The sequence below is a fragment of the Xiphophorus hellerii genome, chromosome 14 (assembly GCF_003331165.1).
Source record: "Xiphophorus hellerii strain 12219 chromosome 14, Xiphophorus_hellerii-4.1, whole genome shotgun sequence".
Lineage (NCBI taxonomy): Eukaryota > Metazoa > Chordata > Actinopteri > Cyprinodontiformes > Poeciliidae > Xiphophorus > Xiphophorus hellerii.
In genome coordinates this window covers 25,916,791-26,024,729 of record NC_045685.1, presented here as the reverse complement: position 1 = coordinate 26,024,729, position 107,939 = coordinate 25,916,791, and the positions used below count along the sequence as shown (strand labels likewise).

Below are 107,939 nucleotides of genomic sequence, written 5' to 3'. Positions count from 1 at the left end.
ATGATGTTCGGTTCATCAAGTAGGCAGGTTTATTGGTAGAACATTGATCCTCTGGGTTAATTAGAGACCTTTAACTTGGTGATGGTTGATGGTAAAAACATGAAAAACTCTGGAAACAAGAGCATTGTTGGATATTTGACCTTTGACCCTTGTTCTCATCTTTGTGAAATCTAAGTTGTGATGGAACCGTTTCCTTCCAGAGGGAAAATAAATTACAGTATTTTAAGAAAGTGGAAAAAAATGTCTTCTTTGATATTAAATATTTTTATTTACTTTATTAAAAATAAAAAGAATATAACATATTTAACAATGAGTAAATGTTAATAAATAGTGCTGTGCTGAATAAATGTATTGAAATGAAAAACTAGAGTTTTCTTTATTTTTCTACTGGAGGTTTTTGTTTTGCAGTAAAATCTGATGCTCTGTAGTTTAATGATGTGATCTGTGTTTGGGATCTTTCTGTAACCAGAGATCTCTGTAGCTTCACTTTGGTTGGTAAGTATCCAGTCAGATTAGTGCTTCAAACAGTGTGCTCAGTTATGCCTTACCACTGAGCACACCCAAACAGAAAACAAATTTGACCTTTTTTACATATTTAGCTGGAATGTGGTTGAGATTGAAGTTGTTTCTGGATCAACGTTTCAACAGGAGCTAATGGAGCTGATGGAAAACAAGTTTGTCTTTCAGGTTTTACTGGGTTTACCAACGTTTAATCTCTGCTTACCTGCAGGCTTATGCAAGAACTCAAACCTGCGGCGCACCCTTTGGCGCTTTGACAAGAAAAACAACGGCTCACTTTAGACAGAACAAACTCCTCACTGATACATTTATAAATGGTTTACTAATGTTTCAGCAAGTACTTGATTTAGAAAATAAGTTTGGTTTTATTTATTTATCTTACAATTTCTGAGTTTAGCAATAATGTTTGTGAATAAACCTCACCCACTGTAATAATGCTTGAAACAGCAACACAACTTAAAAATAGCGGCCATTTTTCATTTTGATTCAATTTAATCTGTATTTACAGGACGTCTAACGTCTGCCTGCTGCAGGACATGAACAGTTGTAAGTAACTGCAGCACAGCCAGTTGTTCCTGGTCGTCATGTACAGACCTGCCTTCTTCCAGTACTTATATCCCAGTACTTAAGAGGTTTAGTGTTTAAGAAGTGTTACATTTTATGCTTTGTTTGTTAAAGATTATTTAATGTTAGTTCTCTTTAATCTGTGTTACTGCCTTTTAACCTCACTATTATCCACTTTGTCAAATCAAAACGTTGTTAAGTACTTTGAGATTAATACAGATAAGATAAACTTTACTTAAAACAACTAGAAGAAAAGATGTCACACCTGTTGACAATTTGCTAACAGGTGTGACAGCATATCCACCCGACTAAAGGGAAAACCAGAAAGTTTCTGATAAAGTTTAGATTATCTGTGATCATAATCTGATTTGGATTATGTGTCATTTGTTTTTAGTGCTCAGTGAAATCATTCTGACTGATCCTAAAAGTGTCAGTCGTTCAAATGATAAATGTACCATTTATTTAATATCAGATGAAAAGTAAATGTGAACTTTGTAGATAACATTGTGTACATAAAGTATCATTTAATAAAACAAACTAAGCAGTATTGTTTTATCAACTGGTTTCCACATCCCAGTTGATATTCAATTACAAGTAAATATATAAACCAACAAAGTCTTTTGTTTTTATGGTGAGGAGAGAGAAAAGAAAAAAACTGGCAGAAATGTATATAACACTAAAGAATAACTGGATAACTGGGGAAATAAACTAAGAAAAGATTGAAGCAAATGAAAACAGAAACAGCTGATCTTGTCATGTTCCGTGTTTTTCTATGTGTTTATTTTGAGATTCCTGTGTCTCTGTTTCTCCGTGTTGTCCTGTCTCCCTTTGATTACTCCCAGGTGTTTCTCATTCCCTGATTACCTCCTGTGTATTTAGTGTCACCTGTGTGTCTGTGTCTCTGTCAGGTCCTCGTCTAATGTGCGATCAGTCCTTCGTGTGTCCAGTCGTAAAACCAGTTGCTACCGGTGTTGAGCCCTGGCTTCTGCTCAGTCGTGCTGCCTGTGTTATTGGACTTGTTTTTGGACTGTTTTGACGTTTATTTTTCATTAAAACAACCATCATTCATCTCATCTGGGTCTGCTGCATCTCCCTCACCGCTTCCACCACACCAGTTCCTGACAGAAGGACCCGACCAGAACGACGGTGAGGAACATAAACTAGAAAAGGAATACATCAACATGAACACACCTCGATGGAACGAATTACGGAAAAACATCAAAGACTTCAGAGATATTATGGCCGAGCCATATTTTGCGTATAGACGCCTCGGAGTTGCCATCAGGCTTCTCCTAGTGCTGGAGGACTGGTCCGCTCACCTCCGTCTGCTGGGTTTGGTGGAGCTGCAGCGGGAGGCAGAGTGGGAACGCGAGGCAGCTCTAGCCGTCATGGCTGGCGACCCTCTGCCTCCCAAGCCGGACTTTCGCTCCACCAGTCCAGCTCCAGCGTCTCTGGGACCAGCGCTTCCAGCACCTCCAGAGCCCGCAGCAGCGGATCTTCCGCCTCTCGCCGCCGCAGCTCCGGATCTTCCGCCTCTCGCCGCCGCAGCTCCGGATCTTCCACCTCTCGTCACTGCTCCTGCTCCTGAGACTGCTCCAGCCATTGTTCCCATGGTGATGGGATTCCAGGCGGCCCGCCTGGCATCTGGCCAACAGGCAGCTCGGCTGAAGGCGTTTCCGGCCCCAGTTAGTGGGTGTTTCCCTAGTTCCAGTTCTGAGTCTCTGCCCCTTATTGCTCCTCCCGAGACTCTCAGTGCTCCTCCCGAGGCCCCTCATCGCCGCCTCAGTGCGGCCCCAGAGACTTCGCCTCTCAGTGCTCCTCCACAGACTCGTCATCGCCTCCAGCGCCGCGGTCGCCTGCCGGACCTTCCCCATGGGTTCCGCCTCCTGTGCTTCCGCCCACCCTGTGGGTAGTTTTTTGTTAGATTTTGGAATCTTGGCTCTTCCTGTGCCTCCGCCCACTCCGTTGGGTCGTTTTTTGTTGTTTTGGACTCTGGCCCCCCGTCCAGCGCCCCTCCGCCCACCCTTGTTATGTTTTTGATTTTTTTTTTGGCGTCTGGTAGCTGCCCTTGAGGGGGGGGTACTGTCATGTTCCGTGTTTTTCTATGTGTTTATTTTGAGATTCCTGTGTATCTGTGTCTCCATGTTGTCCTGTCTCCCCTCGATTACTCCCAGGTGTTTCTCATTCCCTGATTACCACCTGTGTGTTTGTGTCTTTGTCGGGTCCTTGTCTAATGTGCCCTCAGTCCTTCTTGTGTCCATTTGTAAATCAGTTGCTACCGGCGTTAAGCCCTGGCTTCCGCTCAGTCGTGCTGCCTGTGTTTTCGGACTAGTTTTGGACTGTGTTGACTTTAATTATCATTAAAACTACCATCAATCATCTCAACCTGGGTCTACAGCGTTTGCCTCACCACCTTCATCACACCGTTCCTGACAGATCTATTTAAAGAATAGAAACTAAGGAACACAGAAACTAAACCAAAACACAAACACAAAATCCAGAGATCGTAATTTTATTTTATTTTTTTTACATTTTAGTTAAGCAAAAAATAAAAACATTTAAAACAAATTACAAAACAATCTCTTAATACTGTAAAAATATAAGTGCAAAAGGATGGCAAGCCGGCCTAAGGCACAAGCAAATTAAGTAGTTGCTTGAGTCTTTAGTCCAATTCAACTAACACTGTTTTCTAACTGCATTTAGCAAATTATATGCGCAAACTATAATGAGTAAAGATTATTGCTCTTAAGAATACAAAATCAAGCATAAGCTTATTCTACAGTTGTGCATGTACTATAAGTATCAAAAGGAAAATAAATGATTGCTACACACATGATTTTAACAGATGCAATAATGATTATAGATATTTTGTTCTTGATCAAATCAATTTGAACATGTTTGAAATATTCATGTTGCAGCTCTGGAAGCTACATTAAGCTGCAACATGATCATCTGCACAACATAGAGACAGAACAAAACATTCTATGCTTATATATCTAAAATATAGAATATGTTATATGTAAAATATTGTTTGAATATTATTCTGTAATATTTCCACATATATGGTTGTGGAACTTAAAATATTTGCATTTACATTTCAGAATGACACAATGAGTCAGAATGACATGAATAATTATTACATTCACATCTGAAGGTAAAATGTTTTGCTCATATTAAGCTTATTAAAGATGTTAAACGTCCCAAAGTTCCTAATTTTTAACTAACAAGCTGTTTAAAGATTCCTATTATCTAAAGTCTGAGATCAAAATGAAAATACTGTAATAATCTGGCTTGAATGGGAGAATAAATTACATTCCTCTATACTTTTAATATTGTTCATCTTATTTTTCTTTTTGCTTCAACATACAGATGATAAATTGTTTTGTCTTCATTGTCTTCAGTTCACCAAAACATGATCAGCAATTCTCCTTTTCATATCAGTCTTGGCTGCAAGAAAAAAGGACAGCAATTACTAACATGTAAGAAATTCTGAAATTTAATAAATTACTTCAATAATTAAGAGACAGTAGCATGTTAAATGATTGCTACCAATTACTTTCCCAAGAATTCCACCAATTTACATTTTATTTATCTTTTGCCTTCTTAAAATCCTCCATTACCACTAAAGTCACCAGATTAGAACCAGATTTAACATGTTTACCACATTGATTATCTTGTTTAATTTCAACTCACAGGACAAAAACTCACAGTCAGGATAATTACAGTGCTAAGATCTTCAAACTTTTGACTTTTTAGAGAAGATTAAAACTCCAAATGTCTTTACTGTCACAGTGTAACCACAATGAAATTTCATTTCCTCTGTCTGGGGCAAAGGAAATACTGAGTTCAGGGTTGGGGTGTTTATAGGAATGTGTGTGTGGGCGTGTGTGTGAAATAAAAAACTAATTCAACAATAAACTGAGCTCCCCATACAGTTTGATAACTGGGATCAATAAAAATATTTTTGTAAAGTGTGTCAGGATGACATTAGTTGTGAATTGATGCTATAGAAAATAAACTGAATTGAACTGAAAAGTAATTGAATGTTTAGCAATTGGTAAGATAACAGTAAATATTCACAGCTGTAATTACATAATGTAGTTAAAATATATAAATAAAACGTGGTATATAAGTTCTGCATTGCTCTGATTAAATGACTGTTACCTTGATCAGAATCACGTCTTACTTTATTTTGAAAAATCTTGTTCTGTCCTCACTTCCTTTAACTGGTCTCTACAGCCACATTGCCAAATCCTCCCACTGCTCTAATGTTTGTCAGATTCACTTAGAGGAGAGCAGAAACTAAAGATTTACTGACCAGTGGTTAAAAGAGTACAAGCTGCACACCAATATTTAAATCCCTTTAAGGAAGAATCCATTTGTTTTCATTACAGATCTATGATTTTCAAAATGACGTTTATTTTAGAATATTTTCAGTAAAACACGTGGATATTCCAGGATAAAAGGAGCAGAAATAACAGCCATTGTTAAATTAGGACAGAAAACAGTTTCACAAGAATTTTCTGTTTTATAAAACATTACTAGAATATTTTATAATAACTTACCTCGAGCCCACTTACGGTATGTGTATACACATAAGATTAGTATGATGTTATAGAGGATGAAGAGCACGATGCCAGAAATCACTCTGATCCAAGGAACACCAGGTTCAGAAGGAGGAGAAGGAGGATAAATTTCTGTGGGGGGAACTCTAGCTGTAAGCAAAAAAATAAATAAACAATAGCTATAAAATTTTCAATCACAATACAAAATGGAAGAACCAGAATCAGGTTCATCCAGCAAGTTTGTGCACACCAGGGGTGTGTGAACCAGTCCTGAAGAGCTGTGGTTCTGCAACTTTTAGATGCATTTCTACTCCAGCAGACCAGCATCGAACAGCTGAATTCCCTCACCAGCAGTCAGTCAGCTGTGAACTGGTTTGGTAATGAGCCAGTTATTGATTCAGGTGTGTTGGAGCAACAATGCAACTTGAAGAAGCAGGATGGTGCTGAGGACTGAGTGTTTTTGGTCTGCAGAGATGTTCATCTTATACTGGCCTGCAAAAGTCGATCTAAAGAAACCTGCTGGATTTCCTTAGACAGAAACTTTTTAAACTGTTTTGAATAATTAATTGAGCATATCATAATGTTTGATAGCTAGGATCAATTGGAATGTCTGCATGATTGAATTGAAATTATTTTTTTATAAAGTGCCTTGAAACAACATTTAGACAAATATAAATAAATTGAACTTAGAACCGATAGGTTTAATATTTTTCTGTTTATGTATTTGTAGGATCAAGGCATGAAAACGTCAGTGCCAATAATGATTTATTGGTAAATTACACTTTTATTAAAGGACCTTGTTGGAGTGTCTTTTTGAGTTACTTTTTGGCATAAACTGAAAAGAAATGTGCATTTTCCCCAAATTTTCTGAAAATTATTACAGGATAATTAACATTACTTTCATGTAATTTGAACAAATGTAACTTTCAGTAAATTTCAGCAAATATCTACTAAAATAAAAGAATATTGCCAAGAAAAACAGGCTTCTTTAGTGTGTGAGTTGGAGGCAACGCTTTGGAGACTGAGGTGAATCATAGGTTGAGTCTGAGATTTGCATTTTGTTTAAATATTTTAACTAAAATCCACCTTTTCTTAAAGGTAACTGAGTTCTGACAGCCTGAATGAATCAAAGCAGTAAATCATCACCTCTCACTGCCAGCCAGCTCTTCAGTGACTGTCTTCCAGAAGGATGGAGACACTTGTAGAAACCTTCCTCTGCTTCAATGATCATTTTCCCTGGTTTCTTTTTCCCAATGAATAAATCATTTCTGTAGAAAGCAGCTTCAAAATCTGAGGTGGATGTGTCATCATCTTTGTCTTCCTTGTAGGAACAACCAAGTGTCACATTTTCTCCCTCAAACACAGGATGTGAAGGGCTCTCAAGGATCACATTGTTACCTGAAATGAAAACCATTTTATAAGAATTATATTAACTTAAAAATGTTAAATTAACCACACTTAGAGTAAACTCAAACAAGATGCATGTCCATTACCAGTAACAGTGAGATTGACCCTGTTGCTGCGTTCTCCTCGCTCAGATTCACACCAGTATTCGCCGGTGTGAGTTGGATAAGCATCCTCAATGATGCAGGAGGATTCTCCTGGGATTGCCCAACCATACTGACATTTCTGAAGAGGGTTGTTCTTTATTGTCCTCATCACTTTCCAGCCACTGGAGTTTGTCACACAGGTAAGAGTGATTCGGTCGTACTTGAAGAACTGGGATCGGTCGGGAGTGACAGTCAGTGTAGCTGCAGAGCAAAGAGCTGTAAAGAGCAAAGAGTTTGGATTCACATGATTGATAATAATTGGCTTTATAATGAAGCAATGCTGCTTTTGTTAACAATGATAACATTATTTAGTAAACCACAACTCAAACAACTGATGTTCATAACTAATAATGGAATCATTATGAGTGCAGCATTCAAAACTAATGGAGTGGATGAAATAAATATTTCTGAAGATAGATTGAAAAGAATGAAACCAAAGACTCTGAAGTAGTTAGACGAGATCAAAGGCAAATTATTTCAGTTTGCTTTAAATAAACACTTTCAGTATGTCAGTCACATTTATTTATGGTAGGTGTCAGGTCTAAATACCTAATTAAACAAAACAGAAGAAAGACAAGAGAGTTAGATTCTTTGTTTCTCGCGAGGAGAGCAGACAGAGATGTGCTTCCAGTTACAAATCTCCAACCGCTCTGGAAAACACATCTCCCGCTCCTCTATTTTATTGATTTCAGGAAACCCTGTCACACGGGGCGCTGCAACCCTATGGGGTGGGGTTAAAGCATTCATCATATGGTTGCAGCGCTAAATAACATTCACTAGTCTAGACACATGTTATCTATACTCTAAATCTTTCTTTCTCCAGGCACGGCGTCGAATAAGACACGTTGCATAGCTTCAAAGCAACGGCTTTGTATCACAAAGAAGCACAGAGCAGAGTTTATTGTCAGGCATGTAAAACTCTGCTGGGAGCAATTAACACCTCTGTCTTGTAGGAAGTCCTGCAGGGCAACAGCTGCTGAGAGTAGCTGTCACCCCTATTTCCCAGGAAATCTCAGGATAGAATCAAAGTTATTTAACACACAGAAACATTATCTAAATGTAACTACAAGGCTACATGATACAACAAATATTTGATAATTACTAAAAATACAATTTACCTAACAGTAGGTTATAGTCACCCTCCCATGGGCCCACCACCCGTGGGAGGGGCCAAAGGCGTCGGGTGCTCTGTGTGATGGGTGGCGGCCAAGGGAGGGGACCCTGGCGGTCCGATCCTCGGTTGCAGAAACTGGCTCATGGGACGTGGAATGTCACCTCTCTGATGGGGAAGGAGCCGGAGCTAGTGTGTGAGGTTGAGAGGTTCCGGCTAGAAATAGTCGGTCTCACCTCGACGCACGGCTCTGGTTCTGGAACCAGTCTCCTTGAGAGGGGCTGGACATACTTCCACTCTGGAGTTGCCCAGGGTGAGAGACGTCGGGCAGGAGTGGGCATACTTGTTGCTCCCCATCTCGGCGCCTGTACGTTGGGGTTTACTCCGGTGAATGAGAGGGTAGCCTCCCTCCGCCTACATGTGGGGGGACGGGTTCTGACTGTCGTTTGCGCTTACGGGCCAAACGACAGTTCAGATTACCCACCCTTTTTGGAGTCCTTAGAGGGGGTATTGGAAAGTGCTCCTCCTGGGGACTCCCTTGTTCTGCTGGGGGACTTCAACGCTCACGTGGGCAACGACAGTGAGACCTGGAGGGGCGTGGTTGGGAGGAACGGCCCGCCCGATCTGAACTCGACCGGTGTCCTGTTGTTGGACTTCTGTGCTCGTCATGGATTGTCCATAACGAACACCATGTTCAAGCATAAGGGTGTCCATATGTGCAGTTCGATGACCGACTTTGTCATCGTTTCATCGGATCTGCGGCCGTATGTCTTGGACACTCGGGTGAAGAGAGGTGCGGAGCTGTCCACTGACCACTACCTGGTGGTGAGTTGGCTCCGGTGGTGGGGGAGAAAGCCGGTCAGACCTGGCAGGCCCAAACGTGTTGTGAGGGTCTGCTGGGAACGTCTGGCGGAATCCCCTGTGAGACGGAGCTTTAACTCCCATCTCCGGCAAAACTTCGAACATGTCCCGGGGGAGGTGGGGGACATGGAGTCTGAGTGGACTGTGTTCCGTGCCTCCATTGTCGAGGCGGCCGATCGGAGCTGTGGCAGCAAGGTTGTCAGTGCCTGTTGCGGCGGCAATCCTCGAACCCGTTGGTGGACACCTTCGGTGAGGGATGCCGTCAGGCTGAAGAAGGAGTCCTATCGGGCCTTTTTGGCCTGTGGGACTCCGGAAGCAGCTGATGGGTACCGGCAGCCGAAGCGGCATGCGGCTCAGGTGGTTGCTGAGGCAAAAACTCGGGCGTGGGAGGAGTTTGGAGAGGCCATGGAGAAAGACTTCCGTACGGCTTCGAGGCGATTCTGGTCCACCATCCGGCGTCTCAGGGGGGGGAAGCAGTGCAGCACCAACACTGTTTATAGTGGGGATGGTGTGCTGCTGACCTCTACTCGGGACGTTGTGGGCCGGTGGGCAGAATACTTCGAAGACCTCCTCAATCCCACCAACATGCCTTCCATTGAGGAAGCTGAGCCTGGGGACTCTGGGTTGGGCTCTCCAATCTCTGGGGAGGAGGTCGCCGAGGTAGTTAAGAAGCTCCTCAGTGGCAAGGCCCCGGGGGTGTATGAGATCCGCCCGGAGTTCCTTAAGGCTCTGGATGTTGTAGGGTTGTGTTGGTTGACGCGACTCTGCAATATCGCATGGACATCGGGGGCAGTTCCCCTGGATTGGCAGACGGGGGTGGTGGTCCTGCGGAGGGTGTGCTCCAATTATAGAGGGGTCACACTCTTAAGCCTCCCTGGCAAGGTCTATTCCGGGGTACTGGAGAGGAGGGTCCGTCGGATAGTCGAACCTCGGATTCAGGAAGAGCAGTGTGGTTTTCGTCCTGGTCGTGGAACGCTGGACCAGCTCTACACCCTCGGCAGGATCCTGGAGGGTGCATGGGAGTTCGCCCAACCAGTCTACATGTGTTTTGTGGACTTGGAGAAGGCGTTCGACCGTGTCCCTCGGGGAGCCCTGTGGGGGGTTCTCCGGGAGTATGGGGTACCGGGCCCTTTGATACGGGCTGTCAGGTCCCTGTATGACCAGTGTCAGAGTCTGGTCCGCATTGCCGGCAGTAAGTCGGGCTCGTTTCCGGTGAGAGTTGGACTCCGCCAGGGCTGCCCTTTGTCACCGATTCTGTTCATCACTTTCATGGACAGAATTTCTAAGCGCAGCCAAGGTGTTGAGGGGATCCGATTTGGTGGCCTTAGGATCTCATCTCTGCTTTTTGCAGATAATGTGGTCCTTTTGGCTTCATCAGATCGTGATCTGCAGCTCTCGTTGGAGCGGTTCGCAGCCGAGTGTGAAGCGGCCGGGATGGGGATCAGTGCCTCCAAATCCGAGGCCATGGTCTTGAGCCGGAAAAGGGTAGAGTGCCTTCTCCGGGTCAGGGGGGGGTGTCCTGCCCCAAGTGGAGGAGTTTAAGTATCTCGGGATCTTGTTCACGAATGGGGGAAGAAGGGAGCGGGAGGTCGACAGGCGGATTGGCGCAGCGTTCTGCCATTAAGCGGGCGTTGTACCGGTCCGTCGTGGTGAAGAGAGAGCTGAGCCAAAAAGCGAAGCTCTCGATTTACCGGTCAATCTACGTTCCCACCCTCATCTATGGTCATGAGCTTTGGGTCATGACCGAAAGAACGAGATCGCGGATACAAGCGGCCGAAATGGGTTTTCTCCGTAGGGTGGCTGGGCTCTCCCTTAGAGATAGGGTGAGAAGCTCAGTCATCCGGGAGGGACTCAGAGTAGAGCCGCTGCTCCTTCACATCGAGAGGAGCCAGTTGAGGCTCGGGCATCTGGTCAGGATGCCTCCTGGACCCCTTCCTGGTGAGGTGTTCCGGGCACGTCCCACCGGGAGGAGGCCCCGGGGAAGACCCAGGACACGCTGGAGGGACTATGTCTCTCGGCTGGCCTGGGAACGCCTCGGGATTCCCCCAGAGGAGCTGGAAGAAGTGGCCGGGGAGAGGGAAGTCTGGGCCTCCCTTCTGAAGCTGCTGCCCCCGCGACCCGACTCCGGATAAGCGGAAGAAGATGGATGGATGGATGGATGGATGGATGGATGGATGGATGGATGGATGGATGGATGGAGGTTATAGTCACTTTTAGCAATTGTAAGATTAATTAAATCTCCTTTTTTCTATCTTTGTTCTTTCTATCTGGGTTCGTAGCCATGGATAGGACCCCATGTGCCACAAGTTGTGGTGAATATGATCCAGAAAGATGCCAGTTTTGACTCACTGCTGGGCAGTTAGACTACTTGTCACGTTTATCCTCAGGTCATTGGTGGAAACTCAGCATTTCCTGCAGCTACATTAACTGTGATAAAATATGGCATAACAACCTCGACTGAGAGACTCAATGATTTGGAGTCATTGAGTCTCCAAACCAAAGACTCAATAGTTCAGGTCCTGAACGGGATGAGATGGGACTGTTTAGAGCCAAGTGAGTGGCAGAAGTTGACTGCTCTAATTTATTTATTTCTTCAGTGAGCATACCCTAATGTTCCGGACTAACATGCAGTCTTTATCCAGGGTGTTGCCCTCCTTTCTTAACCTGCAGGGTCACTTATCTGAGTTCTCTAATAACCAGGATCCCAACTTCAAGGACTTAGTTTTCTTGGCAAAGGAGATGAAGGCAAACATGGACAAGTGGTTCAGCTGCTTTCTTGATCACACTGATTAAGTTTTTACCCCTAAAGTGTTTGTTTGCTTGTGTCACCTGAAAAAAATCCTTAAAAATGATGAGGAGCAAACTGAGCCACTTCTGGGAAGAGGAGATTGCATTGCTCATTTGTGCCACCAGTTGTACAGATAGATGAGAAGCCAGAGCAGAGGAAGAATAATTCCAAGAGAGGCTAAAGAAAAAGCAAAACAAAAGTTCCTTTGAGAGGCCTCTCAAAGTCTTGGGTTATGCAGGAAGTGAATAATTTCAAGCAGCATCTGTTACAGCCTATAAACCAGAATAATTCCCTTGAATTTGGGCCTGGATGGGGAGATTCTGTTGCCTTAGACCTTTTGGTCATTCTAGCATCTCAGGGATTTGCTGAGAGGGTCTTTAGCATTTCATGTGACCTCATTCACTGAAATATAGTAAGAGTCATTTTAGAGAGAATCACTTTCCTCACATTTAATTGAGGTCATTAGACACATTTTGCATTCCCTACCTGTCATTGTTACTAGTACAAATAGAAACATTAATGCAATTTTGTTTGTATTTGTTGGAAGACTGCACAAACCATGTTGTTAAATATTTTTGTTGTTTTATTTAATTTGCTATAAAGACCCAGTACAGTGTTTACAGTATTCAATGCCTTATTAATTTAATTTTTCAACACCTCAAGAGTTTCTCTGTACTTTGATCAGAGTGTAATAATAAGAGATGTTTGTCGTTCCTTTGGTTTAGAAGGTTTTCACAAGTTAAAAATAGACCGGGGTTTTGTGTCCGGTTTTATAAATAATATGCATCTTAATTACCCTTGCAGAACAGTTAAAGTTAAACATAAATGTTCTTCATCCATTACTTATATTTTGGACATGTGTATGTTGATTGCAGTTAAGTAAGCTCCCAGAAATAAATACCTTTTTTTTTTTTGAATAATCAATTTTCCTGTTACCATCAATTATTCAAATTAATTTGTAAAGACTGATACTCTTTTAAAGTAAAACTTGATGTAATCTTTTTTAAAATTTTGTTGAATCAAATTGGATTATAAATAAAATGTCTTGACTAAAACTAAAATTCCTGCCAAAAACACGACTACAGTAAAAAATAATCACACAAAACTGGAAAAGACAACTTTTAAAAACTTGTATAAATACATTGTGTGCCTGTTTTGTTTCTATCTTTACAGGTGGAAAGATTATCAATCAATCAATCAATCAATCAATCAATCAATCAATCAATCAATCAATCAACCAAATTTTATTTGTATAGCACATTTCAGCAGCAAGGCATTTCAAAGTGCTTTACATGATTAAACACAAAGCAACATAGAATCAACAATCAAAACACAGCATTAAATCAGGTTCCATCAATAAATTTGTAATTGATTACATTTCAGATACAATCCTAAACAGGTGGGTTTTTAGTCGAGATTTAAAAGGATTTTACAGATTAGTAAACTATACTGCAAACTCAAGCGTCGACAACCAAAGTTGCAATAAATGTTATTTTGGTAACACTTTATTTGAAGAGGTGTACATAAGACTGGCATGACATTGTCATAAATATGACAAAACGCCTGTTATGAACAAGGAGTCTTTATAAATGTTTATCACTTTGGTCATTAACAATCATTAAAAGCATAAAAAATCCATTTAAAATATCAACTTTGCAGTAGTCTGTAAATAATGACACTTTTAATGCAAGTTTTAATGCAACATTGCATTAAAAAAGTAACCTTGTTTCCAACTTTGGTCAATAACCACAATCTGTCCTAAATCAAATTGTGCATCTCTGAACCAAATAATTTACCCACAACTCAGGGGATTGGAACAGTTTTGCAGATAAAAGTGCAGTTTTTGTCTTTTTTGTTTGTTTCATTTTGTATAAATGAAATGTATTTTATTGATGAAACAATAGCTCCTACATCATGCCGAATCCTCAAACAAAAGAAAATTGACAAATCTTGGTAGAAAATAAAATAATATATACATTAGTCAATGTAAAATAGTTCGAATGGATCGCATAGATATAATTTGGCTATTGAGATTGTTAAGTGGATATTTAAGAGGAACATGGTTACAAACTGGATTATTCTATAAAGGAAACAGCTAAACATGTTACTAAGGAATGCTAACAGACAGTTGGAGGCTAAATGTTGTAATAAATAAATACTAAAGTGATGCTACTTACAGAACATGAGGCAGAGTGCGGAGAAAGTCATCGTGTTATGATGTTCTCTTCCGCTAAATCAGAAAGTATTTTCTGTCTCACCTCTACCTTGTTCAGGAAGTCAGTGGCACATAGAACATAACAGGAAAATTATTATATTAATCATTATCAAAGAAAATTCTTGTTGTTCTTTTAGTGGATGTGTCCATGTCAGATATGTTGTGTTTTCATTTACAACACAAATGTTTACAAACTTAGTAAAACTTCTCTATGTTCTGTTCTTTATGAGCTACTAAAAACCACATAAACACTGAGCTTGAACTTCTAAGGAAACAGGAAACAAGCTGAGCTGCATGTCAGAAAGTTAGATACCTATTTTGTCTGTGGCTGAAACCACTGAGGCATGAAATACATTGTGACATGAGATACATTGTGATTGCTCACATCCTGTGAAGTTAGTTCTGCTTTTTGAACTCTTCAGCAGGCATATTTTATACTTTACATAAATGTTTGATGAAACTGTCAAACTTAGAATCTCTCATCACAACAACAGACGTTACTACAGCTAGCACATTGTTTCAGTTGTGTCCACCTATAGATTACTGCTTCTTTGTTTGCTTTATCTGTGTTAGTGTGCATGTCCCCTTATTCATTTATAATATTTTGTTGAATTTTATCAATTGAACATCCATGTACTGTCACATGTCAGATTGTATCTTCAGCAGGCAGGATACAGCTGAGAAAGGCCTCCTGTCAGTCACAGAGCAACACACTCACTGTCATTTGGTGAGGCTTTTCATTTGTTCCTGAATGCTAGCATGGCTTTTATTGTTTTACTGTTCAGTGACTCAGAAGCCAGCAAACACTGCAGCAGTTAAGTTGCTGAATGTAAAGTGGATGAGATGGTGGTTGGGTATTTCTGCCATGGAGGAATTTAAGTGTCTTGGTATTTTGTAGGTAGACAAAACACCAAGCAGTTGAAAAAAAAAACCTGTAATGAGCTTAGTTTAAAGCTGTCTTTCTCAAACTGCGGTCCCCGGACCTCAGGTGGTCCACGGGCGCCTCCTAGTGGTTCCTGAGGTACTGCATGTAAACAACAGCTTATATGCTGTGATATGAAGCCACAGTTAGCATACCAAAGGATTGTGTTTAAAAATAATAACAGATAAATGGCTTAAGACCAGGAAAGAAAACCTGAAGGTACTGGCTGAAAGTTTCTCAGGGAGAGTTGCAGAACTTTTGTTTTTGAACATTATTAAGATCCATAGCCTGCAGCAGACACCTAGAACTGCAGCTGTGCTGAAAGCAATATGGCGGTGACGAGGCGGCGAACACGCTGCGCCCCACAATCACTAACTGCATCTTAACACCTAAAATAAAATTATGGTGAACTATCTACTGGCTGAAAGAAAATGTTCGCTTTTACTAAAGAAACTCATATTCTAATTTACAAATACCTCTAAAACGTTAATTAGTGCACATAACACTTGTAGTAAAGAACGTTTTTGATTTCCATGTGTTTTGTATTATTGGGAATCTTCAAATCCACACATTCAGAATCTGTAAAAAACTCAAAACACCCTGAGTCGACTTGTTCATGGTTTTATTGTGGCCACCAAAACAGTGCCAGCCTTCACATTAGGAGGAACAAAAACAATGATTTAAGAGACTAATATTTTCATTTCAGGTTGCATATATTAAGATGTTGTGTTGCGGTGGCAATTTCAAATTAGGTGGTTTGATGAATGGGGTCAGTGGTCCTCAGCATGAAACAGTTTGAGAAACACTGGTTTAAAGTCAAAGATTCTCACTGGCTGCAACAGCTGGAAAAACTTATGTTATATTTCATTTATATAGTCTTTTGTTAACAACTGAAGGTAACATAGTTCCTTGATTATGCTGTAAAATGGCACTATTTGGAACATAATACTGACCTTTAAGTTGCCATGTAAAAAATGTAAATAAAGTACATTTGACTAATTCTGATTTCAAGTTAATGTCATAATTTTTAAAGTTGAAGCTCCATTCTCTTTTTTTCAGTGTATTACTTTATTATAGGATTTGAGATTGTCCCACAAAATGCTGTTTTACAGTCATGTATTCAAACAGTTGGCTTCTGTCCTGATATATTGTTATATTTTGAACAAATATGACACTATCTATAGAGCTGAAAGCCTTTCCATGTTTCCTGTTGTTTTTTTCCATTTGTGATCATAAGTTTGAGATTTTAAGTTTCAGATGAGATTATCCTGGTTAAATTGACCCAAAAGTGACAAAAATTCATAATAAACAGTGTTTTTAATTTAATGTAGAGTCCTAATAGATAATTAAATCAATATTTAGAGCTTTTTAACTTATTTTTTTTAAAACAGATCATGGGTCACCAAGTTTAATTCAGTTTTTTTGTCCTAAAAATGCATAATTTTTTTTTAAAGCACATTGGAAAAATAAAATAAATAATAAAATAATCTTGAAAGAAATATATTTTAGTTTATTTCCGATGTCATTTCATCTTCTTTGCTTCCACTGCATCATTGGGCCCTGAGTTATTGTGACACAACATACAGCAATACCTTTGTCTTCATCCCAGACTGGCACTTTTTCTTGTAGCTCAACCAGAATGATGAATATAAATGTTTATCTAAATGATGCATTTTATCCAGTTCCTTCGGACGTCACTGAATCCTCTGTCTCAGGATGATGATCGTGTTTATTACATGATGATGAACTCAATGGACGTACTGACGATTAAATAGTAAACTAACGCAGAGTATATGGCTGCTGTCTCTCGTTCATGTTTAGCCATATTAAAGCTTTATCGTTTCCGGATTGTGCAACTGTGCGCCCGCAACACACACAAACGAAAGAGAAAGTCTCATTAGGTTTAACGCAACAACGTCTCGACCATTTTAAATACTCATCAAATACTCGTTAAAAACCTTAAAAGAGAATCAGAAATCTGCTCTATCTGGTGAAAATGAAGAGTTTTTTTCCGGTTTTGGTTCTCTGGATGATCACTCAGCTACCTGCAGTGAATCAGGGTAAGTTAAGATATTTTTCTGTAAAGGAAAACTTTTCTCCGGTCGTGTACAACTTGATACGCGGTGTAAGTTACTGAGTGTAATGGTGATATATCTATAACGACTTTATGATTTCTTGAATTTGTGTATAATCACTTAAAATAAGCAGGTACGATTTGTTTTACGTTCAGGTACTTTTATACCTTCTCTGTCCATCTTTTCCCGGATTATTCGTACCCCCCGGTACGGAAGAGGATTAGGACCACGGAAGGGGAAAAAAAAGAGTCTTTGTTAATGTTAAGATAATATTTTCTATGATGTCGAGCGTCACGTTGCGCACTTAGATCTGGACAGCGCAATATACTCGAAAACAGTCATCAATGAATATACGTGCAAAGGATACAAATACACGTGATTTTAATCATTAATATAAAAGATAAGTGCCATAAATCTTTGCAGCAGCCGCTTAAAGTGTGGAGCTGCTGGAGGAGCGCTAAACAAGTTGTGGGACAGGGACATTAATTATGCCCAGGCACGTGCAGAGAGGGGGGCTTTTTATCCTTTTGAAAAACATTTTTTTAACATTTTTTATTTTTAATCTGTATGTCAGAAGGCCTGTTTGTTCCCCTCAGCAATAATATTTATCTAAATATAATAATGTAGTAAAATAAACTAGTCTGGCTGCCCTCAGGCTAATAATGACTCTCAGAGCCTCCATGTTGTTCAGACTCCATGGTGAGGAAGAGGAGGAGGATCTGTTCCTCTATCTATCTAATTATGGGCAAGAATATTTTCATTAACTGGTTTGTGAATAAAAACGTAGGTCTGATGTTGACGTTAGAAAAACTGTTTCTATTTATATTTTTATAATCGTCCTGCAATAGTGGGACAAAACCCGCCTCACCACTAAACTCAGAAATGCTGCAGAGAAACTTCTGACTTTAACTTCATCATTCTGCTAAAAGCCCGGTTCACTACAGGCAGTCTGGGTCGGAACCACCAACAGATAGAAAGAATATCTGTCTTTATATCAGACATCCTGATATAAGACACTGAGACTGACACCGCGAGTCGCAACGCAGCTCAAAGCCCCGGTACCACCTGGTACCACCCGGTACCACCTGGTACCACCTGCTCTCTGTTCGCTCTGCTTCTCCTTAACGTTTCTACCAGGCGGGTTAAAGCCGCTGGAGGTTCTGGGCTGTAAACAGAAGTTACTGCAGAACCTCAAGTGTTAAAGGAAGATTCGGCCCAATTAGAGTTCATGAAATAAACATCAGAGAAAATATTGCAGCAATAATCAGAACCGCAGCAAAAAGCCAAACATGCCACAATGAAATGAATCAAAATGTCTCCAAAGCATCGGGGGACTGACAGGGGCCACCGGGGGATTCCAGGTAGATTCCAGGTAGGTTCCAGGTAGATTCCAGGTGGATTCCAGGTAGGTTCCAGGTAGATTCCAGGTAGATTCCAGAGATGCGCATCGCAGCAGCTGTTCCTCCAGGGCCGGCCCAAGGTAATATGGGGCCTTAGCCAGAACCCCCCGTCCTACTAAGAACCTCAGCATCACTAACATGTTTAAATGTCGATCAGGTGAATCTGTGAGAGGGAGACCAGGTTTATTGGCGGAGTTTAAAATCAATCACTGATTATTGGTTATTTGCTGTGATGTATTTGTGAACAAACCAGATTCAACACAAAGATTACACCATATTGTAGCCATGGTAACACAACAATCAAACTATCAAGATGATTCTTTAAACTTTTACAAAGTAAACGTCCTAATTAAATCCTAAATGTACTATTTATTTTTCTCAGCTGAATGCATGAAATAAAATGTACCGTATTTTCCGCACTATAAGGCGCACCTAAAAACCTTCAATTTTCTCAAAAGCTGACAGTGCGCCTTATAATCTTACATATGGACCAATATTGAGCCACAACAGGTCTCGCAACTACGGTAAGCAGCCGCCGACTTCATTTCCCCCGTAGAAGAAGAAACGCGCGGTGCACGCTGGGTTTTGTGTAAAGACCCCAAAATGGCTCCTCTTAAGAGACACGCTTACGACGCAGAGTTTAAGCTCAAGGCGATCAGTGACGCAGTAGAACATGGGAACAGAGCAGCAGCAGAGAATTTAACATGAACCAATCAATGGTGCAGAAGTGGATATATATTGTGATTGCACTAACTTTAGATTTACCGTAACAGTATCAGACTGTTTTTTACGTGTTTATTGAATCGAGGAAAAGTTCCCCTCCACTATATGTTATACCTTGCTGTTGTTAAAAGATAAACTGTGTCACGAAAATACCACGTCACTGACTTTACCTCGGGGAAAATAATAAAGCAGCTGTTTATTCATTTTGGGAATGAACAGAGTTTTCAGAACGCTGGTTTGTAATCTATTAATAAAGTTTGACTGACCTATCTGACTGTTTTGTTGACATTCCCTTTAGCGCAGTTCTATCTAATGGATGCATAACGTAACCCCAGCCTCTACTGTAGCGTCTATTCTATACGCCTTATAGTGCGGAAAATACGGTAATAGCATTGTTATTCTGTATAAATGATGCCACAGGTTTAGATCTATGGTTGTGGTTAGATCTATCAATTAAACCATTTATAGGGGCCCCTGAATGTCTGGAGGCCCCTGAATGTCTGGAGGCCCCTGAATGGCCCCTACCAGCAGCTACTGAGTTTTCTTTGCCTTGATATCTCAGTCTTATAATTCTAGATCTAGAGGTTTAACATCAAACTATTATATAGTTTTAACCCCTTTGAGTTTCTGATCTATAAATCAGTCTGCAGCCAGGTTGTTCTAGAGGTTAAATAGATATTATTAGGGCTTCATTAGTAAAATGGCAGCAGTTTATTTCATAACTTCATGACCTTTGACCTTCTCTCCTCTGGCCTGTTTAACAGCTACAGTCTCAGATCAGCTCAGCTGTCCAGGACTGTCAGCAGCAGAAACAGAAACTTTTTACCTGTTGGGGAAAATAGAGACTAGATTTGCTTTGCATTTCCTGCATGATGGCGATGATCCAGTAGGATCCAGTTAGATTCTTGGTTAATATGGGTTGTTGCTGTGTTGTTGTACGGAGTTTTTGTTCAATGTGGCCCTTTTTTAAATTTGAGCCCCCGCCCCTCCAAAGGTCTCTGCACGGCCCTGATTATGCCCATATAAAAATAAATTTATTAAAGCAAAAATGTAGATTCAAAAGATACCTTAATGTTTCAATAATATGTTACTCATATTTTTAGTTTTTATTTAACTAGAAAATATCCTGACAATTAAAATCTTATTTAGTTTTCCAGATAATAATTACATTAATTAATTTTTTTTGTCAAATTAAAACCACGTTCATAAATGTTCATAGTGCATATGATGTATTTGAAAAATTACACATAGTTTTCTTTGTAGTCAGCTTGGTTTGAATTCCTGGTTTTGTGTTGTTTGCAAAACTGCTACACTGCCTAAAGTAAGTTGTTTTTCTGGATTGTTATAACTATTACATTAATTTCTTAGTCACTGATCTCCCCAGTTGTGTAAAAATCATTTGTGGATAAATTATGAATATTCGGCTATTTAACTTCAGTTATATCTTTTTTTCTCAATTGGAATTTCTTCATTGTGCAGTGACTCTTGTTTGTTCTTGTTTCAAAAAAGAAAATTCTGAGTGGAATAAGAAAAAGCTCAGTTACATTCAAAAGTGAATATTTGTACTGAAAAACTTCAAATAGTTTTACACTATAAAAATATTTGAATTGTTATACTGTATACACAGTCAGAAATTATTATGGTTTATTTAGTAAGACAACATTAAATAAACCCAGTTTATTTAATTCTCTCCTATAGTCTGTTTAACAGCTACAGTCTCAGATCAACACAATCCTCCAGCTATGGGGGGAGCGTAGACTACACTTTCTTTGCATTGTCCCCATATGAGCTTATTTATTAATTTCTGATAAAGACAATGGACTTAAAAACAGCTTTGAAAAGCTAAAAAGCTAAAAAAGCTGCTGTCAATCCATTGTCGAATGGAAAATGTTACATTTTCAACATTCCTTTTTTTCTATTTTTGATTGTTTTATTGAAATTTCAAAATGCTATATACAGTACAGACCAAAAGTTTGGACACACAGTTGTGTCCAAACTTTTGGTCTGTACTGTATGTCTGTGATGTTTAGACAGAAGATCTCAGTAATGTCATCCTGACTAGTCAGAATGTTAAAATCAGATTCAAGCATAAGACATAGAAAACCTGTGTAATTAAATTGATCACTAATTAATTTGGAGATAGCTTCAAAGGAATTTTGACTAGTCAAAATTACAATTCAAGATAAATAATTTAGTTTTGCCGAGTCATTGTTTGCTTTTAAGATATCTATAATTTAATTTTCACTAGTCAAAATTTCCTATCTAAAAATGCATTTAAGATATCTTGAATTATGAAATGTTTAGTTAGAATTATGCCTAGTAAAAACTAAAAATGAGGGCGTGCTGTGGTGGCGTAGCGGTTAGCGCGACCCGTATTTGGAGGCCTTGAGTCCTCGACGCGGCCGTCGCGGGTTCTACTCCCAGACCCGACGATATTTGCCGCATGTCTTCCCCCCTCTCCTTCCCCGTTTCCTGTCAGCCTGCTGTCATACTAGAGAACACTAGAGAACACAAAAGACCCCCTGGAGGGGTAAAAAAAACAAACTAAAAATGAGATATCTTGAATTTACTTTATGACTAGGCAATATTTCATTGCATATATGTTTCACATAGTCAATAAATCGTTGTAAATATCTTGAATTTAAGGTTCCATACGACTCAGTGGTAAATCTGACATCATTTCAACATGTCAGAATGTAATTAGACACTAATTACATTCTAACCCTAACCCTATAAACTGTTTCTAAGTGTCAAATGAGATCATACCTGTTTGTTTCTGGGATAAATTGACACAAAAGTGATTTTCTGTTCTAGTTCTACAAGTGTACCAAATTTCATGCCTCTAAAGTAAAGTTAATGCACAGGGTGTTTTGAAAGTTGGTAGGTGGCGCTCTTGCAATGTTTCTGTTGTGATTTTTGTGACAATCTTAAAATACGCAAATTTCCTGAAGGCTTGATTGATCCGCGAAGTTTGGTGAGTTTTCAGATACAGTAACACCATATCAACTAAAGGGTTAAGACTGTTAAGAGGTAGGGGCGTGCCGTGGTGGCGTAGTGGTTGGCGCGACCTGTATTTGGAGGCCTTGGGTCCTCGACGCGGCCGTCGCGGGTTTGACTCCCGGACCCGACGGCGTTTGCCACATGTCTTCCCCCCTCTCATTCCCCGTTTCCTGTCAGCCTACTGTCATATGGGGGACACTAGAGCCTACAAAAGACCCCCTGGCGGGGTAAAAAAAAAAAAGAAATTACTATCACAAAGTCACAATATTACAAGAATAAAGTCAAAATAATACAAGAATAAAGTGATATTTCTAGGAAAAAAAAAAAAAATACTGTTAAGGGGTAGGATGTCGTAACTTTTTTCTCCAGTAGGAAATCTGTTTTTGTTATTTTTATTGAGTTAAACATAAGTAATTTTTCAAAGGTAAATAAAAAATTAGTAGATATACTTTGGTAAACAAATAAAAAAACAGTTATTTTGAAAAACCTCTATTTATGGGATAGCTGCTTTTTTTCACAATTATAAAGATCCTACAAGAGAATAAGTATGAATGTTAGCTGAACAACAAACAGGACATCACCAGGAATATTAGTGTTGATTTTTTAAAATCTTTGTTTATTCTTCCAGATCATGTGGTGGTTGGTGGTCATGAGCCGATACATGCAAAGATGGGAGACGACGTTATTCTGCCATGTCATCTGGAGCCTCCATTTGACGTGAACAATCTTACAATCGAATGGAGATTCCAGGATGCAGAAATACTTGTGCATAACATCCAATTTAAAAATGATACAATTTCAGACTCAAAGTACCAGGGCAGAATCTCTATGTTTCATGATGAGTTTAAAAAAGGAAACATTTCCCTCAAATTGACCAATGTAACCAAGGAGGATGAAGGGAATTATACTTGTTTTGTTCCCAAACTGCAACCTCAAGTCAGGAAGGGGAACGTTACTCTAAAACTCGGTGAGTTATATAAAATTAAGATAATTTAAGACAAACCAGATAAATATATTGATGTCTATAACACTTAATGTAATTCCTCAACAGATGAAAATGGAGCCCAAGGCAACTCGACTGATACTAGAGGTAAATATGTTTAACTAGATAACCAGTGGTTACTGGAACTCTGACTTAGTTTTAGACTTTCTTTGTTACCTGCAGCGATTTTGGCTCTTTGGGTTGAATATTTGTCTTCCAGCTTTTCCTATTGTCACATGTTGATGTGCAGTTGGGCAAAGCAGATAACTGCTAAATACCTACTGATCTGCATATAGGTGTAAAACTGTGTGTGTGTGTGTGTGTGTGTGTGTGTGTGTGTGTGTGTGTGTGTGTGTGTGTGCGTGTGTGTGTGTGTGTGGTGCAGTAAATGGTGACCCCTGAATGATGAGGTGACTGTTGGTTCACAACTTTGATCTCATTAATAAAACAAAAATATGCAAAATTGAATTCAAAATATTGAAAACCTGTTTTTATTTTTTGTCACAGTACCTGCTGGAGTTATTGCTGGTGGTGTTGTTGGAGCACTCATCATCCTCGCCTTCATCATAATCTGTGTTCTATGTTGGTGGAAACGTAAACAAAGTAAGTCAGTCATTGTCTTTGTAATTCTTGCAGGATTTTGGTGAATTAATGATTCTCTCCATAAATGCATATTTCCAATTGATAGAAAATATAGATTTTAATAATTTGCAAAATCTGATCTGAAGCTGAAGAGAAGTAAAACTCAGAAACATGGAGCTGTCTGGATAAACATGTATAAGAAAAGTTATGCAGTTTTCACATATTTATCAATATCTGTTGGTGTTTGTCTGAAAAGAAAAGAAAAACAAGAAACCAAACTATTATGAGTAACTTTTTTCTCTTTTAGGTCTTTGTTGTTTATTGTAGCCTTTCTGCCTGCCCAGGTTGATGAAACATTTTTACCAGACAAAAACTGTTAAGGAGAATTAAATATTGTCACTCATTTATATTGTTAAGCTAAATATTCACTGTTGTTTACTTTCTGTTGTGTACAGTTTTTCCTTGCTGGAACAACAAGTCTCAAAATGGACAAGTGAGAAATGATGGAGGTATGGAAATGGAACAATTATGTAATAATTAACTGATGTTAATTATTTACTTTTTTATTTTCCTGCTCATTGATAAACTAAGCAGGACTGCAGTCACTGAACATCACAGCTGAGCATCAAACCAGGAAACTGAACTTCCTGGTTGGTGACTGAATCTGACTGACTAGATAATTTGATGTAGCAGCAATGAACTGGTGACCTGACTGGTTTCCTCATGGCTCACCAGCTTTCCCACTGACCTGAACAGTGATATGCAGGTTTAGACCAGAGGTGACCAACCTGTGGCCCCGGATCTGGACAACACTAAAGAAAAACAGCCAAGAGTCAAGAAAACAAAATCCAACAACATTCATTCATAAAATGATATAAATAAAACTATTAAAAATTGCAGACACATAACTCAGATTTTCTCTCCTTTGTTGTGTTTTCTTCAACAGAGAAGCTTAAAGCCAATTAAAACATGTTTAATATTATAATTACATCAGACCAATTAAAAAAATAAACTAGAGCTTAATGAAAGACATCTCTTCTAACTTAATGAAAGTTTTATTTAAAAGGTTCTTTTAATCTGACAAGCCTCATCTGAATATACATTATATATTCAATTTAATATGACTATGTTTACATTTTTATTGTAATATTCTTCAGTTTCTAGATTATCTTATTTTTGTCAACAAGAATCTGGAAACAAATAAAAGACAAATAATTTCAGAAACAGTCAAAACTTTACTGCTTTACTTTAATTTATTTTTTGCTGATTGATGATAATTTTCTTTTGAAAAACTAAAAATGACAGAATTCTGTTTTTATTCAAGCCATCTTAATAATAATGTAACTTTGTGATGTCAAACAATCAGAAGAAGATGATGTTATTGAAAACATTGTTTTGTGTTTCATAGATCGCAGAGGAAATGGTAACCAAGGAGATGGAGAAGAACAAATACCTTTACAGAACCAGTGACAATCAAACCAAAATGTGTGAATCATCATCCTGATCTGAAATCTCTTCAACCTCTTGTTGGTATGAAAACTGTTACATGTGTAGAACTGTGAATAATAGAAAAACTGTCTGACTTAAACCCAAAAGCAAATCCTTCATATTAGATCAAAGATTTAATTATCTTTTTTTTAGATTAAAAAAAGGATGAAGAATCATGTAAGTTAAAAAATAACATTTTATGTCCATAACTGTTTCTGTAGTTTAGAGTCTTACTCAGCTTTTGATGACTGAGTTTTATTGAAAAGTATTTTTAATACATGAAAAAGTTGACAGACTTGATCCCCAGCTTGTGCCTACAAAAGGTTTTTAATTTAATTTCTGTCAGTGAATCTGATTTTAATTCTCACACTCTTGTTACATAAATAACCAAATATTTATTGATTTTATTATGACTTGCTGTCTAGTTTTTCAATTTATGAATCAGCAGTGAATTCATTAGTTCACCCACATTCACATAGGAACAAATCACCTGAATATTTCGTTGTTCATCATCATACAGTGAATGTCAAAAAGAACATTTTGATACTATATTATTTTATAAGCATCCTTGTAGTTACATTATGTAAGATTGTTATTAAATATGTTCTCATAACATAGAAAAGGTAAAGAAAATTATAAATTCATCAATTACATTGAAAATAGGCCCATAGACACAACAGATAATAACAATACTAACTTTATCTTGTAAACCAGCTGTAGTGACTTTTTCATTCCAGACACTCAGCTTGAGGAGGTAGAGAAGTTTTGTTGATGAATATGTATTATGGTCTGGTCAGCGTAAAGACTGTGTTCATAATTAGCTTTGCCACATGATTGGTGATGAGTCACCATGGGGGAAACACAAACCATACAAACACAAACTATAAGATCAGAACAGAAAGAAATGTCTCATATTTCTGGACTCAGTGGAGGCTTAGAGCTGAGCTTCTATAGCCTGGACCTGGTCAATGAATCACCTGTTCATTTCAGTCAGGTTCATGGAAGCAGGGAGAAAATGCAGGACAATGAGTCCAAAGTCCAAGGCTGAGAAACGTTGATTTATGGTGAAGTAAATCAAACTCTTCAGGCTCCCAGAGTCACTTATCTTTGTCTAACTTTGAGCCAGTGTTCTGTTGAGATTATTCCATTTGACATTTATACTTTCAAACCGATGAGCCTTTTTTAAATACATCAGCTTGAACTGAGCCTGGCTTAAAATGGCTGTTTAATGTAGGAATAAATGGCTGCTGCAAAGTTAAAGACTGTGAATAAAATGGTTCTCTTTATGTTTTATACTTCCTACTAACATCTCAGAAATCAAATGGCTCTTATTTTAAAAAACAGGTTTTTCAATTAGCCAACATCTAAATCCAACATGGCGGCTCCCTGGGTTGCAACTCAAACCTTCCTGGAGAGATTGAAGCTGTTCCTCTATTTCACACTTTGATTCTCTGCCCAGAAAAAGGAAAATGAAACTGAAATTCATTTTCAATAGCTGCATAATTCAAATAGAAACTGTAAAAACTTATCAATGCAGGATTTTTTTTAACAACTTACAAAATAAAACAAACAAAATACTTTCTACAAAGATTTGGGGGCCTGAATTAAAAGGTGTTTGTTAGAACTAAGTCATTATTTTAAAAGCCATATTTATAGTAAAAGGCATGTTTTATTCTTTTGTTGACTTTTGTAAATAATATATATTATTTCTAACAGAATCTGATATTCTGAAGCATTTTTATTTTGTCTGGTGGAGTTTTGCTGTGCAACTCAAAGTAAAACTGGAGGGAGACATCTAGTGGTTAAGTCAGAGTATCCGTCCATCCATCCTTGTCCCTAGTGGGGTCAGGAGGTGCTGGTGCCTTATCTCCAGCGGACACTTTGGGCGAGAGGCAGAGTCACCCTGGACAGGTCGCCAGTCTGTCACAGAGGTCAGAATATTACTCTGACAAATCACAAGTCTTTATTGGGGATGTTGATGCCAAATTTAATAGAAAATGTGAAACATGATTTTCCTCAGAACTACTACAGACTACTACTATCTTCTAGTTGTTCATTTGCCCTAAACACTATAAACTGCTGTCGTCACATTAAACATGTAAAAAGTCAAACTTTATAGTACAAGTTATTATTATTTAACAGATAACATTATTCAAAGTGCTAAACAATAAAGAGTTAAAAACAATACAGATCAAACAGTTAAAACACAAAGAAACTCAATAAAATATAATATCAAATTAATGCATATATAAAACAGAGTGAACATAAATGTCTTTAATTTAGCCTTAGAATCATTCAAAGAACATTCCTGCCTGATGTGTTAAAAGCAGACTGTTCCTCATGATGATGGGGCACAAAAGGAGAAAACATTTTCTCCAGACGGTTTTAGGACTTTTTAAAAGGTCAGAGTCTTGAGATGAGAGAACATGAGATGGAACATAAAGCTGCAGAAGGTCAGAAAACGTTAAGTTTTGTAAATGAGCAGCAAAACATTAAAGTCTGTTTGAACCTAAAGCAACCAGTGAAAAGATCACAGAAGCAGAAATGTGAACATATTTCCTGGTTTTGGTAAAATACAAGCAGCCACGTTTTGAACCATCTGCAGATCCATAAACTTTTCCTCAGTAACCCAGAAAACAGAGAATTGCAGGAGTCAATGCATGAAGACAAAATGGGTGGATATGAACATCTGTATTATTTAATGATAAAACTTTTAAATTCACCTAAAAACATTTAAGTTTAGAGATTATCAAAGCCGGTCCTTGTTAACTCTTAAAAGAGAAGGATTGAACCACAAACCCAAATTATTGACCTTATTCCTGCATTTTATGACAAAGTCGTCAAATTCTAAAGTAAAACTTTGGAACAAGTAGTGAAGTTTCTGAGCTGCAACCTAATTGCAGATAAACAGACCTCAAGATAAGACAAGTCAACACAGTTTTCATATATGAAAGACACAAACCTGCAGATCAGCAGATCAACATTAAACATGCACAGAAGAAAACCTTTAGTTATTAAACTGTATAAACCTGTTTGTGGATAAACTCTATGCACTTTTTTTTAGCAGAGTTTCAACTCAGGGAGAAACTTTCAGAGATTAATGCAGGGCATATACTGTGTATGTTTACATTTGTATATTGTTTATGTCTGTGTAGGTTTTACCAGCAAACAATGAAACTGTCTTTGAATCCTGAGATGAACTAATTAAACTGTCTGGATGAGCAGCTATAAAATTGTAATTTTAGAAGATTTTGTTGTTGTTTTGACCTCCTGGTGACAAAAAAGGAAAAAGATATGTAAATGAGAGCAGCTTTTTTATTATCAGAAAACAGAGAAAAGAAAAAAAACATAAATCCTAAACTGTAAAGTTTTCTGCTACCTGGATGTAACATTCTGACATCTAACAGATTTTTAGAAGAAAATCTGACACAGGAACACAAAGTGGTTCATGCTGGGAGGGAGAATTTATTTATTTACTTGAAAAAACATCTGAGATGTTGATGCTTTCCAACATCCATCATCCAGAGTAAATACAAACATAACAATCTTTCTACTAAACTGACAGGGGAAAATCACATCAGATAAATTTTTATTTTGCTTCTAGCCTGAGAACGAAAAACAGAAAAGATGAAAGATTGTCAAATTCATTTGTTTTTTTTTTTGGGAATGTAGAAAAGACCAGTGAAATTCCTATCATGAAAATAAGCATCAGGATTATTTTATTTGCTTTTTCCTCAGACTAATAAAATGGTTTTAATCAAAAACTAAAGGGGGATCATTTTAAAAGACATCAGTGCTGTGTCAAGAAAATCCGAGCTCATCCCACTTCCCCATGCTGGAGATTTTAGTTTAACAGTAATAATAAATAAAGTTATCTTTAAAATGAATAACTCAAGTGACATCAAGGCCCAACAGTAGACTTAGGTGTCAATAAAATAAATCTGGTTGTGTGTGTTGTTTTGTCTCATGCAAACTTTGCTTTAATTTTACTTTTTTCTATCTAATCATAAGAAATCATAGTCAGTCAGAGAGTCATGAAACAGGAAAAGCAGGTTTCCTGGAAAAAGAGGAAGTTTCCAGCCTGCAGATTTATAAAAATAGCTGAGACTATTACTTATTTTAAAACATGAAAGTTTTAAAGAATGAAATCTAAAACATTTTGAGTAATTTGATAAGATTCAAAGTAAAATACTTATATTAATATTGGTTTACTTGTAATAATATTTACACTTATATTTGTGGGAACACTTACAAGAAAAACAAGTAACTGTAATTTTAGTATTAAATAATTAGAATCATGTATTATTCTTTTGGTTTCTTTTCAGAAAAACATCTGTAATAACTCACATTAGGATTATAATAAGTATAATTAATAAGTTATGGTTATAAAATCATAAATGAATGATAAATCAGAGAAGCTGAAGAAAATAAATGTGATATAAATGTGATTTTGACATTGAACTTGAAATGGTGTAAAAAGGTGTAACTGCAATTAAACATCACTGATATGTTGGAGGTAGAGAGTAGGTGAAAGGTGAAAGGCAAGGAACTAACAGGAGAGCAGAGATGATCAACGCCTTATTTAGGTAAAAGGTTGTGCAGGCAACGGACATAGGAGGTTGAGCAACTCTGAGACATTAGCACAGACATCAGGACATAATGTCTGAAGGACAGTGATGGATGTGAGGTCATCTGTCTAAGCAGACAGCCAATGAAACAAGCCCAGCAACAGTGCTAGCCAAAGAAACCCTATAAAAGGTGAGTGCAAAAGAGGAACCGTTCGTTGGATCCTCCGGGCAGCTTCGAGCCAAGAGATGGACAAAGAACTCTGCAGCTGAAAAAGAGCCGGGGCCACAGAGCCGAAGACTGTCCTTCTCATGGAGACCAACCCGTCAGGCCCACAATCTGTGGCTTCACATCGCACTTCTCTCATCGGCTGGGTTCAGACCCCGAAGACAAAGATGAAGACAAAGACAAAGAAGAAGAACTGGTGCCTTTTTTCCTGCCAGCACCAAGTCCTGTGTGACCTCAGCATCCATGCGGAGAAGAAGCTCATCAGACCTACAGAGATTCCTGCCTTCGCTGATCAGCTTCCTCCTCCTGCTGCAACACCTTCTTCATCATCAGGCCAGGTCTGGGGTTCGAAACGTCAAACTCCGTCCGTCTCTCTCAAAGGTTCCCTTTTTTTAGTTCTCAGTATCAGCAGTAGGGAAAGATAGACTAGATGATTGATTTTACTTATTTGATTATTTCTGCTACTGAATTAAGCTGTACTGACCCTTGCAAAAATGCCTTACTAATAAAATATTTAGCATAAAGAAAATCTAAAAGATGTTGTGGACATTCAGTTAATGAGTCACCTTAAAGTTCTTTGATGGTTGTAAAATAGCTGTGATGTTTGATTCTGGAGAGGAAAAAGTTTAAAATGTTTTTAGGTTGCTGGTAGCCCAAATTTAAAACGTCATCCTTGGGACTCGCCCGAGTCACTAAAACCTACCTGGTTCAATAACAAATGCAAGTTGTAAAATAGAGAACGAGCGACCGTTAACAGGTGTGCTCTGTGAAACTAGTTGGCTGTAGGCTGCTCAGTCTGGCTAATTCACAGGGGGAAGAAGGGTGGGACACCTGGATGTAGGCCGTCAGAAAACCAGGCGAATCGTTTCTCGAAACCAGCTTAAACAGAGTTTACTTCAGTTCTGGACAGGGTAAATCCCGGCAGATTTAGGAAACTCAATTAACCCGTTAGAAGGAGAGCTGGTAGCACATCTCCCCTCTCAGAAGAGGAAGCAGAGAGTGAGAGAAAGGAGAAAGGGGGGGGGGGGGGGGGGGTGTTGCGCAACAACAGCTGCTAACCTGTCATATAAATACACTGACTGATGTTTACTTATCAAGCTTAAACAGCTGTTGTTTCAACCTTCCAGACCTCTCAGGTTCTGGTTCTGGTTCTGCTCTGCTTCCCCAGAACCAGACTCAAACATGGAGAAGAAGCATTTAGTATCTATGCACCACAAATCTGGAACAAACCTCCAAAAAACTGCAAAACAGCCGAAACACTTTAGATCTAGACTAAAAGCCTCCTGCTAAGAGCTGCTTTGGAAACATTAAAAATAAAATGAAATGTGCAGCGATGGCTCTGGACAAAATGTAACGTTTCCATTGTTGACTGTTTCTATGACTTTGTACTTTTGTGTTTTTATGAGGAAAAGCAGCTTGAAATGAACTTGATGCTGAAGTTTATTCCAACTATACAAATAAACTTGATGAATGATTTTATGATTTCTAGTAGGTTGAGATTGGCTGTTATGTTTGAGCTAAATATCTGACATCTGGTGTATTTCCAGTGCAGTCATGATTTTATTTATTTGTTTATATATAATAAACAAATAAATAATAAACACAAAGACAGTGGATGCTGGTCAAGATGATTAGTGGGATTTTAGGGAGATTTGCACTTTCTTCATTTTACTTAAAATATGAAGAATTAGTTTAAGTACTAATGAGTTTGTCTAGAGGTAAGAAACAGACTGTGAGTTGGTGATTGAGCAAACTGACAGAAATGTCACATTACTAGTAATCATGCTCCTCTAAACCAAAGAAACTAGAAAAATTATGTTTTTGTGTGTTTTAAATTCTTTGTTTTTGTTTAGTGTATCAATAAATGTTTTTGTTGTTTAATGTGAACTGATGTTAAGCTTTGACTCTTGTAAATAAAAACCCTTTAAATCATTGTTGTATTTTGTATTATTCATGCTAAGTTCAATATGTGTTTTCAGACCTGAGATGTTTTACCTGAACAAATTTAAAATGGAGCAGGAAGCAGAGCGGCCATTTTGTCTAAGAAAACCTGTTTGTCCTGTTATTAGCAGCCAGTCAAAGGAAAAACAAACCAAAACATGAAGCTACAAATATGAGTTATATAAAAGTAACAAGTTATAGGTAGTTATGAGTTACAACAACATTTAAGTTGGAATCAATAAGTATTTTTGACTTTGAATTCTGAATGTTGAGTCAAATAAATTGAACAATTCACCAAAATTAAGATACATTATTTAATGTTAAAAAGTCTAGTAACATACATGTATATATATGTATGTTAGTAGATACATGTAACATATATATATCTAGTAACATTAACATGTCTAGTAATGTTACTAGACATGTTAGTTTAACATTAAATACTAGATCTAATGTTAAACCATCCATTATAACTTCTTCCTAAGAAATGCTAAGATTATTTATATATATATATATATATATATATACAAGCAAAATGTTACTTTTACAATAACAGGTGTTTCTAAATAGCATTTGTCAGATTATTAAAAAAAATTAACATTTTTTTAAAAATTATTTAAAAATTTTTTTAACATTTTTAAAAAATGCATATTTTTTAAAAATATAACACTGATCTCTGAATCTTCATAAATCTGTTACAGAATAATTCAACAGATTAGTGTAATATCTAAAAAATTTCCTGACATCAATATTGAATACAAAGATATTTTTAAATAGCTCCACTGAATTTCCTCAATTCCTCTGAATGTAAAATAAGTATACAAAAATAAATAATGTTTAAAAAAGTCTAAAAAGATACCTTAATACAAATTAAACTTCAACATTAAATAAATTACAGTAAAATATGTAAACATTTCACAGAAGCATCAGAAAGAGACTGTTGGTTTTTGGTGTCGTCCAAGTCATAATTCACCTGGATCTTGTTTGACGCCAGCAGGTGAAAATAATAAATACTGGGACAAGATGAAGAAAGTTCAGTGTTGAGTGTTTTTTTTGTTTTTTTCTTTCTTCTTCTCTGAAATCAGGTCTCCACAGACGCAAACCATCCTGAGGTCTTGAGACGTTCAACAGTCTGACATCCTTCTCATGAACAACTGTCAGCAGAAAGAGGACAGATTAAAACCTGAGCTTGAATCACAGCGAGCAGACCGTCCATTTTAACATACGCTAAATATTAGAGATGTCCCAATACAGCTTTTTCACTCCCAGTACAATCCGGAAATTGCAGTTTTGATAATTACAAATTCTTTTATTATTTTTTTTGGTGTAAAATGCTAGAAAAGGCTTAATCAAGTGGTATTACTCAAACAGAGCAATAGTCAACAAAAACAGTTATGAGAACAACTGACCCATTTGTCATTAATCTGTATGTTACATGAACTTTAACCTTAAACACAATAATATTCTGCAATTAAGTTAAATGAATTAAAAGTCCCTGAGAAAAAAAACTCATTAAAGTCAATGAAAACAAATTATAATATTAAAGTGCAAAGCAACAATTCAATGTCACTTCAGTTTTTTTTATTTGTCAGCCTGATGCTGCTGAATAATGTGACCACTGCTCTTGTTCTTCTCTAAAACAACCATATAAAAACATATTACTCTAATAATCAGAGCAAAAAACAGAAAATAATAATTAAGCAGTTAACCTAATTGATGACAACTTTTCCTATTGTTTTATCTCCACTTTTTTGATGCTGTGTAACATTGATTCAGCTGTACAGGCACTTCATTTATTTTTAGCTAAAGTTACAGGGAATAATATATAAATTGGGATTTATTTCAATATATTTTAATTCAATATTTTAAACATTACATAAAATAACCATGTTCAAACACAGACTAGAAAGCCAACATGGATAATTTCCAAACCATGCTGATTTTTAACCACAATAACAGCTAAAACTCAAAATGATTGCAGTTGATAAATAGAAGAAATGCAGAAAGATTCATTTTAAAAATAAAAAATACATTGTTTGCTATTTTATGCTTCCAACTTACTGCCCAGATACGTGATGCCACTACAACCACTGAAAACTTGAAACATTTAGATCAGACTTACATGTTTATGTTTCATGATGGTTTATTGTGATTGTTGTAAGAGGGATACTGGTCTCATTGGTCTCATCTTCACCAGAGTCCTGACCAGTCAGTTTATTCAAACTCTTCTTCTTGTTCTGAAAAACATTACAAATGGAACAGAGGTTTATCATCAATATGAACATCTGGACGGTGAAAACAGAATGCAATGGGTTTCACTGCTGTCTGACTTACACATTTTTTAAAGAGGTAATTACCACCGATGACGATGACAACGACAACAACGGCAGCAGCAGCATAAGGAGCAACCTTATCAGCAGCAGAAAAGACATCAACAAGCCACCAATGCCGTTCAACTGAAAATAAAAAAAAAGATTAAATAGTTGTACATATATAATTGAAAAACTATTTTTACAATGAGTGTGAACTGTTGCATGATTTACCTTTGGACTCCATGCCAGTTTTGTTCTGTGACTTTGAAGTGTTGTCTTTTCCATCTGAGACTGTTATAGAAAAGTTTGGGTCAGAACCATTTGTTATCCAAAAATAAATAAATAAATAAAAATTTCAGCAGGTACATTTACTCACCCAAGAGTTCAACTATTACACTTTTCCACAGACTTCGGAGAAAACATTTATACTTCCCGCTGTCATTGACTGTCACATTGGTGATTTTTAGTGATACGTTTCCATTCTGTAGTTCCTCAAGGAACAGAAACACCCTCCCGATGTACGACTCCATCGTCAGGCTCTTGTCCACATCCTGGGATTTGTACACCAACACATACTTCTTGTCTGAGTCATGCCGTAGATCCGGTCTGGTCCACTCCACTGACATTCTGAAATCCCTCTCAGTACTGACAGAACACTGGAAGATGACATCTTCACCAGGAGCAGCTTTAATTTGCTGAGATGCACAAATCACTTCAGGCGTTTTCTGAAAGTTTCCTTCAAACAGAATTCACAAACAACAATAAGTTATACCGTCAGCTATTGATGCACCCTGAACAAATATATGGACAAAAACAAAATATGTCTGTTGTATTTTCTTTTCCATGAAGTGACTGATTATAGAAAAACTAAAACTTCGATGTGAACCTTTTTATACGCTTCTGCAACCTCTTGTGTTTGCAGTTTTGACAATTTCACACCCAGATGTTCAAGTCATTTCTTGCCTGTCCTGAATCCCAGTGATTTAAAGTTACCTAATAATCCAATAGTCTTTGAGCCAACAATAGTAACAGCATTCAAAGATTTGTACCATAAACGCTGACCGTAAGAACATGAGATTCATTGCCCTTGAGATAATATTGGTTGACCTCTAGAAGTGAAACAGAAAGTCATTGCTTCTTAAAGGTTCCTCAATATTCTGTTAAACCTAAAAGGGAAACTGGTTTCCCATTGGGATATGAAGCTGAGCTGAACTGAAAAATGTTTCCATTTCAAAATTATTCAGTTATATTTAACTATTTTTTAGCCTGAAACTTTATCAATAATGTAATTAAGCTTATACATTAAGAAAAATAAGATTCTTGAATAGCTAAAATAAAATTTGAGCACAGCAAATTATTTGTTTTAAATTAATTGCTCAGATTTTATTCATAGTGGGATACATATTTGAAGATACTAAAAATGCTTTTTTTAAATTATTATTTATAATTTGACGGGGATGGTTTTTGCCTATTTCCAGGTTAGTTTATGTCAACAAGACAACTGTTAAAAGGCAATAAAATACTTATTTTTGTGTGTATTTTTTAATATCATGTCCTGCACAAAGTAAGATGTGACAGGAGCAAAGCTTAAGACAATTCATTATTCTTCATCTGCAATAAAAATACAGTTTTTCTAAAATCAATCGTAGAAATATAACATAATACTTCCTGAAGTAATCATTATGTTTTTAACCTAATCAAGCCACATTGTTACTTTTTCTAATCCCCACCAGTCATGCGTAAATTCAAATCTCATTTAGTAAAGCTTTAATTTATTACCTATTAAACTCTACCAAACTGATACCATTTTATTTATACACAACCCTAAATATGGTCTTCCTGCCAACATTTAAAAATGGCTGGTAACAGGTAGAAGTTTCAAGAAGGACCTCGCTGCAGCAAACAGGAAGGGGCGGGACGGACCACTGTCAGTCTCATACCTTATTTGGAAATGAGACCATTGCACTCCGGTAGTGAAGGGGGCGCTATTTCCTATATTATCCACGGTCTCCCGTTTTTATTTTCTTTCGAAATCTGTGATATATCTTCATCTTTAGGAAGGATTTTCACTCTCAGCATGTATTTGAACTTCTCTCTTTTATTTACTTCAGCGAAGCTCACAGTTTTTAACAAATTCTGTAGCTTTCTGTGTACTTTTAAATCTGCTCCTTAGTCGCATCTTTTCGGGCTTGCTACTGCCTCTAGTGGCGTGGGGGTGGTAACAACTAATAAAATTACATTATACATTACTAAATCAGAATAGCGCAAAGTCTTTATTATTTACTATTAATTATGGCAATACTGACATCATAAAAGATAAATTATCTTATAAAACACCTTTTTTTTCATTTTCTTAAGGAAGTAGAGCTAATTAAATGAGCTAAACAAGACCTGAAAGTGATTCCAGTTTTACTTGATGGCCAATCTGTTGAAACTGTGACAAATTTTAAATTCCTCGGGTCATTCCTGGACAGTCAGCTCAACTTTGCTGAAAACACTGGCTATATCTTTAATCTTTATCTTTTATCTATAACTGTTCTCAGAGACTCTATCTTTTAAGAAGACCCAGTGATTTTGGGTTACCCAACTTGAGGTTGTTGAGTTAAAATGTTCAAGCTTAACATTCTATCTTGAGTTTTAACTCAACTCAAGTTAAAACAACATTTTAAATTCAAGTTTTAAGTTTTCATCTCCTCAGCTGGTTTGGTCACATGAGCTGCATACTAACAATCTTTTAAGAAAACTTTCAATGGCAGGTATAACAGCAGGTAAATAGTGGTGAAACCAAAAACAACTCTGTCTCAACTGTTTGCTGAAGGAACATGGAAAATGGCAGGAATATTTTAGCAGAGAGCCTCCATCTTTTTCATTTATCGGTTTGAACCTGTGAGCTCATGAAGGCGTTATTGTGTTGCTCTGGCACAGGGGTCACCAACAAGGTGCCAGCGGGCACCTTGTCAATAGCCATTGTCATTAGAGAGCACTGCCAAAGAAATTATTTAATTAGATGTTTTTACAATGAATTAATAAAATGTTTTGATATTTAGAGTTTTTAAAAAAAGTAAATTACAAAAAATGCTAAAAATAAATTGTTTTATGCATAAAACTCTTTTCTATGGTTAAAATTCAGAACTGCTCAGACGCCTGCAGGATTTTATCGGAGGGCAGCAGCGCCTGCTGCTGGACGGCTGCAGCAGCTCTGCCCACCTTAAGATTTTCCTTTAAGTAAAAAAAGAAAAGAATAATTTCTGAATTTTTTATTATCGAACTCTCTTTACAATTAACAAAATTGTGGAGAAAAAAAAAGATCTTATGTGTCAAAACATCTTGTACGTAGCGCACATCTGACTCTGTGGGGGTCAAAGGGCACGCCAAAGCCTAAATCTTATTGGTCAGTTTGTTTTTGTTTATTTGGTGGCTTGGTGCTTTTTCTGTAAGCTAAAAATGAATGACAGGAGTTTGAACCTCCCGTAGTTCTAAGAGCGGTTTGGATGTCGCTGGAGCTTTTTACCGTGTCGGTTCTGGCGGGTCGCCGGTTTATGAGCATCTTTGATGTTTCCCGAACTGGAGAGCTGATGGGTCACCTGTTAGCTGACATCTGCTGCTCTTCCTGAGCGTCGCGCTAAAACTGCGGGTTAAACCATTTAATCTAGTCGAAACGTTTCCCACAAGAGTAAAAATTAAGCAAACATTGTTGCTTCACCTTCTCCTCCTGTGGACGTCTGACACCACCTGAACCTGGGAATCAACATCCTCCTCTTTCCTTTGATCTCACGGCTTCGCTTCCATGTCTTTATTACTTAACATCGTTTGTGTAAAAAAAAAAACAACGAAAAAAAGGCTGCGCTGCTTTAGTGGTTTATGTTTATGTTGTTTTTGTGCGACGCCACATGATGAGCGTTGGCGAGGTGGTTGTGCTCCTGCAGGCCAGGTGCAGTGATAGTTTTGTGCTACCCTCCGATCTGTCGGACATTTTCCCGACATCTGCTGGTGTCAGCCAGCTGGTGACCCGTCAGCTTTTAAGTTTGCGAAACCACAAAAAAAGCTAATAAACAGGCGACCCGCCAGAACCGCGCACTGTAAAAAGCTCAGGCGGGATCTTAGAAGTACAGGAGGTTCAAACTCCATTCATTATTTTTAGCTCACAGAAAAAGCAAACTGACCAATCAGATTTAGGCCTTGGCTGCCCTTTACCCCCCACAGACTCACACTGATGTGCGCTACATACAAGATGTTTTGGTACAAAAGAACTTTTTCTTTTCTCCACAATTTTGTTAATAGTAAAGAGGGTTGGATAATAAAAATACAATAACTTTTCTTTTCTTTCTTTTATTTAAAGGAAAATCTCAGTGCGTCCAGCTGCAGCCGCACCAATCCAGACTCTCAGACACTTATGGACAATTTAGAATCACACAGAAAATCTCCAGAAGGGAATCAAACTTAAAACTCTGAACTAAGAACTTCTGATCACATAATAGCAATTAACCATAGCTGCCATGGTAAATTATTACTGATAACTACTGTCAGTAGTCCCTAACATTAATATGATCAGGCAGCATGTAATCATATATACATAAATGTATTATTGTTATAAAGGCTGAGCCAAGAAAATGTATGTCTGTATCAATAAGTAGCCCTTCGTGTTACTCTGGACCCGTGAAGTAGCTCCCAGTCTCAAAAAGGTTGGTGACCCCTGCTCTGGCATCTAAGAGCATCTATTAGAAGTCATTTATTGACAGTGCAATAATTATTGCAACAGACTGGCGACCTGTCCAGGGTGACCCCGCCTCTCGCCCGGAACGTAGCTGGAGGTAGGCACCAGCACCTCGCGACCCCATTATGGACAAGGGTGCACAGAAAATGGATGGATGGAAAATGGATGGCAATAATTATTCTTAACCAAACTAAATGATAATATTTACCTATAACTTGATAAGTGTTTTGCTCTCTTCTCAATTGTTGATAATGTGACTCTATGAATATGATTTTTTGTTTTAGAGTCGAAGGAAAATTTCCACGTTGATAGACTAAATAGTTTCATCTTATTTTTTCCTATATATAAGAATCTATCAACAAAAAGTATAATAATAATATACATGGCACCGTAAAAACAAAAATGTGAATTTTTGCTTGCATCTGTTTAACAACCCTGGTTGTTATTCTTCTGTGTACCTAATTCATTTGTTTGTTATTGACTTTTGCTCAGTTAAATTTCTTATGTATACATTGCAAATGGTATTTTTATTATAGATGATCATGTTGTTGTTCATGTCTCCTTATTTCTTTTGTTCGTCCTATGATTAATGGAAATATAAAGATATTATTTATAATGTATAAAAGAATTGTTTATCTCATTTAATTAATATAGGAAATAGCGCCCTCTTCACTTCCGGAAAGCAATGGTCCCATTTCCAAATAAGGTATGAGACTGACAGTGGTCTGTCCCCGCCCCTTTCTGTTTGCGAGCGAGGAAACAGTACTTGGAAGTTTCTAGAACTTTCTGGAAGTTGAATTTTGGAAAAGCTAAACTCCCCTTGATTTAGACGCAATCGACTGAACTCATCACTTGAAGTTTACTTTTTAGTTAGATTTACAAGTATCGATAGAAATGTGCATCGACCTTTCCAGTAAGAGTAATGCAGGCGACAAAGCTTGTATAATTTTCAGATCGTCCTTTCCAAAACGTGTTACGTCACTACTGATATACGGTAGAAAAAAAGGAGGTCAATAATTAGTTTTTAGGTAACCAACATTCTAGGTAGTGTAGAATGGTAAATATGTCGAAATGTGAATTATAACAGCCCAAACCGATTCACTGACAGTTGGTTAAAAAAGCTTTACTTACCGCCAACTGTCTCCAGAAAAGTCAAAAAAATCACCAGGATCCCTCCTAAAATTGCGTTTTTCTTGAAAAGGGTCATCCCAATGTAGTGCTAGTGGTTGTTGTAGACACGTGTTTTCTTTCTGCCGGTCTGAAGCTGTTCTCGAAATGAGTCTACAATTGTATTGTACTTCTGACACTAGCCTCGCGAGAACTGCCACTCAGGCTGTCTGTACCTGCAAGAACAAACAAACCAGGTGTTGTGCCTAAAACAAAGCTGACTGGTTGGTTGAGATTGGGCGCGCCCCCGCGAGGAAGCGCGTCGCCGCAGCACCCTCAGACTGATTCGAGTGGTTTTGAATGACTTTCTTGGTCGTTTAGTTCTTAAAGACAAATTATGTTTACATCAATGACAGTTTTATGGTCACGGTTACAACAAAGGTTCGTCTTGTTTGCCCTTTTCTGCCCAGTGAAATGCAATTTCTGCCTGAAATGGCACTCAAAGGGATTATATCATGTAGATATGGTTCATGAATATGCACATAAATGCTCTTCAAATGCCTTTTGTGTTTTCATTTAGGCTCTATTATACAATTTACATGCAAATATCCAGCATTTGTCAACAAAGGTAGGGCTATCACATTCTGAACAACTAATTCTGCTTTATAAGTGGTTGAAAAGTAATTATTTTAGATTTCTTGTAAACCAGTCTTCTAATGTAAGGGATATTGAACATAGGATGGAGTGGTGGGACGGCCTCCATTGCTGATCAGAAACAGGGAGGGGCAGCACCCAAACAAACTCCAACAAAACAACAAACAAGGTGAAAAAGTAGCTCCATAAAGACAGCTGGTCTCTGGACACTGAAGACATGACAACAATGATCTCTCCAAAACAATAATGGAAACTAAAATACACATTTTAACCAACTGGACTTCAAATCACTGCTGATTATTCTGGGTTAATGAACTCAGCAGAGGATCCGTCAGGACAGGAAAATGAGAAGTAAAGTCTAATCCCAGCATGTAGAGGCTGAGTGAATCTGGTCTGGACTCTGTGGATCAGAGTCATAGTTTTAGAGACGCTGTAGAAACACAGAATACCTTTTATATGATCCAGGTACACTCCTATTCTGGAGGAAACTGGACGTTCTAGTGGAGTTTTAATGTTGTTGTGATAAAATGTGTAACTGTTTGTGTCACAATATAATGACCAGGATTTGTCATTGGATCCTAGTCTTTCTGTTCTGCTGATGTTCTTGTATGAAACGGCTACAGATCCTCCTCCTCTCCACTCCACCTCCCAGTAACAACATCCAGTCAGACTCTCTGTACTCAGAACCTGATAACAAAAACCATCAAATCTGTCTGGATGATCAGGATAAGACTGTTTATGGTTCGCAAATGTTACCTTTCTATTCCCCTCAGATAAAATTAGAAATCTGTTTAGGGTGTTTGGATCCAGAGTGATAATTTTTAAAAGTTTTAAGAATCCATCTCTGGTCTTTGGTTCTGGTTCTGATTCACCAACTTCAATGAATCTTACTGAAGTTTTTCTCCGTTTGTCTCTCAGGACGTCCTGTGTTTTGTCTCTGAGCTCTGACACAGCTGCTGCCACGTCCTCAAAGTGTCTCAGAGGACGGACAATAATGCTGGATGAGTGTGTAGACTCACTGAGTGCTGGCAGTGAGGGGTAGTTGAGGAGAAACTGGTTGTGATCCTCTGTGTGTGAGAGCTGCTCCAGCTCTGCGTCTTTCCTCTTCAGCTCAGTGATCTCCTGCTCCAGCTAAACCGAAATCTACTAAACCGACGGGAAACTCACATCAGATGAGTTTCCCGTCTGAAACTCATCTGATGTGACTTTTGACAGTGTTTCTAGCCTGAGAACTAAAAAAGGAAAAGATGAAAGATTGTCAAATTCATTTATTTCTTTTGGGACTGTAGAAAAGAACAGTGAAATTCCTCTCATCATATTAAGCATCAGGATTATTTTATTTGCTTTATCCTCAGACTAATAAAATGGCTTTAATGCGAAGAAAAATCTGTAAAACTTTATTTGACGGATGGGGAAGACTGACATGACCCTGTCATGAACCTGAAGGAGTCTTCATGAACGTCTATGACTGTTGTCTTGAAGTGTCATTCAGTAAATAATGACTCATTTAATATAAACTTGCTCTAAAAGTTGCTTTAAAAGTTCCATCTTTGTATTATTTTGTAAATAATGACACTTTAATGCAAAGTTGTCATTTTAATAGACATTTAATGCAACTTTTAGAGCAACTTTGCATTAAAAGTGTCATTATTTACAGCAGTGGTTCCCAAAGATTTTCTTCTGGAACCCCCTATGGATTACAATAAAATCCCTCCCAAAAAAAATACAAAATTTAACTCGGCACAAACATCGTTCAACCAGACATAAACCTAAACACATATCTTGTTTTCAAACTCCACTTAAGATTATTTCACACTTCAAGTTGCAACAAAACACACTACAAACCATCTTTACAGTGAAACACTTTAGTGTAACGGTGTTTTATTTTTATTTTTATTTTTTTATTCATCTGTACCGCTTCCCGCGCCGCCCTGCAACGGCAATGTGCCAAGATGATTAGTGAGATTTTTAGGTACAACAAGGATGTGTTTGGTCTGGGACATTTAAATTTAAAGTCACTTTATGTAATCTGCTCCTTTTTTCTACGTTTGTTTGACTAACTAACTAAAGTGCTAAACTAGTAAATAATCATCTTCCAGGAAAACAAATAGAGAATTAGTTTAAGTATTAATAAGTTTGTATAGTGGTATGAAACAGAGTGTAAGCATGTGCTTGGGAAAAGTGACTGGCAGCTTCGTCACATTGCTAGTTAACATGTTCATCTAAAACAAAAAAGTATACATTAGAAAAATAATTTGTATTTTTCCTTGTTTTTGTTTTTAGTTTTTTCTAAAACACTAAAACATTGTCTGTTGTATTAATAAATGTGTTTACATGTTGTAAAATATAAGATGAGAAATTTTGATTCTTGAAAATAAAAACCCTTTAAAAACATTGTTGCATTTCTTTAAAATATATTATTCAAACCAAATTCAATATATTTGCCTGTACAAATGTAACCACAGAGTTTAAGATGGAGCAGGAAGCAGAGCGGCCATTTTGTCAAAGCCAGCCTGTTTGTCCTGTTATTAGCAGCCAGTCAAAGGAAAAACAAACCAAAACACTGAAGCTACATGTATTTGTGTTGATCTATTTGTGAATCCATTTTAATTTTACTTGCACTAGTTTTGTGCCACTGTAGGCCCACTGTACACAGTTTCTAACTAGTAATAATCTAGATTAAAGATTGTGTTTTTATAGGATAAAACTGTTTAAGAATATGAGTTCCTGTTAATATGCTATTTATTTCTGCTTCACTTTCTGTCATTATTGTTCTTACTGTGAGGCTCCAAAGACTCTGAGCCTGAGAATCACATTAGATGAACACATTTGGTCCTCTCAACCCAGATCAAATATTTTACTTTATTTCCAGTTTCCTCTGTTAAGTCTGTGCAGGGTTAAGCAGGTTTCTCTTCCAAAATGATACTGAGCAGAACATATTAGAACATTTTAAAACAATGTCTTGTATGGATTTCATGTGTTTATGATGCAAACAGACATGTAACCACTGCATGAAGTTTGGTGAGAATTTTACATTTTCAGGTAACAAAGAAGGAATTTGACTTTTAAGTTGGTTCAGAAAAAAAAGACATTTGGTCAACAACTCACCAAAATTAAGAAAACATACTTAATGTAAAAAAATAAAAAATAAAAGAAGAAGAGACAAGTCCCAGCCAGTACACTACAAAAACACAATATTTTACCAAGTATTTTTGCTCCACTTCCCAGTGCAAATATCTGAAAATATCTTTAGACTACTGGTTACTGTTGATCCTGATGGACTTCGGTTTTATGAACCGAATGAAGATTCACTCAATAAAGATTTATTATTCTGATCTTCATCTGGACTTGTAATCATAAAGTGATTTATTCCCTTCACAATGTCCATTGTCTTGCCATTTTCATTTAGAGCCAAATAAATCAGACATGACTCAAAACCAAGCACAGAAGAAAACCATTTTCCCCTTTCCATTAGCAACACCTGAACAGAATCACAACTGACTTTAATTAACCCCATCATGTTTTCGACAGACTCTGTACAAAATGAAATACGGCCTGTAATAGAAAATTTCTTTTTTAGCCTTATTTCATCTTTGATGGAACTGATGATACTTTTTACCATTTATTTACAGATTAATCTACTTTTTTTTCTACTTTCAGCAAGGTGTGTTTTTTCCATTAAAAAAGTTTCCAGTGTGTGTGTGTGTAAATGTGTGGTTTTATATAGTGAATTTAAACCAAGTAACTTTAGTAGTTTTCTTACAACAGTGGATTTGATTCATTTGCAAACAATTAATAGTGGGAAATATTTTTATGAAAAGAAGTTAAATTCACAGATTTACATCAGCACATTATAAACAACGGCAAATAATACATTTTAAAATGATTATTTGTTGAATTTTTGCAAGCAGCCTCATGTTGGTGATGTGGTGCTGTTACCAGAGCTTTGATGCCTCAGAGGAGAACCTCTGGGTTCAGCATCAGAACCGGGTCCAGGTAGTGCTTTGCTTTCATGTTCTTGTCTTTGTCCTGCCGTCTCATTCCTTACCGTACCTAGACAACACAAGGTAACAACAAAAACTGTTATCAACACAAGATTTCGCATAAATATACAGCTAAATGTAGATGATGCTGCTTTTTTACAATCAAAATAACAAGAGTTATTGTTCAACCATCAAACATCAGGACTGAAAACACACATTAGTAACAGATACCATTAAAATATAACATGACAAACAAACTGATTTGTATTTGATGTTTGTTGAAATTTAATGTTTTATAGAAAATAAATATGTTTGCTTACATTTCCATAAGTAAATTCCAGAGATAACACTGAAGATGATGAAGATGACGATTGTGACAACTGGAAGAAAGCAAAAGGTATAAAATGCATATCAAATGTGATTTTCTATAGTTAATTATTTCTATGTTTATTTCTTATACCATAATTTCAGTGTGAAAAATCTGTTATTAATATAGAATTCTGTGGAAAACTTTAATTATCTTATTTTCTCCTCCCTTGGAAAGGCTCTGATATGCTCACCATAGATCCTATGGCCACTTTTTACTGTTGAGACTTTTTTAAAATCCTCCTCTTGGTGACCAGGATCTACTTTACCTGGAACAGAAAAGCACCACCATTACTTGGAAAAAGCCACAGACATGTTGCCAAAATGTTACTCCTGTAGGTCAGATCTTGGTTTCTGAAAATACCAGAAATGTGGTTAAAAAGAGAACATGAATATACTGAGCAGTGAAGAAATCATTATATGATAAATCTGATTTCTTCTTGTGTCACCGGATGTTATCATCCCATAGAATGGCGATTATCAGTGGTTATCAGCCCCATTGAATGGCCTCAGTTGGTCCCTGCTCTGCCTGCCAGCAGGCTGTTATCAGTAATAATAGTCTTTGCCAAAAAATGCATCCCCTGCTAAAATGGAGAAATAAAGTGTTAAGAGGGATTTTACCTTTTCTACGTAATGACACTTGTTCTCTGAGCTACTTCTGTAAGTTTCATATCAACAGGACAATAGACAGGGGATACAAATATTGTCAGGCTCAGAAATTAAAATGCATCCTCCTACATTAATAGACTAGACAGTAAAGGATGATATAAAATGTTCTATATAACGGGCTTCTGTTTTGTAATGCTTTAAGCCATTATGGTGTTAAAAGAAAAATCGGGGAATTTCAAACCATCTGCGGAGAACATTTTCATCAGACACTGACTGAAAAACGTTCGACTCATATGTTTCAATAAAGCTATAAAACCGTATTTATTTCAATTAATCTGCGAAATAAAACCCACCGTTTTATGGCTTACATGATTAAGAAACGTGATAATGATACGAATATCTTCAAAAGTTTCCTCTTCGGTCAGATTTCAGTCCGTTTTCTCATCAATATGCGAGAGTTTAGAGCGATGCGCGCTCCCGCGACAGGGCATGCAATTCTCGGCGCATGCGTCAAGCGTCAAGCCCTTAGACCAGTGATGCCCAAAGTCGGTCCTGGAGGGCCGGCATCCTGCATGTTTTAGTTCTCTCCGTGCTGGTAGTAACAACCTTTTCAGCATGTCAATGTTCTTCTTAGGCCTTCTAACGAGCCATCATTGGATCCAGGTGCGTCAAACCAGGGAGAGAACTAAAACATGCAGGATGCCGGCCCTCGAGGACCGACTTTGGGCACCACTGCCTTAGACCAAACCCCGTGTCGTATTGTTTTCAGCAAGTCACGTGACCGATACAGGACCTGTTTCTAAATGACACTGATGCACCAAACTGTGTTTATATGGAAGCGAATCTGTCAGCGGGATGCACTTGGATGCATTTGCCAAAATAATTCTTGATCTTTTACGTTACAGCGTCAACTATGGAGCCTGAAGGTAAACGAAAGATTCATAGTTTGGGACCATTTTAATCTTACGTCAGAAAATAAGGTATTGATTATCACTTCGTTGTTGTTTCATCCGGTTCTTTTCAGTTTCTACTGGATCTGAATCCAAATTCAGCTGAAATTGACTCTTAGTTTACTTTCATATTATGTTCTGCAGGTTAAGTGTTGCATGTTTCTCCTTTGAAATTATACATTTCACAATTTTATTCTTAAATTATCCTCCATAAATACAAATCTTTAGACAGATAAAAGGAAAATAAACACAATCCCGCTATAAATAAATACAAAAAAGACATTTCCAGCAAAACAAACACATCCATAAAGATCAGCGTACAAAATATAAAAGAAAAAATATAAATTTATATGAACAGTATACAGTGTCAATGAAATCAGTTTTATTTAAATAAATTCACCTCCTTAATGCTGAGTCATTATAGGGCATCAGAATGAAGTCGCAGATACACCTGGATAAACTCAGGTATGCAGCCATTCTACAAATTACTCAGTTGCTTTTTATAAATTATTTTATATAAATGTATTGTTTACTTCATTTTTTTCTACAGCAGAAGTTGTGTCAAAAACACGGAACAGACTAAATTTCAAAATATTAGAAAAACTATTTTTTTTTAATTAAAATTTATGGAAAAAAAAAACAAAGAAAAAAAAAAACAGTCCACAATCATCCTCATTCCAAACACTTTCACTTTCACTTTCATCACTTGGTTCATGTTCACATTATTTATTGACTGTATCAAAGAATATCAAATATATTTTGATTTTAACTGAAGATATGAAATAATACAATACATAATAAACAATAAAATAAAATGACTTAAATCTTATTGTATAGACTAGGCCATCAAATGAGTCTGTGAACTACGTTGCCTGTAGGGATTTTTAATGTCCAGCAGGTGTCAGTATTCAGTGACGCAGTAATGACGCAGTATCAATAGTTTTGCTTTGGATCGAAACGATACATGACGCCTCATTTATCGATCACTAGTCATAACAACCAATGTGGGGCTTCGGCTGTGTTAATCTGAGTCCATTTAACAATGTTCTTGCAGCGATTTACACGCAGCCAGCCACAGCGACAGCAGCAACCGTCATGAAGAGGACCCGAGTCCACCCCCGACCCGGAACTTAAAGTGTGCTGCTTGACCCGCCAAAATAAAATACGTTCTGATTATTTTGTGCAAGTTACATGTACCAATAGCAAACTTAGTCAATGTTATTATAAGTTGGGCTGGTTGTCAGAAGATGTAAGTAAGTCTCTGTGAGACGGAGTATTTAAGAAAAAACACAAATTCACTGATTGAATTGTTGGTTGATAGGAAGCATATATTTGGATTTGTGCAACAAACACCAAAAGAAAAAAACTATATAAAACGGAATGGCCATTCAGTTTGATAAATATTTACACATTCAATAAATCAATAGAAATCCAAGGGCACACATCAAAACATCAAATCTAAATGAATAATATGAATTATATTAACTATTTTAATACAGACTGATGGTTCACATTGATCATTTAAAAGATTTAGTAATAGAAAATTCAACAACTACAGGTGTATTATATTGTGTTAGTGAACACACTAAAGTGTGTAAGTTAATGGGTGGAGGGAAAGAATCATTAGAGCCAAGAAACACACAGAGACAAAAGTAGTGGATAATTTTAAAGGTAAGAAAATAAAAAAATAAAAACAATTTCCCATGTTGGAGCAACTCTTGCAGCGGGTTGTGCAATGTAAAAAAATGTCAACTGTAGGGAAAGCTGAAAGATTCATATGAGCAACCTGACATAGGCCTGTTTAGTCCCTGTCAGATATTCTTCAGAAATAAATTTACAGATGAGGAACTTTTACTGACATGTTTCACACTAGCAAGTGTTACAGAAAAAAAGATCTATCAGAGTTTAAAATTTAAGTGATGAAGGAAATCACAAACTCATAGTCAGCACTGACTAATCGTGCTACCATGAATAAAGCAGTAAATTGTAGGTTTTCTGTAAAGGTTTGTGTCCAGTCGTCTGCCTGGACACAAACACCTGCACACGACGGAAAAACAATTCCATAATAATACTGTAGGTTGTTTAGTTTTTTAAATAATCTTGGATTCCTTTAACCCAACTCAAGTGGCTTGGCCAGCCTTAAAATATTTTTAACTCAAGTTAAGAGGATGTAGATGAAACAGCCCATTATGACGCCCTAAACTGTGTGTGTAACTAAATGTGTCATTTTATTTATGAAACAGTTTCAAACTACATCTAAGAGCAAGAAGATTACAAACAAACTGGATTATTCTATAAAGGAAACAGCTAAACATGTTACTAAGGAATGCTAACAGACAGTTGGAGGCTAAATGTTGTAATAAATAAATACTAAAGTGATGCTACTTACAGAACATGAGGCAGAGTGAGAAGAAAGCCATCGTGTTATGATGTTCTCTTCCGCTAAATCAGAAAGTATTTTCTGTCTCACCTCTACCTTGTTCAGGAAGTCAGTGGCACATAGAACATAACAGGAAAAATTATTATAATCATTATCAAAGACAATTCTTGTTCTTTTTCTGAATGTGTCCATATCAGATATGCTGACAAAGGTTTTCACAAATGTCTACAAACTTAGTAAAACTTCACTCTATTCTGTTCTTTATGAGCTACTAAAAAACACATAAACACTGAGCTTGAACTTCTAAGAAAACAGGAAACAAGCTGAGTTGCAAAGTTAGATGCATATTTTGTCTGTGGCTGAAACTGAGGCATGAAATACATTGTGATTGCTCACATCCTGTGAAGTCAGTAAAGTTAGTTAAGCATATTTTATTGCTACTTTACATAAAGGTTTGATGGAACTGTTAAACTTACAATATCTCATTACGACATTATCATATATATATATATAGTCCCGGAAATATATATAATGTTTCCGGGACTATGACCTCGCACACCCCGCCCTCACGAATGAACGAGGAAGTATCTTTTGGTTTTGACTCGACGATATCTCGAAGATTTCGACTACTTATCAAATCTTCATTAAAATACTTAAAAGAAAATCAGAAATATGCTCTTCATCAGACAGGAACACATCATGAGATGTTTTCCGGTTCTCTTCTGGCTGATCAGTTTACTGCCCATCGCAGATCAAGATACGTTCAGTTTTTCTTAAGGAAAAGAAAACTCTCGTCATTTTCTCCCAGTAGTGTACACAGCATAGCGGTTATTATATCTCAAAACAACACTAAAAGTTACTGAACTTCCGTATATTTAAAATAAGCAGGTACATATCAAACCCAGAATTAGTTTGATATCCAGGAAGTTTGGTTCAGTAGTTTAGTTCCGGCTCTCGCTCTCCATATTTTCATAGATGTTTCGTGTCCAAAAATAAATAGTTAATATCAAAGATGGTATCGCAAATCTGCAGCAGCCATTTGATGAGCCGCTATAAAGACAACCTTAGTCTGGTCGCAAACGTGTATATCTGAATTTCAGGATGTTGTACCTCCTCAAACATTTAGAAAGAGTGTAAAGATAACTGCTTCGATAATACAGCCTGTCCAAAAATGTCTCATGTCTCCATTTATCCTGAGTATGGATTATGTTGTGCTGTAAACCTAAAAAAACAAACCTACTCCATCCTCCCCACAAATCGACCCACTTCTCGCTCAGCTCCTCGTTCTCTAAATAAAACCCACTTTTTTCAAGCACATTCTAGTTGTTATACACAATTCATTTAATTGGATAATATTTTCTGTTCTTATTGCAATCACTGTTCTAGAACTGAATCCATTTTCCAAAGTCAGTTTCCTGTGATATACTTGACAAGTTGAGACTTCCTGGTATCTGAGAAAACCATTTTAGCCTTGAACAAACATTCATAGTCTGTCTTTAAAATACATTTTCTCTTTTGTCATTTTACCTCTTTGTGTCTTTCTATCTTTTCATCCTTTGCTTCTGCTTCAACAGACTTCACTTCTCTAACTTCATTTTCCCCCCAACTTGTATCACACATATACACAATGTCACTAAGTGAAACACATTATATACATTAATTACACACTGATGGATGTTTGAAAGCCTTTGTTTCTTTTAATTATTTATAGTTAATGAAAACTATTTTTAATTGTATGTTTAGTATCTTCTTAGATGTTATTTTCAACAGGAAGCTTTAATCTGACAAACGAGACTCATTGTGAAAGATATTCCAATTTATTGAATATGACTGTAAATGTAGAATATTGAATTAATATTTATGATTTGTAGGCTACTGATAAAATACAATAGGTACAATAGAAATGGCTGAACTTATTCCAAAGCTACCATTTTGAATTTATTTATGCTCAAAGCCAAAACGCTCCACTTTTATCTTTTATCAAAAGATGTTGATGAGGTCATAAACGTCATAAATATAATATATAAAACAAATATAACAATATCTATTATAGTCCAAGGACAATCCTCATGAAACTTATGAAGAATTGAATTCACTTTGAGGAGTGAAACACATTTTTAAGAAGTTTATCCATGAAGTTCTTACCTGCACAGACTTTGTTAAATGATGCCTTCCTGCTAACTATTTGATGATCAAAGACGTTTTTTAGTTTCCCAGCAGGAAGTGGTGACTTAACTTACCTCAGTCTCCCATACAGCTCTGCTCTTTCTCTGTCCACAGCTTCACACCTTTACTGATGTAAACTTGTTAATGACCCTCTTTAGATTTTTGTTTTTATTGATTGAGGTTCAAGTTCTTGAATTAGAAATCTGTTTCTATTATATCAAAATATAACTGTCATCAGCAAATTGATCAGTGACTCGTCTTGTTAAATTAGACCATAAAGGCTGATCTTTGCTCCTCACAATGACTGTGTGATTCATTTGTCTCTGATCTTTCCATGGATCAGTTTGCTGGAACTGATCTCTTCACTAAAACTGAAGGTTTGGAGAAACTCTGATCAATAAATCAGATAAGGCCTCTGCTTTCCAGGTTTTAGCAATTATGGAAATACCTGTCCTTTATAACAGGTTTAACACCAGCTGTTATGGGATAGCTGCTACTTTCTCTTCTGGTAAAATGTTGATATTTATTTTAATTAAATGAGTATTTTCTTGTTTTCTTTTCAAGAGATTGAAAAAAAATGAATAGACATCAATTTGTGAACAAACAAAAACAAAACACAAAAAATGTGAGCTTTTATTTTGAAAGAACTCAATAATACTGTGTTGTCCCAACAGTTTTCATAACTGAAAGCATTTAAAGGATAATAGTTGAGCAACAAACTGAACATCATCATGAGTTCAGTCATTTTAAAAGCATTGTTTATTTTTCCAGGAAAATATCATCTTGTTGGTCCTGAAGAGCCAATAAAGGCACAAGTGGGATCCAACGTTGTTCTACCATGTTTTGTGAAGCCCGCAGTTGACATGAGAGGCGCTGTAGTCGAGTGGATTTTCAACTCCAGTAAAACTGTTCACTTGTTTCGTAATGAAGCTGATGACCGAGAATCTCAAGACAACAGATACAAAGATCGAACTTATCTCAACCATGCAATGCTTGAACATGGTAACGTTTCCCTCAAGTTGTCCAAAGTAACTAAGAACGATGCAGGGATTTACACCTGCTTTGTTCAGCGTCTGCCTGATCTCTCTGAAAAGATAAATGTTACTCTGATTGTTGGTGAGCTTTATTGATTCTGAATCATTTAAGATAAAATAGATAAAATGTTGATATCTTTAACACTTAATGTGATTCCTCAACAGTTGATGGAAAAGAAAATGAAAACCCCGACGGTCATTATGAAGGTAAATATCTTAACAACTGATAATCAGATGTTACTGGCACAGCGACTGTGACTCAGTGGATACAGTTGTTGTCTTCCTGTTTCCCCTGGTTACATGTTGATGTGCCCTTGGGCAAGACAGCTAACTCCTAAATACCTATTGATCTGCATATAGGTGTATGAAGGCGCATGTGTCTTAGTGTGTGTGTGTGTGTGTGTGGGTGCGTGTGTGTGTGTGTGTGTGTGTGTTAGTGAGAGTGAATGGGTGAATGTGTCTGCAGTGTGGAGAGCTTTAACAGGTCAGCATGACTGGAAATACTTTAAATAACTTCAGTCCATCAATGTTTGTATCTTTACTTACTCAGACAATAAGGGAGCCAATAACTGTCTTGAATAAATTTATATTTTACCTGTGGATAAATGTGGATAAATTAGTAAAATGATAAAATGTTTTGTTTCTCAATAAACTGGTTGATTTGACCTCTAAATATATAATTTAATTATCAGGTTAATCACATTTCCTTGAACAATTGTTGGAGTAAATAACAAAGAATGACTAAAACTATTCTCCTTCCTGAACACATGATGGCATTTCTATGGTGTGAATATTTGATTAATATTATTTTAATAAATCAACATGCCATCTTCAGAAATCTGGAACAAAGGAACCAAAGAAAGAACCAAACTAGTGGAAATCCAGTTTTTCCTCCATCCTGATTTAATCTTCCTGCCTTTGAAGAAAATGTTTCTTTAACTTTTGTTTTACATCCACAACTGGACCTACTTTGAAATAAGAGGATGTGAATTAATCTTTAAGATTATACACAGTTATGACATCATCTAGGAACATTGATATGAAAGCTTCTAAATTTAAGAAAAGTAATAAACTGGCATTTAACAAAAGTTTAGCTTTTGTTCCTTCTAACTAAACTAAAAAAAGGTTTCATGCAATTTAGAGTCAGACAGTAAAAATAAAAAGGTTCTGGGTTCATCTGTGTGTGTGTGTGTGGTGCAGTAAATGTTGACCCCTGAATGATGAGGTGACTGTTGGTTCACAACTTTGATCTCATTAATAAAACAAAAATATGCAAAATTGATTTCAAAATATTCAAAAAAGGAATTTTAAAAACCTGTTTTTCTTTTTGTCACAGGACCTGCTGGAGTTATTGTTGGTTGGGTTGTTCCTGTTGTTGGTCTTGTTGTTGGAGCACTCATCATCATCTTCACCTTCATCACAAACTATGTTGTACATCGCCACAGAGGTAAACAAAGTAAGTCAGTCATTGTCTTTGTAATTCTTGCAGGATTTTGGTGAATTAATGATTCTCTCCATAAATGCATATTTCCAATTGATAGAAAATATAGTTTTTAATAGTTTGCAAAAACTGATCTGAAGCTGAAGAGAAGTAAAACTCAGAAACATGGAGCTGTCTGGATAAACATGTATAAGAAAAGTTATGCAGTTTTCACATATTTATCAATATCTGTTGGTGTTTGTCTGAAAAGAAAAAAAAACAAGAAACCAAATTATTATGAGTAACTTTTTTCTGTTTTAGGTCTTTGTTGTTTATTGTAGCCTTTCTGCCTGCCCAGGTTGATGAAACATTTTTACCAGACAAAAACTGTTAAGGAGAATTAAATATTGTCACTCATTTATATTGTGTGTTAATGTACATTACATATTCAATTTAATATGACTATGTGTACATTTTTAGTTTAATATGCTTTATTTTCTTTATTGTCTTATTTTTGTCAACAAGAATCTGGAAATAAATAAAAGACAAATAATTTCAGAAACAGTCAAAACTTTACTGCTTTAATTTAATTTATTTTTTGCTGATTGATGATCATTTTCTTTTGAAAAACTAAAAATGACAGAATTCAGTTTTTATTCAAGCCATCTTAATAATAATGTAACTTTGGGATATCAAACAATCAGAAGAAGATGATGTTATTGAAAACATTGTTTTGTGTTTCATAGATCGCAGAGGAAATGGTAACCAAGGAGATGGAGATGAACAAAGACCTTTACAGAACCAGGAACAACCAAACTAAAATGTGTGAATCATCCTGATCTGAAATCTCTTCAAGCTCTTGTTGGTATGAAAACTGTTGCATGTGTAGAACTGTGAATAATAGAAAAACTGTCTGACTTAAACCCAAAAGCAAATCCTTCATATTAGATCAAAGATTTAATTATCTTTTTTTAGATTAAAAAAAGGATGAAGAATCATGTAATTTAAAAAAACATTTTATGTCCATAACTGTTTCTGTAGTTTAGTGTCTTACTCAGATTTTGATGATTGAGTTTTATTGAAAAGTATTTTTAATACATGAAAAAGTTGACAGACTTGATCCCCAGCTTGTGCCAACAAAATGTTTTTAATTTAATTTCTATCAGTGAATCTTATTTTTATTGCTCACACTCTTGTTACATAAATAACCAAATATTTATATATTTTATTATGACTTGATTTCTACTTTTTCAATTTATGAATCAGCAGTGAATTCATTAGTTTTTCCACATTCACATAGGAACAAATCACCTGAATATTTCTATGTTCATCATCATACAGTGAATGTCAAAAAGGAACATTTTGATACTATTTTTTTATAAGCATCCTTGTAGTTACATTATGTAAGATTGTTATTAAATATGTTCTCATAACATAGAAAATTAAAGAAAATTATAAATTCATCAATTACTTTGAAAATAGACCCATAGACACAACAGATAATAACAATACTAACTTGATCTTGTAAACCAGCTGTAGTGACTTTTTCATTCCAGACACTCAGCTTGAGGAGGTAGAGAAGTTTTGTTGATGAATATGTATTATGGTCTGGTCAGCGTAAAGACTGTGTTCATAATTAGCTTTGCCACATGATTGGTGATGAGTCACCATGGAGGAAACACAAACCATACAAACACAAACTATAAGATCAGAACAGAAAGAAATGTCTCATATTTCTGGACTCAGTGGAGGCTTAGAGCTGAGCTTCTATAGCCTGGACCTGGTAAATGAATCACCTGTTCATTTCAGTCAGGTACATGGAAGCAGGGAGAAAATGCAGGACAATGAGTCCAAAGTCCAAGGCTGAGAAACGTTGATTTATGGTGAAATAAATCAAACTCTTCAGGCTCCCAGAGTCACTTAATTTGGGCCAGTGTTCTGTTGAGATTAGTCCATTTGACATTTATACTTTCAAACCGATGAGCCTTTTTTAAATACATCAGCTTGAACTGAGCCTGGTTTAAAATGGCTGTTAATGTAGGAATAAATGGCTGCTGCAAAGTTAAAGACTGTGAATAAAAGGGTTCTCTTTATGTTTTATACTTCCTACTAACATCTCAGAAATCAAATGGCTCTTATTTTAAAAAACAGGATTTTCAATTAGCCAACATCTAAATCCAACATGGCGGCTCCCTGGGTTGCAACTCAAACCTTTCTGGAGAGATTGAAGCTGTTCCTCTATTTCACACTTTGATTCTCTGCCCAGAAAAAGGAAAATGAAACTGAAATTCATTTTCAATATCTGCATAATTCAAATAGAAACTGTAAAAACTTATCAATGCAGGATTTTTTTTTAACAACTTACAAAATAAAACAAACCAAATACATTCTACTAAGTGAAGATTTGGGGGCCTGAATTAAAAGGTGTTTGTTAGAACTAAGTCATTATTAAAAAGCCATATTTATAGTAAAAGGCATGTTTTGTTCATTTGTTGACTTTTGTAAATAATATATATTATTTCTAACAGAATCTGATATTCTGATATTTTCATTTTGTCTGGTGGAGTTTTGCTGTGCAACTCAAAGTAAAACTGGAGGGAGACATCTAGTGGTTAAGTCAGAGTATTACTCTGACAAATCACAAGTCTTTATTGGGATGTTGATGCCAAATTTAATAGAAAATGTGAAACATGATTTTCCTCAGAACTACTACAGTTCAGTTTATCTTCTAGTTGTTCATTTGTCCTAAACACTATAAACTGCTGTTGTCACATTAAATATGTAAAAAGTGAAACTTTATAGTATAAGTTATTATTATTTAACAGATAAGATTATTCAATGTGCTAAACAATAAAGAGTTAAAAACAATACAGATCAAACAGTTAAAACACAAAGAAACTCAATAAAAATATAATATAAAATTAATGCATATATAAAACAGAGTGAACATAAATGTCTTTAATTTAGCCTTAGAATCATTCAAAGAACATTCCTGATGTGTTAAAAGCAGACTGTTCCTCATGATGGCACTAAAACATTGTCTGTTGTATTAATAAATGTTTTTAAATGTTGTAAAATGTGAGCTGAGAAATTTTGATTCTTGAAAATAAAAACCCTTTAAAAACATTGTTGCATTTCTTTAAAATATATTATTCAAACCAAATTCAATATATTTGCCTGTACAAATGTAACCAGAGTTTAAGATGGAGCAGGAAGCAGAGCGGCCATTTTGTCAAAGCCAGCCTGTTTGTCCTGTTATTAGCAGCCAGTCAAAGGAAAAACAAACCAAAACATGAAGCTACATGTATTTGTGTTGATCTATTTGTGAATCCATTTTAATTTTACTTGCACTAGTTTTGTGCCACTGTAGGCCCACTGTACACAGTTTCTAACTAGTAATAATCTAGATTAAAGATTGTGTTTTTATAGGATAAAACTGTTTAAGAATATGAGTTCCTGTTAATATGCTGTTTATTTCTGCTTCACTTTCTGTCATTATTGTTCTTACTGTGAGGCTCCAAAGACTCTGAGCCTGAGAATCACATTAGATGAACACATGAGACAAAACTAACAGGAAGCTTTTCAGTAAGATAAGAAAGCTTGCTTTAAGGAAATAATTCTTTAATATACACAAAAACGTTCTAGTTGTGAGTGAAATAATCTGCCTACTACTTTATCATCAATATTAAAGAATTATTCACTGTATTTATATATGTGTCTGTGTGTGTGTGTGTGTGTGTGTGTGTGTGTGTGTAAATGTGTGGTTTTATATAGTGAATTTAAACCAAGTAACTTTAGTAGTTTTCTTACAACAGTGGATTTGATTCATTTGCAAACAATTAATAGTGGGAAATATTTTTATGAAAAGAAGTTAAATTCACAGATTTACATCAGCACATTAAAAACAACGGCAAATAATACATTTTAAAATGATTATTTGTTGAATTTTTGCAAGCAGCCTCATGTTGGTGATGTGGTGCTGTTACCAGAGCTTCGATGCTTCAGAGGAGAACCTCTGGGTTCAGCATCAGAACCGGGTCCAGGTAGTGCTTTGCTTTCATGTTCTTGACTTTGTCCTGCCGTCTCATTCCTTACCGTACCTAGACAACACAAGGTAACAACAAAGACTGTTAACACAGGATTTCGCATAAATATGCAGCTAAATGTAGATGCTGCTGCTTTATTTTACAATCAAAATAACAAGAGTTATTGTTCAACCATCAAACATCAGGACTGAAAACACACATTAGTAACAGGTGCCATTAAAATATAACATCACAAGCAAACTGATTTGTATTTGATGTTTGTTGAAATTTAATGTTTTATAGAAAATAAATGTGTTTGCTAACATTTCCATAAGAAAATTCCAGAGATAACACTGAAGATGATGAAGATGACGATTGTGACAACTGGAAGAAAGCAAAAGTTATAAAATGCATATCAAATGTGATTTTCTATAGTTAATTATTTCTATGTTTATTTCTTAGACTTTTTCTAAATCCTCCTCTTGGTGACCAGGATCTACTTTACCTGGAACAGAAAAGCACCACCATTACTTGGAAAAAGCCACAGACATGTTGCCAAAATGTTACTCCTGTAGGTCAGATCTTGGTTTCTGAAAATACCAGAAATGTGGTTAAAAAGAGAACATGAATATACTGAGCAGTGAAGAAATCATTATATGATAAATCTGATTTCTTCTTGTGTCAGGAACAGTTTTGATTTCACAAAAAAGGGATATGAAGACACTCCCCTGTTTAATAAATAAGAAAGACTGCATCTGGCATCAAAATAGACACCAGCAGAAATACAAATATGGTGAGCAGGGTGATGCTGTGGGACCTGTAATGCACCAGAATGATTCTCAGTTCCTTATTGTTTGCAATACTTTCTGGAAGAGCAATGGGAAGAAACACATTAAAGTCTGTTTGTCACAAGACAGCATGAAGAATAAGGTGCTATGGTCAGGTGAGAGTAAGACTAAACATGTAAACCAACATGAAACACAATGTCTGAGGCAGAAAACATATCACTGCACACCAAACAGATCCAGCAGATGGTTTAACAAAAAGTTCTTCAAATCCAGACCTTAAGCCGTTGTCCTGAAACTTTTAGATGTGTCTCTGCTGGAAGTCAATTAATCAGAGCCCAAGAGGGAAACTGAGGTAAGATGAGACTTTTTTTTATATTTAGGATCATTACAACAAGTCAAAGTTGGTTTGGTTGCTAACTTGCATATCTGCATATATTTCAGGATGTTGTGCTTTACATAAAACAATAAGAACAATGGTGATCATAGCCGTTCTGATAGCATAGCATGCCCGTGGCTCATGGCATGCTATGCTCAACTTACAACGTCTCAGGTAAGTTGAGCTGCATCCCTAAACCCTCCCTCTACACACAATCACACACTGTGTTGTGTAGGGTCTGTCTCTCTGTGGGTAGAGAATATTTTCATTTAAAAAATATTTAAAAACCAAAATCACAATTTTACACTACTCTGAGTTAGTTCATATAAAATCCAAAGAAAGTTTATCTCTCACTTTCAACATGACAAGAATCAAATGTTGTATTTTCTTGGTTTATCTGCTTTAAATGAACAGAACTCACCAACATTCAGGGTAACTTGAGCTTTAAGTTTTGAAACTTTGCAGGTGTAATTTCCTGCATCCTCTTGAGTTATATTAGTTAGTTTCAGAGAAACGTTTCCTTGGACCATTTCTTTGAGGAATAGAGACGTTCGACCTTTGAACTTTGGATCTTGAAAGTCGAGATCGTCATTACGGCTTCGATACCGATGCACCAATTTGTCCTGGAGTTTCCACTCCACTGTCTCATTTGTGACGTCCAGCTCAGGCTCCACGTGGAACCGCAGGACGACATCATCCTTCTCTGCTGCGACTGGCATGGAGGGACCAATCACCTTATACTCAACTGGAGAAATCATAAAATAAAATATGTAAACCAAAATGAAACATGACAAGGTCTGTTGCTGCTGACAGTTTATTATTTCTTTTAATAAACGCATTCTGAGCTCAGAGCTTCTGCTTTCATTTTCCGTTTTTTCCTCAGGTTTTAGCCAGTCTGTGAACAGGGATATTTCTGCTGACTCAGCTGTTTATGTTTGCTGAAGAGGAAGCAAAACTGAAGCTGTATTGTATAGATTATTATAATCTGCTGGTTTTCCTTACAGCAATCATATTTACTTGAGCTGCATTTTATGATCTAAGAATAATCTGGCTGCTTTTACTGTACTGAGTCTACACATGGATGCTATATAACTGAATTAGGTTTACAGGATCAGTTAATTACTAAGGAACTGCATAACAAGGCAAAAGGAACCTAAAGTTGATTGGCTTGGAAACGCATCACTAGCCATGTGACCTCACACACATGTTTCATGTGTGTGAAAAACTAATACAAAGTTAGTCTGGAAAATCTAAATGCAACAGAAATTATTTTTGATTCAGGTGTATTTTGATGTAAAATAAAAAACATTTCTAAGATAAATTTACAGTGGATATTTGAAATAGGTAACAAATGCCTGATCTTAGAAATCCATCCATTATCTATAGCTGATTACAAGGCATCTGGGCAACCCTGGTGTAATAAATAAGTAAAAGTTTGAGTTATATATATTTTTTATTTAGTGCATTTTCCTTTTTTCCAAATTACCAACTGAGACATACCAGTTTAAATGGTATGAAATGAAATGCACAGGCAAACTGTATGCAGATGGAACTAGCTTTAAATCTGGGAAATGAACAAATATCAACATGGAACCACAGACATGTTTGGTGGAGGCAACTCTGAGGTAAACTTGGGTTCTGTTCACTCTGCAGGTCTGACTGCTCCAATGACAGTATTGGGCACAATAATGTCAGACATAGAGCGCGCTCAGTGTTTTCCCAACCACTAGAAAACAGAAGAAGAAGTGCTCAGTGTCTTAAATAAGGTAAAACTAAAGAACAGAGCAGAATGTTGGAGTTAGGCTGTTTCTGTGTGAACAGAAAGGTGTTTGGTACTGAACCTATGACAGGCCCACTTCATGAACTGTGAACTAAAAGAGTAAAACCCTGACTCATAATTTCTACTTTTCCATAGATGGACATTCATTCTTATTTAAAGAAAAAAGGCCAACAGCTGCATAACGTTCAGATAAAAATAAGGGTAATGCAATTTCTAAGTATGATTTTCAAATAAAGTTCAGGTTAAAGACTCATTTTCACTAGTCATTAACCAGAACTTGTACCTTGATAATAAACTGGTTGTAGGTTTATTAATCCTATGCATTTAGTAAAATGTTCTTCAAATGACTGGAAATGCAAAGTTTTAAATAGATTTTATTTTAATTTCCGGGGGATCAGACCCCACAGCTGCTTGAGTCTCATTAATGTTAGCAGATGTTAGCAGCTATGATGTAATCTAGAGATTCTGTTTCAAGCTGAGTTTATACAGCTCTGGAAAAAATTTAAAGTTTCTCTGATTGTATTCTTTTTAAGTATATGTTTGAGTAAAATGAACATTGTTCTTTTATTCTATGAATTACTGATAACATGTCTCTTAATTTTATTTGTGAATGTATGTAAATAAGCAGTTAGATTTAGAAAACCGCACCAACGAATAACTTCTCATGGGTCTTAGCCCTGCTGGGGGCTCAGTCCCCCTAAAGGTCAGATCCTAGAATCGCCCCTGCTCTGGAGTGACGCTTAAGCGTTGTTTGTAATGATTGGATGAGGGTTAAAATCAATTTCAAATATTTTGGCTCTGATGTAAAGAAAAATATGTGGACTCAAAATAAAAATTCACAAGATGGCGAAATAACTGGAACATACCTTTCCCTTCCGCGATGGAAAAACAGAAAACCCAGACCGTCAGCCAACCAGCCAGAAAAACCCGGCTTATCATTTCTTCCTCATGAACAGGAGAGTCCAGACTCGGCTTTAAAAGTTACCAAAAATGATTCAATGTTGATTCTTCTTGGCGCGCTAGTATTAAAAAATATACAGCACGATTCAGAACTCTTTCACTTTCTTTACCAACGAATAGGAGTAGTGCTGACGTGAAATGCAAATTACAAATAAACAAACAAACAAATTGTTTGTGTCAAATAATTTTAACAGTGCAGGAGTCAACGTCAAGTTAAATATGTACTTATAAGGCAATTTTTAAAAATTATTTAAACGCAATTTTAAAAATATTTTTATTTTACTAAACAGGCGCATTCTGCACACTGTCCAACAGATGGCGACACATTGCCTTTCAATAGCTTCAATTAATATTTTTTAAATGTTTTAACTTGTGTTTTCTTGGCTATTTCTATGGAGCCACATATATTTCCACTTATAATTTTACCTGAACTGAAGAAAAACAGAATGGACACATCCCAGAGTCATAGCCAGAGAAAAATATTACTTTAGTTTTTAAAATCAGGGACTTATAAAAAACATACATTGGAACAGACACAAAATTAAAAATTACATTATGTATCTATTGTTTATTATTATTTGTTTATTTTGAATATGCAAATGATAATTAGCTTCCCACTTATTACATAATACTATAAATCTCACTAAAACTTAAGGAAGCATGACAGCTGTAGCACAATATAGCCAAAGAAAATAGCTGGCATGTTCAAATAGCAGTGAAGAGAAAAAGCACAGCTTATTTCTCCTCACTGCTTTTCTGCTTTATTAAGGAAAAAATGCCATTTAGAAATATTGGTTTTGTTGTTGGACATCAAATTTGCAGTTTTGTTAATTGTAACTCAGAAGCAGATGTTTGGTGAGCCGACTCTTTGGGTCCAAGTCATTCACCATCGTGACCATCCTGTGGCATCGCTCTCAGATTGTTCTGATTTCCTCTTGCTTGTTCTGCAAATCCATCAACTAGACAACACATATATTTTTATTAAATCAGTCTGCTTAAACTAGTTTTAAAAATTAAAAAACAAAATAATCACCATACAAAAAATAAAATACAGATACTTTGATTCAATGACAGTTTTAAATTTGTAGCAACAAGAGGCAATGTATTTTTAGGACCAGCCAAAGAAGCCATTTCTGTATTAATGTGACAATTCTGACTCTGAATTGTTGCAGAGTCAGAATTGTTCCTCTACAGAGGAAACGAGATGTTCAAGAGCACCAGGAAAAAGTAGCTTCCTTCAAATAAAACACCAGGGGCAACTGTGGCTCTGTGGGTACAGTAGTCGTCTTACGATCGGAAGATTGTAAAATCGATTTCAGCTTTCTCCTGCCACATGTCAGTGTACCCCTGGGCAAGGCACTTAACCCCAAATTGCATACATTGATGTATAAAGGTTTGTGCGTGCGAATGGGTGAATGTGACTCTAGCATTAAGCTCTTTGAGTGGTCAAAATATCAGAAAAGCACTAAATAGGTTCAGTCTATTTATCTTCAGAAATTCATGACTGTAGTACTTCAAAGTGCTTACTTATTAAAAACATAAGTCGTGAAGAAGTAGTATCAGATTTCTGATCAGAATGAAACATTCTGCAGCAGCAACATGACTCCAGAAAATGCTTTCAGGTTTGATCTGTGAGTTTGAATTCATGTGAAGCTGCTTTTCTCCATATACCTGCAGTTATTGGGCTCAACACTGTTCATTCAAACTGTTCATTCAGCACCGTCTGATTCATTTTAATTTATGAGACGTTGCAGAATTAAAGATAACGCCATAGCTTTAAAGGTTTGCATCAACCACATACAGACATATTGAATAAATTAGAATACGCCCCAAGGAGTCTTGTTTGTCAGATTAAAAGTAACTTTTGAAAATAAATTTATGTAGGTATTTAGCTTTTTTTGTGGGGAGCCTAGTGGAAGGGGAGTTTTATTTCTTTGCGGTATTTACCAGGGAATTTGTGTGAGTGTGTTTTTGTTTGGAGAGCACCGAGGTGTATTTAGTTATCTTTTGTTTTATTAATTATTATTATTATTATTATTATTATTATTATTATTATTTCTCTCTCAACCAGTCTAGTTTATTTAAATGGGTTTTAAATAGATTCCCAGGGCCAGCATACTTCTATTTTTAACTTGGTCATTTTTGTATAATAAAATAAATGGTGACTACTCTCAGCCACCTAGGGCATCTGTAAACCAAATAAAATGTATCTCAGTTACAAACAGTGCCTTTGTTAATTGTTACAAGCTTATGGTCTGGTAAAAAGAATGATTTGAAATTCTCCAGACAGTCTCTATTAGTGGTAGTTGTACCCAAGGTCACACATTACTTACATCTTCCTACATATTTCATCCATAAGCAAATAATTATGCAGAATGCCAAAGGTAAGCCAAAACCAAGACCCAGTCCCAGTCCCAGTCCCAGACCCAGACCAAGATGCTGGATAATTGTCTTGCAGGGACATGGTTCTTCTGTAAAAATAAAAATAAAAAAAATATGTAAGATCTTTGTTTAAGCTTTCAAGAACACTGTAGACCAATTATTATTCTTTCTGCTGAAAGAATAATGATGGTTAGCAGCCATTTCATTCAGATCAGCACTTCTCTCTTTGCAGTGGAGGATGGTTATTTACAGCACAGGCCATTTCCAGTAAGCTTCTTAGCGTCAAACTTACACATTGCATTCATCACAGGCAAATGTTAGTGATTGAGTAAAATTGTAAACCTTAATACATTTCCACGCCTCCAGGACGCAATCGTTTCTCAACAGCCGATAGTCTAGACCCTCTGGACGAAACAAATAGTGTAGAACCGGGGGTTGGTTTATACCTGGCTGCTGAAGTTCTCCATACTATAAAGCACTTTGAACTGCCCTGTTGCTTAAAAGTATATATATACAGTACAGACCAAAAGTTTGGACACACCTTTTAATTCAATGAGTTTCCTTTATTTTCATGACTATTGACATTGTAGATTCACACTGAAGGCATCAAAACTATGAATAACACATGTGGAAATATGCACTAAACAAAAAAGTGTAAAACAACTGAAAATAGCCCTTATATTCTAGTTTCTTCAAAGTAGCAACCTTTTGCTGTGATTACTGCTTTGCACACACTCTGCATTTTCTTGATGAGCTTCAAGAGGTAGTCATCTGAAATGGTTTTCACTTCATAGGTCAACCTGCCCTGTCAGGTTAATAAGTGGGATTTATTGCCTTATAAATAGTCATGAAAATAAAGAAAACCCATTGAATTAGAAAGGTGTGTCCAAACTTTTGGTCTGTACTGTATATATATAAACTTGACTAGACTTGACTTGTTCCTACTCTGTTTAATTTGTTCTAAGTCAGATAAATCCCAACTCATTCCATTGCAGTCTGGTTCAAGTTTACATCATGTTGTGAACTTGAACCTATCATGCAGTCCAGTTCAGTTGTATTTCTGGATTATTATAAGACATAGTTATTTTTTAAAAATGCAAGTTATTAAGAAGCATAAGTGTAAGGAAACAGAGTAGCTTGCATTTAATGTATACTTCCACGACAGCATTCTCCAGAACGATAAGTGGCAACTTTAAGAACTATACACATATCTACAAAAAAAGCAACAAAATTATAAAAAAATAGGTAACAATAAAAAAAATTATATTTATTTTCAAAACCATACCTCCTTATAAAGTGGCACATATCCACTGACTCAAGTAACTCAAGTACAAGTATGTTATTTTGTGTGCAACAAATATCATACTTGACAAAAAACTATTTAGTTCAAGTGCCTTAGGAATCAGTTTCAGCATTTAGTTTTTTGAGTCTATCCGCGCTGATGATCAGTTGAGACTGACAGACTTCAGCTTCTGACATTTGCTTGTCTGCATAATTTAGCCACAGTTACAAAAGTTATGTTATGCACAAAAACGACTCTGAGGATCTCCATGCAAACAGTAAAACATGGTGGAAGTCATTTTTCAATAGATCCAAAGAAAGTGTCTACTCACCATCATTCTTATGCTTTTCAGGGGGAGGAGCTTTTTGTGGACACAGGGGGGGACATTAAAATATGACAAAATGCAGACAAAAATTTAAGATGAGAAATGATAATGACACTACAGATATTTACACACCTGGACAAGTACACTGATCTGTCTTTACTGGAAATGTTGAAGATGAATTGTGAGAAGATGTGTTAGAAATGTAAGATATTTTCCTAAGATCAGTTTACGTTGTAGAGATTTAAAACTTACCAATATTCAAAGTAACATTCACTCTCTGGACTTTACCAACCAATTTGGGAACAAAGCAGAAGTAGTTTCCTGCATCTTCTTTAGTTACGTTGGTCAGTATAAGAGAAATGTTACCATGAACCAGCTCCTCTTTAAACAGGGATGTTCTGTTTTTGAATCTCTCATCTTGTATGGAGGGATCATCTCTGTGACTTCTGTAAATGTGCACCTTGGAGTTGTTGACTGTCCACTCCAGTGTCAGATCTGAGAGAGGAGATCGGGGCTCCAAATGACACGGCAGAACAGCAACCTGTCCCACCTCTACTGCGACTGGTTCATGTGGACCCACAACCTCTCTATCACCTGCAGAAACTAAATATCACAGTTATTGTAAAACATCTGTGTCTTTTTGTGACAGCAAAACATCATACACTATTGTTTTATAACATTAAGCATTATTTCATGTATTAGCTTTGATCTGTCAGTCTTTATGTGAGTTTAAATGTTGGAAGGAAGTTCTTTTTAGCTCACAGAAATAAACAAAGAACTGATGTCTAATAGCGAAGGTTCATATAGCACTTTAGAGTATATCTGAGTGTGACAAACTCGTAATTCAAAACTTAAATTCATGCTGTTACATATGAACATATGTAATTCTGCGTTGTCAAGATGTCATCCTTTATTAGTCAACTAAAAAATATCACCAACTTACCTACTGTGACGAAAATAGAGCAACTCTTTTCTATTGATTCAGAGATTAAGCAACATTGGTATTTTCCATTGTCTTCAAGACGCACTGAAGAGATTTTCAGGGAAAGATTTCCTGCAGCCAGTTCTTCGGGGAAAAGCGATAACCGATTTGTATTTCTCTCATTTTCCTTTGCAGTGTTATGTTTTTCTTTTTCATAAACAGTGTTGTTTCCATGTCTCCACTGAAGTATTTTGCCTGAGGTATCCATGTGTGTCTCAAGGCGGCATGGCAGGACAACATCATCACCTGTTGTCACTTCAATGTACTCAGAGGGGCAGACTACATTTGGTTCTGTAGAAACAAATATTTAATTCATAAATAACCTTAAAGTCTTTGATGTAGCCATTTAATAATAATTCATTTCTTTTGTTGCATACAGTACAGGCTAAAAATCTATATTTCACTACTAATCCACTTCTGGGTGTATTTTTCCTTAGACAGAGAGCAGTTCTGTCATTGGTGCAAAATGCTGTTGTTGAGCCAATGCATTGGCATTATTGAAGTAACGTATTGAACGTTTTCCAATATCTTAACTTATCAATACATCAGTAAACTGAAGGTCTTCAAAACACATTTAAGATCTGCTGTTGGAATCGACCTCTCAGGTCTGCATCCAGAACCAGAAGCAGCATTCAGCTTCTATGCACCACAAATCTGGAACAAACTTCTGGAAAACTGCAAAACAGCAAAAACACTGAGTTCCTTTAAATGCAGACTAAAACCCCAGCTGGTTAGAGCTGCTTTTGATTAATAACAAATGGAACATTTATCAACATATTTGATGTGCATTTGATGAAGAATATTCTTGGTGATTTTGATGATTGCATTTCACAAAATGTAATGTTTGTTGCCTGTAGCATAATTGGTGACTGTATGAAGTTTTTATTATGTAAAACACTTTGAACTTGTTGCTCAAATGTGCTTTGCAAATAAACATGACTTGACTGAACTTGTCACATATCCTCCAGAATCTGGACTTAAAAGAGACTTTATGAACATGTACCCCATTTGTTATACTATTGTTTCTTAAATAAAGGTTTAGGGAGTAGCTATTTTGCTTCTTTTATTTTCCTGCTCTGTTATTCTTTATAGACTAGACTAGTACTTTGGTCCTCAGTTACCTTTCATGTCCTCAGAATCGAGCCAGTTGACCAGAGGACAATGGATGTTGGATGAAAGGTGAAAGCCATAGCATATATAATCTCTTACTACAAAAACACTGAAAGTATCAGGATTTTTGGCCATTGCTCTAACATTTATATCTAATATTGGTATGTTGCTCGGCCACACAAAGGAATGAAAGGCAATAGAAATAAAATTACCAACTTGTAAAAGTTGTTAAAGTCTAAGCATGAATCAAATAATTTTATTCTGAAAATACCTTACAAATGTTTCTCTCTACATCTAATCATTAAACATGTTTAATATTTAGCCTTTTTGATTTTCAACTACTGAGAATGACTTACCAACATTGAGCTTGATATAACACGTTTTATTCATGGATTCGGTGCGAACAGAGCACTGGTATCTACCTTCATCAAGGTGGTTTACTGAGGACAGCGTGAGGGACAGATTTCCTTCGGTCAGCCCTTCAGAGGACAGAGATGTCCGCTCTCTAAAATGCTCCCATTGCTTTGAAGAATTATGTTTTCCCCCTTGATGAAAGTGAACAACATGTTTCCCTTGTTTCCATTTTACTGTTTCTGCTGAAGCATCCATTGGTGGCTCCAGGTGACATGGCAACAGGACATCCTTACTTTTTACTGCTCCTATGGCCTTAGATGGGCAAACTAAATCTGGATCTGTAAAAAAAAATATGCGATTTAACCAACTGAACTTGTGTCCATTCATTTACAAATAAAACCCAGAAACAGCCACATAATGTCAACAACCTCTTGGAGTTTTTAATTTTTTTTTCTCAGGTGTTAAACTTTTTCACCACTTTGTACATTTTCATTATTTAATTTACTTCTTGTTCTGTGAAATACAATGTGTTGCCTTATTAGAGAACTCTCATTGTGCATATAAAGTATTCGACCGCATGCGTGGCATGTTTTAACCTTTCTGTTGCCTTACAAATCAAACACAATCAATTAAATGAGATTTTTAGACTAAAAATAAATGATAGCTAATAATCCCTTTTAAAGTGACTGGGCTAACTCAACAGACGTCCAGTATGAAGATTATACAACACTCTAAGCAAATCAGTGAAAAGGTTATTGAGAAGTACAAGTCAGGATGGATAGAAAAAATTTATAAGGTCCAGTACATCGGTCACAGTGGCCATTCAAGCAAACCAGTGAGAGAGGCCATTGAGTTACTATGACGACGCTGAATGAGCTACAAGCTTCATCAGCTAAAACGAAAGAGACTCTGCTTACAACTGTCACTGGGTTTTTATTCAGGCAAAGCTTGTTGAGAGAGTGGCAAAAAAAACTGTTGAAGAAAAATCACATCAAGGCTTCACTGTTTGCCAGAAATCCATGAGCGAGCGACTCCATGGCCAAGAAGAAGAACGTTCCTTGGTTTGTTTCAGCCTTCAGACAAGACGCTATGCATGGTGGGCAATGGGCAGGGACCACCATGCAGGGGCAGGGGTCTGCAACGTTTACCATCCAAAAAGACATTTTTGCTTCAAGTCCATATAAATAAGATGCATCATATGTGACCCTTAAGAAAATTTAATCTTGTGATTTTACAAAAACATTTACTACTGGATATTTGTTGTTATTTGTGAAGAATCATACTTTTATTTCTACTTTGCAAAGAGAATGGACACGTTTTCTTCTTTGGGATGATCCTATTTATGGGAAAGTTTATATCCAACACATTTCCAACTATGTAGTTTCTTTGCAATGGATGGCAAAAAAACTAGAGCTTTTCTTTAAAATATGTATTAATTTACAATACATACTCTATAATTTACGTGTCATTTTAGGGAAGAAAAAGTAACTGTGGAAAGTACAATCATGTGTTAGTTTATTTCTTTTCCTTAAGGAAACCACCTGTGGTTTTGAAGTCTGTATCTATCTTCCTCATATTTAAAATTGTTTGGCCTTTAAGGATTTCATATTACACTGCATAATTCTGCCATTAAATCCTTTAGCTATATAATAAAACTTCTGAACAAAAATTATAAACTAGTTTATCACTAGACTACACACAGAAAGGGTGCAGAAATGAAATTATCTTTAACCGCATTATAATAACGAGGAAGCATGTGACTTTTGGAAACTCCTGACGGAGTCATCATTTACATAAAGTTCTTTTACATAAAGATAAAACATCATAGCATTAAAAGATATCCATCAAATTAGGTTTAATTTCCAAGACTATATTTGATTTATTACATTCACTGAGCAGTTAAACACGCAGAGATCTGGATGATGTCACTGAGATTTATATTATTTCACATTAAATATTTTAGAGCAAAGAGACAGTGAGGAAAAACTAATTATAAAGACAAATGATCAGTGACCTACCTTTGGTGTTCTCTGTGAGGATACACTCTGGACAAACAAGCAGCAGCAAAATTACAGGAATCAACTCCATTGTAGATTAATTTTCATGTAGAAGCTTAAGCCAGGATTGAGGTTTGCGAGGATCGTTTAATGCATTTCCACTTTCACATTCATGCCTTATATCCATCTGCACCAGGGCGGGTCTAGGATTTTTAAGCACCAATGCTGATGGATTGGGTCGATTAATATTTTTAATAATTGGATTGTCTCATCAGAATTCTCAAAAAACATGATGTTATTAGATTTTTGCATCATAAAAAACAAGTTGTTAAAACACAATCCATTCTTCCTTCAATTGTGGTAAAAATGGTTGTTAAAATTTAGCACAGCTGTAAACATTCATGAAGACTCCTTCATCTTCATAACAGGTATGACACAACACCTGTTATGAAGATGAAGGAGTCTTTATGAATGTTTACAACTGTTTTCATAAAGTGTCATTTGGCAAATAATCACACTTTTAATGCAAAATTTACGCTTTTAAAGGACTTTTAATACACGTTTTAATACAACTTTGCATTAAAAGTGTCGTTATTTACCGAATGATACTTCATGACAACAGTCATAAATATTCATGAAGACTCCTTCATATTCATGACAGATGTTATGTCATGTTTATGACACTGTCATGTCAGTGTTATGCACACCCCTTAAAGTAAAGTGTTATCTATTTGGTTTGTGGAAATAGTAACACAAATATTGGTGGTTGTCTTCTAAATCTTAACTTTGATTTGGTTTTGCAAGTACGGCTGTCGCTCATTTCCTGTTTTCTCAGCAGAAATGCTACTGAGAAAACACTCACACTTCTCATAAGACCTTGTGGAAAATACTTTGTGCAAAGTGTGACTGTGGTTTTCTGTGCAGAGAAAAAACATATTGGTGTTATGCAGCTGAGTTGGACGGTTATTTTGTGAAGAAGGTGTTGCACATGAAAATCATTGTAACGTTGAATTAATTTAATATAACAAAAAAACCTGAAAAGTAAACGAAAACAAAAACCTTGCTCTTTTAAACCTATGTCACTTTAAAGGAATCTCTAAGTAATATCTTCGTTGTATTTTCTGAACATTTTAATGACTTCCTGTATCTTCATCACCTTCCTGTAAAAGTGTTGAAGCTGCTGACTTAGGGGAAGGTAAAATCATTGGCTTTCGATATGGCGCTCACATCACTGTGTTTCATCCTCTGTAAGTGTATTTCCTTTAATAACTTTCTAATATATGATTTGTTTTATGACTTCTTTATTTTCCTTCAGAAATCAAAGAAGACTCTGTAAGCTACATTTCAGTTAATATATTTCTAAAAGACAAAATCTTTGCCCTGGCATATTTCTGTTTTCTCTGATAAATAAATAAAAACTGACCAGCTTTCTTGGGTTTTAAAAGTAAAACGTAAAAAGATAAACAAAGAGGCTTCAAATAAAAATGTAGCAATTTTCCAAGAATTATCTCAGGCATTTGTCAGGGAAATAAATGTGGCAAAGTGGCAAAATATTCCACCAAGAAACTGCATATTGGCCAGTATTTGTTCAGAACAGCTTAGTTATCTGGTTTCATAGCTTGATAATAGCGAGCTGCACTGTGACAGTACCTTCTCTGAGTATTTTACACCATCCAGAGAGAGATTTTTAGTCAATGCAACTTATGTCAAAATCAGAATCCATCCATCCATCCATCTATCCATCCATCCATCCATCCATCCATCCATCCATCCATCCATTTTCTTCCGCTTTATCTGGGGTCGGGTTGCAATATTTGACATGGGGTTTATATTTTTGTTCAGTATACTTGGGTATTTATTTTGTGAAAATAGATTTATAATAAAAATCTGTGAGTTGGAGCACATCTCTAGGGTTAATTAGGTGAGAGGATATACCCTGGACTGATCACTTCTCTGTTACAGGGCTACAACTAAGAAAAGAAAGTAATGAGAAAGTAAGACGTATGATAAGGAGCTGGTGATGAAACCCCAGACCCCAAACACTGTAAGTCTGTAGTCATTTAAAACCTCTCACTCTGCTGTGGTGACTTTACTTCCCACCACAGCTTGAAGATAATCAGTAAGTACTGCTAAAGTTGCCATGCAACAGCTAATTTCAATGCGCCTATAGAGTTTGGAACCACTGATTTTCTATTTTCTTGATTTTTGTGTTTTTTAAGTCCAACCTGATCATTTTATAATCAGAAATTTGAATTTATATTTAAACATGAAGATGGACTCAATTTGAGCAAGAATATAAAGCAAAACTGGTTTTGATATCAGATATTCACTTTCTCCTGCTTATTCAAGACAAGGTCATGGGGGAGGAACTATTTTATCCCATTTCCTGCTCTGTCTCCCTTAACATCAACCAGTGAGGAAACCATCTCAGCCTGTCATGAGACGTAATGTCTCCAGCAGGCAATCCCTCCTCCAAAACACCAAAATCAGAAGACATCAAGAGGATATCTTTGCCAGATGCTTCTCAGCTAATTGTTTTCCAACTTACAGCTAAAACCCAAAACTTGTGACCATTGCTGATTGCTGGAGTGTAAGTCTCCTTGGCTTTGGGCATTGTTCTTCTTTCACTATAACATCCATGTACCATATCCTCATTAGTGCAGATGGTGCCCCAATTCATCCTGCTCAGTTTAAAGTCCAACTTGTCAATATAAATTTAAGATGTTTAAACCAGGTCATCTTGGGAAAGGAGCTTTTCCTGACCTTGAAGTTGGCAACTTGCTCCTTTGTGGCTAAGGTCCATTTCCTATGGAATGAGCTAATCATCTTTCCCCTTTTCATTTATCATTGTTGGGATCATTTCATTGTGATCCATTGCTGTACCATAACAAACCACCTCCAACAATCTTGTACTCTGACAGAAATAGTGTGTTTAAAAGTCCTGTTCTGTAATTACCTCCCTGCAGCCACGCTGAGTGTCTCTCCACACCGATCCCAGTTCTTCCAGTATGACCGCATCACTCTGACCTGTGTGGCAAACTCCAGTGGCTGGACAGTGAAGAGGACAGTTTCCAGCAGCGCTGATCAGGAATGTCAGCACGGCTGGGCAATACCCAGCAACTCTTCCTGCATCATTGGGGACGCCTATCCAGAAGACTCTGGGGAGTACTGGTGTGAATCCCAGAGAGGAGAATGCAGCAACAAGGTCAACATCACCATAACTGGTAACAGCCAATGGACATGATGCATTTTACATTTTAAATACCTAGTTAGAGCTGAATTAGTGGTTGTCACAAAGCAAACATTTTCTTATCGTGGTGATAAATGCACATTTTAGCTAACACTGTGATCCTGGAGAGCCCACTGCATCCTGTTGAGGAGGGAGAAAATGTTACTCTTCGTTGTTTCTACAAAGAAGACTACAATGATGACTCCACATCAAATTTCTCTGCTCGTTTCTACAAAGATAATGTTTTCATTGGGAGAAAGATCCCAGGGGAGCTCACTCTGAAAGCAGAGGAAGGTTTCTACAAGTGTCAACATCCTTCTAAAGGAGAATCACAACAGAGCTGGTTGGCAGTGAAAGGTGAGGATGTGCTCCTATATTTGTTTCAAACTTAAATAAACTACATTGATTTAAGTAAGCAAGTTTTCATTTAATTACATAAATATTGGGAACTCATTCTTTGTTCAAATTCTGTGGTCTTGTTGAGTTGAGAGCTAGGGTTAGGGTTAAACTCCCATCAGGCCTAAAAAATGGCCCAGGCAGCAAAACAGGCAGCAAAGCAATGCCCACCAAACAGATAAACATCAGGCAGGATTTTTATTGATTTGAGCTGCTTTTAGTAAGAAGGGTACCTTATAATTGATTGATTGATTGATTGATTGAAACATGTTATCAAAGACTTCATGATGGTTTTAAAATATCACAAAACATCTCAAAGTATTCATATTTTGCTATTTAAAGCTAAAAAAGTTGTATTTTTGTTTTTTCTCAGCTAAAAATCAACCAACAGATTTTCCTCCCACTTCTCCTCCTGTCATATTTTGGCCCAGATTAATATGTGGCACTGTGCTCTTCATCTTCTACTCCTTCATTCTCATCTTGTGTATACACACATACAGGAAATGGGCTCGAGGTAAGATCACCTGATGGTGAAATATCTCTGAACGGCTGGTGAAGTAATTGCACTTACCAAATAACTTTTTTGACTGTTAAGAAATGGATTTATATGATCTATTATGACTCAGCAATTTGCACTCTGAATTAATTTGATTCAGCAAAGACCAGTCCCTTTGAGTTTTGTGTGAAGGAATGAATATACGAAAAAACACCTCACAGCCACTGTAAGGAATGGCAGAGGATCAGTGATGCTGTGGGACCACTTTTCTTCCAGAGGTTCTGAGAGCCTTGTTCAAATCCATGGCATCACAAACTCTCTGAAATACCCGGATATTTTAAATCAAAATCTAATGGAAGTGGTCAGAAAACTGACAATGGATCCTCATTGGTTCTCTGAGCAGAATAATGGTCCAAAACATCAGAACAGAAGTGGTTCATGAGATAAAGACCCAACCTGGATCCATGATAATCTTCCTCCTACTTCAATCCTTTAGACGTTTTTGAGTTTTTCTTTTTTTTTTTTTAAAAAAAAAAAACGTTCACAATGACAATAGATATTCAGACCAATGTTTTGTAAACTAGAGAGGGCTCTCTGGCGCCATCTAGTGTTCACGTTGCAAAAGAGAATAAGTGTTTCACTTTTTTTTATTAAGATAAATAAATGCACAATCTGTGATTGTTTCTGTTTTTCCTGCAGTGTGAGTTGATGTTAACGGAGCAGATGCTGATGATGGAGAAAAGAGAAGATGATGAGGAAGAAGTGGAGAAATAAATCCAAACAATTAGTCCTCCTGTTTATGAGTTGGACAGTTATGTAGAGACCAAGTTATTAATCCCTTTATCCCAACATAGATTTATCAATATATTGTCATTTCTTTGGAATCACTTGATTTTCCTCTGTGCTTTGCTCTTTTCTCAGCATGTCTTTACAATTCATAAATCAAACTGTGAAGCTGACATTGTGTTGGTCTTTGTTCAGTATGTTGTTTTGATAACTATGCTTTACATTTTATTTTAATGTTTCATCGAGTCTAAAAAAAACTAACTGCAGACGTTCAGCATTTCTTCTGCTGAGGAACACGGACGTATTTGGCGCCATCTGGTGGCGATCTTCCAGGTTTCACCACACTTTTGTCAGGCATGTCTTCCTAGTAAAAGAGGAAGAGAGTTAGCACAGAACTAGGAAAGTCAGCGTTTGTTGTGTGTTTTTAGGACCGCAGGTCTCCTGACATCTGCAGATAGAAAACAAATCTGAACCTGAGGCAACAAAAACTCTGATTACTCACTTTATTCTGAAAACCAGCAGTTTCTTATATTTGGAAATGTTACTGACAGGCAATAAAATAAAACACAAACAAAATACAAAATAAGACAGAGTCATTTTATATTCAAACAAGGAATCAACTTTATTTAGATATTTGTCTAAAACTAAATAGAGCTTACAATCTGAGTCACAAGACGACTATTGACACAGTTTGATCCAGAATCTGATCTTTGTCCAATAAATGACTGATGTCCTTATTTGATGATTAATGATGATGATAATCACAGTTTACAACAACATTTGTCATCAACATTTGTTGCTTTGTCACGTTCAGTGTGACACAGCAATAAATGTAATTAGTTTAGTTGAATAAAATCCTCCTGAGCAGTGATTGCCTCCATTGCTGATCAGAAACAGGGAGGGGCAGCACCCAAACAAACTCCAACAAAACAACAAACAAGATGAAAAAGTAGCTCCATAAAGACAGCTGGTCTCTGGACAGTGAAGACATGACAACAATGATCTCTCCAAAACAATAATGGAAACTAAAATACACATTTTAACCAACTGGACCTCAAATCACTGCTGATTATTCTGGGTTAATGAACTCAGCAGAGGATCCATCAGGACAGGAAAATGAGAAGTAAAGTCTAATCCCAGCATGTAGAGGCTGAGTGAATCTGGTCTGGACTCTGTGGATCAGAGTCATAGTTTCAGAGACGCTGTAGAAACACAGAATACCTTTTATATGATCCAGGTACACTCCTATTCTGGAGGAAACTGGACGTTCTAGTGGAGTTTTAATGTTGTTGTGATAAAATGTGTAACTGTTTGTGTCACAATATAATGACCAGGATTTGTCATTGGATCCTAGTCTTTCTGTTCTGCTGATGTTCTTGTATGAAACGGCTACAGATCCTCCTCCTCTCCACTCCACCTCCCAGTAACAACGTCCAGTCAGACTCTTTGTACTCAGAACCTGATAACAAAAACCATCAAATCTGTCTGGATGATCAGGATAAGATTGTTTATGGTTCACAAATGTTACCTTTCTTTTCCCCTCAGATAAAATTAGAAATCTGTTTAGGGTGTTTGGATCCAGAGTGATCATTTTTAAAAGTTTCAAGAATCCATCTCTGGTCTTTGGTTCTGGTTCTGCCAGTAGAACATCCTCAGTGAGTTGTTTCTCCATGTGTCTCTCAGGACGTCCTGCATTATGTCTCTGAGCTCTGACACAGCTGCTGCCACGTCCTCAAAGTGTCTCAGAGGACGGATGTTGATGCTGGATGAGTGTGTAGACTCACTGAGTGCTGGCAGTGAGGGGTAGTTGAGGAGAAACTGGATGTGATCCTCTGTGTGTGAGAGCTGCTCCAGCTCAGAATTTCAGAATTTTAAAATTTCAAAATTTTCTCAGGGTTTAATTGCAAAACAAGAATTTCCCCTTGAAACCAGAGAGCTCTGTAGTTTCTGTAAGTCTGTATCCTATCAGTCGTCTGAAAGTTGTTCTCTCTTACTGAGGATATTGATGAAAAGGTTACATGTTAGGATCCCAAAGAAGAGCCACAGCTCCCAAACATCTTCATTGTGTCACTGAATACTGACACCTGCTGGACATTAAAAATCCCTACAGGCAACGTAGTTCACAGACTGATTTGATGGCCTAGTCCACACAATAAGATTTAAATCATTGTATTTTACTGTATATTATATATTGTATTATGTCATATCTTCAGTTAAATTCAAATATATTTGATATTCTTTGATACAGTCAATAAATAATGTGAACATGAACCAAGTGATGAAAGTGAAAGTGAAAGTGTTTGAAATGAGGATGATTGTGGACTGTTTTTTTTTCACAAATTTTCATTTTAAAAAAAAGTTTTTCCAACATTTTGAAATTTAGTCTGTTCCGTGTTTTTGACACAACTTCTCCTGCTGTAGTAAAAAATGAAGTAAACAATACATTTATATAAAATAATTTATAAAAAGCAACTGAGTAATTTGTAGAATGGCTGCATACCTGAGTTTATCCAGGTGTATCTGCGACTTCATTCTGATGCCCTATAATGACTCAGCATTAAGGAGGTGAATTTATTTAAATAAAACTGATTTTAGTGACACTGTATATTATTCATATAGATTTTATTTTTTCTTTTATATTTATTTTGTACGCAGATGTTTATGGATGTGTTTGTTTTGCTTGAAATGTCTTTTTTGTATTTATTTATAGCGGGATTGTCTTTATTTTCCTTTTATCTGTCTAAAGATTTGTATTTATGGAGGGTAATTTAAGAATAAAATTGTGAAATGTATAATTTCAAAGGAGAAACATGCAAAACTTAACCTGCAGAACATAATATGAAAGTAAACTAAGAGTCAATTTCAGCTGAATTTGGATTCAGATCCAGTAGAAACTGAAAAGAACCGGATGAAACAACAACGAAGTGATAATCAATACCTTATTTTCTGACGTAAGATTAAAATGGTCCCAAACTATGAATCTTTCGTTTACCTTCAGGCTCCATAGTTGATGCTGTAACGTAAAAGATCAAGAATTATTTTGGCAAATGCATCCAAGTTCATCCCGCTGACAGATTCGCTTCCATATAAACACAGTTTGGCGCATCAGTGTCATTTAGAAACACTTCCTGTATCGGTCACGTGACTTGCTGAAAGCAATACGACACGGGGTTGATAGTGATGTGTCGGTCGCGAATGATCCGGCTCTAAGAGCCGGCTCTTTGAAGTGAACGATTGGAACCGGCTCCACAATGGGAGCCGTTTTAGGATCCTATTTGGGAGCCGGGTTTTTTCTACAGTATATCGCTGTCTCTCCGCCTCCCTGTCGTTGTGCTTGTGCTCTGCAAGTGCCAGAGCCAATAGTTTTTCCCCACATCGTTTTTTTTGTCCTGCGGTGCCTCGCTGTCTCTCCCCCCCTTCTCCCTCTCCTTCGCGTTTTGCTCTTCTGCCAGTGCTACAGCGGAGAGTTTTTTTCCCTCGGTCGGTCCACTGCCCTCATGTCAAGCGTGTGCTCCACATCTGACCAATCACACATAGTTTCAATTAATAATGTGGCGGGAAAACACTGAAAAAAAAGTTTATCTCCACTTTTTTTGTGGAAACGGCAGGCAGTTGGCCAAGCTGTTCGTCGGCAGGTGTTTATGCACAGACACTCACTCAGCGGTCAAGAAGCACAGAAAGAAGTCAGTGTGAGAACTGAATAGGTGAAAATAAATGAGTGACAGAAAACGGAGCAAGATTTGGACTCATTTTAATGCTACATCAAGCTCCAGGGCAGAGTGCAGACTGTGCAAAGTCAGCATTTCCTATCTGCAGGCTGGACAAACAACCTGCACAGGCACATGCGGACATCACACGCATCGGTATTGCTATAGCATTGTTATGCGGCATTTTTACTCATCATAACTGCCTAACAATGTCAATAATGAAACAAAATATTATAAAATTAGGTTTAAGCTATTAATTAATTAATAATGTCAAAAATATATATGGGGAGCCGTTTGGGAGCCGAAAGAGCCGGCTCTCCACAGTAAGAAGAGCCATTAGAGCCGCATCTCGAAAAGGAGCCGAAAATCCCATCACTACGACCCGGAACTTAAAGTGTGCTGCTTGACCCGCCAAAATAAAATACGTTCTGATTATTTTGTGCAAGTTACATGTACCAATAGCAAACTTAGTCAATGTTATTATAAGTTGGGCTGGTTGTCAGAAGATGTAAGTAAGTCTCTGTGAGACGGAGTATTTAAGAAAAAACCCAAATTCACTGATTGAATTGTTGGTTGATAGGAAGCATATATTTGAATTTGTGCAACAAACACCAAAAGAAAAAAACTATATAAAACTGAATGGCCATTCAGTTTGATAAATATTTACACATTCAATAAATCAATAGAAATCCAAGGGCACACATCAAAACATCAAATCTAAATGAATAATATGAATTATATTAACTATTATAATACAGACTGATGGTTCACAAATTTAGTAATAGAAAATTCAACAACTACAGGTGTATTATATTTTGTTAGTGAACACACTAAAGTGTGTAAGATAATGGGTGGAGGGAAAGAATCATTAGAGCCAAGAAACATACAGAGACAAAAGTAGTGGATAATTTTAAAGGTAAAAATTAAAAAAAAAAAAACAATTTCCCATGTTTGAGCAACTCTTGCAGCGGGTTGTGCAATGTAAAAAATGTCAACTGTAGGGAAAGCTGAAAGATTCATATGAGCAACCTGACATAGGCCTGTTTAGTCCCTGTCAGATATTCTTCAGAAATAAATTTACAGATGAGGAACTTTTACTGACATGTTTCACACTAGCAAGTGTTACAGAAAAAAAGATCTATCAGAGTTTAAAATTTAAGTGATGAAGGAAATCACAAACTCATAGTCAGCACTGACTAATCGTGCTACCATGAATAAAGCAGTAAAACAGTTAAATTGTAGGTTTTCTGTAGAGGTTTGTGTCCAGTCGTCTGCCTGGACACAAACACCTGCACACGACGGAAAAACAATTCCATAATAATACTGTAGGTTGTTTAGTTTTTTAAATAATCTTGGATTCCTTTAACCCAACTCAAGTGGCTTGGCCAGCCTTAAAATATTTTTAACTCAAGTTAGGAGGATGTAGATGAAACAGCCCATTATGACGTCCTAAACTGTGTGTATAACTAAATGTGTCATTTTATTTATGAAACAGTTTCAAACTACATCTAAGAGCAAGAAGATTACAAACAAACTGTATTATTCTATAAAGGAAACAGCTAAACATGTTACTAAGGAATGCTAACAGACAGTTGGAGGCTAAATGTTGTAATAAATAAATACTAAAGTGATGCTACTTACAGAACATGAGGCAGAGTGAGAAGAAAGCCATCGTGTTATGATGTTCTCTTCCGCTAAATCAGAAAGTATTTTCTGTCTCACCTCTACCTTGTTCAGGAAGTCAGTGGCACATAGAACATAACAGGAAAAAATATTATAATCATTATCAAAGAAAATTCTTGTTCTTTTTCTGAATGTGTCCATGTCAGATATGCTGCCAAATGTTTTCACAAATGTCTACAAACTTAGTAAAACTCTATTGTGTTCTTTATGAGCTACTAAAAAACACATAAACACTGAGCTTGAACTTCTGTGGAAACAGGAAACGAGCTGAGTTGCAAAGTTAGATACCTATTTTGTCTGTGACATGAAATCCATTGTGACATGAGATACGTTGTGATTGCTCACATCCTGTGAAGTCAGTAAAGTTAGTTAAGCATATTTTATTGCTACTTTACATAAAGGTTTGATGGAACTGTTAAACTTATAATATCTCATTACGACATTATCAAATACAGTATATATATATATATATATATATATATATATATATATATATATATATATATATATATAGTCCCGGAAATATATATAATGTTTCCGGGACTATGAGCACACACACGCCACGCCCAAACCAATGAAACAGGAACAGGAAGTATCTTTTCGTTTTTACTCGACGACATCTCGACCATTTCGACAACTTATCAAATCTTCATTAAATACTTAAAAGAAAGTCAGAAATATGCTCTTCATCAGACAGGAACACATCATGAGATGTTTTCTGGTTCTCTTCTGGCTGATCAGTTTACTGCCCATCTCAGATCAAGGTACGTTCAGTTTTTCTTAAGAAAAAGAAAACTCGTCGTTTCCTCCCAGTAGTGTACACAGCATAGCGGTTATATCTTAAAATAACACTAAAAGTTACTGAACTTCCGTATATTTAAAATAAGCAGGTACATATCAAACCCAGAATTGGTTTGATATCCAGGAAGTTTGGTTCAGTAGTTTGGTTCCGGCTCTCGCTCTCCATATTTTCATAGATGTTTCGTGTCCGCAAATAAATAGTTAATTTCAAAGATGGTGTCGCAAATCTGCAGCAGCCATTTGATGAGCCGCTATAAAGACAACCTTAGTCTGGTCGCAAACGTGTATCTGAATTTCAGGATGTTGTACCTCCTCAAACATTTAGAAAGAGTGTAAAGATAACTGCTTCGATAATACAGCCTGTCCAAAAATGTCTCATGTCTCCATTTATCCTGAGTATGGATTATGTTGTGCTGTAAACCTAAAAAAACAAACCTACTCCATCCTCCCCACAAATCGACCCACTTCTCGCTCAGCTCCTCGTTCTCTAAATAAAACCCACTTTTTTCAAGCACATTCTAGTTGTTATACACAATTCATTTAATTGGATAATATTTTCTGTTCTTATTGCAATCACTGTTCTAGAACTGAATCCTTTTTCCAAAGTCAGTTTCCTGTGATATACTTGACAAGTTGAGACTTCCTGGAATCTGAGAAAACCATTTTAGCCTTGAACAAACATTCATAGTCTGTCTTTAAAAATACATTTTCTCTTTTGTCATTTTACCTCTTTGTGTCTTTCTATCTTTTCATCCTTTGCTTCTGCTTCAACAGACTTCACTTCTCTAACTTCATTTTCCCCCCAACTTGTATCACACATATACACAATGTCACTAAGTGAAACACATTATATACATTAATTACACACTGATGGATGTTTGAAAGCCTTTGTTTCTTTTAATTATTTACAGTTAATGAAAACAATTGTTAATTATATGTTTGGTATCTGCTTGTAGTTTATTTTCAACAGGAAGCTTTAATCTGACAAACGAGACTCATTGTGAAAGATATTCCAATTTATTGAATATGACTGTAAATGTAGAATATTGAATTAATATTTATGATTTGTAGGCTACTGATAAAATACAATAGGTACAATAGAAATGGCTGAACTTATTCCAAAGCTACCATTTTGAATTTATTTATGCTCAAAGCTAAAATGCTCCACTTTTATCTTTTATCAAAAGATGTTTATGAGGTAATAAACCTTATAAATATGATATATAAAACAAATATAACAATATCTATTATAGTCCAAGGACAATCCTCATGAAACTTATGAAGAACTGAATTCACTTTGAGGAGTGAAACACATTTTTAAGAAGTTTATCCATGAAGTTCTTACCTGCACAGACGTTGTTAAATGATGCCTTCCTGCTAACTATTTGATGGTGAGATGAAGCCTCATGAGGCATTGAACCACTTGAGCCAAATGGTTCAGAAAGGGTTCATTTCTTGAGGCTTCATGTGCACACGAAACCACCTACTGGCCAGGTGTATAATCACAGCCAGCTGTATCTTAACACGTGTGATGCATTGAATTTTTGTCTATTATGGCTCTTGGGAATGACTTCACAAAAGGTGTAGGACGAAATCATCTGTCTACATAAATTATGTATACACATATGTGTATAATAAAATATTGTTTGAATGTATCCTCTGTGTGTAATTATTCCCAAAATAGTAGTGTCATGTGATATGGCATGTTGTGTAATAATGTTTTTCTGTGACTCTAGAAAAATGGCCTGGGCTTAATCAGGCAGAGGACAGTGAAAGTGCTTGTGGAACTAGGGAGGGGGTAGTGAATAGGCTAATGCTTGTGTAACTTGGATGATTTCATGCATTTTTATTAAGAAACAACAATTTCTCCACAGTTTTTGGTTTCAAACGATTTCTCTTTTTTGACACTACATGGATGAGGTGTTATTATTGTACCCCAACTCCTTGGAGCACAATAAACACCTCACCTTTACAGAAAATAAGAAACAGTGAAAAATACAGTTCCTCATAAGCAAACATAATGCATCTGCAAATGTTCAGTTCACCTTACCTTGTTAGGGCTTATCAAATCGAAATGTTCCCACATAGTATGTATCTATCTATCTATCTATCTATCTATCTATCTATCTATCTATCTATCTATCTATCTATCTATCTATCTATCTATCTATCTATCTATCTATCTATCTATCTATCTATCTATCTATCTATCTATCTATCTATCTATCTATCTATCTATCTCTCTCTCCTAAACTCCCCAAACACCAAACTAACTGTCTCAAACTAAATAACCACTATCCAAACTCTGCTATCCAAACTATCAAAACTCTATCCACTCTCTCAACTGACCGCAACTCGCCTACAACAACCCACATATTGAATGCAGCCTGTGGGGTTTCTAAAGCTGTCAAACCCCGCGCCAAACTCTGAGCCACTTCCCGAAGCAGTCACGTGGTACAGCCAGGCAGCGAGGCTTCGGACGTCATCGTTTTCGGCTCCTCCCCTAAATGAAGCAAGCTTCGATACGCGCTTTACGGAAACGCCCCCTCCATTACTCGACACACGCCTCGAAGCCTCGGCACATCACCTAACATCACTACTGCTAACTATTTGATGATCAAAGACGATTTTTAGTTTCCCAGCAGGAAGTGGTGACTTAACTTACCTCAGTCTCCCATACAGCTCTGCTCTTTCTCTGTCCACAGCTTCACACCTTTACTGATGTAAACTTGTTAATGACCCTCTTTAGATTTTTGTTTTTATTGTTTGAGGTCCAAGTTCTTGAATTAGAAATCTTTTTCTATTATTTCAAAATATAACTGTCATCAACAAATTGATCAGTGACTCGTCTTGTTAAATTAGACCATAAAGGCCGATCTTTGCTCCTCACAATGACTGTGTGATTCATTTGTCTCTGATCTTTCCATGGATCAGTTTGCTGGAACTGATCTCTTCACTAAAACTGAAGGTTTGGAGAAACTCTGATCAATAAATCAGATAAGGCCTCTGCTTTCCAGGTTTTAGCAATTATGGAAATACCTGTCCTTTATAACAGGTTTAACACCAGCTGTTATGGGATAGCTGCTACTTTCTCTTCTGGTAAAATGTTGATATTTATTTTAATTAAATGAGTATTTTCTTGTTTTATTTTCCAGAGATTGATAAAATAATGACTAGACATGAATTTGTGAACAAACAAAAATAAAACAGGAAAAATGTGAGCTTTTATTTTGAAAGAACTCAATAATACTGTGTTGTCCCATGAGTTTTCACAACTATAAGCATTTATAGGATAATAGATGAGCAACAAACTGAACATCATCATGAGTGCAGTCATTTTAAAAGCATTGTTTATCTTTCCAGGAAAATATAATCTTGTTGGTTCTGAAGAGCCAATAAAGGCACAAGTGGGATCCGACGTTGTTCTACCATGTCTTGTGAAGCCCCCGGTTAACGCGAGCAGCGCTACAGTCGAATGGATGTTCGACTCCAGTAAAACTGTTCACTTGTTCCGTAATGAAGCTGATGAACGAGATTCTCAAGACGACAGATACAAAGATCGAACTTATCTCAACCATGCAATGCTTGAACTCGGTGACGTTTCCCTCAAGTTGTCCAACGTAACTAAGAACGATGAAGGGATTTACAGCTGCTTTGTTCACCGTCTGCCTGATCATAATAAGCCAGAAGAGAGACATGTTACTCTGGTTGTTGGTGAGTTTTATTGAATCAGAATCATTTAAGATAAAATAGATAAAATGTTGATATCTTTAACACTTAATGTGATTCCTCAACAGATGATGGAAAAGAAAATGAAAACCCTGAAGGACATTATGAAGGTAAATATCTTAACAACTGATAATCAGATGTTTCTGGCACAGCGACTGTGACTCAGTGGATACAGTTGTTGTCTTCCTGTTTCCCCTGGTCACATGTTGATGTGCCCTTGGGCAAGGCAGATAACTCCTAAATACCTATTGATCTGCATATAGGGGTATGAATATGTTAAATGTGCGGCAAACTAGCGGTATTGTAGAGGGCCGCACTGGGTTAACGCGGTGAATTTCAGACTGTCCGACGCGTGCTTCAATACACTCCAAGTCGCTTCAGGTTGTTGTTGCAATCATCAATTTATTCCACTTGACTGTCATACTTCAGATTTTACATGGACTGACACATACTGACCAGGCTAAACCATACGATGTGGCTAACAATAAGCGACATTACAACACGGTCAACAGAAATTATGACCACCACCGGCGCACCCGCTTCCTCATACATACAATCAGCGCGCCAGTATGGCTCCCATTCATACCTTAGTGACAGTCACGCCCACCTCGACACACCCACCACCCAAGTGTCAAAGCCGTGTGCTCCTGCCACATCAGTAACTGCTCATTTCAACCATAAGGCTCTTACAATATGTGTGTGTGTGTGTGTGTGTGTGTTGGTGTGTGTGTGTGTGTGTTGGTGTGTGTGTGTGTGTGTGTGGTGCAGTAAATGTTGACCCCTGAATGATGAGGTGACTGTTGGTTCACAACTTTGATCTCATTAATAAAACAAAAATATGCAAAATTGAATTCAAAATATTCAAAAACGGAATTTTAAAAACCTGTTTTTCTTTATTGTCACAGGACCTGTACCTGGAGTTAATGGTGGAGCTATTGCTGGTGGTGTTGTTGTTGTTGTTGTTGGTGGGGCACTCATCATCATCCTCATCTTCATCAAATGCCCTGATGTACTTCGCCACAGAGGTGAACAAAGTAAGTCAGTCATTGTCTTTGTAAGTCTTGCAGGATTTTGGTGAATTAATGATTCTCTCCATAAATGCATATTTCCAATTGATAGAAAATATAGTTTTTAATAGTTTGCAAAAACTGATCTGAAGCTGAAGAGAAGTAAAACTCAGAAACATGGAGCTGTCTGGATAAACATGTATAAGAAAAGTTATGCAGTTTTCACATATTTATCAATATCTGTTGGTGTTTGTCTGAAAAGAAAAGAAAAACAAGAAACCAAATTATTATGAGTAACTTTTGTCTCTTTTAGGTCTTTGTTGTTTATTGTAGCCTTTCTGCCTGCCCAGGTTGATGAAACATTTTTACCAGACAAAAACTGTTAAGGAGAATTAAATATTGTCACTCATTTATATTGTTAAGCTAAATATTCACTGTTGTTTACTTTCTGTTGTGTACAGTTTTTCCATGCTGGAACAACAAGTCTCAAAATGGACAAGTGAGAAATGATGAAGGTATGGAAATGGAACAATTATGTAATAATTAACTTATGTTAATTATTTACTTTTTTATTTTCCTGCTCATTGATAAACTAAGCAGGACTGCAGTCACTGAACATCACAGCTGAGCATCAAACCAGGAAACTGAACTTCCTTGTTGGTGACTGAATCTGACTGACTAGATAATTTGATGTAGCAGCAATGAACTGGTGACCTGACTGGTTTACTCATGGCTCACCAGCTTTCCCACTGACCTGAACAGTGATATGCAGGTTTAGACCAGAGGTGACCAACCTGTGGCCCCGGATCTGGACAACACTAAAGAAAAACAGCCAAGAATCAAGAAAACAAAATCCAACAACATTCATTCATAAAATGCTATAAATAAAACTATTAAAAATTGCAAACACATAACTCAGATTTTCTCTTCTTTGTTGTGTTTTCTTCAACAGAGAAGCTTATAGCCAATTAAAACATGTTTAAGATTATAATTACATCAGACCAATTAAAAAAATAAACTAGAGCTTAATGAAAGACATCTCTTCTACCTTAATGAAAGTTATATTTAAAAGATTCTTTTAATCTGACAAGCCTCATCTGAATATACATTACATATTCAATTTAATATGACTATGTTTACGTTTTTATTGTAATATTCTTCAGTTTCTGGATTGTCTTATTTTTGTCAACAAGAATCTGGAAACAAATGAAAGACAAATAATTTCAGAAACAGTCAAAACTTTACTGCTTTAATTTAATTTATTTTTTGCTGATTGATGATAATTTTCTTTTGAAAAACTAAAAATGACAGAATTCAGTTTCTATTCAAGCCATCTTAATAATAATGTAACTTTGGGATATCAAACAATCAGAAGAAGATGATTTTATTGAAAACATTGTTTTGTGTTTCATAGATCACAGAGGAAATGGTAACCAAGGAGATGGAGAAGAACAAATACCTTTACAGAACCAGGAACAACCAAACCAAAATGTGTGAATCATCCTGATCTGAAATCTCTTCAACCTCTTGTTGGTATGAAAACTGGTACATGTGTAGAACTGTGAATAATAGAAAAACTGTCTGACTTAAACCCAAAACCAAATCCTTCATATTAGATCAAAGATTTAATAATCTTTTTTTGAGATTAAAAAAAGGATGAAGAATCATGTAAGTTAAAAAATAACATTTTATGTCCATAACTGTTTCTGTAGTTTAGTGTCTTACTCAGCTTTTGAAAACTGATTTTTATTGAAAAGTATTTTTAATACATGCAAAAGTTGACAGACTTGATCCCCAGCTTGTGCCAACAAAATGTTTTTAATTTAATTTCTGTCAGTGAATCTTATTTTTAATGCTCACACTCTTGTTACATAAATAACCAAATATTTATGGATTTTATTATGACTTGCTAGATGAAGTCATAATAACACAGTCTACCAAAGGGTGACTGTGGCTCTATGGTAGAGTAGTCGTCTTGCGATTGGAAGGCTGTACATTCGAGTCCAGCTTCTTCCTGCCACATGTCGATGTGCCTCTGGGCAAGGCACTTAACCCCAAATTGCCTACCGATCTGCGTATCGGTGTATAAATGTGTGTGTGTTTGTTAGTGAGACTAGGTGAATGTGAGTCTAGTGTAAAGTGCTTTGAGTGGTCAAAATGACTGGAAAAGCTATGTAAGTTCAGTCCATTTACCATTTTGCTGTCTAGTTTTTCAATTTATGAATCAGCAGTGAATTCATTAGTTCATCCTTTCTACCACGTCCATTAGTGGTGTATATTTACTATTCCCTCCTTAAAGCTGATACATTCACGTAGGAACAAATCACCTGAATATTTCTATATTCATCATCATACAGTGAATGTGCAAAAAGGAACATTTTGATACTATTTTTTTTATAAGCATCCTTGTAGTTACATTATGTAAGATTGTTCTTAAAATATGTTCTCATGGGTCATTTACTAACATAAAAAAGGTTTAAAAAAATTTGAAATTCATCAATTACTTTGAAAATAGGCCCATAGACACAACAGATAATAACAATACTAACTTGATCTTGTAAACCAGCTGTAGTGACTTTTTCATTCCAGACACTCAGCTTGAGGAGGTAGAGAAGTTTTGTTGATGAATATGTATTATGGTCTGGTCAGCGTAAAGACTGTGTTCATAATTAGCTTCACAAACCATACAAACACAAACTATAAGATCAGAACAGAAAGAAATGTCTCATATTTCTGGACTCAGTGGAGGCTTAGAGCTGAGCTTCTATAGCCTGGACCTGGTAAATGAATCACCTGTTCATTTCAGTCAGGTACATGGAAGCAGGGAGAAAATGCAGGACAATGAGTCCAAAGTCCAAGGCTGAGAAACGTTGATTTATGGTGAAGTAAATCAAACTCTTCAGGCTCCCAGAGTCACTTATCTTTGTCTAACTTTGGGCCAGTGTTCTGTTGAGATTAGTCCATTTGACATTTATACTTTCAAACCGATGAGCCTTTTTAAATTCATCAGCTTGAACTGAGCCTGGCTTAAAATGGCTGTTAATGTAGGAATAAATGGCTGCTGCAAAGTTAAAGACTGTGAATAAAACGGTGCTTTTTATACATTATACTTCCTACTAACATCTCAGAAATCAAATGGCTCTTATTTTAAAAAACAGGTTTTTCAATTAGCCAACATCTAAATCCAACATGGCGGCTCCCTGGGTTGCAACTCAAACCTTTCTGGAGAGATTGAAGCTGTTCCTCTATTTCACACTTTGATTCTCTGCCCAGAAAAAGGAAAATGAAACTGAAATTCATTTTCAATAGCTGCATAATTCAAATAGAAACTGTAAAAACTTATCAATGCAGGATTTTTTGTAACAACTTACAAAATAAAAACAAAAAACAAACAAAATACTTTCTACTAAGTAAAGATTTTGGGACCTGAAAAGATGTTGTGAACATATTTCCTGGTTTTGGTAAAATACAAGCAGCCACGTTTTGAACCATCTGCAGATCCATAAAACTTTTCCTCAGTAACCCAGAAAGCAGAGAATTGCAGGAGTCAATGCATGAAGACAAAAATGGGTGGATATGAACATCTGCATTTTTAAATGATAAAACTTTTAAATTCACCTAAAAACATTTAAGTTTAGAGATGATCAAAGCCGGTCCTTGTTACCTCTTAAAAGAGAAGAATCGAACCACAAACCCAAATTATTGACCTTATCGCTGCATTTTATGACATAGTCGTCAAATTTTAAAGTAAAACTTTGGAACAAGTAGTGAAGTTTCTGAGCTGCAACCTAAATGCAGATAAACAGACCTCAAGATAAGACAAGTCAACACAGTTTTCATATATGAAAGACACAAACCTGCAGATCATCAGATCAACATTAAACATGCACAGAAGAAAACCTTTAGATTTATTAATATATATAAACCTGTTTGTGGATAAACTCTGTGCACTTTTTTTTACCAAAGTTTCAACTCAGGGAGAAACGTTCAGAGATTAATGCAGGGCATATACTGTGTATGTTTACATTTGTATATTGTTTATGTCTGTGTAGGTTTTACCAGCAAACAATGAAACTGTCTTTGAATCCTGAGATGAACTAATTCAACTGTGTTGATGAGCAGCTATTAAATTGTAATTTTAGAAGATTTTGTTGTTGTTTTGACCTCCTGGTGACAAAAAAGGAAAAAGATATGTAAATGAGAGCAGCTTTTTATTATCAGAAAACAGAGAAAAGAAAAAAAACATAAATCCTAAACTGTAAAGTTTTCTGCTACCTGGATGTAACATTCTGACATCTAAGAGATTTTTAGAAGAAAATCTGACCCAGGAACACAAAGTGGTTCATGCTGGGAGGGAGAATTTATTTATTTACTTGAAAAAACATCTGAGATGTTGATGCTTTCCAACATTCATCATCCAGAGTAAATACAAACATAACAATCTTTCTACTAAACTGACAGGGGAAAATCACATCTGATACATTTTTATTTTGCTTCTAGCCTGAGAATGAAAACCAGAAAAGATGAAAGATTGTCAAATTAATTTGTTTGTTTTTTTGACTTTAGAAAAGAAGAGTGAAATTCCTATCATGAAAATAAGCATCAGGATTATTTTATTTGCTTTTTCCTCAGACTAATAAAATAGTTTTAATGCAAAAACTAAAGGGGGATCATTTTAAAAGACATCAGTGCTGCTAACCTGTCATATAAATACACTGACTGATGTTTACTTATGAAGCTTAAACAGCTGTTGTTTCAACCCTCCAGACCTCTCAGGTTCTGGTTCTGGTTCTGCTTCCCCAGAATTAGATCCAAACATGGAGAAGAAGCATTTAGTATCTATGCACCACAAATCTGGAACAAACCTCCAAAAAACCTGCAAAACAGCCGAAACACTTTAGATCTAGACTAAAAGCCTCCTGCTAAGAGCTGCTTTGGAAATATTAAAAATAAAATGAAATGTGCAGCGATGGCTCTGGACAAAATGTAACGTTTCCATTGTTGACTGTTTCTATGACTTTGTACTTTTGTGTTTTTATGAGGAAAAGCAGCTTGAAATGAACTTGATGCTGAAGTTTATTCCAACTATACAAATAAACTTGATGAATGATTTTATGATTTCTAGTAGGTTGAGATTGGCTGTTATGTTTGAGCTAAATATCTGACATCTGGTGTATTTCCAGTGCAGTCATGATTTTGTTTATTTCTTTATATATAATAAACAAATAAATAATAAACACAAAGACAGTGGATGCTGGTCAAGATGATTAGTGGGATTTTTAGGGAGATTTGCACTTTCTTCATTTTACTTAAAATATGAAGAATTAGTTTAAGTACTAATGAGTTTGTCTAGAGGTAAGAAACAGACTGTGAGTTGGTGATTGAGCAAACTGACTGAAATGTCACATTACTAGTAATCATGCTCCTCTAAACCAAAGAAATTAGAAAAAATATTTTTTTGTGTGTTTTAAATTCTTTGTTTTTGTTTAGTGCATCAATAAATGTTTTTGTTGTTTAATGTGAACTGATGTTAAGCTTTGACTCTTGTAAATAAAAACCCTTTAAATCATTGTTGTATTTTGTATTATTCATGCTAAGTTCAATATGTGTTTTCAGACCTGAGATGTTTTACCTGAACAAATTTAAAATGGAGCAGGAAGCAGAGCGGCCATTTTGTCAAAGCCAACCTGTTTGTCCTGTTATTAGCAGCCAGTCAAAGGAAAAACAAACCAAAACATGAAGCTACAAATATGAGTTATATAAAAGTAACAAGTTATAGGTAGTTATGAGTTACAACAACATTTAAGTTGGAATCAATAAGTATTTTTGACTTTGAATTCTGAATGTTGAGTCAAATAAATTGAACAATTCACCAAAATTAAGATACATTATTTAATGTTAAAAAGTCTAGTAACATACATGTATATATATGTATGTTACTAGATACATGTAACATATATATATCTAGTAACATTAACATGTCTAGTAATGTTACTAGACATGTTAGTTTAACATTAAATACTAGATCTAATGTTAAACCATCCATTATAACTTCTTCCTAAGAAATGCTAAGATTATTTATATATATATATATATATATATATATATATACAAGCAAAATGTTACTTTTACAATAACAGGTGTTTCTAAATAGCATTTGTCAGATTATTAAAAAAAAATAACATTTTTTTAAAAATTATTATTTAAAAGTTTTTTTTTTACATTTTTAAAAAATGCATATTTTTAAAAAATATAACACTGATCTCTGAATCTTCATAAATCTGTTACAGAATAATTCAACAGATTAGTGTAATATGTAAACATTTTCCTCACATCAATATTGAATACAAAGATAGAATTTTTTTTAATAGCTCCACTGAATTTCTTCAACTCCTCTGAATGTAAAATAAGTGTACAAAAATAAATAATGTTTAAAAAAGTCTAAAAAGATACCTTAATACAAATTAAACTTCAACATTAAATAAATTACAGTAAAATGTGTAAACATTTCACAGAAGCATCAGAAAGAGACTGTTGGTTTTTGGTGTCGTCCAAGTCATAATTCACCTGGATCTTGTTTGACGCCAGCAGGTGAAAATAATAAATACTGGGACAAGATGAAGAAAGTTCAGTGTTGAGTGTTTTTTTTGTTTTTTTCTTTCTTCTTCTCTGAAATCAGGTCTCCACAGACGCAAACCATCCTGAGGTCTTGAGACGTTCAACAGTCTGACATCCTTCTCATGAACAACTGTCAGCAGAAAGAGGACAGATTAAAACCTGAGCTTGAATCACAGCGAGCAGACCGTCCATTTTAACATACGCTAAATATTAGAGATGTCCCAATACAGCTTTTTCACTCCCAGTACAATCCGGAAATTGCAGTTTTGATAATTACAAATTCTTTTATTATTTTTTTTGGTGTAAAATGCTAGAAAAGGCTTAATCAAGTGGTATTACTCAAACAGAGCAATAGTCAACAAAAACAGTTATGAGAACAACTGACCCATTTGTCATTAATCTGTATGTTACATGAACTTTAACCTTAAACACAATAATATTCTGCAATTAAGTTAAATGAATTAAAAGTCCCTGAGAAAAAAAACTCATTAAAGTCAATGAAAACAAATTATAATATTAAAGTGCAAAGCAACAATTCAATGTCACTTCAGTTTTTTTTATTTGTCAGCCTGATGCTGCTGAATAATGTGACCACTGCTCTTGTTCTTCTCTAAAACAACCATATAAAAACATATTACTCTAATAATCAGAGCAAAAAACAGAAAATAATAATTAAGCAGTTAACCTAATTGATGACAACTTTTCCTATTGTTTTATCTCCACTTTTTTGATGCTGTGTAACATTGATTCAGCTGTACAGGCACTTCATTTATTTTTAGCTAAAGTTACAGGGAATAATATATAAATTGGGATTTATTTCAATATATTTTAATTCAATATTTTAAACATTACATAAAATAACCATGTTCAAACACAGACTAGAAAGCCAACATGGATAATTTCCAAACCATGCTGATTTTTAACCACAATAACAGCTAAAACTCAAAATGATTGCAGTTGATAAATAGAAGAAATGCAGAAAGATTCATTTTAAAAATAAAAAATACATTGTTTGCTATTTTATGCTTCCAACTTACTGCCCAGATACATGATGCCACTACAACCACTGAAAACTTGAAACATTTAGATCAGACTTACATGTTTATGTTTCATGATGGTTTATTGTGATTGTTGTAAGAGGGATACTGGTCTCATTGGTCTCATCTTCACCAGAGTCCTGCCCAGTCAGTTTATTCAAACTCTTCTTCTTGTTCTGAAAAACATTACAAATGGAACAGAGGTTTATCATCAATATGAACATCTGGACGGTGAAAACAGAATGCAATGGGTTTCACTGCTGTCTGACTTACACATTTTTTAAAGAGGTAATTACCACCGATGACGATGACAACGACAACAACGGCAGCAGCAGCATAAGGAGCAACCTTATCAGCAGCAGAAAAGACATCAACAAGCCACCAATGCCGTTCAACTGAAAATAAAAAAAAAGATTAAATAATTGTACATATATAATTGAAAAGCTATTTTTACAATGAGTGTGAACTGTTGCATGATTTACCTTTGGACTCCATGCCAGTTTTGTTCTGTGACTTTGAAGTGTTGTCTTTTCCATCTGAGACTGTTATAGAAAAGTTTGGGTCAGAACCATTTGCTATCCAAAAATAAATAAATAAATAAAAATTTCAGCAGGTACATTTACTCACCCAAGAGTTCAACTATTACACTTTTCCCCAGACTTTGGAGAAAACATTCATACTTCCCGCTGTCATTGACTGTCACATTGGTGATTTTTAGTGATACGTTTCCATTCTGTAGTTCCTCAAGGAACAGAAACACCCTCCCGATGTACGACTCCATCGTCAGGCTCTTGTCCACATCCTGGGATTTGTACACCAACACATACTGGTCTGAGTCATGCTGTAGGTCCGGTCTGGTCCACTCCACCGACATTCTGATATTCCACTCAGTACTGACAGAACACTGGAAGATGACATCTTCACCAGGAGCAGCTTTGATTTGCTGAGATGCACAAATCACTGAAATTTTCTGAAAGTTTCCTTGAAACAGAATTCACAAACAACAAGTTTTACTGTCAGCTATTGATGCACCTTGAACAAATATATGGACAAAAACAAAATATGTCTGTTGTATTTTTTTTTCCATGAAGTGACTGATTATAGAAAAAATAAAACTTCGATGTGAACCTTTTATACGCTTCTGCAACCTCTTGTGTTTGCAGTTTTGACAATTTCACACTCAGATGTTCAAGTCATTTCTTGCCTGTCCTGAATCCCAGTGATTTAAAGTTACCTAATAATCTAATAGTCTTTGAGGCAACAATAGTAACAGCATTCAAAGATTTGAACCATAAACGCTGACCGTAAGAACATGAGATTCATTGCCCTTGAGATAATATTGGTTGACCTCTAGAAGTGAAACAGAAAGTCATTGCTTCTTAAAGGTTCCTCAATATTCTGTTAAACCTAAAAGAGAAACTGGTTTCCCATTGGGATATGAAGCTGAGCTGAACTGAAAAATGTTTCCATTTCAAAATTATTCAGTTATATTTAACTATGTTTTAGCCTGAAACTTTATCAATAATGTAATTAAGCTTATACATTAAGAAAAATAAGATTCCTGAATAGCTCAAATAAAATTTGAGCACACCAAATTATTTGTTTTAAATTAATTGCTCAGATTTTATTCATAGTGGGATACATATTTGAAGATACTAAAAATGCTTTTTTAAAATTATTATTATTTATAATTTGACGGGGATGGTTTTTGCCTATTTCCAGGTTAGTTTATGTCAACAAGACAACTGTTATAAGGCAATAAAATACTTATTTTTGTGTGTATTTTTTAATATCATGTCCTGCACAAAGTAAGATGTGACAGGAGCAAAGCTTAAGACAATTCATTATTCTTCATCTGCAATAAAAATACAGTTTTTCTAAAATCAATCGTAGAAATATAACATAATACTTCCTGAAGTAATCATTACGTTTTTAACCTAATCAAGCCACATTGTTACTTCTTCTAATCCCCACCAGTCATGCGTAAATTCAAATCTCATTTAGTAAAGCTTTAATTTATTACCTATTAAACTCTACCAAACTGATGCCTTTTTATTTACACACAACCCTAAATATGGTCTTCCTGCCAACATTTAAAAATGGCTGGTAACAGGTAGAAGTTTCAAGAAGGACCTCGCTGCAGCAAACAGGAAGGGGCGGGGACGGACCACTGTCAGTCTCATACCTTATTTGGAAATGAGACCATTGCACTCCGGTAGTGAAGGGGGCGCTATTTCCTATATTATCCACGGTCTCCCGTTTTTATTTTCTTTCGAAATCTGTGATATATCTTCATCTTTAGGAAGGATTTTCACTCTCAGCATGTATTTGAACTTCTCTCATTTATTTACTTCAGCGAAGCTCACAGTTTTTAACAAATTCTGTAGCTTTATGTGTACTTTTAAATCTGCTCCTTAGTCACATCTTTTTGGGCTTGCTACTGCCTCTAGTGGCGTGGGGGTGGTAACAACTAATAAAATTACATTATACATTACTAAATCAGAATAGCGCAAAGTCTTTATTATTTACTATTAATTATGGCAATACTGACATCATAAAAGATAAATTATCTTATAAAACACCTTTTTTTTTTCATTTTCTTAAGGAAGTAGAGCTAATTAAATGAGCTAAACAAGACCTGAAAGTGATTACAGTTTTACTTGATGGCCAATCTGTTGAAACTGTGGTAAATTTTAAATTCCTCAGGTCATTCCTGGACAGTCAGCTCAACTTTGCTGAAAACACTGGCTATATCTTTAATCTTTATCTTTTATCTATAACTGTTCTCAGAGACTCTATCTTTTAAGAAGATGTTTTAGAGTCGAAGGAAAATTTCCACGTTGATAGACTAAATAGTTTCATCTTATTTTTTCCTATATATAAGAATCTATCAACAAAAAGTATAATAATAATATACATGGCACCGTAAAAACAAAAATGTGAATTTTTGCTTGCATCTGTTTAACAACCCTGGTTGTTATTCTTCTGTGTACCTAATTCATTTGTTTGTTATTGACTTTTGCTCAGTTAAATTTCTTATGTATACATTGCAAATGGTATTTTTATTGTAGATGATCATGTTGTTGTTCATGTCTCCTTATTTCTTTTGTTCCTCCTATGATTAATGGAAATATAAAGATATTATTTATAATGTATAAAAGAATTGTTTATCTCATTTAATTAATATAGGAAATAGCGCCCTCTTCACTTCCGGAAAGCAATGGTCCCATTTCCAAATAAGGTATGAGACTGACAGTGGTCTGTCCCCGCCCCTTCCTGTTTGCTGGAGCGAGGAAACAGTACTTGGAAGTTTCTAGAACTTTCTGGAAGTTGAATTTTGGAAAAGCTAAACTCCCCTTGATTTAGACGCAATCGACTGAACTCATCACTTGAAGTTTACTTTTTAGTTAGATTTACAAGTATCGATAGAAATGTGCATCGACCTTTCCAGTAAGAGTAATGCAGGCGACAAAGCTTGTATAATTTTCAGATCGTCCTTTCCAAAACGTGTTACGTCACTACTGATATACGGTAGAAAAAAAGGAGGTCAATAATTAGTTTTTAGGTAACCAACATTCTAGGTAGTGTAGAATGGTAAATATGTCGAAATGTGAATTATAACAGCCCAAACCGATTCACTGACAGTTGGTTAAAAAAGCTTTACTTACCGCCAACTGACTCCAGAAAAGTCAAAAAAATCACCAGGATCCCTCCTAAAATTGCGTTTTTCTTGAAAAGGGTCATCCCAATGTAGTGATAGTGGTTGTTGTAGACACGTGTTTTCTTTCTGCCGGTCTGAAGCTGTTCTCGAAATGAGTCTACAATTGTATTGTACTTCTGACACTAGCCTCGCGAGAACTGCCACTCAGGTTGTCTGTACCTGCAAGAACAAACAAACCAGGTGTGCCTAAGACAAAGCAGACTGGTTGGTTGAGATTGGGCGCGCCCCCGCGAGGAAGCGCGTCGCCGCAGCACCCTCAGACTGATTCGAGAGCTTAGAGTGGTTTTGAATGACTTTCTTGGTCGTTTAGTTCTTAAAGACAAATTATGTTTACATCAATGACAGTTTTATGGCCACGGTTACAACAAAGGTTTGTCTTGTTTGCCCAGTGAAATGCAATTTCTGCCTGAAACGGCACTCAAAGGGATTACATCATGTAGATATGGTTCATGAATATGCACATAAATGCTCTTCAAATGCCTTTTGTGTTTTCATTTAGGCTCTATTATACAATTTACATGCAAATATCCAGCATTTGTCAACAAAGGTAGGGCTATCACATTCTGAACAACTAATTCTGCTTTATAAGTGGTTGAAAAGTAATTATTTTAGATTTCTTGTAAACCAGTCTTCTAATGTAAGGGATATTGAACATAGGATGGAGTGGTGGGACGGTTTAACTATGGTTACAACTTGACAGGTATAATATTCAGGCCAATGTTTTGTAAAATAAAGATGGCTGATGATGAGGGAGAAGAGGGGAAATCAATGTAAACAATTAGTCCTCCTGTTTATGAGTTGGACAGTTATGTAGAGACCAACTTATTAATCTGTTTATCCCAACATAGATTTATCAATCTACTCACTTTATTCTCATCTGAAAACCAGCAGTTTCTTATATTTGGAAATGTTACTGACAGGCAATAAAATAAAACACAAACAAAATACAAAATAAGACAGAGTCATTTTATATTCAAACAAGGAATCAACTTTATTTAGATATTTGTCTAAAACTAAATAGAGCTTACAATCTGAGTCACAAGACGACTATTGACACAGTTTGATCCAGAATCTGATCTTTGTCCAATAAATGACTGATGTCCTTATTTGATGATTAATGATGATGATAATCACAGTTTACAACAAGATTTGTCATCAACATTTATTACTTTGTCACGTTTAGTGTGACACAGCAATAAATGTAATTAGTTTAGTTGAATAAAAATCCTCCTGAGCAGTGATTGCCTCCATTGCTGATCAGAAACAGGGAGGGGCAGCACCCAAACAAACTCCAACAAAACAACAAACAAGATGACAAAGTAGCTCCATAAAGACAGCTGGTCTCTGGACACTGAAGACATGACAACAATGATCTCTCCAAAACAATAATGGAAACTAAAATACACATTTTAACCAACTGGACCTCAAATCAGTGCTGATTATTCTGGGTTAATGAACTCAGCAGAGGATCCATCAGGACAGGAAAATGAGAAGTAAAGTCTAATCCCAGCATGTAGAGGCTGAGTGAATCTGGTCTGGACTCTGTGGATCAGAGTCATAGTTTTAGAGACGCTGTAGAAACACAGAATACCTTTTATATGATCCAGGTACACTCCTATTCTGGAGGAAACTGGACGTTCTAGTGGAGTTTTAATGTTGTTGTGATAAAATGTGTAACTGTTTGTGTCACAATATAATGACCAGGATTTGTCATTGGATCCTAGTCTTTCTGTTCTGCTGATGTTCTTGTATGAAACGGCTACAGATCCTCCTCCTCTCCACTCCACCTCCCAGTAACAACATCCAGTCAGACTCTCTGTACTCAGAACCTGATAACAAAAACCATCAAATCTGTCTGGATGATCAGGATAAGACTGTTTATGGTTCACAAATGTTACCTTTCTATTCCCCTCAGATAAAATTAGAAATCTGTTTAGGGTGTTTGGATCCAGAGTGATAATTTTTAAAAGTTTTAAGAATCCATCTCTGGTCTTTGGTTCTGGTTCTGATTCACCAACTTCAATGAATCTTACTGACGTTTTTCTCCGTTTGTCTCTCAGGACATCCTGTGTTTTGTCTCTGACCTCTGACACAGCTGCTGTCACGTCGTTAAAGTTTTTCCGGGGTTGAATCTCAGATAATAACAGCTTCTTGTGTTCTCTGTTAGCATCCAGAATGATTTCTTTAGAATATTTTAAGAATCCATCTCTGGTCTTTGGTTCTGGTTCTGTCAGTGAACTTTCAGCCTCAGCAACTGCCTGTTCGATGTTTCTCCATGTGTCTCTCAGGACGTCCTGCATTATGTCTCTGAGCTCTGACACAGCTGCTGCCACGTCCTCAAAGTGTCTCAGAGGACGGATGTTGATGCTGGATGAGTGTGTAGACTCACTGAGTGCTGGCAGTGAGGGGTAGTTGAGGAGAAACTGGTTGTGATCCTCTGTGTGTGAGAGCTGCTCCAGCTCTGCGTCTTTCCTCTTCAGCTCAGTGATCTCCTGCTCCAGCTAAACCGAAATCTACTAAACCGACAGGAAACTCACATCAGATGAGGTTCCAGTCTGAAACTCATCTGATGTGACTTTTGACACTGTTTCTAGCCTGAGAACAAAAAAAGGAAAAGATGAAAGATTGTCAAATTCATTTATTTCTTTTGGGACTGTAGAAAAGAACAGTGAAATTCCTATCATCATATTAAGCATCAGGATTATTTTATTTGCTTTATCCTCAGACTAATAAAATGGCTTTAATGTGAAGAAAAAGTTGTAACACTATTTGACGGGTGGGGAAGACTGACATGACCCTGTCATGAACCTGAAGGAGTCTTCATGAACGTCTATGACTGTTGTCATGAAGTGTCATTCAGTAAATAATGACACATTTAATATAAACTTGCTCTAAAAGTTGCTTTAAAAGTTCCATCTTTGTATTATTTTGTAAATAATGACACTTTAATGCAAAGTTGTCATTTTAATAGACATTTAATGCAACTTTTAGAGCAACTTTGCATTAAAAGTGTCATTATTTACAGCAGTGGTTCCCAAAGATTTTCTTCTGGAACCCCCTATGGATTACAATAAAATCCCTCCCAAAAAAAATACAAAATTTAACTCTGCACAAACATCGTTCAACCAGACATAAACCTAAACACATATCTTGTTTTCAAACTCCACTTAAGATTATTTCACACTTCAAGTTGCAACAAAACACACTACAAACCATCTTTACAGTGAAACACTTTAGTGTAACGGTGTTTTATTTTTTTTCATTCATCTGTACCGCTTCCCGCGCCGCCCTGCAACGGCAATGTGCCAAGATGATTAGTGAGATTTTTAGGTACAACAAGGATGTGTTTGGTCTGGGACATTTAAATTTAAAGTCACTTTATGTAATCTGCTCCTTTTTTCTACGTTTGTTTGACTAACTAACTAAAGTGCTAAACTAGTAAATAATCATCTTCCAGGAAAACAAATAGAGAATTAGTTTAAATATTAATAAGTTTGTAAGGTGGTATGAAACAGAGTGTAAGCATGTGCTTGGGAAAAGTGACTGGCAGCTACATCACATTGCTAGTTAACATGTTCATCTAAAACAAAAAAGTATATATTACAAAAATAATTTGTATTTTTCTTGTTTTTGTTTTTAGTTTTTTCTAAAACACTAAAACATTGTCTGTTGTATTAATAAATGTGTTTACATGTTGTAAAATATAAGCTGAGAAATTTTGATTCTTGAAAATAAAAACCCTTTAAAAACATTGTTGCATTTCTTTAAAATATATTATTCAAACCAAATTCAATATATTTGCCTGTACAAATGTAACCACAGAGTTTAAGATGGAGCAGGAAGCAGAGCGGCCATTTTGTCAAAGCCAGCCTGTTTGTCCTGTTATTAGCAGCCAGTCAAAGGAAAAACAAACCAAAACATGAAGCTACATGTATTTGTGTTGATCTACTTGTGAATCCATTTTAATTTTACTTGCACTAGTTTTGTGCCACTGTAGGCCCACTGTACACAGTTTCTAACTAGTAATAATCTAGATTAAAGATTGTGTTTTTATAGGATAAAACTCTTTAAGAATATGAGTTCCTGTTAATATGCTATTTATTTCTGCTTCACTTTCTGTCATTATTGTTCTTACTGTGAGGCTCCAAAGACTCTGAGCCTGAGAATCACATTAGATGAAAACATTTGGTCCTCTCAACCCAGATCAAATATTTTACTTTATTTCCAGTTTCCTCTGTTAAGTCTGTGCAGGGTTAAGCAGGTTTCTCTTCCAAAATGATACTGAGCAGAACATATTAGAACATTTTAAAACAATGTCTTGTATGGATTTCATGTGTTTATGATGCAAACAGACATGTAACCACTGCATGAAGTTTGGTGAGAATTTTACATTTTCAGGTAACAAAGAAGGAATTTGACTTTTAAGTTGGTTCAGAAAAAAAAGACATTTGGTCAACAATTCACCAAAATTAAGAAAACATACTTAATGTAAAAAAATAAAAAATAAAAGAAGAAGAGACAAGTCCCAGCCAGTACACTACAAAAACACAATATTTTACCAAGTATTTTTGCTCCACTTCCCAGTGCAAATATCTGAAAATATCTTTAGACTACTGGTTACTGTTGTTCCTGATAGACTTCGGTTTTATGAACCGAATGAAGATTCACTCAGTAAAGATTTGTTATTCTGATCTTCATCTGGACTTGTAATCATAAATGATTTATTCCCTTCACAATGTCCATTGTCTTGCCATTTTCATTTAGAGCCAAATAAATCAGACATGACTCAAAACCAAGCACAGAAGAAAACCATTTTCCCCTTTCCATTAGCAACACCTGAACAGAATCACAACTGACTTTAATTAACCCCATCATGTTTTCGACAGACTCTGTACAAAATGAAATACGGCCTGTAATTATTTCATCTTTGATGGAACTGATGATACTTTTTACCATTTATTTATAGATTAATCTGTTTTTTTCTAATTTCTGCAAGGTGTGTTTTTTCCATTAAATAAGTTTATATAGTGAATTTAAACCAAGTAACTTTAGTAGATTTCTTACAACAGTGGATTCATTTGCAAACAATTAATAGTGGGAAATATTTTCATGAAAAGAAGTTAAATTCACAGATTTACATCAGCGCATTAAAAACAACGGCAAATAATACATTTTAAAATGATTATTTGTTGAATTTTTGCAAGCAGCCTCATGTTGGTGATGTGGTGCTGTTACCAGAGCTTCGATGCCTCAGAGGAGAACCTCTGGGTTCAGCATCAGAACCGGGTCCAGGTAGTGCTTTGCTTTCATGTTCTTGACTTTGTCCTGCCGTCTCATTCCTTACCGTACCTAGACAATACAAGGTAACAACAAAGACTGTTAACACAGGATTTCGCATAAATATACAGCTAAATGTAGATGATGCTGCTTTTTTACACTCAAAATAACAAGAGTTATTGTTCAACCATCAAACATCAGGACTGAAAACATACATTAGTAACAGGTGCCATTAAAATATAACATCACAAGCAAACTGATTTGTACATGACGTATTTGATGTTTGTTGAAATTTAATGTTTTATAGAAAATAAATGCATTTGCTTACATTTCCATAAGAAAAATCCTCCAGCAACGACGATGACGATGACGATTGTGACAACTGGAAGAAAGCAAAAGTTATAAAATGCATATCAAATGTGATTTTCTACAGTTAATTATTTCTATGTTTATTTCTTATACCATAATTTCAGTGTTAAAAATCTGTTCTTAATACAGAATTCTGTGGAAAACTTTAATTATCTTTTTTTCTCCTCCCTTGGAAAGGCTCTGATATACTCACTTGTTTCTGTTGATAAGCTTTTTTCTAAATCCTCCTCTTGGTGATCAGGATCTACTTTACCTGGAACAGAAAAGCACCACCATTACTTGGAAAAAGCCACCGACATGTTGCCAAAATGTTACTCCTGTAGGTCAGATCTTGGTTTCTGAAAAAAGAGAACATGAATATTCTGCCCAGTGAAGAAATCATTATATGATAAATCTGATTTCTTCTTGTGTCAGGAGCAGTTTTGATTTCACAAAAAAGGGATATGAAGACACTCCCCTGTTTAATAAATAAGAAAGACTGCATCTGGCATCAAAATAGACACCAGCAGAAATACAAATATGGTGATCAGGGTGATGCTGTGGGACCTGTAATGCACCAGAATGATTCTCAGTTCCTTATTGTTTGCAATACTTTCTGGAAGAGCAATGGGAAGAAACACATTAAAGTCTGTTTGTCACAAGACAGCATGAAGAATAAGGTGCTATGATCAGGTGAGAGTTAGACTAAACATGTAAACCAACATGAAACACAATGTCTGTGGCAGAAAACATATCACTGCACACCAAACAGATCCAGCAGATGGTTTAACAAAAAGTTCTTCAAATCCAGACCTTAAGCCGTTGTCCTGAAACTTTTAGATGTGTCTCTGCTGGAAGTCAATTAATCAGAGCCCAAGAGGGAAACTGGGGTAAGATGAGACTTTTTTTTATATATTTAGGATCATTACAACAAGTCAAAGTTGGTTTGGTTGCTAACTTACATATCTGCATATATTTCAGGATGTTGTGCTTTACATAAAACAATAAGAACAATGGTGATCATAGCCGTTCTGATAGCATAGCATGCCCGTGGCTCATGGCATGCTATGCTCAACTTACAACGTCTCAGGTAAGTTGAGCTGCATCCCTAAACCCTCCCTCTACACACAAACACACACTGTGTTGTGTAGGGTCTGTCTCTCTGTGGGTAGAGAATATTTTCATTTAAAAAATATTTAAAAACCAAAATCACAATTTTACACTACTCTGAGTTAGTTCATATAAAATCCAAAGAAAGTTTATCTCTCACTTTCAACATGACAAGAATCAAATGTTGTATTTTTCTTGGTTTATCTGCTTTAAATGAACAGAACTCACCAACATTCAGGGTAACTTGAGCTTTAAGTTTTGAAACTTTGCAGGTGTAATTTCCTGCATCCTCTTGAGTTATATTAGTTAGTTTCAGAGAAACGTTTCCTTGGACCATTTCTTTGCGGAAGAGACCTTCAACCTTGAAAGTCGGGATCGTCATTACAGCTTCGATACCGATGCACCAAGTTTATCTGGAGTTTCCACTCCACTGTCTCATTTGTGACGTCCAGCTCAGGCCCCACGTGGCACTGCAGGACGACATCATCCTTCTGGCATGGAGGGACCAATCACCTTATACTCAACTGGAGAAACACAATAGTGTGATCACCTGCAGTCGTGTTTTTAGACATCAGCCTGTATTTATGGTTACACATCTGAGACAAGTAGACAGTAGGGTTATGGTCAGTAAGCACAGTCACTGGAGTTGATGAAGAGCCAAAATACACCTGAAAATGTGCTTCAAAAAGTGTGAAGGACTGATCTGGTGTTGATGCAAAGATTACATGGGGTCATAGGTCATAAAGGTTTATACCTTACCACTGAGCACGCACAAACAGAAAACAAATTTGACCCGTTTTACATATTTATGTTTGAAGTCGTTTCAACATGCAACTGACGGAAAAACAAACTAGTCTTTCAGCTTTTATCTTACAGATTTGCACATTGGCCCCCAGTTCTTGGTTTGAGTTCCAGGCTTAAACAGACCAAATCAGTGGCGCTTTGACGAGTAAAACTAAGGCTCCTTTTATTTCACTTTAGACCAGATGTGTCAAACTCCAGTCCTGGAGGGCTGCTGCCCTGCAACTTTTAGATGTGCCTCTGCTGCACCATCTGACTAGAATAATTAGGTCATTAAGGCTCTGGAGAACCGATCTACACAAGGAGGTAATTAAACCATTTGACTCCAGTGTTTTGTGTCATAATGGGTTTTAAGTTCTTAGCCCACATGCAGAACAAGCACAGGAGAATAATGATCAGTTAAGAGATTTTATTTGCACAAAATAAGATCATTTGAGAGAGAATGAATCCAGGAACAGGTTCATGGGGTCGTCTGCTTACTAAGGAACAACAGAGGGAGATGATGAGTTTGTGGTAATGGGAAAAGTGAGTGGTGAACAGAATTAGACTGGTCTTACTTCATCAGATGGTAGATTCAGACTGGGAGAGAGTAATTGCCGGTTCGGGTCTTGGTCCACCTTAGTTGCGGCTGTGAGGCGGTCCAGGTTTCCAAGGACAACACAGTTGGGTGATTTCTGGGCAGGGTAGCGGAGGCTGCGGTGGAGGGCGGACAGGTAAGTTCTGAGCGTGGAGGAAGAAAGATTAGCGATCTGAGTGCCAGCTGGGGAAATCTCCGATAACTGCTTGTGATCTGGTTGAGGAGATGACTGTAGGACTCGGGCAACCAGTGGGTAAATTCCACGGCGTCACGAGGAGTGGAAATCCAAAAGGCCAGAGCTGGGTCTTCACAAAGAGAGCACTCAGTGTCACGAGGAAAACACCTGAGAGAGGGAAAGACAAGGAGAAATTACTAGTGATGTTACGTGATGTGCCGAGGCTTCGAGGCGTGTGTCGAGTAATGGAGGGGGCGTTTCCGTAAAGCGCGTATCAAGAAAGGGTTCAAGAAATGAACCCTTTCTCGAACCAGTTGGCTCAAGTGGTTCAATGCCTCATGAGGCTTCATCTCACCATCACTAGAAATTACTCTAGGTATTTCTCAGAGAGCAAAATCACAGAGAGTCAACGCAGAGAGGCTCGAGGTACCATCACTGGCAAACACTCAGGCGCTGAAGTTCCGTCCGCTCCTCTTAAGCTTCAGGATGATTAGAAGATGAACAACAGGTGCGCTGAATCACTGGCACACTCATCCCTTAGTGCAGCCTCTGGCGCCCTCTGGTGGATGAAATGAGGAACCGCAGACAAACAGGGAGAGCAGAAGGGAAAAAAAACCACAAACAGGAACCAAAATGCCGGTTCCCAACATTTTGTCCCTGTGAGAACGAAAAGATGGCGGCAGCGTAAGTCACTCTATGCCGTGCTCTCAGTGCTAGCACTCTTATTCTGCAATTTTCCTGAGTGTACAAGCGCTCAGTCGAGTACTTTTCTACTTTGTAAGTTTACTTTACTCTCGGGAAGATGCCTAAAACAGCCCAAAAAAGAACTAGTGACCACAGCAAGTTGGAAAAAACCTGCACTGGTATTGATGAGAAAGACCACGACTATGTCGGTCCGGCTCTCCAACCGGAGATTGGTGAAGAGGATTTCCCGCCGCTCCCGGTAACTCCAAGTAAGCCTCCTGTTGCCAAGAAGCCTTTTCCAAATATGTTACGAACAAATAGCAACTCAAATCCTGATGATGCTATTGCTATGCTTGCTAACCTGATCAACACGAGAAGTGATGCTTTAGAAACAAAGCTGGGAAGTATGCTAGAAGAAATCAAAGATATTAAAATGAAAATTAACTCAGTGGAAAAACGAGTGGAGCTCAATGAGAAAGATACAACGTCCTGCTTAATCCGTGTTACTGAGATGGAGCGCTATGGTCGTCGTTGGAACCTCAGACTTCATGGAGTCGCTGAGACCGAGAAGGAGGATGTTCGGGAGGAGGTGTTGCGGGTGTGCCAGGAGATTCTTCCGAAGGATAAAGAAAGGCTTCAGATCTTCATTGATGTCGCTCATCGAGTTGGTAGAAAGGTCGCTGCCAACTCCCGCCCTCGTTCTATCATCATTCGCTTCATTGCGAGGAGATATCGTGATTCCATATGGAAAGCAGCTAAGGGAAATGACTTCCTGAAGAGAAATGGTCTCCGTTTTACCGAAGACCTTTGTAAAGAAGACCGTGAATCCCGCCAGAAGCTTTGGCCATGTATCCAGAAGGCTCGTGAAGAGGGAAAATCTGCCTACTTCGTAGGAGGTCGTGGTTTTATCAACGGGGTGGAGATACCTGCAGTGTTTACTCCAATGCTAGAATAATTGCAAGTCTATTCTCATTGATGGGTCCACTATTTTGGAACTTTACCCTAGGTTGCAAACTGAGATCTGGAACTTTAATAAGGTACTGACTCACGGTGTTTATGTCGTCTATAAATACCTTCATTCATTAAGTTACTTTTTCTGTTGTTTATATGTTATCTCTTTCGCTTATTTCTCTTAATGCCAGGGGGTTGCGCAATATGTTAAAAAGAAAAGCATTATTCTTGTTTGCCAAAAATTTTAAATCTGATTTCTGTTTTTTTCAGGAATGTCACTCTACAGTTGATGATGTTACTTTTTGGAAATCCCAGTGGGGTAATTCTGTTTGGCTTTCTCATGGGTCTGAGCGCTCTGCAGGAGTCATGACTTTAAAACATAGATTTAATGGGAATATTATTTCTACTGAATGTGATTTGCTGGGTCACTTTATTTTTCAACTCTTTTTCTATGAAAATCGTCATTTCATTTGTGCCAATATTTATGGTTACAATAATAAAAGAGATAACGATAAGCTGTTTATCACAGCTGAAAAGATCCTTATAGAATGGTTAAAAAAATGGCCAAATGCTATAATTCTTATGGGAGGTGATTTCAACACTGTCCTGGATGGTAACCTTGATAAATGGCCTCCTGGTCGACCAAATGCCTCAAGCCCGACTATTAAAG

General features: G+C 36.4%; 7 protein-coding genes and 4 long non-coding RNA genes across 22 annotated transcripts in view; 6 read left to right on the top strand and 5 right to left on the bottom strand.

Moving 5' to 3' along the window:
* Positions 1–306: 306 nt before the first annotated feature.
* On the top strand, positions 307–3,923 carry LOC116732084 (uncharacterized). Its single transcript, XR_004341705.1, has 3 exons — positions 307–319; positions 1,629–1,632; positions 3,819–3,923. It is a non-coding gene; the product is annotated as an uncharacterized LOC116732084 (long non-coding RNA).
* Positions 3,924–4,080: 157 nt separating this feature from the next.
* LOC116732074 (Fc receptor-like protein 4) lies at positions 4,081–49,328 on the bottom strand. 2 transcript variants are annotated; one of them, XM_032582014.1, is made up of 5 exons: positions 49,165–49,328; positions 7,142–7,414; positions 6,795–7,046; positions 5,649–5,798; positions 4,081–4,530 (listed from the first exon to the last, which is right to left on the bottom strand). In XM_032582014.1, the coding sequence occupies exons 1-5, from the start codon at positions 49,193–49,195 to the stop codon at positions 4,481–4,483; spliced, it is 756 nt and encodes a 251-aa protein (XP_032437905.1). In that variant the 5' UTR covers positions 49,196–49,328; the 3' UTR covers positions 4,081–4,480. The 2 variants fall into 2 exon arrangements, with proteins under 2 accessions (XP_032437905.1, XP_032437904.1); XM_032582013.1 differs by lacking the exon at positions 49,165–49,328 and adding an exon at positions 14,136–14,314.
* Positions 44,664–61,812, bottom strand: LOC116732078 (uncharacterized). The gene is made up of 5 exons (XM_032582026.1): positions 61,611–61,812; positions 59,386–59,709; positions 45,411–45,485; positions 45,171–45,230; positions 44,664–44,920 (listed from the first exon to the last, which is right to left on the bottom strand). The coding sequence occupies exons 1-5, from the start codon at positions 61,681–61,683 to the stop codon at positions 44,781–44,783; spliced, it is 672 nt and encodes a 223-aa protein (XP_032437917.1). The 5' UTR covers positions 61,684–61,812; the 3' UTR covers positions 44,664–44,780.
* Positions 46,629–52,597, top strand: LOC116732079 (myelin-oligodendrocyte glycoprotein-like). The gene is made up of 3 exons (XM_032582027.1): positions 46,629–46,751; positions 52,093–52,437; positions 52,521–52,597. The coding sequence occupies exons 1-3, from the start codon at positions 46,739–46,741 to the stop codon at positions 52,580–52,582; spliced, it is 420 nt and encodes a 139-aa protein (XP_032437918.1). The 5' UTR covers positions 46,629–46,738; the 3' UTR covers positions 52,583–52,597.
* Positions 61,813–62,266: 454 nt separating the features above from the next.
* LOC116732071 (CD276 antigen-like) lies at positions 62,267–70,300 on the bottom strand. 3 transcript variants are annotated; one of them, XM_032582007.1, is made up of 8 exons: positions 70,158–70,300; positions 68,142–68,477; positions 66,637–66,966; positions 65,946–66,296; positions 65,826–65,852; positions 65,700–65,729; positions 64,038–64,175; positions 62,267–62,663 (listed from the first exon to the last, which is right to left on the bottom strand). In XM_032582007.1, the coding sequence occupies exons 1-8, from the start codon at positions 70,225–70,227 to the stop codon at positions 62,584–62,586; spliced, it is 1,362 nt and encodes a 453-aa protein (XP_032437898.1). In that variant the 5' UTR covers positions 70,228–70,300; the 3' UTR covers positions 62,267–62,583. The 3 variants fall into 3 exon arrangements, with proteins under 3 accessions (XP_032437898.1, XP_032437900.1, XP_032437899.1); XM_032582009.1 differs by having other exon boundaries at positions 68,208–68,477; XM_032582008.1 differs by lacking the exon at positions 65,826–65,852.
* Positions 70,301–71,267: 967 nt separating this feature from the next.
* On the top strand, positions 71,268–75,216 carry LOC116732077 (uncharacterized). The gene is made up of 5 exons (XM_032582024.1): positions 71,268–71,383; positions 73,103–73,360; positions 73,474–73,722; positions 74,135–74,275; positions 74,957–75,216. Exons 1-5 carry the CDS (start codon positions 71,353–71,355, stop codon positions 74,959–74,961), a joined length of 684 nt encoding a protein of 227 aa, XP_032437915.1. The 5' UTR covers positions 71,268–71,352; the 3' UTR covers positions 74,962–75,216.
* Positions 75,217–75,532: 316 nt separating this feature from the next.
* Positions 75,533–76,900, bottom strand: LOC116732080 (tripartite motif-containing protein 16-like; the record flags this gene model as incomplete). Its single annotated transcript, XM_032582028.1, is given in 2 exon segments — positions 75,533–76,696; positions 76,699–76,900. Coding segments are annotated over 2 exon segments (786 nt in total), but the record flags the coding sequence as incomplete, so codon positions are not given.
* A 4,118-nt stretch (positions 76,901–81,018) lies between these two features.
* Positions 81,019–107,939, top strand: part of LOC116732075 (myelin-oligodendrocyte glycoprotein-like) — an 82,968-nt gene continuing 56,047 nt past the window's right edge. For 3 of the 9 annotated variants that reach the window (XM_032582021.1, XM_032582017.1, XM_032582018.1), the window contains exons 1-2: positions 81,025–81,197; positions 84,598–84,948. In XM_032582021.1, coding sequence (XP_032437912.1) covers positions 81,113–81,197; positions 84,598–84,948 — 436 coding nt within the window. In that variant the 5' untranslated portion in view covers positions 81,025–81,112. Of the gene's footprint in view, positions 81,198–84,597; positions 84,949–107,939 lie in introns of all 9 variants that reach the window. The other 6 variants (XM_032582019.1, XM_032582022.1, XM_032582023.1 and 3 more) reach the window with 4 other exon arrangements.
* Positions 81,229–82,609, bottom strand: LOC116732086 (uncharacterized). The gene is made up of 2 exons (XR_004341707.1): positions 82,331–82,609; positions 81,229–81,679 (listed from the first exon to the last, which is right to left on the bottom strand). It is a non-coding gene; the product is annotated as an uncharacterized LOC116732086 (long non-coding RNA).
* LOC116732082 (uncharacterized) lies at positions 86,004–87,422 on the top strand. The gene is made up of 2 exons (XR_004341703.1): positions 86,004–86,485; positions 87,385–87,422. It is a non-coding gene; the product is annotated as an uncharacterized LOC116732082 (long non-coding RNA).
* On the top strand, positions 99,200–101,850 carry LOC116732085 (uncharacterized). Its single transcript, XR_004341706.1, has 2 exons — positions 99,200–99,454; positions 101,381–101,850. It is a non-coding gene; the product is annotated as an uncharacterized LOC116732085 (long non-coding RNA).

Bases quoted from the DNA above. Each gene is read 5' to 3' on its own strand.
- LOC116732079 (XM_032582027.1), top strand. The intron at 52,438-52,520 runs GTGAGCTTTATT...ATTCCTCAACAG, and splicing joins AAATGTTACTCTGATTGTTG to TTGATGGAAAAGAAAATGAA.
- LOC116732074 (XM_032582014.1), bottom strand. From the start codon at position 49,195: ATGGCTTTCTTCTCACTCTGCCTCATGTTCT. The intron at 7,415-49,164 runs GTAAGTAGCATC...TGCTCTTTACAG, and splicing joins CTCACTCTGCCTCATGTTCT to CTCTTTGCTCTGCAGCTACA. The intron at 5,799-6,794 runs GTGATGATTTAC...TTTTGCTTACAG, and splicing joins GAGCTGGCTGGCAGTGAGAG to CTAGAGTTCCCCCCACAGAA.
- LOC116732078 (XM_032582026.1), bottom strand. From the start codon at position 61,683: ATGATAAGCCGGGTTTTTCTGGCTGGTTGGCTGACGGTCTGGGTTTTC. The intron at 59,710-61,610 runs GTATGTTCCAGT...TGATTTCTCCAG, and splicing joins TTCCATCGCGGAAGGGAAAG to TTGAGTATAAGGTGATTGGT. The intron at 44,921-45,170 runs GTAAGCAAACAT...TGTGTTGTCTAG, and splicing joins TGGAATTTACTTATGGAAAT to GTACGGTAAGGAATGAGACG.
- LOC116732071 (XM_032582007.1), bottom strand. From the start codon at position 70,227: ATGGAGTTGATTCCTGTAATTTTGCTGCTGCTTGTTTGTCCAGAGTGT. The intron at 68,478-70,157 runs GTAGGTCACTGA...TTTTTTTTACAG, and splicing joins CCTCACAGAGAACACCAAAG to ATCCAGATTTAGTTTGCCCA. The intron at 66,297-66,636 runs GTAAGTTGGTGA...TGTGATATTTAG, and splicing joins CTCTATTTTCGTCACAGTAG to TTTCTGCAGGTGATAGAGAG.
- LOC116732077 (XM_032582024.1), top strand. From the start codon at position 71,353: ATGGCGCTCACATCACTGTGTTTCATCCTCT. The intron at 71,384-73,102 runs GTAAGTGTATTT...ACCTCCCTGCAG, and splicing joins ATCACTGTGTTTCATCCTCT to CCACGCTGAGTGTCTCTCCA. The intron at 73,723-74,134 runs GTGAGGATGTGC...GTTTTTTCTCAG, and splicing joins GAGCTGGTTGGCAGTGAAAG to CTAAAAATCAACCAACAGAT.